General features: G+C 41.9%; 3 protein-coding genes, 1 non-coding gene and 1 pseudogene across 8 annotated transcripts; 2 read left to right on the top strand and 3 right to left on the bottom strand.

Moving 5' to 3' along the window:
* Positions 1–27802: 27802 nt before the first annotated feature.
* On the top strand, positions 27803–69630 carry Wdr26 (WD repeat domain 26). Of its 4 annotated transcripts, none has more exons than XM_052200857.1 (14): positions 27803–28701; positions 30331–30430; positions 30532–30636; positions 36639–36775; positions 40172–40269; positions 41423–41579; positions 46977–47115; positions 52920–53060; positions 56349–56468; positions 58080–58225; positions 58672–58750; positions 59255–59384; positions 61206–61391; positions 65106–69630. In XM_052200857.1, the coding sequence occupies exons 1-14, from the start codon at positions 28343–28345 to the stop codon at positions 65129–65131; spliced, it is 1923 nt and encodes a 640-aa protein (XP_052056817.1). In that variant the 5' UTR covers positions 27803–28342; the 3' UTR covers positions 65132–69630. The 4 variants fall into 4 exon arrangements, with proteins under 4 accessions (XP_052056817.1, XP_052056816.1, XP_052056815.1 ...); XM_052200856.1 differs by lacking the exon at positions 65106–69630 and adding an exon at positions 62007–62164; XM_052200855.1 differs by having other exon boundaries at positions 28243–28701; positions 30532–30588.
* Positions 69631–73689: 4059 nt separating this feature from the next.
* Positions 73690–90903, bottom strand: Cnih4 (cornichon family AMPA receptor auxiliary protein 4). 2 transcript variants are annotated; one of them, XM_052200878.1, is made up of 5 exons: positions 90296–90462; positions 86933–87001; positions 85233–85345; positions 80116–80256; positions 73690–76538 (listed from the first exon to the last, which is right to left on the bottom strand). In XM_052200878.1, the coding sequence occupies exons 1-5, from the start codon at positions 90362–90364 to the stop codon at positions 76511–76513; spliced, it is 420 nt and encodes a 139-aa protein (XP_052056838.1). In that variant the 5' UTR covers positions 90365–90462; the 3' UTR covers positions 73690–76510. The 2 variants fall into 2 exon arrangements, with proteins under 2 accessions (XP_052056838.1, XP_052056839.1); XM_052200879.1 differs by lacking the exon at positions 73690–76538 and having other exon boundaries at positions 80116–80209; positions 90296–90903.
* On the bottom strand, positions 87906–88421 carry LOC127697616 (40S ribosomal protein S25-like; annotated as a pseudogene).
* A 4549-nt stretch (positions 90904–95452) lies between the features above and the next one.
* On the top strand, positions 95453–143184 carry Nvl (nuclear VCP like). The gene is made up of 23 exons (XM_052200852.1): positions 95453–95611; positions 100125–100198; positions 101857–101909; positions 101995–102091; positions 104216–104273; positions 105533–105793; positions 110234–110366; positions 110554–110630; positions 111413–111547; positions 113469–113570; positions 116433–116550; positions 119708–119852; positions 123484–123733; positions 127176–127394; positions 128876–128980; positions 129737–129799; positions 131871–131990; positions 132564–132663; positions 136100–136206; positions 137622–137698; positions 139240–139328; positions 141531–141601; positions 142879–143184. Exons 1-23 carry the CDS (start codon positions 95555–95557, stop codon positions 142921–142923), a joined length of 2556 nt encoding a protein of 851 aa, XP_052056812.1. The 5' UTR covers positions 95453–95554; the 3' UTR covers positions 142924–143184.
* On the bottom strand, positions 99301–99407 carry LOC127698009 (U6 spliceosomal RNA). Its single transcript, XR_007980653.1, has one exon. It is a non-coding gene; the product is annotated as a U6 spliceosomal RNA (small nuclear RNA).
* Positions 143185–143655: the final 471 nt, after the last annotated feature.

The raw sequence follows: 143655 nt of genomic DNA, 5'->3' as shown, positions 1-143655 counted from the left end.
AGACAACACCTGCTGTTCAAGGTCTCAAAGTTTAATAGAGAACTCCAAATATACAGGCAGGGGAAAACCCTTCCCCAAAGGCTGGAAGCTTCTCAGCAGAATCAGTTCAGTTGCTCCGCTGGTGGTGAGTGTGTTTCAAAACCGCAGGTCCTTGAAGAACAATGGGCTTCACCTTGGTCTGAGCACTCCACCCTAGGTGGAGGGGATTATGGCTAACACTGGAGTTCCCGCTCAAAGGCTGGGAGAGGAACTTCACTTTGGTCAAGTTCCTGCCAGGTGGCGTGATACCTCTATAAGGCTCTCTACAGTCAACAATCTTTTATTTTTTTAAAAGATTTATTTATTTTATGAGTACACTGTAGCTGTCTCCAGACACACCAGAAGAGGACATTGAATCCCATTACAGATGGTTGTGAGCCACCGTATGGTTGCTGGGAATTGAACTCAGGACCTTTGGAAGAACAGTCAGTGCTCTTAACCAGTGAACCACTTCTCCAGCCCCCATCAACAATCTTATTGAAAAATTTATAGGGAAAGGTCATCTTTATTTTTCCACCTAGAAAAATAACAATCTAGAATTGTAACAAATGTATAAGTAGCTGTGTGGGCATAGCTGCATAAAAACTTAAGGGGATGGGGTATGCCCCAGCAGGTTATAGTATCTAAGGTGTAACGTTATTTGGAGGTAGGCCGTGAGGGGCCAAGGATAAGCCGGCCTGCCCTGAGATAACCACTAGAAGAGCAAACCGCCAAGGCCAGCAGTCGGATACTTAACAGGGATACTGGAAATACTTTAAAGGCGGCCGGCTGTGGTGTCCACTGTTGGGGTTTTGTCTAAGCTCCACCCCACACCTACCTGGCAATAGCCAGGTATGCCCCGCCCCAGAGATCTGGCCCACTATAAGAGGGGCTACTTGCTCCTCTCTCTCTTTGCTCTCCACTCTCCCATACTCTCTCACCTCTTGCCCCTGGGGCTCTTCCCCTCTCCACGTGGTCATGGCCGGCTTCCACTCTATTTTCTCTCTCTCTCTCTCTCTCTCTCTCTCTCTCTCTCTCTCTCTCTCTCTCTCTCTCTCTCCCCCACTAACTCCCATCCCCTATTCTGAATAAACTCTATTCTATACCATGTCTGTGTGTGTGTGGTCCCTCAGGGGCAGAGGTGCCCAGGCAAGGGCCCGCCTGGACACCTTCCCCCACGCCGCCTAGCCACACTCACCTAACCTCCTATACTCCCCCCCTTTAAGCCCCTTCATCATCCTGCAGCCGAAAGTCCTCCAATGGTGCAAAAGTCCTTCAATGGTGCCGAAAGTCCTTCATCCACGCCTTTAATCCCAGCTCTTGGGAGGCAGAGGCAGCTGGATTTCAGTTCAAGGCCAGCTGGGTCTACAGAGGGAGTTCCAGGACAGCCAGGAGGGCTATACAGAGAAAAAACCCTGTTTCGGAAAAAAACAAAAAACAAAAAAGCCCCCAAAAGAAAAACCTTTAAAAGGGAGTGAGAGGAAGAGGCTCTGTTCCACACCTCCTGAAAGCCCTTCCCAAAGGCTCGGACTTGGGGACACTTCCCAGCATGCCTTTGTTGGCAGATGAGGCCTGGTGGGAGGCTTTGAGGTGACTAAGTATGGCCTTAAAGGGGATCGGGCCCTGGTCCCTTCACCTTCCTCTTTTTTATTTCGGGCCATGAAGTGGGTGGCTTCGCTCCATCGTGTCTGGTACTGTGGTGTGCAGTGTTGCTCAAAACATCAAGGTCAACTGCCCCAGACTAGAGGCCCGAAATCTCAGGATGGTTTCTCGGGTTGGTTGGTTGGTTTGTTGTTTTTATTTTAAAGCAAGGTCTCCCTGTGTGGTCCAGGCTGACTTCACACTTCAACTTGCAATTCTCCAGGGCTCTGCCTTCTAAGAGCTGGGATTAGAAGCCTGTGCCACCATACCCAGGGTTCTGAGTTTCTGTATAGAAACTGACAAGCTAATTTTAACATTTATATGATAATGCAAAGAATTTACGGAGCAGCCACGACAGCCTTGAAGAACACGGTCTGACTTCCAGATTTATTTAAAAGCTAAAGGAATCAAAATAGTGCTTGGTGGGAAAAGAAAAAAAAGGGGGGCCCACCCCCATGGACCCCATCAATTAATGGAATAGAATAGAGAAACAGGATTGGGGCATGTCTCAGCGAGCAGGGCTTGCCTAGTATGAGTGAGGTCCTGGATGGTTCAAGCCCTTACCACCGTCCAGGAAGGCTGAAGGAAAGGCAGCGGGATGGCACAGCTGGTAAAGGAGCACCCCCCCACCCCCCGCTCGTTTCCCCAAGAAATCAAGTGATAGAAATAAAAAAAAAAAAAAAAAACCAAAAAACCAACTTTCAGAAGCTGTTCTCTGACCTCCACATATACATTGTGACACATGCATGCCCTATGTCCAAAAAAAAAAAAAAAAAGAATAGAGCAAACCATCACATTTTAAAACTACCATGCACTGCAGTACATTACATATCTGGGAGGCTGAGGCACAAGTTCTAGTTTAAGGCCAGCCTGGGCTACATGACAAGAATCTGTCTCAAAAAACAACAGACCACAGAGGAAAAAAAAAAAAAAAGGTACCGCTGAGAGAACGAAGAAGATGGGTAAGTCAGGAGACAACCTCCACGCAGCAAATCCCCGAGGAAGGGCTTGTATGTGAAAACGCGCAGAAAATCCATGTTACCATCCACTTCAGATACTTCAGTTCAGGTGGCAAATAACCCTAACCGCGTCGTCACATGACTAACATTAGAAAGTCTCGCTACCCCCAACGTTGGTAACTCATACAGAGGAGGCTGCTGGGCCCTGGTACCTCAGAAGCAAGCAAGCAAATGAAACGGACTGTGGAAGAGCCGCGTACTCGCACGGTTGGTCACTTCACAATAACAGTTAAGACGTGTCTTTAAAAGTTAAGCCCACGTCTGCTATGTTGGTATACCCTTTAATCCCAGCACTCAGAAAACGAGTGGGCAGATTTCTGTGAGTTTGTGGCCAGCAGGAACTACGTAGGCCAGAAGGATGGCATAGTGAGACCTTGTCTCAAAAACAGACAGACAAATGTGCTAAGCACAGGTATAGTGGGTTTTCAGGGCAGCAGGCTGCTCTATATGATGTTATAATGACCCAGAGAGCATAACAAACAAAGTAATATTAGACACACTGAGCAGGTTCACACTCGGTATGTAACTACAATTACAGAAAAAGAGACCATGAATTTGAAAGAGAGCAAGGTGGGGGATATGGGAGGGTTCGGAGGAAAGAAAGGAAAGGGGGAAATGATGTAATTATAATCTCAAAAAATTAAAAAAAAAAGAGCATGCATGTTAATTCATAGTCATAGAGGACAGCCAGTCCATTAGTTACTAAGGGAAGGTGGAGAGATTACAAGAGGCTTAATGGTTATGAGCACTTTACAGTCTGCAGTGATACTTCCCCATATACATAAGGAAAACTGTGTCAGATTATATGCTTTAAGCATTTATAGTTTGCTGCCCGTCAGTTATACTAATTTTAAAGGGTGGCTCCAGGCTCAAGGCCACTCGAGAAACTGAACCTGGAGCGTGGTCCCGCCCTGCTTCTCTGAGCACCGAGGCTTTGCAGACTCCAAATGTGCATTTCACAAAGACAACAAAGGCAGTCGAGCAGCCTGGCTCCCCGCTCTGAATCCTTATCAGCCCCCTCATCCTGTCCTGCTCCCCCCTCACCCCCCAACCCTCCCACCTCCCGTTTAAATGGCTACTGAAAGCCCAGCTTTGCCCCACTCCCCTCCTAAGAAAGACTTGGAACTCAGTAACTGTAAGAAAGCTAGCACATTTTACAGTGTGTGCAGGGCTCCGCCAGAGGCAAGGCCCCAGCAGAGACCTCGGTCCTAAGTCGTTATTTCTGCTCCTTTGCATGTGTAGATGAGAACAGAAAAACCCTCAGCTACGGCATTGTCTGTTACAATCAGGTTCAGCTGCATGCGACAGAAAAAACTCTAGCTGTTTACATGCAAGGACTTAGTCTCTTCACTTTGACAAGGCCCAGGAGTAAGCAGTTAGGCGCTGTTTGGTTTGCTCTTTGAAGTTATCGGGGTCTCTGCCTTCTGGCCTCTCTAGCATGTGACTTCCATCTTCAAGGTCACATGATAGCTGCACAAGTTCTGTTTTGAGTGGCAGTGGGAAGCTAGGAGGGAGGTGGCTAAGGGAGGTGCCTGATCACCCAAGGAGTCACAGGCAGGCTGCAAGTAAGGAGGGAGTAGGACCCTCTCCACCAGGCCTCTGACTGGAGCCTGAGACAGGACAGACTCAGAAACAGGTAGGATCTGAAGAAGCACAGTTCCGGGATGAGGACTCCATCTTTGGATGCTAAGGCTTTTCTTTCCCTGAAGATCTAGCTGCTGCAAAAACAGCATCTCTGGCGTGCTGCGGCCCAGCCTTTAGGACGGTGGTGAAAACAGGCCCTGGGAGCCTGCACAGATGCTCGCCTCAAATGCCTTCACCTCTGAACACAGGCAGCGAGTGGGCTGTGAGCACACAAAACCACACTGTTTCTAGGCTATAGGCAGAAAAAGAAGGAAGACTTTTTATCTATGACCATGTTCTTAAAACATGCTAATGTGTACACGCACTCACACAGGTGGGATATCACAGAGGGTGCTGGTGGGAGGGTCTACTCAACAGTGAAGAGTTTCTTGTTGTTGGTTCTCTGGCCCCAGCAGTCCCCAGGGCTGCTTTGTCCCCTTTAGCTCTGCAATCCTCTGCCGCTGTTAGTGAAAGAGACCAGACTGGATTCAGCCGTGCTTGGTTCCCATAAACACTCCAGAGGCTTCTGAGCACAGAACTTGGAGATCTAGAAGGAACTATGCTAGACTTTGGGCCAGCCCAGAGTCGGCTCTTAACTGTAATTACCTGTCTGTTTAAAATAGCTGTTAGCTGGGTGTGGTGGTGCATACTTTTAATCCCAGCACCCTGAAGGCAGAGGCAGACCAATCTCTAAATTTGAATCCAGGACCATTTATTTAGTGGGTTCAGGACACCCAGAGTTATGAAGAGAGACTCTGTGCCAAAAAAAAACCTAAAAAACTGGGTCCAGAATGATGGTTAGCAGTTAAGAGCCCTGCTGCTTCTGCAGAGGACCAAGGGTGGATTCCCAGCACCCACATATTCACTCACAAGCACACGAACTCCAGCTCCTGGGGATCTGATGCTCTCTTCTGACTTCTACAGGCACCAGGCACGCACATGGAGCACATGACTACATGCAGACAAAACACCCACAAACATGAAATAGCAAACCTAAAAGAAACACACCCCAGCACTCTGGGAGGCAGAGGCAGGCGGATTTCTGAGTTCGAGGCCAGCCTGGTCTACAGAGTGAGTTCCAGGACAGCCTGGAACAGGGCTATACAGAGAAACCCTGTCTCGAGAAAACCAAATCAAAAAAAAAAAAAAAAAAAAAAAAAAAAAAGAAAGAAAGAAAAGAAACACACACAAAAACACACGTTTTTTTGAGACAGGGTTTCTCTGTGTAGCCTTGGCTGTCCTGACTCACTTTGTAGATCAGGCTGGACTTGAACTCACAGAGATCCACCTGCCTCCACAGTGCTGGGATGAAAGGGGTGTGCCAACATGCCCAGCACTAAGAGAAAATTTGTAAAAACTGAAAAATAAGTAAAATACATTTTAGAGAGAAGCACATATATAAAGCAAAATAAATCTTCCTCTGTCCCACAGTAGTACTCCCTGGAGATCATAACAGAGTTTCTGGTTTATCTTTCCAGAATCTTCTACAAATATTTTGTTGTTTGCATTTGTAAGAATTTTGCTTATAAATAATTCACTTAGTAACAGTAATGACAGCTAATGTACAAGGTCCATCTTATTTATATTGAACTTTGGAAGCAGAAAGCTAAAACAGCTAAAAACAATAAAAGTGAGCTGGGTGGTGGTGGCGCACGCCTGTAATCCCAGCACTCTGGGAGGCAGAGGCAGGCAGATTTCTGAGTTCGAGGCCAGCCTGGTCTACAGAGTGAGTTCCAGGACAGCCAGGACTATACAGAGAAACCCTGTCTCGAAAAAACAAACAAACAAACAAAAAACAACAAAACCCAAACAAATAAAAATGGACGGTTCTTTCAGAGTGCAGTTTTTGAAATGACCACCAGGCGTCAGAGCTGCCAGTCGGATTCCCGGAGCACTGGAAAGTTACAAGAGGGACAGTGTCCATTGACCGCGTGGGTGACTCCTCCCCAGACAGCTGCTTTGGCCCTTTGACCCAGTGTCTCACCCTCTGGCTTAGAGGTGGTCTAGGAAAGGGATCCCCAGGAAAAACACTGGGGGGCAGGCCGTGCACAGACGCCCGGCTGGCCTCCCTTGGGTCTCCAGAGAAGCTGTTTAAAACTGTCAAATCTACGTGAGGAATACAAACGTGGTCAGCCTTTCTGTCACTGCAAAGCTGCTTTTTTTAAGTCAAGCCCTTTCCTGTCTGAAGTCGGGGAACAGGAGGGGACTCTGCCATACCATCCTGTTTCAGGAGGAACATCCAGTTCTGGGCAGTCAGAGCTCTGTGTAAGCAGAACACCAGCTCTTGCCACTTCCGAGTTGACTCAGCACACACTTCCGGTCCAGGCCCAGGCTGCCATCTCCAGATGCTGGGAGAGAAGTACCAGCCCCTGCAGGCTGTTTCCAGGGAGTCCCACTGCTGCTCTTCCTGGCTCCTCCGACTGGCCAGGGGTACCGGCTCTATGGAGCTGACACCTTGTGGGGTACAGAGAATCCTGGGAGCAAGCTTCCTCCGCACCTTCCTAGATTGCCAGCATCCAGAGGGGGACAGGACACAGCGAGGGTCTTCCACAGTGTCTTCCACAGGGGCGGGGGCTGCTGGGGTGGGAGGGAGGATGTAAGAGAGTCCTGCCCTTCTCAGGCAATGACCATTCCTGTCCTACTTGAGATGTGACTTCCATGCTTCCTGACAGGCAAGTTAAAGTGACCTTTTTATGGGAGTTGAGAGTCTGTATCTGCCAAACTGGCATATCCTATATAGGCCGCATGAAGCAACCATAATTATTTTAGTCACTGCACATTTTAAAAGCTATATACATAATTTAAAATGACACATCTGTGATGCCATACACATAGTAAAAATGCTGGTTATTATTAAAACATAGGTGCTATTCACAGTCAAATAAGATTACACAGGATGTTTGATGTCCCATACATAATGTATGAGCCAAGGCTTCATGTGATAATATAAAGGGGGTGTTTACCATGCAGGACAGTAGCTGTTGCCTTGATGTGGCTTACAGAGTTATGGCAACAAGGATTCCCCTCCCCCTTTACGCTATCACATGTGACATGTAACGTGTAAGAGGAAGAGCCTCTTGTAATGTCACCCTCACTCCAGCCCTGACGGCGGGTGCTGAGGATGTGCTCCAGGCTGAGCCAATCCAGCTGTCCCCCTTGTTGGCCACTGTTTCAACTGCTTAGTAGCCCCTGATACTGCTGGACCAGCTAGATGCCTGGAAAGCTCCAGGCTTCCAGATCCTTTGGAAAGGGAGCAGTGAGTGCTGAGGGGACAGGAAGGGATTTAGCCCCGCCCTACTGAATCAATACCTGCTTGCCTACCCTCTAAGTTACTCACTCACGCTTCAGGCTGTGAGTCAACTAAAAGGTGGGCGGTCACGTGTGGCATCCTAATGACAACAGCTCCATCCTCTGCTAAGCCTTCTTCCTTAAACGACTCCACCTCCAGGTCCCATGGTCAGCCAGGCCAAGGCCAGCTTTGCAACCTCCAAAGTTTCCTCCACAGGACCATGGGGCGTGTCCCTTCTAGAGAGTGAGTCAGGAAATTGCTGAGGTGAACAGACAAAAGCAGCACTTCCTGCATCGGACGCCAGCCTGGCACACAGGGAGGCCAGGCTAAATGCTAGGGTCGGGTCACGAGCATCCCTCCCACACTGGCAGGTGGCCTTCCTCACCTGCAGCCAGACAGCTTCCGAGGTGGTGACAAATCATAGCTATGCCTCTCGCCCTGCAAACAACAGGGAGGGAGAAGGATGCATGCATTCCTCAGCAGGTCTCTCAGCTCAGGCATTCCTGACCTGCAAACTGACTACACTGGTCAGATGGAGAGGGTGGCTTCCCTCGCTCACTCGCTCCCCCCTCCCCCCCTCGCCCCCCCCCCCCCCCCGTGGCTCATTACTTTTCAGTTCCGTTCAATACGACACAGGTGGATTATTTTTAACTTCACAGAGTCTCCTGGCTTTTATAAAGAAATGTTAGTTGGAGGAGTTGAAGGACAGATAGAAGCAGAGATGGGGGCGGTGGGGGCGGGGCTTACCAATACAAACAGGCCGATAAACAGCAGGATTCAGATGTGGGTGGGCCGAGCCGAGACACGTTAGCCAGACTTTTCGGGTGCCCCTTGCTTCTCAGACTTGTACAGTGCATTCCTTCTGGCACTTTCCTTGTGATTTGGGCTGGATCACAATAGAACAGCTTGAGCCGATCCTATCTAAATTCTGATGCTCACTACGCCATCTTTTGGATAGCCCTATCTATCCAGGGTCAGAATGAACTGACCTCGGATCTTAACAGCCTGGGGCGAGAGGCAGAGGAGAAGGCCCCACGTCTCCTTTAATCCCAGCACTTGGGAGGCAGAGGCAGGTGGATTTCTGAATTCGAGGCCAGCCTGGTCTACAGAGTGAGTTCCAGGACAGCCAGCACCACACAGAGAAACCCTGTCTCCCAAAACAAAACAAAACAAAACAAAAAACAAACAAACAAAACTTGTGAGGGACCTCATGTGAAAATAAATAAGCGCTCAGGTTCTCCCTTCTGATCATGGTGCTGTGAGTTAAAGATAGTCGCACCCTCCAGCACCCACAGGGCCTGCCGGCTGTACTCACGTGGGTATCCTAAGTGTCCTGTGTTCTTCTGGCCAGCAAACATTGTGCTTTCTAAAATACCCATTTCTTCTTGAAATATAGCCCACATTTAATAGAAACATGATGAAGATATAGATTACTCTTCTTACTCTGGCCATCAGAAACACAAAAGCTTAGCCACAAATACCAGTTGACAGTCATTCTGAGAAGGCAACAGAGAGTAGTGGAGACTGAGGTGAACAGAAGCATACATCGCCTGTTAAGAGCAGGAGCCTCTGTTTACATCAGTCATTCACCTCGCAGAAATTTGTACTCAAGTCTTTGAAGAGAAAAACCAGAAATCCAAATTCTTTTTTTTTTTTTTGATAAAGAGACAGTCTCAAGTAGTTTAAGTTGGCCTCAAACTCACTACACAGCCAAGAGTAACCTTGAACTCTTTACCCTCCCTTATCCATCTCTCAAGTGTTGCGGTTGTAAGTATGACAACACACACAGACACACAGACAGGCTTCTCCTGCGTACTCGCTCAGTGTCTACATGTGGACTCTGGCTGTTTTTATCTGGTCACACTTTGCTATGTGTCTTTACGGGCTGGCAGCAGTCTGAGTGGAAACAGAACCACCACCCTGGAAACTAAGAGCCCAAGACTGGTAGATCCAGCTCTGATACCAGCCCACGCTTCCCCTGAGCAAGACACATCATTGTTTTGTGCCTCAACTGCTTTGTCTCAAAAGTTTACAAGTCCAAAATTCCTTCCAATCCCTACCGAGTTTGACTGAACGATTCTTTTTAGGACATCAATTCCCATAGGTCAATCTAGGACCATCGTAAAAAGGAAAACAAACAAAACCTGGACCCTGCACCACAGCAGAGACATGGCCTGGGTGTGGCAGACACTGTGTTAATAGGACCACAGGGATAGAGGCACTTTCATCCGTCCAGATCTGGAGGATACCCACCGCCGCCCATCAGGGCATGCCATCGCTGAGTGTGAGCCTCCTTCCCAGTGATAGACCCTCTTGGTCATTTTGAGGTCAATTCCAAAGATTCAAAGGAACGTGAGTCAGAGAAAATCTGACCAACAGTCTCCCCCCACCCCCACGCTGGGCCTCCTGGGCAGCAGCTCATGCCAACCCACCTGCAATGAGTGTTAGTCTCTGCCACTTGGTGGCTTCTCAGGGGCCATTACACTAGGAGAGGAAAGGCTCATGTGATTTGTGATTCAGACAAAGCCCACGAAGGTGTGCGGATTAGGCACACAAATGAAGTGGATGGAGGAAGAGATTCCCTGTTTTACAAAGAACATAGGACAGCCAGGCAATGGTGGCGCACGCTTTTAATCCCAGCACTTGGGAGGCAGAGGCAGGCGGATTTCTGAGTTTGAGGCCAGCCTGGTCTACAAAGTGAGTCCAAGGGATACACAGAGAAACCCTGTCTCGAAAAAAAAAAACAAAAAAACAAAAAACAAACAAACAAAAACAGAACATAGGAAGGAAACAGAAATATTAAGATGGAGACCTCTCACTGTAGCAGATACAATAAGCAGAACAAAGGAAAGTATTCATTTTCTCGTGGCTTTATTAATCAAGGATCTAAGGCAAAATAAAGGCCCAAGGAATGATGGAAACTCATGTGAATTATAATCAGGTACCTTCTTCACACAGGCCTTTCCTACACGATGTCTTGGCTGCAAGTGACAGGAAGAAGAGGGCATGTGGATCGCTCATTCCTGAGAGCTTTCGTGCATCAGTTAGGAACAACAGGGCCTTTTTATTTTGCTATTAGCAGCTGCCAGCACGAAAGCAGTGTTTTAAAGAATGATTACCTTTGGTCCCCAAACCAACTGCAGTCCACGAGTTTGCTTCCCAGCGCCCTGGAGGCGTCCTCTCACTCTGCTCTGTTCCTGCCTGTCTTTCAGGTAACTAGGGTGCTTGTTCTAAAAGCTGGGCTGTGTTTTCTCTGAATCCTCTGTGTGGTCTTCCCCCTCTGCCTGGCGTGCTCTCTAACCCGGTGCTGAGAGCAGCTGATGCAGATCTCAGCCTTCAGATGCTGCTCAGAGAGGCCCTACCTAATCAGCCAAGGCGAGGCATCTGTGTCATGGGACCCAACCTAAAGGCTCGGCTTAGCACCACACCATGTGATGTATTTCCTGTTTCTTTCTTCTTTATTTTGAGCCTTCCTTAGAAGACAGAATCTAAAATGAGCATTTACAGTGATATGAGCTTATATAAATATAAGCTCCACGGGAACTTGGAGTCTGTCTTCTTCACCACAGCTCCAGGGACTGGAGCAAGTGCTTTAGAGACTGGAGTTGGACTGAGATTGGGTGGACAGAAGAAACCATTTGGCAGATGCCTGCTAGTACCTGTGGAGGACCAAGACTGCAGCAAAGCCTTCCTCAAAGGCCGACCTTGGTAGGATAAGAGACCTGCTTCTTCCCAAGATGATATTGAGTTCAACCTCCATGGAAATTTAGGAATCATCATGTGAGGAAAATCACAACAAATGCACAAACTATGAAAACACAGCCCCAGGAGACCAAGTGTCACTGCTGTGAGGGACAGAGGGCCACAACAAAGAGGCCAACTTCTATGTCTCTGGACATTGGATTGTGGCTTATATGTACAGAGTACCATCCAAATAGTGATAAGTGACACTGTTTTATTCCTTACTATGATGATTTTGGTAGCAGTAAAGGCAACTAATTAGAAAAAAAAAGCACAAAGCATTTAGGAGGCTGTTGTATAATCCAGATTAGAAAAAAAAGCTATATATACATATATATATTGCTGTTGTTGTTGTTTTGGATTCGGTTTTTCGAGACAGGGTTTTTCTGTGTAGCCCTGGCTGTCCTGGAACTCACTCTGTAGACCAGGCTGGCCTCGAACTCAGAAGTCTGCCTGCCTCTGCCTCCCAGAGTGCTGGGATTACAGGCGTGCTCCACCACAGCCCGGCTAAAGCAAAATATTAATGGCAATGATGATGGGAGAGAGAGCTGAATCTGAAGCTAAAAAGGAGGCAGATCAACCGAGCTCAGTGACACATGACATGTGGGAGGGAACAAGAGGATGAGGAGAAAGAAACTTCCAGTATCTGGTTTGTGTCAGCAGGAGAAGCTCTGATGCTTTCTTCAAAATAAAAGGCTCTGAATCTCTAGGTCTGTCCTGTCTGTGACACAGTGGGACTGTGCCCTGGCTTCCGTGAGCGGGTGGATACTGGCCTAAGTGGCGAACACAAAGCCTGTTTATCTGCTGACTAAGGGAGTCTGTGCAGCAGTCCCTCTGGTGAGGCCATGCCAGACCCACAGAGCTGATGACTTCTCTGCTAAGGACACACACGCGGTTTCAGCTCACAGCCGTTTCTGGAGGCACACACTGGTCCATCACCACAGAGGCGTGACTATTGATCTAAATATAGACATGCTTGTAACCTCAGAGAAACAAAAGACCAGAAGTCAGGCTTCCAGTTAGTTCAAGGAAATCTTAAGGTGATAAAACTGATAAATCAATGGATGCTCTACTGCACCTGTCGATTTGACCTAACGATTAAGCTAGAATCACCTCACCTGTGTTTCATTTCTCTTGACCTTAATGTATAAAGTCACTTTTAGACCTGTGTACCGCCTCAACCCAATGCAAGGTGCAAGGTATTCCTGACAATCCTCCTGAGACACCTCACAACCACTAAGTTCAGAGCAAGCATAGTCAGCTGTCTGGGCAGACACACTGCAGGGATCCTTGGGTCCCCTCCCTCTTCCTCCGGCCTCCATCAGCAGCCACCGTACAAGGTCATCTAATTTGAGTAGCATGGGCTCTAGGACCTGCCACCTCGGGCTTGAATACTGGTGTTGCCATTTATAAGTTATATGATTTGGTCATTAGCCTTTCTAAGGTGTAGTTTCAGCCTTCATTTAAAAAAAAAAAAAAAAAAAAGAGCCGGGGCGGTGGTGGTGCACGCCTTTAATCCCAGCACTTGGGAGGCAGAAGCAGGTGGATTTCTCAGTTCGAGGCCATCCTGATCTACAGAGTGAGTTCCAGGACAGCCAGGGATACACAGAGAAACCCTGTCTGGGGGGGGGTGGGGGGGGAATAAAGAATCGGGCCTGGGAAGATGGCTCAGTGGTTAAGATCACACTAGCTGTTCTTCCAAAGAACCAGGATACAATTCCCAGTACCCACATGACAGCTCACAACTGTCTATAACTCCAGTTCTAGAGGATTCCACACCCTCACACAGACACACATGCAGGCAAAACATCAATACACATAAAATTAAAAAATGTTTTAAATTGGGATTTTTATATTGGGAGCTGGAGAGACTCAGTGGTTGAGAGTTCTTGCTGCTTTTGCAGAAGATCTGAGTTCAGTTCCCAGTACCCATGTCAGACATCTCACAACTGCCTAGAACTTCAGCCCCAGGAGATCCAGCTTCCTATTCTAGGCACTACAAAATATGTAGCACACTCTCACACAGATACATACACATAATTTCTTTTCAAAGAACAGTGTTAACTGGCCTACCTTACAAGGGTAATGTGATGATTAAAAGTATTGATATTCATAAAGTAGATAGACCCACCCAGCACATGGCACTCAATAAACACAATCTACTAAGCTATTACCAAGGTGCTCGATGGTCTTAGGATGCCTCTGGTGGGTCCTGCCACAGGCACCAAAGCTCTAGGAGTTCATCAGGAAGTAAAAGCCAACGCCCTTCTTCCCTCTGTAGTACTGTGCCAAGGGGATCATGAACAGCTTACATCCTGAGTGTTCTGAATTACCAGAGTTATCTGACCTTTCACCTGCTGCCCCCCCACTCCTTCTCCATGATACCCACTTCCAGAAGACCGAAGAAAGACAGAAGTACACACACACACACACACACACTAGAGGACAGGCACTGGTGACACACACAACATCCTTCCTTTCCTAAAGCTTGACATGGGTCGGGTGGCCCCAGCTCCCTCAGGATGCACTTGACCCATCACAGTTCCCCATCACCCTCAGCAGACTCCAGAGTCTCTCCTGTCAACCTTGTTAAAGGGTGACTTCAAGGCTGAGGCTTTGGGAAGAGTCAGGCATCAGCTGTACTGTAGACTGGCAGCAGGAAACAATCACAAGCTATTGAAACACACTCAGTCAAAACTGAACACTAGGCCTGACACAGGCTTTTAATGTATCCTGATGATGAAGTACCTGTCCATAGCCTAGCACTAAGGCAGGGAAAAGAAAATGAAAATCCAAATGGGATACCATTTAACTAGTAAATAGGAATAAATCCAACAAAAGATGTGATATTCCTGTATAGAAAAGTCACAAAGCAGCCAGGAGAAGAGTGACCGTGGGATTGGCGGAACTGCTGATCCCCAAAGTCCAATGGCCTGAGTTTAATTCTTGCAACCCACAAAAAGGTAAAGGAGGAGGATCGGTTTGCACAAGTTGTCCTCTGATCTCCACACGCATGTCTTGGCATGCATATGTATGTCCCTCTTGGGTGGGGTTTTGCAGATGGTAATAGTGAGCATGTGGTGGTGGTGGTGGTGGTGGTGGAGGTGGTGGTGGTGGTGGAGGTGGAGGTGGTGGTGATGGAGGTGGAGGTAGTGGTGAGGAGGTGGAGGTGGTGGTGGTGGTGGTGGTGGAGGTGGTGGTAGTGGTGGTGATGGTGGTGGAGGTGGTGGTGGTGGTGGAGGTGGTGGAGGTGGTGGAAGTGGTGGTGGTGGGGTTTTGCAGACAGGGTTTCTCAGTATATCCCTGGCTGTCCTGGAACTTGCTCCATAGACAAGGCTAGCCTTGAACTCAGAGATCTGCCTGCTTCTGCCTCCTGAGTGCTAGGATTAAAGGCCCGTGCCATGACACCTGGTCTCCCATATTCTATTTTTTTTTTTTTTTTTTTTTGGTTTTTTGAGACAGGCTGTCCTGGAACTCACTCTGTTGACCAGGCTGGCCTCGAACTCAGAAATCCACCTGCCTCTGCCTCCCAAGTGCTGGGATTACAGTCAGTCTCCCATATTCTTAAATGAAGATTCAACATTATAAAGAAAGCTGTTTATCCAAAATTGATCTACAGATATATTATAATTGCATTCAAATCCAAGCATGTTTTGTGATAATTTAACAAGATGATTTTATATTTCATAGAAAACACAAAGGACTAAGAATAGCCAAGACAATCTTGAAGGAAAACCAGTGGAGAGACACACACTACTCGGTGCAAAACTTAAAAGACAACTGCAGCCACTGAGCCAGGGTGGCAGGGCATCGACAGCTGCTAGTGACTGCAGAGACACACGAGTGTGCCCATGAAATACAGACGTATTTAGAGCACGCTTGACCATGTGCTGGCCCCTAGTTTATGACAGTGACTACACTGAAAGACACGGGGGGTAAAGATTTTTCTAAAAGTACGGTATGTTCAGCGGAAACTGTGGAGTGCCTAACTCACACCTGCTCCCCTCCCCCAAAAAACATCAGTCCATAAAGGCTGCAGACACTAAAAAGGAGACAACACCGAGCCTAGAGGACAGTGTAGCAGGCTGTCCTCACATCCTTGAGGACACAGCATCATCTCTTAAAGTGGATCATAGAAAACACAAACCATTATAGGAAGAAATTAACTGAATTTAATTAAGCATTCATCAAGAGATCATTAAAAGTAAAAGCAAGTTACACTGTGGGAGAAAAAAAAAATCTACAAAAGGATTCAAACCCAGAACATATGAAGAACTCACAGAACCAGGGCTGTAGTCCATTTCTTCTAGGATGCAGCAAGCCCTGGGTTAGATCCCAGCACCGCCCAAAACTAGAAAGGTCATTCACGCCTGTGGTTCTAGCATGTGCTGCTGGCATGGAAGAAGTGGAGGCAGGAGGATCAGGAATTCAAAGTCGTCCTCAGTTACACTGGAAGTTAAAGACCAGCATAAGCTACATAAGACCTTGTTTTAAAAAAAGAAAAAGAAAAGAACCACACAAATCAGGGGCAGTGTGCACTGCTCCTCTAAACGGCCTGGATTGGAGTCCCGATACTGACATGGTATCAGTTTGTAACTTGAGTCCTAGGGGATCCAGTACCCTCTCCACCCTTTGTGGATACCAAGCACATATGTGGTACCCTTACATTCATGAAGACAGAACACTCATAAACATAAAATAAAAATAATATGATTTTTTAAATTTATAAGTTAGGGCTGGAGAGATGGCTCAGCAGTTAAGAGCACTGACTGCTTTTCTGAAGGTCCTGAGTTCAAATCCCAGCAACCACATGGTGGCTCACAAGCATCCGTAAAGGAGACCTGATGCCCTCTTCTGGGGTGTCTGAAGACAGCTACAGTGTACTCACATATAATAATAAATAAATCTTAAAAAAAATTTATAAGTTAGTAAGATCCATAAGGTAGCAGTTTTTAAAATGGCAGGAATCAGAGCTGAACGTGGGGGCACTTCCCTTTAATCCCAGCACTTGGGTCTCAGAGTTCACAGCCTAGACTACATACCGAGTTCCAAGCCAGCCAGAGCTACGTAGTGAGATCCTGTCTCAAACAAATAAATAAAGAATAAAAATAAGAAAAAAAAAAACTAAAAAAAAAAAAAGAATAAAAATAAGGAAAAAAAGTGGGCATGGGGGTAGTCAGTAAAAAAAAAAAAAAAAAACAAAAAAACACTTCATAAGAGGAACCGAGCATGAGCTAGCAGCAAGACAAACATACATGTTTGTGTGTACATAGGCTCAACACGTCATCAGAGAAGTGCTAACTATTCGCTACTAGCTAGCATCTGGGTAATGCTCTATTTCACAGCCTGGGTGATGGCTGCATACATATTCACTTGAAGGGAAAAAAAGCCAAGTTGTACACTTAAGGATTTATATACTCTACTCTATATATGGTACTTTAATTAAAATCATTACTAAAAAAGACAGAGAGACTTACTACTTCAAAGAAATGTGATGTGTGGGCCTTGTATGGATCTTGCTTCATACAAGCCAACTGTTTAAAAGAATTACGGCTGTTGGAGGAGTTCTGAACAATAACTGCACATTTGAGGACAATGAAGGGGCTATTAACTGTTTAGGTGTCATAAGGGGACTATGGCAATGGCTTCTTTTTTGCTTATGCAGTAATGGGAAATGAACCCACAGTTTCCAGCATTGTACAAAAGCAGGCTACTTGGGAGGCTGAAGTAGAAGGATCTCAAGTTCAAGGCTTGACTAGGCTATGGAGTGAATTCAAGGCCAGTCTGTATAAAACAGAGAACCCCCTGTCTCAAAAAAAATAAATAAACCTTGCCAAAGAAATAGACTTCAATGGTAAAATAGTTGTCAGGCATGTATAAGACCCTGGGTTCAGTTTATAGTACTGAATCTTTTAAGAAAAGAAAAAAGAAAAAAAAAGTCAGAGATGGAGGGCCTCTCTTTAACCCCAGCACAGGGAAGGCAGAGGCAGGTGTAACTCTGGGACTCTATGAGCTTGAGGCCAGTCTAGTCTATGTAGCAAGCTGCAGACCAGACAGGGCTTCATAGGTACATAGTGATATCCTGTCTCAAAAGAGAGAGAGAGAGAGAGAGAGAGAGAGAGAGAGAGAGAGAGAGAGAGAGAGAGAGAGAGAGACAGGGAGGGAGACAGGGAGGGAGGGAGGGAGGGAGGGAGGGAGGGAGGAAAGGAAGGAAGGAAGGAAGGAAGGAAGGAAGGAAGGAAGGAAGGAAGGAAGGAAGGAAGGAAGGAAGGAAGGAAGGAAGGAAGGCAAAGGATGGTCGAACCAAGCAAGCTGGGCAGTGGTGTCACATGCTTTTAGCTCCTGTACTTGGCAGGCAGATCTACATGAGTTTGAGGCCAGCCTGATCTACAAAGAGAGTTCCAAGACAGCCAGGAAGAACCACACAGAAATACTCTGTCTCAGAAAAAATAAACAAATAAAAAGAAGAAAGAAAAGAAGAAGTATTTGGGTGGCTAGCGAGCACTCAGCAGTTAAGGGCACTAGCTGCTCTTATAAAGGCCCAGAATTTGGCTCCAGGTACCCACAAGGGCGCTCACAACCATGTCTTCAGTTCTATGGGATCTGACACTGTCTTCTGGCCTCCGAGGGTATTAGGTACACACACAGTGCACATACATACTGGTAGGCAAACACTCATGCACACAAACTAAAAATAAACTCCTTTTAAAAAGGCATCTTTATCTCCACCCATCTTCAAAATATCTGAAATAGAAGAAACAGCATAAACCAAACTGTACACTGACCTGCACAGCAGATAGCACAGTGTCCCTTCTTAGAGAGCTCATCTAGATATGACAAAAAAAAAAATTACCCTGTGCTGGTTACAGTTTGTCTGTCTGTTTGTGTTAATGTGGACACAGCTAGTCATCTGAGAATAACCTCAATTGAGAAAATGCCCCTATCAGACTGGACTGTAGGCAAGCTTATGTGGTGCGTGTTCTTGTTTAGTGATTGACGTGGAAGAGCCCAGCCTTCTGGAGACAGTGCCACCCCAGAGCAAGTGGTCCTGGGGTGCACAAGAAACCCAACTGAGCAAGCCAATAGGAAGTATCCCTCTATGGGCCCTGCCCCAGCTCCCACCCCCAGGCCAGCCTTCCTTTAAAGATGGACTGTGAGCTGTATGGTAAAGCAAATCCTTTCTACCTCAAGTTGCCTTTGATCACGGTTTTATTATAGCAATAGAATACAACACTTAGACAGCTACCTTCCCTAAACAGCAGCTCCCACAGCTTCCTGGAGCTAGCCTAGGCTACATATCACCCCTATACATCAATCTTATGCCAAGTAACTTCATCTGAGTCAAGTGTCTGTGACCTCCTCTGCAAGCTGACCTGACTGAAAGTGCTAACAGTAAGAAATCAAGTATGGATTCCTGAATGAATCTAGTCTGGCTGAGGAGCCTAAACCTGGGTCTAGACAGAGGCGGATGCAAAGTAGACTTGGTGAGGGCATCATGACTCTTGGGAATTTCCTCCAGTTTCTCAGGAAGACTTCATCTGTGAGAGCTTCTTACTTACAGGGAAGGAAAATTCCTTCCTGTTCATATTTGTCACTTGCTAGTGTAGTGTCCTGGTTGGTTAAGCCTACAGGTTACATCTGACTTTGTGTATAATCTCTACCAGGCAGAACATCTGCATTCCAACCAGGACTCCTTACAGAAGTGAGCTGCATCTTCAAAAAAGCACTGCAGGCACCCCCTGTAGCAGCTTTTGTAGGAAGAAAAACCTTTCAGTGTTCCTCAGTGGTACCCTGATTTATTATCAATCAGTTTGGTGAAATGGGACAGGCATCAAAGGCTTCACATACACAAAAACAAAACAATCAGGCACAGAAATTAATTTATAGGACTTTCACTATTTGTTCTTTTAACCTTGAAGGAATTAAACAACGGCTTCCTTTCAGAGTCTACCAACAGCTATCTCTGAAAAGTTGCATATTGAGTACCCAGCTCTGCCACACATACAAACTGTGTGTCCTCAAATTGTCTGGGTTTCAGTTTTTCACCTGTCAAATAGGGCTAACTGTATTACATAGGGTGCCAAGAAGAGAAAATTAAACAACACATGTATGCCACTTAGAACAGTGCCTGGCCAGAGGGCCAGCTCTTAGTCTTACTCAGTGATTATGGAAGCTCTGCTGCGGACAGCTTTCATCACAGGAAAGGAAGGGTAAAATCCAAGCAGGGGCTGGCAGGTGGCTCGGGGGATAAAGACACTTGCCACTCTGCCTGAGGACCTGCATGGTAGGAGACGTCTGTCTGACTTCCTGAGGTTGTCTCTGACCAACACACTCCCCACCACACACAAAATAAATAAACTATAGTAATAAAATAGAGTAGACCACTAGACACCAGAAAACAAGAATACCATCGTTCTAATTCTGGACAAGCCTTTCCAACACACCTCTTTTGGTGCCATAGTGTTTGACAGTGACCCAGCATTAGAAGCAAAAGTTGTGGAATAAAGGATCAAAGGGGTGTCAAAGCATGGGCATCCCCACCTTTTGGAAATGCACATAGAAAATTTGTGGCCAGGTAGTGGTGGCGAGACCTTTAATCTCAGCCCTTGGGAGGCAGAGGCAGGTGGCTCTCTGAGTTTGAGCCCAGCCTGCCCTACAGAGTAAGTTCCAAGACAGCCAGGGCTGCACTGAGAAAAAGCCAAAGCAAAACAAAACAGACAAAGTTTGTGTTCAGAAGAAGCAACTCCAATCACTGTTAAATAGAATCTGCAGATCTTTAGTCTGACCTGGCCGTGAGTTTCTTCCACTAGTCTCAAGAAGTATCGGGCATGTTTTGTTCTTGTGTTGCCAATCATTGGCATTACGGCCTCTCTCATTTTTTAGAAAGACACCGGCAGATTAAAATAGGACAATTCATGTAAAGCAGGTAGAACAATGTCTCATGTATCTAGGTGGATCAACATGTTACCAAGCAACTGAGGACTCTGCACCTCTGATCCTGCCTCCACCTCCCAAATGCTAGGATTACAGACATAGCTACCACAGATGGCTTGATGGCCTCCCATTCAACAAACTAAAATTTTCTTTTTTTGTTTTTTTTTGAGACAGGGTTTCTCTGTATAGCCCTGGCTGTCCTGGAACTCACTCTGTAGACCAGGCTGGCCTCGAACTCAGAAATCCGCCTGCCTCTGCCTCCCAAGTGCTGGGATTACAGGTGTGCGCCACCACTGCCCGGCTAACAAGCTAAATTTTAAAATTTAGGCTATTCTATTTCACATTTGCCTATGCATTTAAAATTATTTATTCTATTTCACATTTTCCTTTGTGTTTGATATAGTTAAAACCGGTTAATATTAAAGGGCACAGTTTAAACTCTACTTGGTGCTGGGGACTGCATGCAAGGCCTGAAACCTGCTCTATCCCTTGACCTACTGCTCCAGCACTCGCTTCCACTTTTTTGTTTTGTTTTGTTGTATTTGGCTTTTTTTTTTTTTTTTTTTGAGACATGGTTTCTCTGTGTAGCCCTGGCTGTAAAAATATGTATTTATTTATTTATTTTATGTATCTGAGTGAGCAAAGACACTGTCTCTCTTCAGATGCACTAGAAGAGGGCAGCAGATCTCATTACAGGTGGTTGTGATCCACCATGTGGTTGCTGGGATTTGAACTCAGGACCTCTGGAAGAACAGTCAGTGCTCATACCTGCTGAGCCATCTCTCCAGCCCTTGCTTCCACTTTTATTTCACGTGTATGAAGGCTTTGCTGCAGGCGTGTATGGCTGGTTCCCGTGCAGATTCCCCAGGAACGGCAATAACAGACAGTGTACACCGCAGCATGGGCGCTGGAAATAAAACCAGGTTTCTCTGGGAGGACAAGTGCTTTAAATTGCTGCACTATCTCCCCAGCCCCTTAGAAATTTTAAAATTAAAAAAAAAAATGAGCCAGAAAGTCTAGATATTTTTTTCAGTACTTTTTTTGAAACAGGCTTTACTAGGTGGCTGTGGGTGTACATATGTGGGTAAAATGTAGATCAGGCCAGGCGGTGGTGGCGCACGCCTTTAGACCCAGCACTTGGGAGGCAGAGGCAGATGGATTTCTGAGTTTGAGGCCAGCTACAGAGTGAGTTCCAGGACAGCCAGGGCTATACAGAGAAACCCTGTCTCGAAAAAAACAAATATAAAAAATGAAAAAAAAAAACCTGCTTCAAAATGTTCAGTTTTAAATATCTACTAGTCTAGTAACTCTATATGGGCTATATTTTTAATAACCAGAATTTACTTAAGTCATAATTGTCCCTTCATTATTTATGAGTTATAATAATGCCAGAGGGAGAAAGAATATATTTGAACTGTGAGTAAGAAAGTCTGCCCAAAGGGCCTGTTGTGAGGCTCTGTGCAGGGACTCCCTGGGCTATTAATTATTTATCTACTTTTCAAAGTTAATAAATAGAAATGCCTTTCTGCTCTTTAACTCCCAGATGAATTTAGTGTGATGTGTGTGTGTCTCTGTGTGTGTGTGTGATGTGTGCGTCTCTGTGTGTGTGTGTGTCTGTGTGTCTCTCTGTGTGTGTGTGTGTCTCTCTCTCTCTCTGTGTGTGTGTGTCTGTGGTGGGTGGTGGGAGAGGATGGCAGGGTGCATATGTGGGAGACAGCAGCCTGAGAATATAGGAGAGCCAGGTCACAGAGAAGATTGTTAAAGAACAAATACAGAACACACACTGATTTATCTGTCATGTTTTTATTAGGGTTAACGTCCCATACTGATTGGTTTTTAGTGTTCTTTGAAAAACACTAGTGTTTTTAAAGTGTAACATTAATTTTAAAAAGCCAATATATCTATTTTCTTTATAATCCAAATAAACCCTGTTGACATTTAAAAATATATTGACAGTTAGGAAATCTAAAGTGAGGGAAGTTTCATTCAGTGCCTTCACAGAAAGCTACTGCCCACACATCTGTCCCACCAGAAATGTAAGCTCCTGTGAGTGCCTTCCCATTTCCCAGGAAGAGCACTAACACAGTATTTGTAACGTTCCTTCACTATGTCACACTGTTAAAGCGGGGTGCTACGTAAGGTTGGCATGGCAATTATAAAGCTACTCCTAGCAATCTCTCATAGTTGTGTGGTAGGAAAAAAAAAGCTGTTAGTGTAGTCATTTCCTTCAGAAAATTCCCCCAGACATTTATACCAAAAGGGTCTCTGAACAGCTGGACAACTACTGAGGAAAGGCTACTTTTCTCTGGGACAAAGGTGTGTGCACGCTCACTTGTGAGTTCAAAGGTGTCTTCCCAGGAGATGTACCTGGTGCTTCATCCCCCCCCCTACACACACACACACACACACACACACACACACACACACACACACACAGACAGGCTGCCTGTGCTGGAGATAGATAGACGCACAGGGTAGTGGTTAAAAGGCTTGGTGGCCGCCAGGCAGTGGTGGCCACTCCTTTAATCCTAGCACTTAGGAGGCAGAGGCAGGCAGATTTCTGAGTTCAAGGCAGCCTGGTCTACAGAGTGAGTTCCAGGACAGCCAGGGCTACACAGAGAAACCCTGTCTGGAAAAACCAAAAAAAAAAAAAAAAAACCAAAACAAAACAAAAAGGCTTGGTGGCAGGGCCCCCCTCCCCTCTTTCCCCCCTCCCGCCCTCCCTCAGGGCTGAGCTGAGGTATGCCAGGAATGACGACCCTGGCTGGAGGGCAGAGTTAGGGCAGGAAAGTGGCTCAGGTCCTCATCTCAACAATGAAGCTGCCTGACATCTCCATACATAGCTGCCTCAAATCCTCAAATGATTGAGGGTTTGAATTTAAAAGATTTTAGCATGTTTATTTGCTTGTTTGTTTGCTTTTTCCAATCCCATTTATGCATCCACCAACCCCATTAGACAAATTAACAGGGGTTATTATCTACTTTAAAATAAAAATGACATTGTGTCTTAGGGGCAAAGAAGTCAAATGGCTTGTTCAGAGTCAGGCGACTGGCCAAGTATTCTGACGCTCCCATATTCACTCTGGCTTGTCCCCAACCTAACCCAGTGCAACAAGTTTAGCCTGCCCCTTTACAACCTCAAACGAAGAAAAGGTAGGAAGAGTTGTGTGTGTGGGTGCGTGCTTGGTATCCCTGCACTCCAAAAGGTAAGGCAAGAGGATACGTTCCAGGCTAGCCTGGGCTATATAGTGAGTTCCAGGTCAGCCTGGGCTTCTGTATGTTAAACTACTCTACTCCCAAATCCTAAATTAATTAATTACCTTTATATTCAAAACTCTCTACTTTTTTTTTCCTTCGAGACAGGGTTTCCCTGTGTAGCCCTAGCTATCCTGGAACTCACTCTATAGACCAGGCTGGATTCGAACTCAGCCTACTTTTGAAAGTTGATCTTTTTGGTTTTTTTTGGATTTGGTTTTTTCGAGACAGGGTTTCTCTGTATAGCCCTGGCTGTCCTGAGCTCACTCTGTAGACCAGGCTGGCCTCGAACTCAGAAATCCGCCTGTCTCTGCCTCCCAGAGTGCTGGGATTACAGTTATATGCCACCACCACCCAGCGATCTTTTTAGTTTTAAGGGTGAGAAGCACTGCCTTGGAATATACCAGTCACGTGTCATTTTGATTTCTTGAGTTGTCTTTTAGCCAATCAGGACTGAAGTAGATGACTGAGTCTGCTCCACCCACCCCTTTCTTCCCCCCTCCCCCTTCCTTCCTTCCTTTCTTTCTGGATTTTTGAAACTGGGTCTTTATATGTAGTCCAGGCTGCCCTGGAATTCACTCTGTGATGAGGTTAACCTCTGCTCCTAAAGGCTGGGATTAAAGGTGTGTGTCACCATACCTGCTACATTACTGTGTTTGGTTTGGGTTTTAGTTTTTCAAGACAGGTCTTCTCTGTGTAGTACTGGCTGCCCTGGAACTCCTTTTGTTGAGCAGGCTAGCCCCAAACTCAGAGATCTGCCTGCCTCTGCCTCCTGAGTGGTGGGATCAAAGGCCCACACCCTGCTGTTTTGCAAACTCTAAGACAATTGTTTTTTAAATTTACTTATTTTTTCCTTTCTCTGTATGAATGTTCTGTCTGCATGTATGTGCCTCTTGGGGTCCTTTGGATGTTGGGTTACAGGTGTTGGGAATCAGACTCGGACCTCTGCAAGAGCAACGAGTGCTCTACTGAGGTATCACTTCAGCCCTCAAACTCTTATTTTATTTTATTTTTTGGTTATTCAAGACAGGGTTTCTCTGTGTAGCCCTGGCTGTCCTGAAACTCACTCTGTAGACCAGGCTGGCCTCGAACTCTGCCTCCCAGGTGCTGGGATTAAAGGCGTGGGACACCACTGCCCGGCTCAAACCCTTTTGAGAAGAGAAGAAATGCATTTACTTTATAAAGCCCAGACATGTATCTGTCACTAAAACAAAAGGTTCACAAAATAACCACACCACCCTCAAGCGATTTACCTGAATATTCATGCTTGTATAATTTTCAACTTTAAAAAATCATCCATTAGGCACAGTACATTGATTTCACAAATGGGCTATGACCCCTAGTTTGAAAAGCCCAGTCTTAGGATAAATAGACGGGATTCTGCCTTCCAGGTGTCCATACACTTGCTGTCAGCCTCAAGTATACACAGTCCCAAGAGAACTTGAAGTCTGGCAAAGGCCTTAGTGCCGATTACTTCAACAACCCACTGAGTAGCAGACTCTGCAGCATCCCTGACAAGGTGACACAACCAAAACTTCTGCTTCTAGAGAGAGGGGGTGGAGTTCAGTGACACAATACAGTTTGGCACACAGAAACTCCCTGCTTCCCTGCCACTGCTGAACAAATAAGACTTGACGCTCCCCTCCTTCTGCACCCACCGTAGGGCTTTCACACAGAGGCCCATATAAGTGTACGAGAATTAATTAAGCACCTAAACTAAATATACATGCAACTTTTTCCTAAGAGGCAACTTGACTTAATCCCAGCCCCAGCTCGGTCCTTTGTAGGAGGACAGAGGAGATAAAGCCAGGAGACAGAGGTCTAGAAAGTTCTCCTTAGTGACCTCAGGGTGTCAGAGGATGAGATCATACACAAGCTTAGGTATTGGGGAGTCCTAACAAGTCATACTCCTAGCAAAGGCTGGAGGCTGGGAGACGCTCCCCTGAGGAGGTACACAGGAACGAAGTCTTGACAGACTGCGGAGAAGATAGGAGGTCCTCAGGAGAAACAAGCATAGCACACTAGGCGACAGTGACAAAGGGTTCGCAGAGACAGCAAGAGATTAGAGCCTTTCCATACAGGTACACTGTACAATCTGAAACTGGCAATTTATGAGCTAACTAAAAATAAAACAAAAAAGCTTTTAAAAAGAGAGCTAGTCAAAAAGAAAGACTGAGATAAGACCAGATCCCCTAGGGAATGCAAGACAAATTTTATATATATATGGGTAACATGAGGTTATGTGCAGAATAGTATTTCAAAATTATTCACCAGCAAGCAGGGCTGAAACCTGTCTCAAAAGACCTAGAGCCAGACAACAGGTTCCCAACGGTTTATTAGATAAAAAGTTATACATGTATGGATTTCATAAATTCAGAAACTTTTTTTTCTTTTTTTCGAGACAGGGTTTCTATGTATAGCCCTGGCTGTCCTGTCCTGGAACTCACTCTGTAGACCCCAGGCTGGCCTCAAACTCAGAAATCCACCTGCCTCTGCCTCCCAAGTGCTGGGATTAAAGGCGTGCGCCACCACGCCTGGCTAATTAAAAAACAGTCTTGGCTACCAGGAGTGGGGAAAGGCCGAGATGCACATCCTAAGCTCGGAGGAGGATGAAATCCAATTATTGCTCCTTTTGTCCTTCCCCCTTTGTTAATGAGTGGGAGTCTGGCCTGTAGTTAAATGGTTCTTTTCTTTATAAAAGCTATAGACTTTACTCAAACTAAGTTCCAGACTTGATCCACCTGAAGGTTACCAGGAACCTAGTAGATTACTATAAGCCATTTTGCAGAAAGTACATTTTGCCTAAGCAATAACAGCCTTCATGATAACGAGATTTCTAAAGTTACTGTACAGCAATCTAGAAGGGCATTAACTATCTAGTAATTCTGGCTCTGCTGGATAGACTGTCTGTGCCCTGTGAACCTGGGCTGAAACGAAGGTCTGTCTCAGGTGAATACAAACGCGAGATGTGAGTCACCTTGCGATTACAGCTGACACCTGAAAGCCTATTTAAAGACTGACAGGCACAAAGCTACATCTCTCTAAGACTGCCCTGGGCTTCCTGTCTCTCTTCCCAGACTCAAGACAACAGAGCTCTCAGGATTCTTGACAAATCACAGGGTAATTTTTATTACACTTCTAAATTAAAAAGGGCTGTCCCCAAAGACCTCAAAATTACTGAGCTGTGAATGTTGTAAACTTCTTGAGGCTGTTGAGGTTTGTTAGTTCTTTTTGTTGTTATTGTCAGTTTTTTTTTTCCTCCAAAGGGAAGTCACCAAGGACTTCCTACACGTCAGGGAAAATGTCTGTACACATCAGGTCTACATGCTAGGGCACAACTACATGTAACTGACTAGGGGCCCTGTGGACCATTTGCCACTGAGTAACATACAGTTCTGTGCTGCCCTGTTTCTCCACTCAATAAAGCCTTAAAGCGCTGGGACAGTAAAACTCAGGCTACTTGAAAATTTCAAACCAGAATCTGAAATGGTGCCCCAATTCCCTGTCCTCAGAGAAGTAGCAGGAACCAGGAACTAGACATCTGAGCGAGCAATTAAAAGAAAAACAAAACAAACCCAGTAAAACTCCAAAGCAAAGCGCCTCTACACACCCTCAGCCTTTGAAACTTCTTGCCCCCAGAGTTGTTGTTTTTCCTCCCAGAGGGAAGGCAGTTACAGCCTTCGCCTTGCCAGGGTGGAGCACACTCTGCTCTGCTGTCATCTCCCTTGTCCTGGGGTGACACGGATACAACTGTGTGAGGTGCTTGGCTGTGGAAGTTCAAGCGTTTCCACCCTAAAACGAGGCAGAGGTTAAATCCTGGGTGCAGAGCCTGAAGCCAGTGGACAGGGGCCTAGCACACCCTTGTGCTCGAAGTTACAGCAGCAAAACCAGGCCGCCGGCGGCCCCACCCTGGCCCGTGCCGAGGCGTCTGCGGCCCCCTCCACGCAGGCTGGTCGCGCCTTTTCTGGGTCACTCCCGGTGCACGGCGAGGACGCGATCTCTACCTCCCACCCTGCAGGGCCTCGGAGGGTGGCTGCGAACTTACTGCGGGCGGAGCTCACACGCCTGGCCCCGGAGCCAGGGCGGCCTCGCACGGGCGGGCCAGGTCGTGCTGGGTCGCACCTCCCCCGGGGCTGGACCCCCGGCCGCCCTCGCCTTCACCCCACGGTCTTATCCGGGCTGCCGGACACACACACGTGCCGGGTGACAGCCCCCTATAGGTTCCATACCTGCTGCCGGAAGTGAGCGAGGAGGGCAGTATAGGCATTTCCTGTGACGCCAGCGCCCGGACTCCATTAGGCAGCAGCTGGGGGAAGAATCAACACACCAGGGAGCGGAGCGGCGCGGACCGAGCACCGAGGCGGCCGCTGCCTCCGCCGCCGCCTCCGCCGCCGCCGTCGGGGCTCCAGCTTCGGTCCCGCGCCCCCCCCAGTGCCCGCGAGCCCCCGGGCCGCGCCGCGAGCGCCTCCGGAGGGGGGGGGAAGGGCCCGGTCCTCCTTCTCCCCCTCCTCCCGCCCCACCGACCCCCGCCGCGCCCCGCCGGCCTCCCACCACGGCCTCTCTCGGCGAGGAAACTCTGGCCTCCGCTTCCTCCTCCTCCGACTCGGACGCCGGCGGAGCCTCCCCGCCCCCGCGGAAGAAGCCCCGAGCCTCGGCGGCGGAGGGAGCAGGAGAGCCCGGGGCCTCGGCCGGCCGAGCAGGCCTCCCCCCCCCGCCCTCGCCAGCCGCCTCCTCCTCCGTGGTGGTGGTGGTGGGACTGCCTCCGGCCGCCCCCGCCGCCCCGCAGCGGAGCAGCGGCCACAGCCTGGTCAGCGGCGGCACCATGCAGGCCAACGGGGCGGGAGGAGGCGGCGGGGGCGGCGGGGGCCAGGGCCAGACCCCGGAGCTCGCCTGCCTGTCGGCGCAGAACGGGGAGTCGTCCCCTTCGGCGACGTCTGCGGGGGACCTAGCCCACGCCAACGGGCTCCTGCCTGCCGCCCCCTCCGCCGCTGGCAACAATAGCAACAGCCTGAGTGTCAATAACGGGGTTCCCGGCGGGGCCGCCGCGGCCTCCGCCACCGCCGCCGCCGCCCAGGCCACCCCCGAGCTGGGCAGCAGCCTCAAGAAGAAGAAGCGGCTCTCGCAGTCCGATGAGGATGTCATTAGGCTCATAGGACAGCACCTCAATGGCCTAGGGCTCAAGTAAGTGTCCGTCCTACAACTGGCGAGGGCCAGGCCTGGGCCGAGCCGCCGGGTGGGTTGCCGGGACCCCGGGGCCCGGTGCGCAGGAGGCCGCGGACAGAGAGCCCTGGGAGGAGCGGAGGGGAGGTCGAGGAAAAGGAATCGACCTGATGTCCTAAGGCTACCCGACCCGTCTGGGCTGGGGAGGGGTAGTGGAAGCTCAGAGCGACCCCTCCCCACGCACCTCCAGAGCTGAATTGTCCATCCGAGGAGAAGGCGGACACCGAGGGTGTTTATGCTGGGGGAGGGGAGGATCAGAGCAGTGGAAATAATGAACCTTGGAGGATTTGTTTTTCAAGTGTGTCTCAGAGGCATCTTTGTGGGACACCTCCCCGCCCCCACCCCTGACCGACAACAGCCCAGGCAAGCTACCAATCAGGAAGGACAGTCGCCTACAAGTGTTTATGGGAACTAAGGGGCTGGCATAATTTGGAAAGAGGCTGTCGAGTAAATCTGATGGGAATAATGAAGTCAGATAACCAGTGGAAGTCCTGCCGAGGCTGTGTGTGTGTGTGTGTGTACTAGAGGCCTAGCATTAGTAAAATCCCACTTCAAAACCCAGAAGGTCGCCTTTTAAAAATGTGATGTCTGGTCTGGTGAATCAATTGGTTTTCAAATACAGTTTGGGTGGCTTGGGAGACATTGGATTCAACCAAAACTCTACACACGAAAGAAAAGCTGAGGGAGTTGAGGTAGGGTTGGTGGGAGTGTCCTGGAGCTGACAGAGTCAACATGCAACAGTTTCCTGCGTCAAAGCGAATTTTAAATTAAACTTTTAGGCGACCTGGGTTTTTGGTTTTGCTTTGTGTATGTGCTGGAGAGTGTGTCTGTGCATGTGGTGGAAAAGGTGGAGAACTGCACTTACACAGAGTGACAGAAGAATTTTGACTCCCAAGCTGATAATTGCACTGTTGAGCTGAAAAATGGGGAGCACTAAAGAAACACCAAACTAAAGCCATGAGCAGCTTCCAAAGAAAAATCTAGAAAGATTTCACTTTAGTCCCCAAGGAAATGGATAAGTGTGAAAATAAATTTTGTGAATGCTAACAGAATATATTACTGAGGGAAGCGCAAGCTGGCAGCAGCAGGCTGAAATAACTCGTGACTGTTCGGAGCCTACAGCATAGTAAATTGGCTATTTTTAGTATGGAGAGAAAGGAAAGGGTTTGGGATGCTGGATTTGTTTTAATTTTAAAGATTGGCCTAGCAGGATTTCCTTACCAGCAAAATAGCTGGAAGGAAAGCTGTACCTAATACAGGCCATCTGTCACCTTGTATTTTATCTTTCAAAATGCTGTGCCATAGATTAGACCCTAGTTTGTATTTAACCAATGTGTTAGAGCACATTTTTTATAAATTGTATACTTCTTTAAACTTCTGAAACATTAAATGGCAAAAGTAGGAAGAACTTAATTCCAGTTTCAAGAAAGGTTTATAACCGAAATGTAGGTGGCATTTTAAATCATTTACTTAATGAAGAGCTTTAAAGCTATTTCTCTAATTCTTCATGAAGTGGTAGATACTAGTTTATCAGGAAGAGTGACACCCTGACGCTGGCCAGGTCTTTTTCACACTGTGTCTCTCCTGCAGCCAGACTGTTGACCTGCTCATGCAAGAGTCGGGATGTCGTTTAGAGCATCCTTCTGCTACCAAATTCCGAAATCATGTCATGGAAGGAGACTGGGATAAGGTAAAGTAGGGCGTAGAGCTGTGTGACTGCGGCTACAGCGAAGTGTTTGACAGGAATTTTGTGACATTCTTGTTTTTCTTTTATATCGTTCTTTTTTCCAGGCAGAAAATGACCTGAATGAACTAAAGCCTTTAGTGCATTCTCCTCATGCTATTGTGGTAAGAGGCGCACTTGAAATCTCTCAAACGTTGTTGGGAATAATTGTGGTAAATACACTTTTGTTCTTAGTTTCACATTTATGTTTATTGTAGGTTATTGATAACTAGGCATCTGATCTTAAGAGGCTTGAAAGTAAATTTTATATAATTTATAAATAAGAATGAGTTGTTTATGATTGTAAGCTATAAATTTTAACTGTTTTAAGTCATACTTAGTAAATGTCATTTGAAACAGTTGGTAATTTAAGCTTTATAAAAATTTAAAGATCTTCCTACTTTTAGTGCTGTTGATAGGAGTCTTATTGTTAGAATTAAGAATAAAATATACTTTTAATATCACTCAAAATACCCACTGTGTTTGTTAAAGAGAAAATATACTTCTATATACTGTACAGACTGAAGAAGCTGGTACATTGGTTTTTCTGATGATTGGAATTACATAGTTAAGTCTGATTATTACTGATGATATGCCCACCGTGTTTGTTTTTCATGTTCCCTGAATGACAGGTGTGAAAGTGTGTATGGTAGTGTCACCTTGGGAGGGTTAGGTAGGAGCAGGATTGGCTATTGGGCCCTGTCTGCTTACCAATCTTTATTTTCTTGGCAAGATCAGTTTTAATAGTTTACCCTTGTTAAGTCTATTTCATAAACCATGACTGGTTTAGTTTTGGTGTGTATGTGTGTATGGTTTTTTTTGTTTTTTATGCTGGTGGGCTTTAATTCTTTAGGAAGGGTATGTTTTGCTTTGTATTTTAAAGCATGAGTGATTGGAAAGCATAAAGCATCAGCTGCTGGCTTACAAACTTGTAGCTGATTCATGTATTGTCAAAAGAAGTTTCCTGTCGGTGGGGGGGAGGGACAAAGAGAGTCAAAGAGAAGGGGGAGGGTGGCTGCTTGTTACATGCTGGTATGTGGCCACTAACATTTCCCTTTTTTAAAATTGGGTCACACATTAACTTTTTTCTTTGTTTATAAACTTGGTAGAGCCATGACTTTTTGTTTGTTTTTAAAAAACTTTTGTTGCAAAATAGTTTGAAATTCTTCATATAATTCTGTGTAATAATATAATCTTAGAAAGTGGGCTTCAGGCAAATTAAAGGTCTAAGTAAGTGTGACAGACATGAAGTCAGTTAAATTGATGGGTCAATTCTTTCAATAAATATCCAAAGTTTTAAAACATTTAAACCAGTATCAAGTCAAACGATTTAACTTAAGGAGTAAAGAATTCCATAATATAATTTAAAAATAAAAATGAACTAAAGTAAGCATTCATATTTGAAGGGATAAAATTTTAGGAATTAAGAGAGTGCCCTCAATTGATAGGTCTGGGCTTTAAAACCTGAGAATGTTTTAATTGGAAAGTTTTTCACAAATTTTTTGGCTCAACCTGAATGAGCTAAAACAAAGAAAACAAAGTGGCCAAAATCTGAGCTGGGGTTTATTGGGGCTATGAAGAAATTTGTGGATGTATTTTGATGTGGAGTATGTTTTTCTTTTTTAAGTCTATTCAAATTGTGTCTGTACTCTAGTGGTAAAACATGTAATGGCCTCACTTCTTTTAAAACTTTCTTTTAAAACTTGATTTATCATGGTTTGAGACGTCTGCTTGGGTTTAGATTATGGCTCCTTAGAAACCTCAATAGCAGCAATGTGTGAAGTGAAGAAAGGTAGTTATAGACAATAAGGAGGAATCCTTTCTTTCCACAGCCTGTTCAGTCTGTAGAACATTCTAGGATCTAATAAGAGATGAAGATTAAATCTCTGCCTGAGCCTCACACCATCAAACTGTTTAGGTATTTATTACAAAGAAAGGGTCCACCTTTGTCTCCCCCAAGCACTGATGAGTCAGCTGCTGTAAAGACTTAGTTCAGCAGTTTTTGAAGCCGCTCTTCATCTTTCTGATATTCTTTGTTCCTTCCCAACTTTATTGCTAAAAGATCACTTATTAGCCGGGCGGTGGTGGCGCGCGCCTGTAATCCCAGCACCCTGGGAGGCAGAGGCAGGTGGATTTCTGAGTTCGAGGCCAGCCTGGTCTACAAAGTGAGTTCTACAAAGTGGTCTACAAAGTGAGAGAAACCCTGTCTCGAAAAAACCAAATCCAAAAAAAAACAAAAACAAAAACAAACAAAAAAAAAGATCACTTATTATAAGCTGGAATTTGTAATAATATCTTATAAGACAGCTACATGGGTTTTTAATATAATTACTTACTTACCCAGACACTTAATGACATTATAGTCTCAAATAGCATGTTGTTGTTATTGTTGTTGTTGTTGTTATTTGTTGTAATGGGAATGGAAGCCAAGCCTTGTCTGGGCTAGCTGGTACTCTGTGCTGAGCCACGTCTCTGGTCTTCAGGCTGAATTTTGTTTTCAAGCCTGAATGTTTTTATTGATCTAGTTTACTGCCTCACTTTCCCTTCCCCACACTGCACTCAGAATAGTAGGTGTTGTACATTATAGATGGTAAGGCCATGAACTGATACTTTTCAGACAGTTTGAGCTGGTATACTCAGCCATGTCTGATCATCTGGGTAGGCATTTGAGACTAAGAACAGAAAATTGCTGTTTACAAAGTTTTTCTTTTGTTTTTTAATGTGATAGAAATAATTTAAACAAAAGTGGAGAAAATATTGACTTGACATACAAAAATGAACTCAGGAAGTCAAGAAAGAAAGAGCTTTGAGATCCATAACTTAAATATAATTTATTTCTCCTTTCCTAGGAATCAGGATTTGATTGGCAAAATTTGCTTTATAACATTATTCCAGAGTTAAAGCCATCACAAAGTCAGGCTTCATTTGTATACTATTTCTTTTTTTTTTTCCTTCAGTGTTATATTTAGTCTGTTAATGTGGGGAAAAGAATACTGGGCAAGGTGTGGGAGGGTCCAAGAAAAAATTTTAATTTCAGATTTTAAAAGAAAAAGAGGAGGGCTGGAGAGATGGCTCAGCGGTTAAGAGCACTGAATGCTCTCCCAGAGGTCCTGAGTTTAATTCCCAGCAACCGCATGGTGGCTCACAACCATCTATAATGGAATCTGATGCCCTCTTCTGGTATGTCTGAAGATAGCTACAGTGTACTTACACACATAAAATAAATAAATCTTTAAAAAGAAAGGAGGGTAGGAAGAAAAGGAAAGATAGATAGATGGATGAAAATATTGTTGGGCCCAAAGGCATTGAAAAATCACCAGAGATCTAAAGTAGTCTTCTAGAGGTCTAATTGGAAACTGAAGATTTCCCCCATTGCTCTTCACCCTCTGGCTTCTTTTCAAAAGTTTTTGATTAAAAAAGAGAAAAAAGGAGATTCATGCATAAATAAGCAAGCCTCCCTCAGTGTTGCCTGGCTTTAGTAGCTCTGTCAGGACTGAGCATCATCTGTGCAGTCAAGGGTCTTTATTATTATTTTTTTTTTTGAGTGTCTTATATTTTGAACTTTAAATTTAGGAAGGTAAAATGCATTTCATTGTCACTGTGTGCCAGATACTTAAGCTGAGTAAAAAAGTTGCAGACAGATAAAGGCTTTTTCCTCAGCAAGCCCCTCTAACCTGTGTTGGTCCAGCAACATATCAGTTTGTGTGCACTAGGCCAAGTTTTGGTAGCCGTGTGAGGGTGTTGGTTATCTTACTGTAGATGAAATGACTCAGAAAGCTGCTCTCATACTGCTTTGAAGTGTGTGTTTGCTTCCTTTATCCTGCCCCATCTTTGCCACAGTAACATGCTCTGCCAGGATCTAGATGAGAAAGTGAAGGATGAATCATGTTTGCGCGCTGTCCCTGTGCACACTGGTGCATGCTGGACTGAGGGAGGGAGGGAGAAAGACGTTCTAGGACTTTATGATTAATAATAATTTATTAAAGACTTGCCCGGAAAATGAATGTTTCCCAAATTCCCAATTCCTGAGAAAATTTAGTGAGGAAATGACTAGTTGCATATGGCTTTGTTTTACATTTGAATTAAAAATACACTAAATTGTTGAAACTTTCAATACCATGCTAATAATGTAGGATCTTCATTGCCTAAAATTTGTTTTCAGAAAATGGTGAGAGTAGTCCTAATAATTTGATATAAGTCCCCCCCCCCATACCTCTTTAAGATTTTAAAATTTTATTTTGGGATTTTGTCACCTGGTGAACTTCGGAGTATTTTTTTGACATGTAAAAATAAGCTTAAGGATAGACACACACACACTTTTTAAAGCCTCTTGGTAATTAGTCTGTTTCTGAATCTTTAGGATTATTCCAACTTTATGTGTAAAATCATTAAGTGCAGTTCTCCCAGTTAAAGGAGTAGGTTAAAAGTACATAAGTAACATATCTCACAATGGATGTGTAAAAGGGTTACTTGGTTTATATAAGAGGGTTTTTGTGTCAGGTGAGGATTTATTAAATAAACTGTTGTTGTATTTGAGACACAGAATAACTGTAATCCCAGCACTTGGGAGGCAGAGGCAGGCGGATTTCTGATTTCGAGGCCAGCCTGGGGTCTACAGAGTGAGTTCCAGGACAGCCAGGGCTATACAGAGAAACCCTGTCTCGGAAAAAAAAAAGAGAGAGAGACAGAACAATTTATATCTTCTAGACACTACTTAATGTAAAAATCTTATAAAGCAGTTCATTATACTCTTATTGGGTGGCTACACGACAATTTCTGCACACTATTTTGTAACAACTAAGTAGACTTTGACTTTCTGTGTAGTTTTTTTTCAAAGATTTATTGATTTATTATATGTAAGTATATTGTAGCTGTCTTCAGACACCCCAGAAGAGAGCATCAGAGCTTGTTACGGATGGTTGTGAGCCACCATATTGTTGCTGAGATTTGAACTCAAGACCTTCAGAAGAGCAGTCAGTGCTAGCTAACCCTAGCCTAACCTAGGGCTAGGTTAGTTTGAGTCATCTTTCCAGCCCCTTCTGTGTAGTTTTTGAATGTGATGGGCATTTCTCTGTCACTGTGCTTGCTAATGCCCAAGTATCAAGTATGAGGAGGTCCTTCCTTAGGTTTAAAGTTAAAAGCCCTCTTGGTAGAATGTTAATAAATGCTGTTCCTGTCTAGTGAAAACTTCAAGGACTGATCATCACCTTTGAGTTTAGAGTAAGATGATGATGTGACATTCATTAAAAATATTAAAACCAAACCTTTCCCTTTGGAAAAAATGAGAAAGTATCTTATAACTAAAAAGTGTTTTATTCTTGTAGATAGAGAAAAATATTATTTATCCATGCCCTGTTGCTAAACACGTTATTGAACAGATTATTACAAATAATCTTCCAACAGGCCACTAAATCCAGCCTTCTGCTGTGTGTCTTTATAACCATAGAGATAGAGGGAGCTTGTGTTGGCCCAGGTCAGTTCCAAGACCTCCGAACTTTTTGCCTCCCAGCCTGTAGTACGTATCTTGAGAAAGCCCAAAGTTTGGCTTCTGATAAGCCCAAGCCTGGCAGGCTCCTGCTTCTCTTCAGTCCTGCCTTCCAGTCTCCTTCGCCCCTTCTTCGCAGTGTGTTCTTTTTGTTTTGTTTGGGGGTCTTTAGTGTTGCTTTGTGGTGCTAGAATCAAACCCAGAGCTCTCTAGCTCTGCATGCACTGGCTCACCACACTGTGCACCTGCTGCGCGGTGGCTTGCAATCATTCTTAACTGGCATTTTTTTCACCAGTCTTTTCAAAGCTTGCTGCATAAGACTGGTTCAGATAGTCAAAAATTTCAAAGAGCAAATTTAGAATTCTTTGAATAGCTTTAAATGTTGATACATAAAATTTAAAATTCTAAGGAAATGATTTAAGAACAGTATTCATTTTTTTCTTCTGAGTTAATGCCTTAGTCACTAATGGAGATTACTCATTCATTCAAAGAGTTGTATTGCTGTGTAGCCTTGAGCAGTCGTATTTACCTACGACCCTCGCAAACCAGAATATTTTGAGTCATCATGAAGCTTTATAAAGTTATTTTCAGAAGGCATAGTAGATGGTTTCTACTGTTCTGTTTAGGCACAAACGTTTTCTGAAACTTCCAGCAACTTTTTCCCCTGACTGCTGCTTTCTGTCCTGTCAGAGGATGAAGTTTCTGCTGCTGCAGCAGAAGTACCTGGAATACCTGGAGGACGGCAAGGTCCTGGAGGCACTTCAAGTTCTGCGCTGTGAACTGACGCCGCTGAAATACAACACAGAGCGCATCCATGTCCTTAGTGGGTAAGGAAGTGGACCTTTCAGACTCCAGACAGGAAGGGCCAGTAATTTGTTTTATAAAAGTTTACTGTTGGCTGAAGTTATTTCATTAATTTTTTTCAAGATAGAAAATACTTGGATATTACTAAATTCTTAATGCTGGATAAATTTACTTATGGGTGCACAAGGCCATTCAGCTATTCATATTAAGATACTTGAGAGGTGAAAGGGGGAAGAAAAAAAAAAAAGAAAGGGGGAAGAAATCCATACAGCCAATGATAAAACTATTTCAAGATCTTAAAAAAAAGAAAAAGAACAAACCTCATGGCGTTGGATAACAGCAAGCAATAAAGGGCACACAAGTGTTGTGCATACAAGTTATCAGTCACTTAACTGGTCGCATAGCCTTTATTTTTCTGTTCTATTTATTTATGTGTATATGAATCATGATCTCATAACATAGCCTTGGCTAGCCTGAAACTCCCAATGGAGACTAGGATGGCCTAGAATTCATAAAAGATGGGCCTGCCTTTGCCATCCTCGTGCTAGGGTTAAAGATGTGTGCCACCATGCCGGGCTCTTGTCTTTTCCTTAGTGACCTCATTCTTTGCTGTGCCTTTAGTACTGTATGCTGATGGTGGGTCTTTTGGGTTTTGTATTGTTTTGTGATTCAGGGTCTCACTGTGTAGCCCTGGATGTCCTGGAACTCACTATGTAGACCAGGCTGGCCTTGGACTTATCAGGCTGTGTGTGCCAGTGATGCTTTATGTGCTCTATCTAATCACATATTTGAGCATCCACATGGATTTCTAATAGACATGTCCAGCCAAGTGTCCTGTCTTCAGACCAATTTTCCTGACTTTCCTTCATGATGTTTTCTTACTATGCAATATGGTCTCAGCACCTGAGTATGTCTAATGTGGTAAAAGTGATACGGGTCATTTTAAAGTTTGCTAGATACTTTGATAACTGTGGCTGACTATTTCTAGTTACCTTATTCATAGGTGTTTTAGTTTACCAGCTAAACACCATTGGCATGACGCTGTTGTTTTCTTTCCTGCTCTGGTATAGAGAACACCTGTACACACACACACTCACTCACTCACTCTTACTTTTTTTGGGTTTTTTTTGGGGGGATGGGGGGAGGGTTCCTAGACAGGGTTTCTCTGTGTAGCCCTGGCTGTCCTGGAACTCACTCTGTAGACAAGGCTGGCCTCGAACTCAGAAATCCGCCTGCCTCTGCCTCCCAAATGGTGGGATCAAAGGCATGCGCCAGCACCACCCGGCTACTTTTACTTGTTTTTTGTTTGTTTATTTTGTTATTGTTTTTTATTTTGGATTTGGTTTTTTGAGACAGGGTTTCTCTGTATAGCCCTGACTGTCCTGGAACTCACTCTGTAGACCAGGCTGGCCTTGAACTCAAATCTGCCTGCCTCTGCCTCCCAGAGTGCTGGGATTACAGGTGTGCGCCACCTGTAATATTGATATTGGTTCTTACTGTGAAGCCCTGGCTATCCTGATAACTTTCAATATAGATCAGGCTGGCCTTGAACTCACATGATTCATCTGCCTCTTTCCCAAGTGGTGTTGTGATTAAAGGTTTCAGCTACCACATGGGACCAGAGCATATAGGGTTTTTTTGTTTTTTGTTTTTGGTTTTGGTTTTGGTTTTTGGTTTTTCAAGACAGGGTTTCTCGAACCCTGGCTGTCCTGGAACTCACTCTGTAGACCAGGCTGGCAGAACATATACTTTAATAATAGTTTTTATTTTGAAGTGATCTTGAAAGAAAAAAAATGATCTCCTGGCACTGCTGTCTTTTCTGTTCTGCTGTGTCACTTCCCATAAGCATGTCTGAGACCCAAAGCTTCATGCATGTTTCTGTAACAGATACAGACCATACAGAGTCTGTCTGCCCCACTTCTGGCAGTGATTGAACCTAGGATTTCATGTGTTACCAGGAAGCAGCTGTCACCGAGGTACATGTCCCCAGTCCCATTCCTGCTCTCTATTTTGAGACATTCTCCTGTAGGTTCCCTGGCTACGTCAGCTTTTGAAGCAGCTTGGGTTGTAGGCATGTGCTTTTTGCAAAATTTAGAAAGTAAACAATTTTCCCACTTAGCTACTGACACTAAATTCTCCCACAACATTCCTTTTGTCCCTTTCTTTTTCTTTCTTTCTTTTTTTTTCCCCCCGTATTTGGTGTTGTGTACACGCACATGTTGAGGTCAGAGGACAGCTTGTGTGAATTGGGTCCCTCCAGGCTGTGGCTTCTAGGAATTATACTTGGATTGGAAGGTAAGCTTGTAATCAAAAACCTTCACCAGAAAAGCCCTCTTACTGGCTCCCCAAAATTAGTTTAGAAACAAAATATTCATAATACCCAGTTTTTCCACAGGCATGTTAAGTATAATTACACTTTCTAAAGTTTCTTCATTAACCAAAATTATAGGTACACAATAACTAACTAGACAGCGTGCTCTGTTTACGTAGACTCTGATTGATCCTGGCATCAGAGAGGCAGCCTGGAAGTCTTACCTGTGCAGCAAGGAGCAGAGTGAGCACTTTTCTTCAGTTAGCCTTGTCCTTTATACAAGTGACAAGAAGAAAGGCATATTTGACAGAGCACCAGACAGTGCACCCAGGAAAGCTGCTTGCCAGTTTTCACATCTAGGTTTGAGTCAGGGCCCTCACTTTTGGTCGGTCCTGTTTCCTGAGAGAAGCCAGGTTGGAGATGGGCTCCCTTTAGGAGTGGTTCTTACTGTCTCTTCCCCAGAGTTGTGGATCGCAAGCATTTGCACCACTCTCTGCACTTGGTGAGGAACAGTGCTGGGATTCAGGCATGCATCACCCTGCCTGGCTTTGTGTGCTTGAACTCAGGTTCTTATGCAAAGCAAGCGCCATTATCCACTAAATCATCTTAGTTCCTGAGTTATTTTGATGTGTATTTTTAGTACTTAGACAAAGAAGCTGTGGAGTTAGCTCAGTGGTGAAGCACAAGGTCTGCAGCTAGAATGCCTGGGTTTCTGTGTTTTCCATATTGTCTACCTCCCCTCAAGACTACTTCCTTAAGCCTTCCATGTCTCAGTTTCTTCATTTATACAACAATAGTGTTTGCTTCATATGGGATAGTTAGGTGCATTTGATGAAGTGTGTGCTGAGAATTTGGAGCATAACCACATAGAGCATATAACAATTAATTGCAACGATAGTATTAGGTGTTTCAGTACAATTGTCACCTAATAATTTTTTTCTTATTAATGATTCATGAAGGCACCAGATTGTATTAATAATTGAATTCATTGTAAAAATGTTTTCCTTGATTTATATAAGCAAGAACTTTATTGTGAAAATACAATCAACTGCTTTTCAATTTCATTCTAAGGAAAAGGGTTTGAGATTTGTTTCCTACTCTGTTACAGGTATCTGATGTGTAGCCACGCAGAAGACCTACGGGCCAAAGCTGAGTGGGAAGGCAAGGGCACAGCTTCCCGGTCCAAACTGCTGGACAAGCTTCAGAGTAAGAGTCATTTCTGATGTTTATTTCCTTTTCCGTCAGAAGTAGCTACTGGAGATCAAATAGGAAGCTTGTACTTAGTCACATTATTGAGTGCTTGTGGAAGAAGAGGGACCCATTAAAGCGCCCTTTCAACTGAAGATTTTCACCAGCTGTAACCTCTGGAATCAATGACAAAATGCTGGTCTCAGCACTCAGCTTGTAATGGTGGTATTTAGCGACACTCTCAAGGTTTCCTTTGGAAGAAGAGTACTAGAGTCAGAGAACAAAATGTAAACCACAGCTTCACATCAGAGCATTTTACAGTTTTTGTTTTTTTCTTTAAAAGAGACCAGATTTCTTTTTCTATTTTCTGTTTTGGTTTTTTGAGACAGGGTTTCTCTCTGTAACACTGACTATCCCAGACTCCTTTGTAGACCAGGCTGGCCTTGAACTCTGAGATCCACCTGCCTCTGCCTCCTGAGTGCTGGGACTAAAGGCATACTCCATCACACTTGGCTGGGTTCCAGATTTCTTTAGGTATATTGTTTTTCCCAGCTATGTTAACAGCACTTTCAAACTGAGTTGGGAATTTCATTTTTGCCATATTGTTATATAAAATACCTCCTTTCTATTCAAGTCATGCTGTTAATATCATGTTGCAGTGAGAACGGAAATCTCAGGAATCAGAAAATAGACACTCTGTATGCTCTGGAGAAATGAAATGCATGGGGATTGGAATAAGTTTGTATTGATGCTAAAACACTATTATATGAGCTTCCACAGTAGCCTCGGCATTAGTAACTACTGGGAGCAGCTAGAACTTGGCCAGCCAGTGTTTTGGCTTACTCTTTGTTAAGTTTTTTTAAAACCGATACATAAACAATCATCAGATTCTCTATTCATCTTCCTTTGACTTTTGTGGTATTTTTCTATTTTCTATATGTGGTGTTTTCCCCTAGAAACTCTACCTGCAAGATACAGCCACTAAGTTCCTTCTTAGTGGCTGTGTAACTGTAGCCTTTAAGGAGTAATAATGAGTAATGAAAACTTAACTTTGTTAAGTGAACATTGAGTAATGTTGAGGTAAAAGGAACAACAGGAGTAAATGTCTTATATACACATTACAGTTTATTATTATTTTTATTTCTCTTTTTTAAAATATCTTTTATTAAAGCCTATTTACCACCATCAGTGATGCTTCCCCCACGGCGTTTACAGACTCTCCTGCGGCAGGCGGTGGAACTCCAGAGGGACCGGTGCCTATATCACAATACCAAACTTGACAATAACCTAGATTCTGTGTCTCTACTTATAGATCATGTTTGTAGTAGGTAAGAAAAAAATTTCTTATATTTTGAAATATGTTAGCATTTTACAGATGAATTTATGAACTTTATTAGAACACTTTCTAGTGTTTCTTTGTATACTTGTCCTAACAGTTCATACCCGATGAACACTTAATTCACAGTAAATCCCAGGATTACTACAATGAAAACTTAGTAGAAAAAAATCATAAAAGCAATTAGTTTCTGTTGTATAAGTTTATGTTTATGTAGTATGCCACAGGTGGGAGCGGAAGCCCAAAAGCCAATTTTTTTTATGTTCTTGTCTATAGATTTGGTCACCTGTGTTCAACAGTTTAACTATGTACCAAATTAATTCTCTGCATGTAAATATCATGGAAATACTTTTCCTTAAATGAAAGTTGTGTTTTGTAAACGAAGGCTCCAGAAATGGTTAGAGTAATGGGCATTACCTCTGCCCCTGTTCACCACACCAGGCACATAACCCAACTTGGAAAGACTCAAGTTTGTCTTTTGGTGTTGAGTAGTCTTTTAATACGAATGTCTTTTCTGTTTTAATGATATTCTGCAAAATTAAATCAGAACTTTACATTTAAAATACTAAGATGGAAATTATAAAAACCCTTTCAAACTCTAGAAAAACAGGCAGCTGACTTTTTTTCTGCTGACATTCATTGAAGAATTAGTGAAAGTAATTAATTCAGTAGTGAAAGACAGAAGTATGTATGTGAGTCAAAAAGGAGCTTCTAGTAAATGTAAATATTGTGTACACATGGACACGTCTAGATAATGGTTTAAAATAATGTTGAGGTGTGTTTAAATTAGGTGTTTTACTTTGGTTTTTGAACACAAGTCCTTTCAGATGCTAGTTCTATCGCTGAGCTGCATCCCCAGCCCTGTCTATACTCTGCCTGTGTTTACAGTCAGGACATCACTCACCACACTTAAAGGAAAGAATCATTTGTGCTGTTGTCCTTAAGAAACGATGCTCATCTTGCAGTGCTGGGCCATGGCTTGTGTGAGGTACTTCCTGCTCTGCTCGGAAGTGACCAGTGGTCAGTTTCAGCCCCTCCACTCTTAACATTGTTCCTTTGACTTGTTTGGGAGATTTTTAAATAGTTTTTGGTTTAAATTGGGGTCAGAGGGAGATAATGGACTAAAAGGCTCTACAGTCAGTCCCTTGTTTCATAGCTCCTGAAGGTAGTTAGAGACCAAAGTCTGTGTGGCTCATTTCTGCTGGGGACACTGAAAGATCTGCTGGTGGCAGGCGTGTTGGGAAGTGAGAGAGTCTTTCCTTCCTGGGTGGAGACAAACCCACTTAAACAGAGGTTGTTTACGTATGTACTCCTTTATTTCTGATAGCAATGTCTGTGGAACCAGTAAACGAATACTAGTCTCCCCTTTTCACCCTTCACCTTGGGGACAGGGCTGCTCCTCAGTGCATGTATAAAAAGCACTCCGAAATTTTACTAGGACTGAAAAGTTCTTATTTTTCTAAAGTAATTGATCCTCGGGTTTTCTTTATGATTCTAAAAACAAAAACATGCATACTCACAGTGCACAGACATGCTTATGGGCAAAAAAAACCCATACATATAAAAATAAGTCAAAAAAGTAAGAAAATTAAAAAAAATTGTGCCTCCTGTTCACCACCTACCTTCAAAGGTAACTCCGCAAATCATTACCAGTTGTACAATTCTTTTTTTTTCTTCATCAGGTTTCTATAGAATTAATGCGTACAGAGAAAACAACGTAAACTTGCTGGTCTTGGTGGGGACAGTCTGTCTAACTCTGTGGCAGCTTGCTTTCCAGCGCATCTTGTGTTCTCTGTAGTCTTTGAGATATTTGCCCCAGGCTCTAGGTTGGCACTCCGACCCATCCAGGGCTGGTGGTCCCTGCCCGTCCCTTTCGCCCCTGTCCCGGATCCCTGCTCCTCCTCCTCCTCTTTCCATAGGCTCTACTCCCCATGAGTCTGATGGCCCGGGAATCAGCAGGGCTGCAGCCTTCCTTTCTTGAGCCTCAGACCTGAGTGCAGTTTGGCCATTGCTCTAGTTAAACATAGCAGATCCAAATAGATTTTCTCTATTTCTTACCCAGAGCTGCTAAAGCTGTTTTTTACACTTGAATTATTTTTTATTTTTGTTTTTCACATGTATGATATATGCTTGAGTGAATGTGTTTTTACATGTGTGGGCACTTGTGTGTGGGTACACATGTACATGTGGGTGCATCTGTGTGGAGGCCCAAGGTTGGTGTTGGAAATCTTCCTCAGGTGTTGTTCCACTTTATTCTTTTGAGACAGGGTCTCTCGATGAACCTGGAGCTCACCACTCCCAGCAAGTCTCTAGCCAGCTTGCTCCAGGGCCCCTGCCTCCACCTTCAAAGGCTGGAGCTGCAGGCTGGTCACCATGTCCGCCTGGCATTTACATGGGGTTCGGGCATCTGAACTCCCGCCCTCTTGCTTGCATGTAAGAACTTCAGCTGCCAAGCCTTCTTCCCATCCCTGCATTTTCTATCTCAGGGAGAATCTACCTACCCAGTTTACCAAGCCGGAAAACCAGGAGCCATCCCCCGCTGTTCATTCTAGAGGTAGATTTTAAGGACACTAAGAGATTAACACCAGGCATTAACTCAGTAAGTTGTACCCTTCGTTGCCAAACTGGAAAATAGAGCTTCAATTTAATTCCTTAAGTTTAGCTGGAGGTCTTCAGAAGAAAAGTTGATAATTTTTAGCCATCTGGTTTATTTTCTTCTAGAAAGTAGATTTTAGCATTGGAGCTAGAAATTCTCTGAAATTACATGTAAACATTAAAGCGACCCATTCTTTCCTCTCTGGAGAATTGCAGCATCATGACATTGGAAAACCCATGTAAGCACTGGAGAGGCTTTTATTATTAGTTAATGTGCTCATATTTTTGGTTAAATTTGACTAGTAAGGAACAGATTTCTTAAAAAGGAGAAATGATTTTCTGAGCTTTTTTTACACCAGTAATTAATGGAAGTGTGTTTTCATAGGCTGTTTTATAAATGTTAATTTTTTAGTACACGATTATTACAAATATTTGTAGAAACAATTTAAAGATTGACGTTGGTCAGAATGTTACACTTAAATTTTTTTCCACATGGTACTGATTTTTAATACCATCTTAAATTTTAAATTTATTTGAAAGCAGACATCAGCTATCAGTTATGTATCTGAAAAAGGCTGTTAAATTTGCATGTTGCTGTAGTCTTTATTTTTAACTTTCTGAAAAGGATTTTATATGATGTGTGTGAATGTCCTGCCATGTGCACTGTGCGTGCCTGGTGCCCACATTGCCGGTGGGTGGCGCTAGATGTCCTCAAGCTGGAGTCACAGGCAGTTGGGAGCCGCCAGTGTAGGTACTGGGAACTTAACTCTTGGAAGAACAGCATGTCTTCTTCTTCCAAGAGCAGCATGTGCTCTTAACCACTGAGCAGTCTCTCCTGCCCCACCTTAGTCTTAGTAAAGATTAACTAATAATATTAAAATAACTGACAGCCACCAATAGATGAAATTATTTATGCCCTGTAATTTTGTGTCAGTCCTTAGGTAAAGTGTAATTTGCTAATCTAAATGAATCTTTTTTACTGTGATCAACTTTAGGCACTTAAAGTTTTTTCATTGAAATTTGGTTTTTGAAAAATAGTTAAAGTTGACATTTAGAAAATTAGTGCAGTTTGTCATAGGCTCACATTTTAGTTCAGTTACTAACAGTTTTGTGAAATCTGGTAAGATAACCTGGCTTTTTGAGCCTTGTAAAAAATGGTATTGATAAAATTTCTCTTGTCAAATTAGTTTCAAGAATACTATTTCTTGAATAGCTCAGCATTCAATGGCTTAGCAGTTAAGAGTACTTGTTCTTGAGGAGGGCTCCAGTTTTGTTCCCAGCACCTACATGGTTAACAGCTGTCTATAACTCCAGTACCAGGAGACCAACGCCCTCTTCTAGCTTCTGTGGACACACTGCACCCAAGGGTGCACAAACACAAATGCAGAGAAAACCCCCATATATGTCAGGCTAAAAAATGTAAAACAATATCCTTTGAAAGGTGTCATATAGAATACTTAATACAGTACATGTCAAGACTTAATCAAATATGTGTAATTTTGGTTCAGAGTTAAGTAATCTAAGTTTTAAGTTATCAAATATTACCTCCTAAAGCTAATTGTAGGCTGTCAGGCTGATGAGTTGACAGTGCACTCTCTGTGTGCATACCAATACACTTATCTTTTGAGATGGTCTTGCTGTGTTGCCCATGCTGGTCTCAAACTCTTGGGCTCAGTCGGGTCTTCCTGCCAGAACTTCACAGATGCTGGGACCATAGACTCATGCCACTGTGTTAGCTCCTGTTATTTATTGGTTGGGGAAAAAAAAATAGAGAAGACTGTTGAAGTCTTTGGTGATAAATTTAAAAGTGTGATCTTCAGCAAAAATCATGCCTACTTGCCTATTATTAATTCAATACTTGGAAGACTGAGGCTGGAAGATGAAGAGTTTCAGATGAGACTGAGCTACAATAGCAAGAACCAGTTGTCGGTCTGGAGAAATGGCCCAGTGGTTAAAAGATCACTTGCTGTTCTTGCTGAGAATGTGAGTTTGGTTCCCAGTACTCACGTGGTAGCTCACAATGGTAACTCCAGTTCCAAGGAACCTGATACCCTCTCCTGGCTTCCACAGGGTACAGGAGGCATGCATATGATGCACACACACATGATGCACACACACATGCAGGCGAAACCCAACACATTCCCTGCAAGAGTTGTTTCAATCCTTCCATGTGGGTCCTGGGAATTGAACCAGGTTGTCAGACTTGACAGCAAGCACTTTACCCATTGAGCCATCTTACCAGCCCCTCTCTTCAGTTTTTAGTAAGTGTGTGCATGCATGTCACAGCACATATATGGAGGCCGCAGGCAGCATTGGGTTTTAGGGATGTCAGGTCAGAGGCACTTTACCATCTCACCGCTCCCCGCCATTCTCTTTTGTCATATCAAGTCTTTAACAATAGCTTACCAATTTTATATGCTTAAAAATGCTGCATTATTCCTTACTCCATGTAGAACAATCGTCATTCATCTATAAAGTGGCTAAACCTAATTCTTGAAAAATAATTATATGAATTGTCTTAATCAGTCCAAGTAGCCTTCAGGAGGTAGGATAAAAGTAAATGTTAGGTTGTTATATTACAGATTTTCATTAGAATTGGCTTGGGGGAAAAAAGTAACCCGCTGTTTTATTTTTCAACATATCAAAGTAAATTTGTTTCTTGAGTTGTAAATGCACTCATTTATATTGAGGTTTATGATGTGATCTCCAAAAGCTCTCAGTTGTTAAATGTCCTTCTCATTATTGCTGAAATATGCTTTGAAAGAATAATTGTGTGCGGGTTTGTTTGTTTTAGGAGGCAGTTTCCCTGTTACACTCAGCAGATACTTACAGAGCATTGTAATGAAGTGTGGTTCTGTAAATTCTCTAATGATGGCACTAAACTAGCAACAGGATCAAAGGATACCACAGTTATCATATGGCAAGTTGATCCGGTATGTATTCCTCTGTGTGTGTGTATACTTACACAGTTTAGATTTGTTTGTGTGTGTCAGCATATGTGCATCAAATGTGTGCCTTATTTGCATAGGCCCGAGGAATGCATCTGATCCAAGTTCTATATGACTATGAGCCTCGTGTAATCCAGACTTGCAACCCAGCTCCTCAGCCAGAGTAACAGTGCAGAGCCATCTCTTCAGCCATAACAGAGGGACTTCTGAATCTTAACAACCTTTTGGTTTTTATTTTCTGAGACAGGTTTCTCTGTGTAGCCCTGGCTATTCTGGAACTCACTCTGTAGACCAAACTGGCTTCAAACTCAGAGATCTACCCACCTCTGCCTCCTGGGTACTGGGATTGAAAATGTGAGCCACCACTGCTCGGTTAACTTACCTGTTTATTTTTAATATATGTATGTATAAGTACTCTTCTGAAAGTCCTTTTTGGTCATATTTGTCACTTGATTTTATCTGTCTGTCTGCTGACACTGAGACAGGTTCTTACTCAGTTTCTGATGCTCCTGTGAAGCTTAGGATCCCCATCCCAGCCTGCCTTCCTCAATACTGGGCAGATAGAGATGACTCGTCATGCCTGACTGTGTTAATCACTTTTCTCTAATTTTTTTCACGTTTGTGTTTTTCTTTATGTTCATAGATTAATATTATTCCAATTGTACATACAGTGTTTAGTACTGGAGATTGTGCCAAGTTGGTATGCATTATTTAACTATCTGAGTGACTTGGAAGTGTTGAAATACAGTGTCTTGAATTATGATAAGGAAACTGGGGTGAAGTGTTGAGTGCTAAAGATAATTCGTGATACAGTGGGATCCCACGTGCAGTCTTCCTATATATGACACAGTGGGATCCCACGTGCAGTCTTCCTGTATGTGACCCAGTGGGATCCCACGTGCAGTCTTCCTGTATGTGATACAGTGGGATCCCACGTGCAGTCTTCCTATATATGACACAGTGGGATCCCACGTGCAGTCTTCCTGTATGTGACCCAGTGGGATCCCACGTGCAGTCTTCCTGTATGTGACACAGTGGGATCCCACGTGCAGTCTTCCTGTATGTGACCCAGTGGGATCCCACGTGCAGTCTTCCTGTATGTGATACAGTGGGATTCCACGTGCAGTCTTCCCTGGGTTTCCCCATTGATGATGTTTAAAGATTACGGCATATGGGTTTTAAGTGCTAAATTTTCTTTGCTCAGAATTGTCTTTCTTACTAGATAACCTACAGATATAAATAAATGTGTTCATTTCTTTTAGCTAGTCGGATATGCATACATAGCCAGCCTGTCTATTAGTTGGAGCAGAATGTGATTTCATACAGGTTAAGGAACTGCACTTGGTTTAGACATTCACCTAAGATCTAAGTAAATACAACTTGGCTTAAAACTATATATGGCTTTTGACTCTAGATAAATACATTGGCCTCAGATTTATTTTGAGTTTAACAACAGAAGTTTTAGGAACTAACAGGAAGCTCAGGGTGAAGGCAGTGCTTGGCCATCCTGGAGACCTGATTTTGTTTCCTGGGGCCTACCTACAAAAGGTGGGGAGAGAGAACCAGCTACACAAAGGTATGCTGACATGTAGGCCCCAGCATGGGATTCCACAAAGTGTCTGGACATACAACACACACAGCAAATACTCAAAGGCATTCTAGAAGGAAAAATACAAATTGAGAAGGGCACTTTTGTTGGATATGTACCTATGATATGCTGTACCTGGAGCAGGAAAGCAAGGCACTCCTCACTATGAAGGGGTTCCTATCATTTTTGTACTATAATACCTAGTTAACAATCTGACAATTATTGGTTGTCCTAAAATGGTGCTGTTTTAAATACACAAGCCAAAATACATAACCAGCCTGTCTGTCTTCCCCACCTTTGCGTGTGTGCACACACACATGTACTATAAATTACACACTAATTACTTAAGGAATCTAATTATATTAAAATGTGGGCTGTCAAAATTAGAGGTACAATATGTAAAACTCCTTCATTAACACTGCATTTTAGTAGCAGATGATGACCACTAGCATTCTGAATTAGTAATGTTGTAAGGAATCTGCCTCAATACCGGATAATACTGCATTTACTTTGTTACCTAGTGTACTTCCTAATATTTCTTTATAATGTAGTGTACTCTGTCAGTTTAAGTGCAATAGTGATAAACTCAGTCACAAATAATAGATTAGCATCCTTAAGGAAGAGAAATCATAAGCACCTTCTCTTAGAGTAGTTTACCCAACAGTGAGCCTGGGTTTGAATTCTCCACTTGTCCCTGCTCCTACTGTCTGCCATTCCTTGTCTATCTGTTGTGTAAATCAATCTGCCTGCCTTAATGCTTTATTGTGAATCTGTCCCTTATCTCTGTCCTCAACAAAGGACTTTTTTTAAAATGACAGATGAAAAAGCATCATCAAAGGGGAAGGAATAGGAGATACTTCTACAGAAGTCTCTTTTAAAGAATTATTTATTCTATGTATGTGAGTACACTGTAGCTTTTCAGACACACCAGAAGAGTGCATTAGATCCTATTACAAGATGGTTGTAAGCCACCATATGGTCACTGAGATTTGAACTCAGGACTTATGGAGAAATAGTCAGTGCTCTTAACCACTGAGCCATCTCATTTCTCAGAAACCTTTTTTTGTTTTGTTTTGTTTTTTTGTTTTTTTGGGACATGGTTTCTCTGTGTAGCCCTGGCTGTCCTGGAACTAACTTTGTAGACCAGGCTGGCCTCGAACTCAGAAATCTGCCTGCCTCTGCCTCCCAGAGTGCTGGGATTACAGGAGTGCACCACCACCGCTGCGGGGCTCAGCTCAGAAATCTTTTAACAAGAGTTTTTATACAAGGAATGAAGTCACTGATACCAACTGACCCTGACAATAAAGACTATTGTGTGTGGCACCGGATATTTCTGGCAGATCTTTCTGAAGCCACTGTCATCCTAATTTCAGCAATTGATTGTCCATACGCATGCACGCACGCACCCACCCACCCAAGCACGCAGTACTTTGGGTCTAGGTATGGAAGCGCACATAACTTGAACTTACAGCTATATGTTGGCTTAGGTTGTAAAAGTTGATTACCTGGGAAAATGAAAGCCAAGGCAAGAAAGGTTGTAATTTACATTGATTTCTCTCTTTGTGTTGTTTGTTTTTTTGAGGCAGGGTCTGTCTCTCTGTATAACTGTTGCTGATCTCGAACTCAGAAATCTGTCTGCCTTTGCCTCAGGAGTGATGGGATTAAAAAGGCTTGCGCTACCATACCTGGCTACACTGTTCTCTTAGAGACAGGTTAAAAAAATGGTTGAGTATATGTCGCAGTCATGAGGGACATCAAGGTGTATTATATTAACTTTGCCCGTGAGGTCCAGCAGAAGTTCCAGTCCTGTAGAATATGAGACAATTTTATGATAACTTATCATCATAGTTACTAATACTGTACTAATAGGCCAAGTGCTACTTTATTCATTGCTTACCTTCAAATAGGCATATTTTAGTAATGGCAACTTGTGAATGACACGAGAGAAAGAGCTTGGGATCAGTTCATGGCCTCTGAGTTCTATGGGGTTTTTTTAAGTTTGCTTTCTAGTACCTGTGTGTGAGATTCCCACTTTATTTAGTCAGTGTAAAATGTCTGTTGTGTATTGATTTTTTTTTTTTAATCCAGGCAACTGAGCAAAAGGTAATAAGTCCTGATTATTCTATAAAGGATGCCATGAGCGCTCAAAAGAGATCTTGCTATGTCTAGAACACTAAGAAAAGTAAGGATGCACTTCATGGAAAAGATAAAAGAACTGCTTGGGCAAAACTGGTTAGGAATGGCCTAGGGTCATTTGGGAGAAGAGTTTTTAGAAGACCAGGAGATGAACCCAAGGAAGCAAATATTTTATGTCTTTTGCTGAGGAGTTTAGACTTGTATGCCAGTGTTTCCCAGAATGCTTATCTTGAAATACTGCTATGCAGAACGTAATAGGTATAATTGTAAGGATTTCTTTTTCTTGGCAATATTAGCTTAGGAATGCAGAATTAACACTTAGATTCCAATCTGAAATGTGAGGATAATTTTTGATGGTTGCACTATTAAAAGTTTCCTGAGGCAGGCCATGTGGTGGTGGCGCACACCTTTCATCCCAGCACTTGAGAGGCAGAGGCAGGTGGATTGAGTTCCAGGACAGCCAGGACTACACAGAGAAACCCTGTCTTAAACCCTACCCCCCCAAAAAAAAGTTTCTTCAGGCTAGTTAACTCTTAGTATGATGGCACTTTTCAATAGGTGTTTTGCCTGCATGTATGGCTGCTACTGGTTCCTGTAGAGGACAGAAAAGGGTTGGATACCATGGTGCTGGGAATCAAATGGAGTTTTAGAGGTATTTTTTATTGAGGTATATAAGACAATTGTTTTGATTTTTGGATTTTTTTTTTTCTTTTGGATTTGGTTTTTTCAAGACAGGGTTTCTCTATATAGCCCTGGCTGTCCTGGAACTCACTCTGTAGACCAGGCTGGCCTCGAACTCAGAAATCTGCCTGCCTCTGCCTCCCAGAGTACTGGGATTATAGGTGTGCGTCACCACCGCCTGGCTTGTTTTCTTTTTTTTCTTTTTTTTTTCTTTTCTTCCTCTTTGGTCTTTTTCCTCCCCTCCCTCATACCCACTCTTCTTTCCTACTGTGGTTTTTTGAGATGGGATTACTATGTAGCCTAGCTTAGACTGGAAATTAGGATTTTCCTATATCTAACCTTCCAAGTATTGAAATAACATGCTTAAATAAAACAATTAGTTTTCTAAATAAGTATTTCTAAAGAAATTTACTGTCAACTTAGTAGCAAATCTTTGTATATATATCTAGAGTACTGTTTTGTCCAGATTTTGTTCTTTGGCAATGTTAAGCTAGTCAAAAAGATTTAAAATTACATAAATTTCTGAAGATCATGGATTGGATTGAACTGGACTATCATGGAAAGATAAGTTTAGGGACCACTCAAAACTTCATTTTTAAATGGCTTCACCCACCATGTAAAAATCCAACTGTTAACCATGAAGTAAACATGTCAACTTTCCTAGCCTTGTCACCTATGCATTTGCACTGTGTGTTGTAGTTCAGCCTACACAGCATAGCCCAAAAGTAGGCAGCCCAAATGCAGATTCTCTCCACTAGTAGAGATGGATTTCGTTTTGGTTTTGTTTTTTTCAATTTAATTTTGTTTTTTTTTTTTTTTTGTTGTTGTTGTTTTTGCTTATTCACTTTATATTCCACTCATTGCCCCCTTCCCAGTCACTTCATCCCATAATGCCCCCAGCTGCCCTCCCCTTCTCCAAGAGACATGAGGCCCCAGGGTATCCCTGCACCCTGGCACTCTAAGTCTCTGCAAGGCTAGGCACTTCTCCCACTGATTAGGCAGCCCAGTTAGAAGAACATATACCACATTCAGGCAGTAGCTGTTAGGATAGCCCCCTGCTCCAGTTGTTCACATGAAGACCAAGCTGTCTCGTCCCGGATCTTTAAGAAGAGCTAGCTTTTGGTATGTGTGTCTACATTGAGTCTCGTGTTTTCTCAGGGCAAATTCTGTGACAGTTTCGTGTATTTGTATGTACACAACATCCTTATAGTATGAGGTTCACCGGAGTGAGAAATGTCTGTGAAGCAAGCCGCTGGGCTTGCGTGGGATTGGCTGGCACAGAAACAGGAAGAATAACTGAGACTGTCAGTGCGCTCAAGTTTGTACTGGAAAATGCTCGAGTTTACAGGCAGGAGTTAACCAAGTTGTCTATTTTGTTTTTTAGGATACACACCTCTTAAAACTGCTTAAAACGTTAGAAGGCCATGCATATGGGGTTTCTTACATAGCATGGAGTCCAGACGACAGCTACCTTGTTGCTTGTGGTCCTGACGACTGCTCTGAGCTTTGGCTTTGGAATGTACAGGTGAGCATGTTTTATCCTTGGCTTAAGTCCAACATGCCCTTAATACATATGTTTGTAAAACTTATTCTTATCCATCGTAGTAGCTTTGCCTTTCATCTCAGCATTGAAGTCAGCCTGGTCTACAGATGGAGTTCCACAGAAAACCCTTGTCTCTAAGGGGAAAGGGGAAAAAAAAACATTATTTTTAGTTTATACAACAAAACCATTTACCCTAAATTACTATAACTTGTCTCCTGTGAGTTATAGTGCTTCAAGTGTTTAGAGCCCGGGTGTTTAGATTTATAAATTTAAATACATTTAGGGCAGTAAAGCTTATTTTATAAAAGGACAATCAGTAAGCATTTCCAACATGTTTTGCTTTGCTCAATGGAATTTATACTGTTTTGAATCAGAAAAGACTTATGTTTTCATCATTGTATGTACAACGTAACCTTTCAAGTGTAAAATATCTATTAAATATAATTTCATATTTGATGGCAAGCACACCATCTCTTAGCCTACATTTAGTAGTCTGAGCCAGTTTAGTGTCACTAAAGAATGTTCTAAGAGCCAGGCGGTGATGGGGCACGCCTTTAATCCCAGCATTTGGGAGGCAGAGACAGGCAGATTTCTCATTTCGAAGCCAGCCTGGTCTACAGAGTGAGTTCCAAGACAGCCAGGGCTACACAGAGAAACCCTGTGTCAAAAAAACCAAAAAAAAAAAAAAAAAAAAAACCAACAACAACAACAAAAAGAATGTTCTAAGAACATACTTTTATACTACTTTTTCTGACTTTAAATTTATGTATTATCTTAGAAAAACTCGGCATTAGATTCATTCCATTTTACATGTTTTGAAAACCCATATTCAAAATTTAAACTCTTGAGTAAATGATAATGTATGGTTTGAATATAAAAGTAAAACATGGGATGAACCTTTGGATCTAGTAACTGTTAATACAAGACCAAAAATATTACTCCAAGCAGAGTGTGGTTCTGTACACCCGTGTTTCTAGCACTTGGACGGTGGAGATTGGGGCAGCTCTAAGTAAGTCCAAGGCACCCTATCTACACAGCCAGGACAGCTGAGACTGTATTAAGAAAAAAAAAACAATAACAATCCTTGACAGAGTTGACTCAAGTAGCTTGGGAGGTGTGTGCAAGAGAGTGAGCAAGTGAGTACTGCTGCCACAGGTCCTCACGGCGGAAAGTCACAAGGGCTGCTAGCCCAAGCCTGGAAGGGCAGCACTGCTCTTGGGAAGGGCTGAGCCAGCTCCAGCGCCCCTTACTGTCTAATACCTAACCCACATCTCATTTTGAAGATGTCTTTTCTGTCCAAAAATGTCTTTTATGCTATTTGTATCAAGTTAGCAACTAACCAGTGTTAAATTTGGGTTTAGGGAGATGGCAAAACACTGAATAAAACTTGAAGAAAACAGAGTGAATCTGGTCTAAATGACCCTTTCCCCCATTTTCCCTTCCTAAGTAGGCTTGTGTAGTATTACAAGGGATCCAATGACTGGCATTTGTGTGGTCTGCTTGAGTCAGGGTTTAGTTTTCTGGGCTATGGTTATTATGATATAACTGTTCCTATGCAGTCCTTGATGGTGAGGCTTTTTCTAGAAGGGTAGTCTTTTAAGAACTCTGAAGGTGGTGGTGGTGGCGGTGGCGGTGGCGGTGGCAGCAGCAGCAGCAGCATAAACCTTTAATCCCAGCATTATGGAGGCAGAAGCAGTCAGATTTCTGTGAGTTCTAGGCCAGCCAGGACTAGACAGAGAAACCCTGTCTTAAAAATCCAAGTAAATGAATGACTGCCGAAACCTCAAAGAGAAGTCGACAGACTGCTCGTATTGACCATAGTTCTCTAATGAGATGGCCTCATGTCTGCGCAGTAGAAGGAGAACGCATGTGTGCCCAGAGCTTACTGCTGGAAGGTATTTGCTAAAGGTGAGCATGTACTCAAGGGGCTGCAGGGACGGCTCAGTGCTTAGAGGTGCTGACAGCACTCACAGGACAGCTCACAGCATCTATAATGGGGTCTGATGCCTCTTCTGGCACCCAGGTGTATATGCAAATAGAGCATTCATAAACAAACAAACAAACCAGCCTGTAAAAGAAAAGTATATCAAGATTTACGTGCTTTTTGTATTTAAGCTTTTTAAATGGTTATAGTCAAGTGACTAAAAGAGCAGAGGATAAGGAACAGTTTAGGAAAAGATTTAGATGTCAAATTGTTTTTTCTGTGTCTCTTGGTTCCTCTCACAGAAGGGAGACATCCTGTTACATCCCGTTTTCTGTTGTGTGCCTTTCATGCCTTTATCCCATGCCCGTCCGTGATCACACTCTCTGTTTTCACTCTTACTTTACCTCTGAGTACCCATTCTTCACAGGACACATGTGTCGGTGTTCCTTTTTATTATACCAAAGGCAGCTCAGATCCTATTTTTAATTCCTGAACAAAATGGAGCATGACTAGATTAAATGGTGTGTGTACTGTCCCCTAACTTAGAGGGTAGAGCAGGGGCAGACAAGCTTGCCTAGGTGGAAGCACTGTAGAATGCTGAAGAGTAGAGGTTTGTTCTTTGTTCTGCTTTATATTGAAATAAAGTTATATAGTACAAAAGAAGCTGTCTTCCCATCTTCCCTGCTATATTGCGAACATTTGAATATGAAATTTAGTAACTAAAATTTCCCTTAGCATATTTTAAGGGCATAGTTTTAGTACCCATTAATTGTGTTCTTAAAGAATTGCTAGACACGCCTGACGTTGGTGGTTTAATCCCAGCACTTGGGAGGCAGAGGCAGGTGGATTTCTGAGTTTGAGGCCAGCCTGGTCTACAGAGTGAGTTCCAGGACATCCAGGGCTACACAGAGAAACCCTGTCTCAAAAAACCAAACCAAAACAAAACAAAACAAAAAAACAAAAATTGAATTACTAGACACATTAATGTATTTTTAGGGTAAAATTCATAAAAAATTTTGGACTGAAATGTAAGATCAGAAGGATTTAGGTATGTAGCTTTGAACTTTTCATTGTCTTGATTGTGAAAAATTATTGTTTGTGAATATAATTCTTTTAAGATAGAAATTTTATTAAAACTTATTAAAGCTTATATAAATCTTTGAGTGCTGTAGTCTTGTTTCTGGTGAGACTATAAAATTTGTTTCTCTGATCCGGAAAATACTTGAATTATCTTTTTCTCTCTTTCTCTTCCTTTTTCCTCTTCCTTTCCAGTCTTTTTCTTTCTTTATATATTCCCCTTAGAGACAAATCTCAAACATCTTATCCACAGTTTTATTTCCTTATAGACGGGAGAATTAAGAACAAAAATGAGCCAATCTCATGAAGACAGTTTGACCAGTGTGGCCTGGAATCCAGATGGGAAGCGCTTTGTGACGGGCGGCCAGCGTGGTCAGTTCTACCAGTGTGTAAGTATTGAGGGCCTCCTTGCCAGAGTCTGACTATTCAAAAGTAAATGGAATGTTTGGTTTTTAATGATTATTTAAATTTATACTTGCTAGGAATGGTGGCACATGCTTTAAATCACAGCACTTGAAAGATGGAGGTAGACAGATCTGTGAGTTTTACAGGCTAGCCAAAACTGTACAGTGAGATCCATCTCAAAAAAGAAAATAAAATTAAAACAGATTCACTTGACACATTATATAAAAACCTATTTTACCTTCCTCTTAAATGAGTATTTAATAGATTACTTGTTACTTTTGTTTCTTCATATTTTTAGAACTATTTCAGGTATTCATGAAAAGTGTAGAATGAGCTATCCTTCCAGTATTTGGGAGGCAGAGGTGGGTGGGTCTCTGTCTCAAAACAAAGGTACTAATTTATAGGACTGAAAATTTCAGCAATTTCTTTTGTTTAGATTTAGGCCTCTGTAAGTAAAATATTACTAGCCAGGCATGGTGGCACATGCCTATAATCCCTGCACTTGGGGGACTGAGATGGGAAAATTGCAAAGAGTTAAAGGATAGCCTGGGCTCTAGTGAATTAGATACCAACCTGGACTATAAAGTGAGAGACCCCCATCTCAAGAAATAAGCAGTATTTGTAGGGTGGGGATACAGCCCAGTTTATGGAAGGTGTGACTAGCATACAGAGCTCTGAGTTAGCTCTCCAGGACCCAGTAAAACTGGGCATGGTAGCACACAGTGCAATTCTAGCACTTGGGAGTTAGAGACAATAGCATCCTAAGTTGAAGGTGCTCCTTGGCTGCGTGGTCAGTCTGGGATTTATGAGACCTTGTGTAGAACAACAACCAACCCACAAGAATGCTGATTTTGATGAATAGACTGAATAGAAATATCTGAAGACTAAAAGTAATTAGTGCTGGCCTGAAAGGGTAGCTCATCAGTTGAGCGTGTGGCTATTATAACACTCCCTATGTAGACTGTCCCCAAACTCACCAAGATCCTTCTACATACATCTGCCTACAGAAGGCTGGGATTAAAGGCATGCACCAACATGCCAGGCAATTGTAAATTATTTAATTAAGCTAAGGTAAATTGTCCTGTGACATGCTGTGAATGAAGTGTCCTTGTGCCGTGCAGGTTCCATCTGTCAGTCACTTCACTGCCGCATATGACTCTCACGGTTTTCAGATTCGTTTTTTTTTTTTTTTTTTTTTTTTTTTTTTTTCTCTCTGCATCACTTTAGATAGGTGTTTAGAAAGACTCATAGTTGTAGGTGGTCTTTGTGGAATAATACAGATTTTGATAGGCTATGTAACAGCCTGCTTTCTTTCTGGGTAGGTCATAAACTACACTTCAAGGACAGCTCACTGGCATTCCAGGGTCTCCTGGATAGCTGTTGAGATGGGATTCATCACTGTTTATCTTAGTGTTGCAAGCTATTACTTGTTAGTCTCCGTTTTCATGTCTCAGTGTTGTATGTCATGGTGTTAACAGGGTGGACCTGGAGTCAAACACCCATTGCTTAAGTCCTTTGTCAAGTTGTTCTCAGAGAGGAGTGCCAGGCATTTCTGAGTGCTTTGTTGTTGTTTTGTTTTTTTGTTTTTCTGTTAGGACCTGGATGGGAATCTTCTGGACTCCTGGGAAGGCGTGCGAGTGCAGTGCCTGTGCTGCTTGAGTGACGGGAAGACTGTGCTGGCCTCGGACACACACCAGAGAGTCCGGGGCTACAACTTTGAGGACCTGACAGATAGAAACATGTAACTATTACTTGGTTTCCATTAGAACAGGTGTAGTGGTGGCGCGCCTTTAATCCCAGGACTCGGGAGGCAGAGGCAGGCAAATGTGTGAGTTCAGGGCAGCTGGGATAGCACAGAGACCAACCCTGGCTTGAAAAGGGGGGTGGGGGGGCAAGGAAGGAAGGAAAGAGAAAGAAATGCTCTAAATTATACCAAAATTATTTTATTTAGTTGGGCTTTTTCAGAAAAGCAATTTTTTGTTTTTTTATTTTGATTGCTAATCTGAATTGGCATTTAGGTAATATGTGCTAACTCATTCTGATGTATATATATATATATATATATATATATATATATATATATATATATATATCAGAAATATTGACTCTTGTCTGATGTACATATATATATTGTACATATTCTTGATTCTTCATTTGCTGTTCCTGACCAATTATTTCTGATTACAGAGTACAAGAAGATCATCCTATTATGTCATTTACTATTTCAAAAAATGGCCGATTAGCTTTGTTAAATGTAGCAACTCAGGTATGGTAGTTTTTTGTTTTGTTTTGGTTTTTTTTTAACAACATTTAAAAAAATTTGGTTTAGTGAAAATTTGCTTTTGTTGTTTTAGTATAAGTGTTAAATATCTGTTTAGTGCTTAAATGTGTAGGGATCAGGAATAAGTTAGTTGAGATACTGACATTTTTGACAAATAGAAAATGACAGTGCTCCAGTTGGAAAGGAATATCGACAATTACTGTTGAGTCTGTTGAGATGGGTGCGGTGGACCATACCTTCCATCTCTGAACTGACTGAGTTTTATGAATTTAGAAACACCCTGGTGTACATAGTGGCTGCAAGCCAGTTGAGCTAGATCCATGGTGGTGGGTGGGTGGGGAGGATTTCAGGGACTCTTAACAGTTCTAGGGGAGCCTGGGGCATACAGTGAGATTAACTTTAAAAAACAAAAAATAGACCCCAACACAGGCAGGCAAAACCTGTCTCAAAAAACAACAGCAACCAAAAACATTTATTTTTTTCCTACAGGGAGTTCATTTATGGGACTTGCAAGACAGAGTTTTAGTAAGGAAATATCAAGGTGTTACCCAAGGGTTTTATACAATTCACTCGTGTTTTGGAGGCCATAATGAAGACTTCATCGCTAGCGGCAGTGAAGGTAAAGTACTCCTGTCCCTGTTGGTCAATTCTCTCCCAGCTCTTCAAGAGAGCGGTGTTTCTCCGCAGGTGATAAGCTATGAGTTTACATTTCTTAGTCTATTATTCAGTACATTCTTTTTTTTTAAAGGTTTTTTTATTTATCATGTATACAGTGTTCTGCCTGCATATATGACTGCAGGCCAGAAGAGGGCACCTGTTGTGAACTACCATGTGGTTGCTAGGAATTGAACACAGGACCTCTGGAAGAGCAGTCAGTGCTCTCAACCTCTGAGCCATCTCTCCAGCCCTATTCAGTACATTCTTAATGTTACCTTTTAAGGATTGGCTTGAGTCCTTAATTATTTTGTTGTTGTTGTTGTTATGTTTAGGTTGTTTATTTTCCTTTGTATTGGTGGTGATAGAACCCAGGGCCTCAAGAAGTGTGTTTGATGTTGAATCAAGTTAAGATTTATTTAAATCATTATACTTGTTTTTCCATGGGACTGAGAGTTTTCAAAAGTTGGTGACAGTTAATTGGCTTTGCTGGTTGTAGTGGCACATGCCTTGAATATCTGACAGTGGAGGCAGAGCTAAGCAGATCTCTTAGTTTCAGAACAGCCAGGGCTACACAGAGAACACCCTCCACACCCACCCCCCACAGAAGCCAACAGTATATAGAAAAACCCGGAACTGTAGAGATGGCTCAGTTGGTATCATGCCTGCCAGCACACAAAGTTCTGGATTCATTCCCGCACACATGAGCCATGCATGGTTGTTCACATCTGTAATCACAGCCCTAGAGAAACAGGCAAGAAGATCAGAAGTTCAAGGTCATCCTCTCCCACATGGAGAGTTGGAAGACTGCTTGGGCTACAGGAGACTTTTACTTAGGGAAAAGAAAGAAAAAAAAATGACTGTCTTACATAGGCAATAGTTTTCCCAGATTGCTGCAGCACACAGAACACAGTCATCATAAGTAAGCCATGCTTACTTCTGACCTTGATGACTGGACACCCTACTTTTGCTGCCAGGTCAGCAAATATCTTGAACATGTGTTCACATGAACCACAACTCACAGGAATTTGCCCACCTCCCAAGTTCTGGAAGTAAAGGTGTGTATCTGTTGTCACACTTTTTAAATGCTCTTTCATTGAAATTCAGCAAATTACCAGGCATGGTAGTGCATGTCCTGAGTCCTAGCACTTGAAGCCTAGAGCGGTACACTCGTTCACAGATTTCCACACTGACCCTTTGGTTTACTAATAGATTACCAAATAAAGTTAGTTTATCCTTGAGTTCTGCTCTCAGAATCATTGTCACTTTAATTAGCTTATCACTAAGGTGTAGTGGATTTGATTTTTTTTAGGGTCACTTTATGAGATTAACATTTTGTAGAAACTACACATAAGGTACAGATATAAATAAGGTGTTTGTCTTCAGTAATCCCTAATCAGCATTGCTACAATGAAGAGCCTAACTGCACTTAGACCATAAGAGTGACTTAACTTCATTCCCGTCTGAATAGTATGGGAGAGGCATAGTACCCACCTCATAGCATGGTGACAGTTTTCAGTTTAGATACCTGGTTTTTTCTGTCACCTAAAACCTCCATAGAATGTATTACCATCTCTGTTCTGTATTCTGCTATGGTCATATACCTTCATTGGAACTTTTCTGTTAAAAAATGCTATTATGTGTTTGTATTTTTTTTTCTCTCTGTAAATTATAAATTGTAATATTGAAGAATCCTCTTCTATGTGTTATAAATAGTAAGTTGTGGTCAGTAATTTTTGTTAATAACACAGCTTTCTAACATTTTTCTGAATTCCTGTACATTTAGATCACAAGGTTTACATCTGGCACAAACGTAGTGAACTGCCAATTGCGGAGCTCACAGGGCACACGCGCACAGTAAATTGTGTTAGCTGGAACCCACAGATCCCATCCATGATGGCCAGTGCCTCAGACGATGGCACTGTTAGAATATGGGGACCAGCACCTTTCGTAGACCACCAGAATATTGAAGGTAAGGCCATGAATCCTTGTGTTCTGAGTTATCAGTGTGCTCATACAGTGGTGTAAACATGGAATATGGCTTTTTTTTTTCACCTATATCACTTTATAGAAAGAATTTAAGAAATACAGGATTAGGTTTTATTGTTTTTGGAGAGACAATGAAGAAAGTAAGCTAGAATAATCCCTTTGCTTTCATGGGATGTGGGAGGTGGACACAGGACAGCCCCCAAAAGCTGTCAGGCACACGCAGCAGCAGAAGAGACTTTCTCTTGAACTGGAAGGCCAGGACTGATACTCAAGGTTGTCCTCGGGCCTCCACGTATCTTACCACCACCTGGCATGCACATACAAATCTATTAACATGTTGTTTTGTCCTGCTATGTGAATGTGATATTACATGAAATATGTTATATACAAAACTAAGACATGTATAAACTTGAGAAACTTTATTTTAATAATCATCATTTTGAAACTGTTCTAATAACTTAGCACTGTATAGAGTGTGCTATACTGACACGAACTGTGTCTGATGGTTATGGAAAGAAGAAAGTAATCTTCCTGTGCTGCCTATGTGCCAGGCTGGGCATGGTCTTGTAAGAGAAACATTGTTATTTTCATTTTATAGGGAAGGAACCAAAACATGGCAGAGCCCATTAACTTGTTGACCGCTGCCATCTCGCAGGTCTAGGTCTGGAAGATTTTCCCTGCCACCTTGATATCCGAAGATGAAGAAAGTCATAAAGCTAACAGACGAGGACAAAGTCTTGATTAAATATAATAGTGCTAGAGAGAAGTAATAAATTTTATATAAATATCTTTTTTTTTTCTCAAAGTGAACAAGTGAAAATGTCTCATTTGGAAGGAATAGACTTAGAGATTGTTTTGTTTAGTATGGCCCACCTGTGCAGATGGTGTTTTTGTTTGTTTTTCTTGGGGGGGGTGCCTGTGTGCCCATGCTACCTGAGGTGCATGCTGGTAGTGCCAGGCCGAGTGCCAGGCCTCTGCAAGAGTAACAAATACTCTGAGCTTCTAAAGCCATGTGTCTCTCCAACCTCTCAACTAAATAAGTTAGAAAAATGTCCAACAGTTTTAACTAATGGTTTCCATTGCAGGGAAATTAGCTTTTTTTCTTAATCTCTAAATAGATGAATCTGGGGCGTGGTCATCTAAGACAGAGGCGAGAGTATATGAGTTTGAGGCCAACCCAGTGTACACAGAGAAACCTGTCTCAAAAAACCAAAACCCAAAAACTGCACAGGGAGATGAGAATGCAAGCGTGGGAGCCGCATGAATGGGGTTGCTGGGACTGGGAGGGGCCTTCTTCTAGAGGTGTGGCCTGTGGCCCGCCTGGGTGTCTCTGCCCACTCAGAGCCAGTTCTGTAGCTTTTTATTTTGTTAGTCATTCAAAGTATGACTGAAAGAATAGGAAAGTATTGGTCATGCGGCAGCAGCCCGTGAGCGGGCTGTTGACCCGTGGGGATAAGAGCTGCACTTTGTACTCCATTACTTTAGTTAATGTGATAATTCACTCCAGTGGGTGTGCCAGATACTGGCTCAGGTGTAAGATGAGGCCCAACTCAGCAGCTTCCGTTACACTGTGCCAACACAGAGCTGACCATATAAAGGTGGCCTGTGGCCTGTGGCCAGGTGGGGGTGGCATATGCCTTTAATCCCAGTAGTGGCAGAGGCAGGGGAATATTTGAGTTTGAGGCCAGCCTGGTCTAGAGAGAGAGCTCCAGGACAGCCAGGTCTATTACACAGAGAAACCTTGTTTTAGGGGGGAGAAATGAAAAGACTATTTTTTGGGATATTTTCTGCAGTCTTCCCCCATGCCAATAAAATCATTTTCTGATTTAATTGTACCTGTTTAGAATAGGAATTTGAAAGTATAAGTGGGCTAAAGATAATATTAAAAGACTGTAGCATCTGGTACTATATGTCTTTTAAATACTACAGGTTTGTGCATTTATTAACTGCAGAGGAAGTGGGGTACAGTTGCTGTGCTGAGGTCAGGAGACAGCTTGCTGGACTTAGTTTCCTTCCCCCATGTGGGTTCTGTTGATTGAATGTAGATCTTTAAGCTTAACAAGTGCTTTTCACCACAGTGTCATCTTATTAGGCCAGGAACTCTATCTATCTATCTATCTATCTATCTATCTATCTATCTATCTATCTATCTATCTATCTAAACTCATTTACATTTCAAGTGTTATCCCCTTACCTGGTTTCCCCCCCCTACTTCTATGAGAGATTCCCTCCCACCTACTTCTATGAGAGAGCTCCTCCACCCACCTACACACTCCCACCCCCCCACCCTCGAATTCCCCTAACCTTCATACAACCAAGGACCTCTCCTCCCATGGATGCCTGACAGGGCCGTCCTCTGCCAGGAATTTCTTTTCTTTTTTCTTTCTTTTTTTGGTTTTTTTTTTTTTTTTTTATGTTTTTGTTTTTTGTTTTTGTTTTTTGGATTTTGTTTTTTTCGAGACAGGGTTTCTCTGTATAGCCCTGGCTGTCCTGGAACTCACTCTGTAGACTAGGCTGGCCTTGAACTCTGAAATCCGCCTGCCTCTGCCTCTCAGAGTGCTGTGATTACAGGCGTGTGCCACCACTGCCTGGCTGAAATTGCTGATCTTTTGTGTTAAGTTTCAAAACTGGTTACATGTGATTTTTGTTTGTGCATTTAGGGGGTTAAAAACGGACCAGGATGAAGTATTTACACATGCTGTGAACATAAGGGGCATTTGCCCTAGAAATCAGTAGGCTGAATGAAACATGCTAGAAACAAAAATACCAGACCATAGCGCACGTGCTGTGATTGCATTTTATATTAAAGTGGTATAAAATTGGCCGATCCCCAGACCAGAGGAATGGCTTTTTATCAGGATGTGTGATTGCTCCTAGATTGAGAAACTGGTGTAAAGTTGTAGACTGGTGCTGTAGCTGTGAGTACGTTGAAAAGCAGGTATTGTGGATGAGCTTAGCTTACTGTATGGGGGCAGTGGCTTAGAAAGCTCATATATATACATAAATATATATACGCATACATATATACATATATATACACATACATAGATACATATATAAACATACATACATATATATACACATAATACATACATACATACATACATACATGTGTGTGTGTGTGTGTGTGTGTGTGTATACACCTTTCCCAAATGGAGCTGGTGATACGGCCAACTTGAAGAGCTGAAGGAGCTGAAACTCAGGTGGAATGTGCAGCCCCACCCCATACTGCCTGAGCTTTCTTCCCATCTTTTCTGTAAACTAGCCAAGATTTTCTTCTTCTAATTATCTGTTTCAAGCTTAATTTTTAAAATAGGAAATCTGTCAGGCATGGCTATGCGTGCCTTTAATCCTAACATTCAGGACGCAGAGGCAGGCCGATTTCTTAAAGTTCAAGACAATTCAGGTCTACCTAGTGAGTACCAGGCCAGGCACAGCTACACAGTGGAAGACTGTCTCCCTTTGCCCCCAATGGGAAATTTCAATTACTCATTGCTCTTAAAATGGTCATACAGTTACAATTCAATGTATCACCTGAACACTAAGAAAGACACTGCTATTCAATGATTATGAAGGTATCAATAATTTGTTCCTTGTTCCTTAGTCTACTGTTATCTCTTGATGCTGAGTTTGAGACATTCTAACTTGTATCTTTTTCTCTCTCTTTCTCTGCACATCTCACCTGGTCTTCATTCAGAGGAATGCAGTAGCATGGATAGTTGATGGCGAATTTGGAGCAGACGACTTCTGTTAACGTAAAATTAGTCGTATTTTAATGGCTTGGGATTTGGTGCAAACAAACATGATTGATAGCTGGACAGACATGCTCGTCATGAAAAAAAGAACCATTTTGAAGCCCGATTGGGGCCAAACATTTACACCTTGCTTCATAGTAACCAGTTGATGAAGCACGTCTTAGAACGTTGTTGGACACCATGTTGAATTACTCCCCATCGGTTGTGAAGAACTGTGCTACATTCAGGCTTCCCCATTGAACTCAGTATATATATTTTTCCCTCCTGCCTTTTGTCTGGTGGGACACCATTCTTGTTGCTCTTCTGTGTAATGAAGTTCAAATGCTTGTTTGGAAACTTTATTTAACAGTTTAGAAGGCTTGATAGGAAGAGTTCATTAGTCTGAAGAGTATACATTGGACAAGAAAGAATTCCCTTTTGTTTCTCCAAATCTTTCCGCCTTATTTAGCTTGAGATCTTTGCAGCTTGGTTCATGGATTCTAGCCTTGCCCGTTGCGCAGTATATACTGATCAGATGATAAACCAGTGAACTATGTCAAAAGCACTCTCAATATTACATTTGACAAAAAGTTTTGTACTTTTCACATAGCTTGTTGCCCCGTAAAAGGGTTAACAGCACAATTTTTTAAAAATAAATTAAGAAGTATTTATAGGATTAAAGTGACTTCATTTGTATACATTTGGAATCTAAACCAGCTTAAAAAAGTGTCCTCTGTGACTGAGATGCGCAGTGTAACTGATGCTCTTCTGGAGTGCCACGTGAGACATGGCATGGTCAGACACAGTGTTCAGAAGGACATGGCACACGAAAGCCAGAGATACTTTGAGGTCTCCCCCTTTTTATTTTATTCCAAAGGGACATCAGTACCTGATACTGAAGAAATTCAAGATTCAAAAGAAAAATTTTATAAATAAACCAGTCTGGGAGATCAGCGTCAGCCTAGGCTTCCAAGAAAGCTTGTTCCAGGTTCTTCTGAACTTGGGGGAATCATTTTGATGTGATCTAGTGAAAGTAGACATCAGAAGATAGACCCACTTTGGGAATTTATAGTGTAGTTGAGTCTTAGAGGAAGTCAGCAAGTTACAAACATGGACACGAGTTAGAGCCTGAGTCATTTCCCCTAATTGCCCTTAATGTCCACCATACAGGGACACCCATTTGAAGAAGATCCCTCTCAGCGTCTCAGATGTTGCCGCAATGAACCTCATTCAAACTGGTGCTGTGGACAGTCCCTCCCGTTCCTAAGTTCATGGGATGTTTCCTTTATGGAAAAAAAAAGACATAAGCCTGATTGCTATTCATGGTGTGTTTTCAACCCCATAATTGCTGGGTCTAACAGTCTCCTTTGAAATCCATGTTTTCCAGTAGGGGATAACCAGGGTGACCACAGCTATTGGAAAGAGAAGTGGAATTACTCCCAATGTATCCCCGTGAACAAAAAAAAATCTTGTACAGCTTGCCCTGGAGGCTGAGCCGGGACCATAGCACTCACCATGATCACACCCTCCATAGCATTCACCATGATCACACCCTCAGGGTCCTGAGAGGAGAGAGGCTTGTACTATGGACTCTTTCCATTGTGGGGCTCATAGGGAGAGAAAGCCAGGAAGAGGGAGAAGAAAACACATTTGGCCTTAAGATAGTGTTCATTCTCCCAAAGCCCACAGTAAGGAGATGACAGATCGTAGTCAGTCAGCAGATTATTAATTCAAATGGGTATGTAAAAGATTCCTTTAAGCTTCATTTTTCAGAGACCACCACTTTAGAAAATCAGAGAAATCTTGTTTTGATACTTCTTAGTTAAAATAATATGTTACCGTTTATCTGGTACTTCATTTTCTTGACTAAAATTACTTTTCACTTTAAGCTTGAATAAAAATTTTCATTCATAACTGTATATAATTAAGTGGCAACTCCTCTTTACCTCAGTGCAGTTAAAACTATCTTTTGATTGACATACCCTGAAGCCATTAATACACACACCCCAGTCTCTACAGTAACAATCACTAACCACATATGGGTACAGAACTCCACAGCTGTTTACAGATGTGGTTACATTGTACTATGTGGCATGCACATAATGTTCCCTGAGGTCTTGACCATCAGGGCAGTTTGGCACTTATATTTCTGCTAGTACACCTAGCTGCACCTAGATCTGAGTTTTCACAGTGTTTCTGAAGTATGAGGTAAAATCATGCCGGAAAGTTGAGGGACATTCCCAGAGCATAGCTCGTGCTGGAGCAGGGTTACAAGTATGCAGAGGTGTCGGCAGTGGCAGGTGAGCTTGTCCCCAGGCCTGTCCGGACTGGCAGCTCCCTCTGTAGACTGGTACCTGACTGTGCCAATTTGCTGTAAGCATCTGTTTCCTATGTTTGCCATGAAGGCAGTGTGGTAGAAAGGAGGTGAAGGCAGGGGTTATGGTGGAAGAACCTGGTGGCAGGATGACATGAAAATCTGACAGTGTGATAAAATGATAAAGGCTTAAGAGAATTCTGTCAAGCCTGCCACAAGATGCTAACCAATGTAAAAACTGAAAAGTACCAATACTTTTTGCACATAGATCAAAATAGTGGAGAATTTTGGCTCCAGAAATCAGGTTAGTAGGCTCAATTCCATGTGCTTAAAATGTTTCTGTTGTTAATGCATCGATTAAGGGCTAGAGTAAGAATGGAATTAAATGTCTTTTTCCTCTAAATAACTGGTTATTAGTGGTAAGTGTTGGATTGGGGGGCCACTGAGGTTGGTTTGTGGGTGGCGATCAAAAGAATTAGAGTGGGAGTGAGTCAGGGGAAATGGCAAAGCTTCCACCGTTGGAGTTTGAGTTGCACTAGTCTCCGTGCCAGCTGTGTGGCATCGCTCTTCCTGGCCAGATAAATGTCCTGGTAACCCAGGTAAGTAGTGAAAACAGGACATTTTATTTGTAAAAACTGGCTCATTTTATTGGGTGGGAGAACACGTATGTAAATCTCTGACTATAAGTAATTAAATTAGCAGTAATTCCAAAAGAGTAGTTAATGAGGAGTGCTCTGCCTTAAGGGGCATTCTGTGGCATTAATAGAAAATTCTTTCCCACCCCTTCCAATCTTGAAATTTTCTTTTTTAGGATGTTGGGTCCTGCAAACAAGAACTGACCCTCTGCCTCCCATGGGTCCATGTCTCGCACATCTCTTGAAAGGGGGCATACCTATGTCGTTTACAGCAAAAAATGGGAGGAAAGAAGAGACGTTCTCTTAATAGCCATTATTCCTGTTTTAAAAAATACATTTTTACCTATTAATTTTACTTTGATGTCTCATTTAGACATCACCAACTCTCCCTTTGTGTTGCTGGCCAAAGCATTACCACCATTTCCAAAACAGTACCTGATTTCATATAAACTACTAGCCTAAAGAGGTGAATTTGCATTTACACTTAGACACTTTCTAAAAACAGGGTGAAATTAACCTAAACCTTGGAGTTATTGTTATAGTAGCTGCCCTACAGTTACAAAAACAAGCTGTAAAAGCCCATCCCTTAATCTACTTAATCCAGATTGCCTGGATGTAATGAAGTTAATTATATAAAAGAGTGTGTGTGTGTGTGTGTGTGTGTGTGTGTGTGTGTGTGTGTGTGTGTGAGAGAGAGAGAGAGAGAGAGAGAGAGAGAGAGAACTTGATAAAATAATCTAGAAACAACTCTTAGGTTGTCATTTTTACTGAATGTCTTGTACACATGTAAAATACCCTCTCTTGAGTCGAAGGCTTGGTTAATATTTGTCTATTTTTATAAAAATGAAACTGTCCCATCCTTAGACATTTACCTTATCAGGATCAACATGCTAGAATTATAACATTTGTAGGCTCAGTGAGGGTAAATGTTTTTGGCCCCTTGAAAAAGAGAGTGTGTGTGTGTGTGTGTCTGTGTGTGTGTGTCTGTCTGTGTGTCTTGAGGGAAATCACAATATGCTTATAAACCAAGCTGTAGAGATCATGTAAAGAACGTGGGTGTTGCTCTGGAGATTTCTGAGCTATAGAAAGTGGTCAGGCATTGCGGTGTGGTGAAGCCAGCACAGAGCTGTTGGTATGGGCTAACATTTAACTATGGACTGATAAGATGTTTCCAGAGGATTGTGTTCTTAAACTTTGGGGTTTGCTTTTCTTAACTGCCTCTCAGATTATATTTAGTAGTTTAAATTCCTTTGCTTTATTTCATTAAAGTATAAAAACTTCAGGTCTCATATTTATTTTCACTTGTTCTACTAATTATTTACAAGACACCTTTTTGGTTGACATTTATTTTATAAATGTGTGGTATATTAAATGTCTTTAATTTTTTTTGTTTTATTGAAATTACAGTAACTTTGATTTGATTTGCTGGGATTTTTAAATTTTATTTCGATTCCACCTTTTCCATGTCGGTGCACAGCACTCGCCCAGCCCTTTGTACTTCCTTCTGTCATTCAATAAACAGAATGAGTAATTAAGTAATTCTTGGTGCATTCCATCTCAACATACTGCTGAACTGGTAGCCACATCTTGACTGTAGGGTTTTTGAATGGAATCTAAGGAAACAATTTTTAGTGTACTTGAAGGCCATTGTGCACCCAGTCATGAACAAGGTAGATTCCAAACCTGTACTTAAGTGAGACTCGGAGTAGTGGTGGGTTAAGATTCCAATTTTCCATCACTCATTACAGGGAAAACACATGGAGATGGCTCAGCAGTTGAGGGTGGTATTCCCGAGCCTGATGACAGGAGCCTGATTCCTAGGACCTGTATAAAGAATCCGCTGACTCCTGCACAACATGACCCCTCCCAAGAAATCTCTAAAGAAATAGTCTTTTGTGTGTGTGCATGTGCACTTGTGCTCCCACTCTGAAATCAGAGAAGGTGCAGAATCCCTGGAAATGGAACTTTAGTAGTGTGAACCATCAAACAAGGATGCTGGTACTGTCTTTCCAGCCCCAGAGAATCAATTTTTGTTATTAATATCTTACATAGCTACATGGTATCAGCCTGCTTACCCATCCAGTAATTCACCATCACAAGACTGGGCTGTATTACTCCAGTGATGAGGGACTGACCACCGATTATGTGTATCTACTTGGTTACAGAGGGACACTGACAATATCCTCAGTGCTTAGAGTGTTCCAGTCTCTATACAAAAGCCACTTGATTGAAAAACTGTTGGTTTATAAGGCAGATGCTAATTCCCAGATGAGGGGAAAGAGCTGTGATGCTCAGATTCAAACCGTACCTCTAAGCTCATGTCTATGGTCTTCCTTAGTCTGTAGATAGGTACTGATGAAAAAAGTTAGCTTAAAATGTGTTAGTCATTAAATTTAAATGATAGGTGATTTTGAAGAGGTATCTCTTCATTTAATTAAACAGACCAGGCAAGTTACTTGGCTCTTCAAAGCCAGACCACTCATCTGTGAAGCAACTAAGGGTATTTTAGCAGACATTGAACTGAGAATACATGCAAGAAAATGGAAATGTTTTATAATATGATTTGAAACTTAAAGGGGGTAAAGCAGACTTAAGGCCATTTTAATCTTCATACCAAGTTCCAGGGGATAGGGCACCAGGTGGTAGTGGCAGCTCATGCCTTTAATCACAGCAGAAGGCAGAGGCAGGTGGATTTCTGGAGTTTGAGGCTGGCCTGGTCCACAGAGTGAGTCACAGGACAGCTTGGGCAACACAGAGAAATTCTGTCTTGGGAGAACAAAGGCAGGCCCAGGGAGTGAGATGCAGTGTAGAGCTTGCTAGATTGTTCAGAGGTTAGGAGAGCAAGCACTGGCTGTTCTTCAAGAGGACCCAGGTTCAATTCTCAGCTCACACATGGTAGCTCACAACCACCTGTAACTCCAGTCCCTCTTAGGACCTCTGCAGCAAAATAAAACCTTTATAGACTGCTCAAATGTATATGTCTTGTTTTAGATCATTGTTAACAAACCAACTGCAGGACTTTTGAGCTGGGGGGTGGGGGTGGATTTGAGCCCAAATGCTAAGTAGTAAGGTGGTTACTACCCCCGGGAAGATGAGGCAAGAGATTTGTGGATTTGAACCCTGCCTGAGCTGCATGGCAAGACCCTAAAAAGAAAGTGCTAGTTTACGCAGGGTGGTGGCATACTTACATAGGTTCCAAGATTCTAAAGAAAGTGCTAGTTTATGCAGGGTGGTGGCATACTTATATAGGTTCCAAGATTCTAAAGTGTAACACATGATGTTGAAGAGAAGGCTGCATGCTATTGGTAAAATGGATTGATTATTACAGCTGGTAGAAAACTACCAACTAAAAAACATGGTTCTAGAGGCAGGAGATGGAGCTCAGTGATTTATGCACTGGCCTAGCATATGTGAAATCTAGAGTTAAGTTCCTAGCACTAATACGTCCTGGGCAGCCTTATAAGCCCAAGTTCAGTACCAGAACTCACATAAGGCAGATACGGTGATGTGAATTTGTAATCACTACAAGACTGGGAGGCAGAGATTGAAGAATCATAGGTGCAGGTAGGTGACCAGTCTTCCTGGAGTAGGCTGGGCAGTGACAGAAACGAGACATTTCACCTCAACAAGATAGAAGATGAGACCCCTGTGTTGAAAAACTTTAAAAAAAATGAGAATCGACTCCACAGAGTTGTTCAGAGATCCACATACCTCTCTGGCTGCTGGTGGGGGCAGGGGGGAAATCTATATAGATTTGCTATGAAAGACATACCTTCTCCCATGGTCATCAGAGCAGTTGATATGTTGCCTTCAGTTATGTGAGGTTCAACTCTGTTTAGTATATGGAATATCTAGGCCCTGAGCGGATGAGTTCCAAAGACATCAAGGTCTAGAAGGAAACTCCCCACAATGGGTCCATGTTCTTTTCCATTGAGAATGAGCAGGTTTTTTGTTTTTTGTTTTTTTTGTTTTTTTTTTTGTAAGATGAGGTCAAGTTCCTGAAGTTAACATCACAGGCCCTGGACAGTGAGGTTTGGGAAAGAGATGTCGGGAGAGCCATGGAATAGTAATTCAGTCTTACTACACCGGGGCTGGGGTGTAGAGCTCTCACTGGTACAGTACTTGCCTAACATACTCTGGATATGGCTAGTACTTCCCACAGGAAACAGGACAGAGGTTTAAAGTCTCTGGGTTCATTCCTTAGCACTGCAAAAACAAAACCTTAACTATGACCTTCCAATTTGGGACATATAACAGAGGTTCTTTTAGAAAACAGGAACTTGCCATACTTGATGTTTTTCTCTGTTTTCAGTTTTGGGTTTTGAGTCATGCTTGGCAGTGTAGCCCAAGCAGGCTTTGGGGCAGTGCTGCCTCAACCTGCACACTAGAGACTACAGGTGTCCACTGGTTTCCACACCAGCCACACTTGACTAGGTTATAATGGTCTGTGGAAACTGGCACGGAAGAGACCCAAGACTGCAGTCAAGCGGATGTAGTGGAGCAGATTGACAAAGAGGAAGCTCCAGTCAACGTCCCAGCCTCAGCTAGGACTGATCACACACCCTCTTCCGCACCAGCCTCCTGGGCGGGAGCAACTGAAACGCTACCTGTCTTACCTGAAAAGACCTTTCTGAGAGTAACTTGAGAGAGGTTAGTGCTGTGATAACTGCAGCTGAGACTTTGAATGACCCTGGCTAGCCTTCTGCCTTTTAAAATATTTGAGAAAAGTGACCTAAATCCTCTAAATTGAAGTGGCCTCACTGAGAATCCTCCAGTACAGCCACTCTTTGAACAGCTTTGCTCCCCAGCTCTACATTTCAGTCTATTGTAGTACATGACAAAATAGCATATTTTGTTTAAAGGACAAAACTTGGGATGTAGCTTGGTAGATACTGACCAGTCTGAGACATAGGAGAGCCTGTCTTTAATAACAAACAGGCAAGACTGCACTAAAGAGCACTGGCTGTTCTGGAGGAGGTGGCTTTGATTCTTAGTACTAACATGGTAGCTAACAATCATCTGTAACTCCACCTCCAAGGGATCTGGTGCCCTCTTCTGGCTTCCACAGGCACTGCACACTTGTGCACAGACAGGCAAGCAAGCAGAACACACACAAACACACATAATTTTAAAAAAGACAAAACCCCAGGTTGTTGACCCTAGATGACAAAAGGTTTCCGATTCTTCCCTTCTATGGACCCGGGGATGGGACCTATTGCCTTGCTCATGCCAGAAAGTTGCGCTAACACATGTCCAGATGGTTTTACAATACTTGTAGTATTCACTGTGCTATTGGGCTGGTGAAATGGTTCAGAGGTTAAGAGCACCAGCTGTTCTTCCACAGAACCTAAGTTCAATTCCCAGCTTCCATGAGAGTTTACAACTGCAGCTCCAGTTGTATGGATCTGACACCCTCACACAGACTTACATGCAGCCAAAATACCAGTACAATAAAATAAGCAATCCATTTAAGAAAATAGAATACTCCTAAAGTTAACTACCTTGAAGGAAAAGAGAGTGGTGGGATTTGAGTATGTTCCATAACTACTACTCTGAATTAAAGGACATAAGTCAGACTCAAGAGATAGAACAACCAGATTAACTTGTTATTCAACAGCCATTTATTGTGTCTGTGTGGAAGGCACTGTATTTGGGCGCCAGAAGGGAAAGGAAGACAACACAAATATGATCAGAGTGGACTCTGCCCTCTAGGAGCGCACAATCTAGTTTGCATACAAGAGATGCTGCATGGGAAGTGGTGAGTACTTCCCACAGGAAACAGTACAGAGGTTTAAAGTCAGATCAGGTCAGAAGGAAGCCGCTGGGCTCTTGCTACATTGTCTTCTTGGGTAGCAGGTGTGAAAAGGGTCCTGTTAGATGTGACGGGAGAGGCTGCACCTCGGGCTTTACTTCCTCAGCTCTAGACACAGCACCTGCTACAGTTAAAAGCATAAGGAAAGGGAACATGCCGGCATGGCTGCACTCCACAGCAGGATGCACTGGCCAGGCCATCAACATCAGAGCCTTTATGGAGGGCAGGGAGGAAGAGGGCCTAAGAGGACACTGAGCTGAACTCCTGATACTCATACTTTTGAGACCTCTGACAACCTCTAGGCCTCTACTCTCTCTTTGAAATGGAAGAGCTAGAGTACATGATCTCGAAGCTCCTCTGTGATAGTCTAATCACTGTACAGCAGCACCACAGGCATCAGAACCACAGCCACTCAGGGCCAGCTCACATCTTTTTCAGCATTTATAAAAGCATCCCTCCTCCCTCCAAAAAAAATCCTGAAAAATGACACCTCTTTCCTGGCTTTGATACACACGAGCAGTAGGAGGAACAGAGGGTGTCCATTCGTTAATAGCGTTTCAGAGTTCAGTTGGATCTTTACAGACAAGGCCGGCCGCTTTCTCATCCACTCCTCTGCAGCTTAGGCCGGATAAAGACAACTGACAGCCCAAAGGTGCTTGGCTACAGGGCTTTTAGTTTGGCTTAAGCTCAGACATTTTAGACAAAAGCCCTCCACTGGGTCTCAGTCCTATGAGGCCCCCAGCAGGCCTGTTTGAAAAGCTTGAGTAACAGGGAGGGCACTGGAAGGTAGGGTGGAGCTGTTAGCAAAAGGTGCCCCAGAGAGAAACAGTATGAGAAAATATAAAATTAACTCCTGTTGTAGCTGCTCAGCCCTCTTCTAGGCAGAAACACAAGATTACTATAGGGAGGATTTCCCTGGGCCCAGGAAACCAAATTTCCTTTGCATGCCACCCCAACCCTTTTCTCCTGTGTGGTCAGAGCCCAGCTCCCATCCTAACAAGGAATCCTGTGTCCTGGCTCTTACTTCTACCAACTCCTCACTCAATAAGACATGCAACATTTAAACATTTAATCTCTTGGGGAAGCACACACTCTGTTTTGCCACCAAGGTCCATGATGACAGTGTACAGTCATGTTTCCTTACAGGTGTGTCAGTGCTTACAATACCAATGATTAAGTGTAGCTAGGAAAGAGGGAGCCCCAGATTCACAGGACACTGCAAGATATGACAAGCACAGACGAGGTTAATTGCTCACACTCCTCCAAAGCAGGAGCTTCCAGAGTAGGTAGGCACTGTCACCTGCATGCAATGGCCTGTGCTGGGTTCCCAGTCTATGAAGCGGTCAGTGGTCAGTGTGAACAAATGGGAGCCACAGTGGACTCTGCACCCAGTGAGCACTCACAGGCTGTTCTTGTTTTATTTTTTAACAATGACTGACCGGTTTCCTGATTCTGAGTGACTTCTACCAAATCACTTCTCCAAATCCATTAAAATATATTATTAGGCAGGGCGGTGGTGGCGCACGCCTGTAATCCCAGCACTCTGGGAGGCAGAGGCAGGCAGATTTCTGAGTTCGAGGCCAGCCTGGTCTACAAAGTGAGTTCCAGGACAGCCAGGGCTATATACAGAGAAACCCTGTCTCAAAAAAACACCAAATCAAATTATATATATATATATATTTAAAGAAATTAAATACAAATGGAACAGTTACGATGCAAAAATAAGGTCTGGCAAGAGCTGAGGTGATTAGATGGAGGTGAGGAGGATTATGGAGGTACAAGCTTTAAAATGAAAGCTCTTAATAAAATCTTGATTTTAAAATGTATTTTTCCTTTCTGAAAGCAGGAATTACATTGTACTTGGGCACATGGCTCATAAGGTTTCAAATACTGCAAATCAATACATTTTTTTTTAAATCAATACATTTTAAAATGTCATTACTATTGAAAGACTTAGCTGAAAAGCCCCCAGATCCTTAAGCTACATTAACATGACTTTCTTCATGTATCCAGATTAGCTGTGTTGCTTTATACTCTGGCTTTTTAGACAGTCCAGCTCATCTACTAAGGCGGTGGTTCCCAACCTTCCTAATGCTGTGACCCTTTAATATAGGTCCTCATGTTGTGAACCCCTAATCATAAAACCATTTTCACTGCTACTTCATAACTGTAATTTTGCTACTGCTATGAATCACAATTTAAATATCTGTGTTTTCAATGGTCTTAGGTGACCCTGTAAAAGAGTCATCTGACTCCTAAAGGGGTGGTCACCCACAGGTTGAGAACCACTGTATTAATGCCTCTTGTAGGTGTGTCCTTTCTCTCTTTGGCATACAAAGCTGGCACACATTCCTACTTCTACCAAACAGCCACAGAGGAGACAAAACACCTTCAAGAGTTGGGGTTGAGAAATCAGAAATCTACAAAAACTCAATTTATTTTTTTTTAAATACTTTATGTGGTAAAAATACAGCAAAAATAGTTTTTTTGTTCAAAGACCAAAATATATACTGCTCTGGTCACGGTTCTCAGGGTGGTTTAGTCCTCTCTGGCTCCTCAGTTGTGCAGTGTGTAGTGTACGTTGGCTTCAACCCTGCTTCTCCAGCTTCAGTCATTGATCAAGGCTAGAATCATACTGTGGAAAGAAGAACATGGAATTATTAATGTTTCCTTATGGCTCCCATGGAATCTAATACATCAGACCTGCACGCACAGATTCATCAAGAAACACTCACTACAGTCTCTTAATACCTAATAGGACAAATGCTCAGATGAAGGCCTCCAATGTTTTCACTAAAACAGTAAACAGATGGAGATGAAAGGGGGGAAGAGTAAAATCTAAAACCAATTGGTACTGTCATTAAAAAACAAATAGGGGATGGAGAGGTGGCTCAGCAGTTAAAAGCACTTACTGCTCTTCCAGAGGACCACATCAGGTTGCTCACAAAAGCCACTTGTAATTCCAGGGAATTCAATGCCTCTGGCCTCCAAGGGCACATGCACTAACATGCATATATCTACATGCATGAGAGTGCGCGGGTGCGCACGTACACGCACACGCACACACACAAAAAATCCTTTAAAAATAAGATATGGCTAGACACATGCCTTTTATCTCAGCACTCAGGAGGCAGAGGCTTATAGATCTCTGTGAGTTTAAGGCCTTCCTGGTCTACACAGAGAGATTCTGTATAAATAATAATAATAAATAAATTTAAAATAAATAAATGAAAGTTATGCCTATACAACAAAACAGAACACACTAATTCCTCATCCAGATCTCTGCCTTGTGCAGAACCCTAACATTCTGCTATTAACCCAGCAATGCCTACTCATGCTGGCCTCTGAGGCACCTTCTCGGGTAGCAGACCTTAGCTCAGTGCAGTTGTGAGGTCTCCTCCCACAGCCCATCACACTCCTGTGTGGTCTGACATACAAGCTGGCCTTGGTCTGTGAGCTGTGAGGACAGCAAGACCCAGGTGTCTCTTCCTTTTTTCTCTGTACTACCATAGACTGCAACTGCCAAGCTGAACACTTCAGGATCTATACTGCTCATTCTTGTCACTTGAGGTGACATCAGGGCAGAAAAAAGAAAAGTCACCTCAGTTAAAAAATGAAATAAAGGGGACTGGAGAGATGGCTCAGCAGTTAAGAGCACTGGCTGTTCTAGAGGTCCTGAGTTCAATTTCCAGCAACTACATGGTAGCGTAAAACCATCTGTAATGGAATCTGATGCCCATTTCTGGTGTGTCTGAAGACAGCTACAGTGTACTCATACACATACATTTAAAAAAAAAAATTAACCGGGAAGTGGTGGTGCATGCCTTTAATCCCAGTACCTTGGAGGCAGAGGCAGGAGGATTTTTGAGTTCAAGGCCAGCCTGGTCTATAGAGTAAGTTCCAGGACAGCCAGGGCTACACAGAGAAATCCTATCTTGGAAAAAAAAAATTAAAAGAAAGGAAGGAAGGGAGGGAGAGAGGGAAAGAGGGAGAAGAGGAGGCAGGGAGAGAGGGTCTAGAGAGATGGCTCACTCAGTGGTTAAGACCATCTACTGCTCTTTCAGAGGACTTGGGTTCAATTCCCAGCACCCACATGGCAGCTCACAACTATCTGTAACTCCAGTTCCATGGGATTCAACACCCTTGCACATACACACAGGTAACACACCAATGCACATAAAAAATAAAAATAAAAAACTTTTTAAAAATTAGATATCACCAGGCATGGTGGCACACACCTTTAATCCCAGCACTTGGGAGGTGAAGGCAGGTGGATCTCTGTGAGTTCAAGGCCAGCCTGAGAGTAGGTTCCAGGAGAGCCAGGAGTACACACAGAAACCCTATCTTGAAAAACAATGAAAATAAAAAAACAAAAAAGAGAACTATATCTGATGTGCAGGGATCAACCTTGTTCTCCCCCCCCCCCCCCCCCAGGCTGTAGCCCTGGCTGTCCTGGAACTCACTCTGTAGACCAGGCTGGCCTCGAACTCAGAAATCCGCCTGCCTCTGCCTCCCAAGTGCTGGGATTACAGGGGTGCGCCACCACCGCCCGGCTCAACCTTGCTCTTGATTATTAGATCAAGATCAGCCTTGACTAACAGACTGAAATTACCACAGCGCAGGGGCGAAGCCTCAGTGTTACTCAGTTACCAACAGGCACCTTAAACACATGGTGTACAGCATAGGTGAAAGGCTGCGCTGATATTTTGAAGATTTTTGAGTTTACTACAGATGATAAACTCAAGCACTTCATAGTACTTAGTGTATGCTGCAATCCCATAAGATAAGTTTTAGTAAGAGTCCATGTTCAGATGAAAACCCGAGGTCCACTGAGCTAAGAAGCACACCCCAAATCCCACAGTAGGTAGCAGAACCCAGATCCTACTAGGCCACCAAGCCAAAGGCACGCGCTCCACCATTGTCTAAACAATGGGCGCATTTCCCCCAAAACTTTACTTCCATTTAAGGATTCCTGGAATGCTCGCTGACTGAAAGGCACTGTAGCAGGTGTGAGAGAAGTAGAAAACCCCTGAAATAAAAGCTGATAATCTGGTAATGAAATCATTTTTAAACAAAAGCATCCATCCCAACCGTTTCAACTATTGGTGACATTCAGGGGGTCAGGTAACAATCATGTAGCCCAAAACAAGAAGCTGGCAAAGGAAAATGAAGGACAGAAAGAGGAGGGCACACCCCACAAGGGGTACAGCAACCCAGACTAACAGTCCCACAGGATGCCCACTGGTGTGGCTGTAAGGACCACACCCCAGCCCTAAAGTGCTGCTCTCTCGTTTTCTTGTTCTTGAGATAGGATCTTGCTTTACCTTGGGAACCATGGAACTTACTAAGTAGTCCTGGATGGCACTCAATTTGTGATTCTCCTGCCTCAGCCTCTCAAATGCTGAGATTAAAGATGTACATCACTATGCCTGGCTAAAATTATTTTTTACAAACCAGCATCTTGGGGTGGAGACATAGCTCAGTGCTTAAGAGCACTTCTTGCTCTTGCAGAAGACCTATTTTCAGTTCCCAGTACTTATATGGCAGCTCATAACTGAAACTCAAGTTCTAGGACACCCAATCTGTCTGTCTGTCTATATGTATGTATGCGTGTATATATTCTAAAAGTGAAGATTCTAAGAGTAAAGAGTAGCATTGGCATTTTTAAGCTTATTTATCACCTCAATAGCATAGAAATAGGTCCTATAGAAAACTCTACTATAGGTTAGTGTGGTGGTTTGAATATGCTTGGCCAAGGGAGTGACACTGTTGGCCTTGGAGTATGTGTGGCCTTGTGGATGTGGGCTTTAGTACCCTTGTCCTAGCTGCCTGGGAGTCAGTCTTCCACTAGCAGCCTTCAGATGAAGATGGAGAACTCTCATCTCAGCTCCTCCTACACCATGCCTGCCTGGATGCTGCCATGTTGCCACCTTCATGATATTGGACTGAACCTCTCAACCTGTAAGCCGGCCCCAATTAAATGTTGTCTTTTATAAGACTTGCATTGGTCATGGTGTCTGTTCACAGCAGTAAAACCCTAACTAAGACAGTTATATGGAACACTAATGACACACACACAAAAATGTACACAGCTACAATAAACTCATACAATTCCCAAAAGTGTTACAATGTTACTACAGTAACATCATAATATCTCATGAACCAAAAGCAGGCAGGCATTCAATATGCAGTGAAGAAGCGTTTAAACTTACCTATAGAGATACATGAAGAAACAGAGCAGGTAGAAACCAAGCTTGATCATGGCTTCTTTCATGTGTGACTTTAACTGTCCACGGTTGTGTATTTCTGTTGGATCAAATACTCCCATGTTACCGCTTGGCACCATAATGAACCTGACAAAGGACACATACATTAAAAGGAAATCAGATCTCAGTATGAATGCTGAAAAAACAGTTTCAAAATAGTAGTGAACCTGCAAATGTGAACCATGTACTGCAGCCTCAGATTCAGACAAAATAGAGCTAGCTGTATGAAGTGTACCATCTGGTTTTCCTTTGGAAGCTACTGTTGACTTTTCATTTGATTTTCTCCCCACTGAAACAAATATAGTAATACCTAATAAACACTGAGAACATTTAACACATCTGTTTCTCTTTAGCTTTCTCATTAGATACAAGTTAAAGGAGATTCCAAAACCAAATTAATGTTTTAAGGTTCTCAGAAACTTCTAAGGATCTTTTTGTGTTTATGTGTATGGTATACATGTGTCCATGCATGCTCATGTGTGTGTGTACCTGTGGAGGGCAAAGGAAGACATTAAATTCAATTTCTTCAATTCCTCTTCATCGTATATATTGAAGCAGGGTTCCTTGCCCAAACTAAGAACTCCCTAATTCAGCTAGATGGGAGAGCTGGGGATAACCTGCCTCCAACTGAGAGACTATAGAAGGCCTGGGTCAACATCCCATCTGGTGTTCATGTGGGTGCTGGGATCCGAACCCCAGTCATCATGCTTGCACTTTGCCCACTGACCCGATTTCATAGCTCTCTTTTTGAGAGAGGGCCTTACTCTGTGGCTTAAACTGGATTCTAAGTTACTGTATAGCTTTGAACTTGAGGACCATCCTTTCCCAGCTTCCTGAGATTCCAGGCTTGTGACGCTATACCTGGCTTTCAGAAACTCAATGGTTAGAGCAATGGCTTCACCATCTAGACTGTGTCATATGTGCATTGTAATACACATGTCTGAACCGTAAATAACCTCCTCCTGCTTGCATGTCCAGGCTTCGTGATTTCCTCACTCTTACCACACACAGTTTCTCAATGTCATTTCTGTGAATCGTAAAAGTCTCCTTGAGTTTCACATGTCTTAAACTGTCCCCCAAATCCTACTGGCCTGAATAGAAGGTGCTTTTATTGGATATCCAAATAATACCTCAAAATACTCTCGAAAAGACTTACAATTCAGAATCTATGTTATCTAAGTTCCTTGGTAATCCTTAAAACCTTCTTCTTATGCAATTCTTCTCTCTCTCACATTTCACAGCGCACTGAACCCCTGCCATTGGCTCTCTCCACTGCCCTTTATAAGCTCTTCTTTTTTTTTTGTTTTGTTTTTTTGTTTTTAGGATTTGGTTTTTTTGAGACAGGGTTTCTCTGTGTAGCCCTGGCTGTCCTGGAACTCACTCTGTAGACCAGGCTGGCCTCGAACTCAGAAATTCGCCTGCCTCTGCCTTCCAGAGGCACGTGCTACCACCGCCCAGCTATAGGCTCTTTTTTCATTCCTACTAATATAACCCTGTTCCAACAATATAATCTTTACTCCATTCTCTGAACTGAATTGGTAATATCTTGGCTCTTTTCCATTTAATACTAGTGAATACATCTCTGTTCAACACAAACCACTTATGAAAAAAATATCCTCAAAGCATATATCATCTTGCTGCTTCAAAACATAAAATGTGGGCTAGAGATATGACTGAGTGCAACAGCTTTTCCCAAGCTGGGCAAAAATCCCGAGCTCAGCCGGTTGTGGTGGGCACACCTTTAATCCCAAAGTAATCAAGTGATGATATAAACTGCAAATCAAAAAAGACCATGCCCTCAGCTTTGTTGCAGGATATTCGATCACACTATGAATCCTGACATTGTATCTACTGGAAAAGCCTGTTTCTAGTTGTAATGTGGCTCAGCCCTTACCACACAGCTTTAATCCCTCTGGCTGGAATATACACATTCTTATATATACTTTTAATCCCAAACAATAAAGATAAAATTAGTTTGTAGAAGGAAACAACCATGTTTGGAAGTGATATCTAATTGAGTGGCAGACAACGTGATGAGTCATAGAAAGATTTGACAGAATAGGTTATGTCCAATTCTAATGAGACGAGAGAAGAAAAAGGGTCTACTTAAGAGCAACCGGAGAGAAAGAAGTAGGCAGCCCTACTGGGACAGTTGGACAGTTGTACAGAGACAGATTGCAGAAGAACAAGCTACAGGTGAAGACAGAATAAGCTACAGAGCAGGAAGGAGCCAGAAGATCAGAAAAGACAGCTACAGTTAGTTTGAGACTAAGCAGAGCGACAAAGGAGAAGCTGAGAGAGACGTCAGACTGAATCAGTCAGTTTGGAAAGGAGTTTGAGCCAGAACAAGAGTTGAGCCAGCTAGCAAGAGTTCAGAAAGAGCTAGAATGAGTACGCTTATTCAGCGGTAAGTCTCAGAGGCTGAAAACATTCTAGGCCTAGATTAGATTATATGGAGGCTAGAAGCTTCCAAGACTATGCTTAGGGTAACAGACTGCGGCAATAAGCCTTAGAGATATTAGTTCACTGGGATAAACGTTACATTTTAGCATCTTTATATATGTCTTTATAGCATCTAATAAAGTGCTTGCCTAGCAGACACAAAGCCTCAGTGTTACATGAAGTGAGCCCACAGGTCTATGTCTATTTTCTCAGGGCTTAGAAGGTAGAAGTCAGAGACTCAAGAACATCCTTTATCCACTATTTTTTTTTTTTAATTTTTTAAAGATTTACTTATATGAATACACTTTAGCTGTTTTCAGACACACCAGAAGAGGGCATCTGATCCCATTACAGATGGTTGTGGGCCACCATGTGGTTGCTGGGAATTGAACTCAGGACCTCTGGAAGAACAGCCAGTGCTCTTAACCACCAAGCCAGCTCCCTCCCTTATCTACTGTGCTGGCTAGTTTTTACATCAACTTGATTGTCTTATTTAGGATTACTAGTGCTAAGATCAAACACTAACTAAAAGAACTTGGGTAGGAAAGAGTTTGTTTGATGTATACTTATCATAGTTCATCAAAAAAGGAATTTGGGGAGGGAAAGCAAGGCAGAAACCTTCCTCCTCATGGCTTGCTTAGCCTGCTTACTTATAGAACCCCTGGACCGCCAACACAGGAGTGTATTTACCCAAAATGGGCTGGGTCCTCCCACCATCAATCACTAATTAAGGGAGTTCCAGGACAGCCAGAGCTATACAGAGAAACTCTGTCTCAGAAAAACAAACAAGCAAAAACAAAACAAAACAAAACAAAAAACCAAAAAAAGAAAAAGAAAGAAAAGAAAAGAAAAAAAAAAAAGAAAATGACCTTATAGGTTTGCTTGTCTACAGCCTGATCTTTGGAGGTATTTTCTCAACCAGGTTCCATCCTCTAAGATGACTTTAATTTATGTCAAATTGCCATTAGATGGTACACTGATACAAGATGGAGCCATTTTGGAAGGAACCTCCATAAAGAAATGAGCTCACCTGACTGGCCCGTGGCGATCCTTAATTAATCGGATGGTGGTCCAGGGAGTGCAAGCCAGTAGCCAGCACTCCTCCGTGGCCTGCCGTGTCCCTGCCGCGGCTGTGGAAACTGTTCAGTCCTTCTACCTCTTTTCTATAGCACAGCATACACCAGGGGTAGAATGTGTGCTTTTGTTTGTTTGTTTGTTTGTTTGTTTGGCTTTTCGAGACAGGGTTTCTGTGTGGTCCTGGCTGTCCTGGAACTCACTCTGTAAACCAGGCTCACCTTAAACTCAGAAATCCGCCTGCCTCTGCCTCCCAAGTGCTGGGATTAAAGGTGTGCGCCACCACCACCTGGCTGAATGTGTGTTATTGTTTTCCTTTTTGAACTTTCTTATTGCTCTCTCATGATAGCCCAACATCCTAATCTGAGCTTCATCCCGAGAACATAGGTTCCTTACAGTCTGGTCAGGGCCAGTCCCAGGAAGACCTTGTTCCCCCCACCCCAGACAGGACCAATCAATGGATTAATCCCTTCAGTGTACTCATAATAGGAAGTCATTATTGAAAAGTGGTAAGACAAGAGATGGGGCCTGAACAGAAGTGTGTCACTGAGACTACTGGGGCTGTGCCTCACCCTGGTCCCTTCTATTTTCCTTTTACTCTGCTTTCAACTGAGATGGAGTGAAGAAGACCCTCCGGGCCAAGGGCTTAGGTCCAAGCTGCCATGAACTGAAAACCCTGACATGATCAGTTAGAAAATAATCCTTCCTTCCTTTAAATTGTTTTTATGAGACATTTTGCTCTCAGCCATGAGAAAAGTAACTAATACACTTCATAAACTAAAAAAACAAACAAACAAACAAAAAGCACTATTTATTTATTTATTTATTTATTTATTTATTTATTTATTTATTTATTTGTGTCTGTTTGTCTAAAAATGGAGAATGCTGGGCTTCAAAGTGCTAGGTCTAAACCTCTACACTCATTATTACTGCACAGTGAGTGCTCCTAACCACAGACTATCTAGCTCCCTACTTCCTAAAAATTTTTTAAACCAAAACTTTAGTGTTAATCTTTACTACAAAAAACAAAGACCTTAAAATAAACAAACAAATCCCAAAACCAAGTTACCTTCTCTGTAGGCACTAAAATGCCATGTTGTTTGATGTACTTCCAGTATTATAGAGATAAATAAAGGCCTTATTGTCTCAAACCTTTGACTATTCTTAGAAGAAAATGATATATATGCAGGGCAATGAAAATATTTCACAAGCCTTTAGGCTTCACGGTAAACATTAGATTATTCTTACACATGGGAATTTTGTGCTTTACCACAAGATTGAGCCATGCAAACTGCTATCTGCCCAATATACCAAAGTTAAGAATAATTTATTCTGATTTCATAAAGTATTTTATTGTTCTTTATTTAATCACGGAGATGTTTTTGTGGGTAGAAGTAGCCTAGGATGACTTCAAATTCACTAAATGGTCAAAGCTAGACTTAAACTCCTGTTAACTCAACCTCCCAAATGCTGGGACCACAGACATGTGCCATCACACCCACCTGTTGGTGAACTCGGTCAGAAAACAGTAAACAGAGTATACTTACCTATAGATATTCCATGTGGCGACAGGTAAGTTGAGAAGGAAGATGAACCAGTGCAAGGAGACAAGCATCAGCACAGTGACAATGGTATGGCCAACCAATTCTGGTATCACCCACTACAATCCAAGAACAGAGCATTACATTGCTGACCCTTTCCTGGTTGAACATGACACTCAAGCCAAATTGATGACTGTACAGAGAGGTGGTTTTTTGGGGTTTTTTTTGTTTGTTTTTGTTTGTTTGTTTGTTTGTTTGTTTTGAGACAGGGTTTCTCTGTGGAGTCCTGGCTGTCCTGGAGCTCACTCTGTAGACCAGGCTGGCCTCAAACTCAAGAGTGAGTTCCAGGACAGCCAGGGCTACACAGAGAAATCCTGTCTCAAAAACAAGCAAATGAGCAAACAAGAAAGAAAAAGAAGCAGAAGGGGGGAGGCAGTTGCCATATATTTTATTTCCTTAGTTTTCTGTTTGTCTATTACTACGTTTTCAGACACATCTATAAGCCCTTCAATATTATTTTCTACATGGTAAAATGTTGGACATGGTAGTGCGTGCCTGTAATCCCAGGATTTAGGAGGCTGAGGCAAGAGTTTTGCCCTGAGGCCTGGGCTTTCCAGCAAGACCCCTTCCACTGTTTCTCCCTCAAATAAATTAGGGAAAGGTGAAAAGGATGCAATTAACACAGGAAGTAATGATAAGGAAGTGGGGGAAAGAGGAGGTTCAAGGGAAATGTCACTGTCTGCTCAGAGGTTCACAACAAGGACGCATTTTTACAAGAGTAGATCATAATGACACAATGTCTGGAACATCAACTTACTCTGAAAAGACAAAGAGAAACTAGCACAAGCCAGGCAGCAACAAGGACAGTGATGAGGAAGAGGGGGTTTTCAGAGAGGGAATGCCCAACAACCAACTCATCTCTGAACCTCTTGCTTTGCTGTTTTTTTCCAGTAGACTGAAGATGTGGCTTCACATGGGAACTGCTTCTCTTTTCTTTTTTTTTGGATTTGGTTTTTTGAAGACAGGGTTTCTCTGTATAGCCCTGGCTGTCCTGGAACTCACTCTGTAGACCAGGCTGGCCTTGAACTCAGAAACCTGCCTGCCTCTGCCTCCTAGAGTGCTGGGATTACAGGCGTGCGCCACCACCGGAGAACTGCTTTTCAAGTCAAGCAAAAGGGCCCTTCAATATAGGTTTACACAAACTTTCATCCAAAAATCTTCTTTGTATGTTCATCTCATAAAATGAGTGAAGGACAATGTCTTCCCTGTATCTATTTTAAACTCCCCAACTTAGAGGACTTATGCCAATATAAAGTTCTTATTATATTAAATATAAAATGGCCCTAAGACAAATTAATCAAGACCACTTCTTTCCACAAACCACACAAGGAAGGTCTTCTTTCACTCAATAAAAGACAGACTGAACATTTTATTCCTGAGTGGGAGGTGTCAGTACAGGCACAGAAGACAAGAACAACCAGCCTCACGCACACAAGACAACCAGGAACTTCCACAGCAAAGAAACAATATTTAAAGTCAGATCTAACTTTATGACCTCAAATACTGTAAAACATAGCAGTTCTACCTAGGACATTACAATGAATACAAAAATGCTAAAATAAAAAATGCAAATGTTGATTATCTATATTAAAACTTAATATGAAAAGAATTGGCATCAACCAAAAATAAGCAGAGTAATGTCTTACCTTGTTTAATTTTGAGCAACATGATCTAGCATTAATGTAATCACATTCTAAATCAGACAATGTAATGATCTGGTAATCGAGATAAGGAATTATATATACATAATGTTGGTGTTCATAATATATATATGCACATGTATGTACCAGAGATTGATTTCCTTCTATTTCTTTCCAGCTTTGTTTTTGAGACATTGCCTCTGACTAAAACTGAAACTGGCTGTTTGACTAGACTGACTGGCTACCAGGCCCCTGGGTAGCCTTCTGTCTCCTCTTTCCCCAGGGCTGGGGTCAGAACTAAGTCCTCACACTTGCACTTTATCTTACTGAGCCATCTGTCAAACCTCAGAAATTACACTTTCTGATTATGTATGTTTCAGAAAGCATTAGATTAGAATTCTAGATTAGAAAGCATTGGATTAGAAGTTCAAGCCCATCCTCAGCTAAATAGGAATTTGAATTTCAAGGCTATGATGGGATACTTGAAGCACTGCCTCAAAAATAAAAGGTAAAATTTAGTAAAAAAGTAAAATATTCTCCCCACAAGCTCATAATCAGTCAATGCCAACACAATTAATACTATAATTCAAATTCAGAAGACTTTTTTTTTTTTTTTTTGGTTTTTCAAGGCAGGGTTTCTCTGTGTAGCCCTGGCTGTCCTGGAACTCAGTCTGTAGACCAGGCTGGCCTCGAACTCAGAAATCCGCCTGCCTCTGCTGGGATCAAAGGCGTGCGCCACCACCAGGCTTCAGAAGACTCTTATCTCAACTGGTTTATCTTCCAATCTTTCTCATTTTCAATCTACTCTGCAGATTAATCTTTCTAGTAAACTATTGTATTTTGAGCATTTAAAGTAATAGAATTATATGTTTTATCATATATAACAGATTTGAAATAATATATACATTGCAGAATGATAAAACTTCACCAATCAAGATGCTTCCCTTCACATGGTTACTTTGTGGTAGAACCAGTCTACTTTTTTTTTTTTTTTTGATTCAATAAAGTTTTATTTTCCCAAATGTACAGCTGATTGAATCTGCTCATGCATCTTCACCAGCAGCTGGTGCATCTCCACCCTTTGTGTTTCTGGTGTAAATTACTTGGGCTCTGTGCTTGGAAACCAGCTTGATTTCTACCTTTCAAACCTTTACGAAGTTGCTCCTGAAGGGCTGCCCTGGCCAAGGAACCTCGAATCTTCAGTCTCTCAGAGACCACAGCTGGAGTAATAAGCTTATAGTTGGGAACTTCCTTACAGAGCTTGTCGTATGTAGCTTTGTCAAACAGGACGAGATTGTTCAGCTTGTCCCGAACTTTGCCTTTGGACTACTTCTTCTTTTTGGCCTTGCCACCAGATTTATTTACTGGGTCTTTGTCTTTTTTGGCCGACTTTCCGGCATCCTTCTTCTTCTTGTCGTTTTTGGGCGGCATGGCGAAACTCAGAGAGTAGTGTGGACCACTGCAGCCTCACTAAGATGTCAGAAAAAAAGCACCAGTCTACTTTCAGTCTTAGCATTTTCCACAAATGGGATACACTGTTTACTATAGTCACCAGATGAAGGTATTTCCTCTACTCCAGGTCCAGGATCTTATCCATTCTGTAGAGAGACTCTACTGCTGAGCCACAACCCCAGATCAACAAAGAATCTTTTGAACTTATTTCTAATAGAAATTGTGTATCCTTGATCTTTATAAAGCCATTTTGTTTATGTCAAGTTTGCTGAGACTCACTATTGCTTGCAGGATAAAAAACGCCCCCTCTTTTATCTGATTTAATTCCTCCTTTCCAATCTGATCTCTTGCTACAACTTAAACCAACTATGTACTCCTGATGACCTTTAACCATCACCCCAAAGTGAGCATGCCTGCCTTGCACCTTGCTCTTACCAGTCACTGCAAATATCTGTCCCCTTTTCCCTGCAGATTTCTTCACCACTCAAAATCCACACTCCTACAGTCTACATGAAATCTATTCTGACCATTTTCCACCTACCCTCTGTAAAGCTATTACTGTGATAGTCCTACAACACCATAAAATGCTGAATTTTCACCAAAATGCACCCTGACTGTGTAACCACTGTTCAACATTCCAGCTAATGTGGACATATATACATGATCTGGTAAACACCAAGACTGTTTTAATGGTCAAGTTTGCCAAACTGCAAAAAATAATAAAAAATTATTGTTGCATTTCTGCCAAACAGCTCCGGTCCCTTATATCACAAGCTAAACACTGGTCACTGGAAATTAGGTAAGAGATCTTGCCCTTTTAATCAATCCCTCAAAGCTAATAAAACGCAGGGCTCTTTACATTGGAAATCATCAAAGTAAGAACTGCTGCTGGTAACTGCAAAAGTGCAGCCACTGGGTGTTTAACACACAGTCCCATTGTGTATATCTAGGAAATAAATATCTACAGTCCTAAAGAAAACTGAAGCAGGTAAGATACAGTACTGGGCAAGATTCGTAAATTTTGTCCCTTCCTATTAAAACAAACTGTCAGTTCAACACAAACGTGGGAAATATATTCTGTGCAGCCATTTCAGAGTTGCACAGTGCCAAACAAAAATTCATCAGAAAAGAGGACGTGATTTCATAGGAAAGGGGGCAACAGCCAATGGGCCTAAAGCACTTTTCTAATCCTATTTAATTACTTAAAACTGATCTGTGCATTACAACACTGTGCTGTAACAATGACTATCATCCTCCCAGGACTGGGAGAACTGCAGCCACTCAACTACTACAGAGTTAGGTTGATGAACACCATTTATTGGTCTGGAAAAATATTGCTTGAAACCTGTAACAGAAATAACTACAGAAAATACTGAATTTTATCACGGACATTTTTTTTTTTTTAAGTTTAGAAACTGGGGATTAAGTCACATGTAGTTATTAAGTTTACAGATCGTCCAGTGCTGACGGCAACCAGAAACTCTGTGGATGCTTCTGCCATAACTCCTTTCAAAAACTCTAAAGAACTGCACGTGAAGGAAGCACTGCACCAGTTCTTGGAATGAGTCATCTCCTGGGTGTGGGGAGTCCCCACAAGCGGAGGCACCCACGAGGACAAAGGGGCAAGGGTGCTGCCGGGGACCAGAGAAGGCAGCAAAGCCTCCCGCCCGCCGGCTATCCCCGGACGGCTTCGCTCTCTCCGGCCCCCCGGCGGCCCAGGCAGGCGGAGAGGAGGCAGGGGGAGCCGGCTCAGGCCCGCCAGAGGCGCAGCGCGGCTCCTCCGCTCGCGACCCGGGCCCGCGCCGCCGCCCCCTCATCCCACACCTGCCAGCGCCCGCCGGGCCCACCCTCCGTCCATTGCCCCGGCGGTAGCCCTGGGAATGAGCGGAGACCGCGGCCCGCTTCAACCAAGGATACGAAGTAGACAGAGAGGAAGATGAGCGCGCAACAGTCGAGGAGCGAGAAGAGGAACACCACCGCCTCCATCCTCCGCCGCCGCTCCGCCCGTCAAACCAGCTTCGGGCCGCGCCGCCGGGACAGGCGGCATGCCGGGAGTTGTGGTCCAAAAACGCCACCTCCGCGACGCGATGCACGATGGGAAATGCAGTTCACTAGTGCCCTGGGCGTGTAAGAGGAGACGGGCCTCACCCTCATTTAGTATCCACTGTTAAGAAGTTACTGTGTATGAAACTTTCTCTTTTTCTTTTACTTTCTATCCATCCTTCCATGCCTACCATTGTTGGTTTCTGTGGAATGTGCTTTGTATGTGTGTGGTACGCTCTTGCTTTGTAGCCCAGATTGGCCTCTAACTTGAGTCTCTTTAGCGTTGGGATTATTGGCATAGGTCTCCAAACATGACCGCTTTAATGTCTGTTCTCTACCCAGCTTCATTCTATAACTTTCATCTCAAATACAAAGCCCCTGAGATCTGCTCTTCAGTTCCTGAGCTGTTTCTCCAGCACTTACCCAGTCGCTTGCTGATTCTCGATTACAGTAAGCTTTTTCACCTCTGAATTTTAAGATCTTTACAGAATCCAGTATCAACCTTTTTTTTCTTTTTAGAGGGAGGCAAATAATTCTTACTACACCCCTACTATAGACCAAGAGCTATTATACACTTCAAGTGCAGAAATGAACAGAACAAACTGGTGCTCTGGTGGGTAATAAGGCAATAAAGTAGCAACTAAATATTCAAAAAGGAACTAAGGTGGGTGATAAACTGTTGGAAGCCAATTACAGCAGTCATTCACTCACTCATCCATTTCCGGATGTCCCATCTTCTAAACCTGCCTTAGCTCATTGGCCATAGGCTTTTTGCTGACAGGTGGTGTTTCCAGACAGTACATAGAGATTTCCTCTACAAGGAATCAAAATTTAGGAGAAGGAAATGATCAGCATAAAAAGTTAGCAGGCCAGGTATTGTTACAGACATCTGATTATTGTACATAGAAAATCTAGGGGGGCTGGAGAGATGGCTCAGCGGTTAAGAGTACTGACTGTTCTTCCAGAGGTCCTGAATTCAAATCCCAACAACCACATGGCTCATCACCATCTGTAAAGAGATCTGACTCCCTCTTCTGGTGAATCTGAAGATAGCTACAGTGTACTTACATATAATAAATAAATCTTAAAAAAAGTTTTAGAAAATCTAATTGGTATCAAAATATAAAAGTTTCAATAGATATTGCTTTGTCAGATGCAGTTAGGTGTGTCCTGAAGAGATGCAGCTTGGGTGTGCCTCAAAAAGCTTTCACATCTTTATCACAGATAAGAGTGATAAAGAGGGGAAAGTTCTTGCCCATTCTAAGGCAAGTTGCTTGGAGAAAGGTCTTGTGTTCTTTGCACTATGACCAGAGACAAAGTCAGCTGAGTAGCCTTGAGAGATTGTGAACTGTTTCTAACTGGGGTAAGGCTCAGCCTTTGACCACAGAGCTTTATGTTTTCAATAAATAAGTACTTTGTGGTGTGGCCCTGCCCTAGTGCACATCTTTAATCCAATAACTAAATAAAGTTAAGCCTAGAGCAAGCAACCTGCCAAAGAGGTGTGAACTCTAAGTAAACAGAAAGGACAGGCTTTGAGTTGAGGGTATTTAAGACAGCGAGGAGAAGGAGAAAGAACATTCTTCTTCTGGGCCATCTGTGGACTAGGAAGGTCAGCTGGGCGCTTTCTCTGCCTCTCTGAGCTAGCAGCCTTCCAGCACAGCATCTGGCTCCTGAATCTTATTTGGTAAATTGACTGCTGAGATTTTTGTTTTTGTTTGCTTTTAAAAAGACTTTTATTTTTAAAACAACCCCCTTGTCCCCGACTGACTTGTCTTGGAGCCGCCCTCCTCCATGACAGGGACGTAATTCAGCCTGCCAAGGGTGTAAGGGAGGAGCTAGACTTCTTTCATAAGCCATTGGACCTTTGATAGAGCTCTCTTTTAGCTTGAAAGAGCCTTTATGGAAGGAGCTCCGGTTAAGAGAGAGGATTTTCTCTTTGGCCTTTCATGAACAACAGAGAAGCGGCTGGCGGGACACAGGAAAAATGGTATTCTAGCAAAGAGATCTAAGGAGCCCTCTTGGGTTTAGAGGAGCCCAAGAGAAATGTAGGCTAGCTCGGTAGAATGACACAGATAGAAATTAGTAGTTTAGTTGTAGGGTCAGGTGTGTAAGTAGATTTTTGTATATAGTAAAGAAAATAGATGAGCTTTGATGAGCCAGCAGGTTTTTACCTCAGTTTATGCCTCCCATGTCTAGACTTATTAGTATAAATACTAGATTTAAATGGTTACAAGATATGATGCCACATACCTTTAATCCTGGCACTCGGGAGGAATAAGCTGGTGGTTCTCTAAATTTAAAACCATGCTGGCATCCTGGTCTGCAGAGTGGATTCTAGGCCAGGCAGGACTATACAGCTAGACACTGTCACACTGTCTCCAAGGAGTTTTATTCATACACAAAAGATTAGTAAACCTAAAGTTTTTAAAGAAGGTTAACAGCCGAGGCCAGGTATGGTGACAAAGGCCTTTAATCCCAGCACTCAAAAGTTAGGGGTAGGTGTGTCTCTGTGAGTTCTTACCCTGTCTCAATAAATAAATAAATAAATAAATAAGAAAAGAAAGACAAGAAAAAAAAAAGAAAAATCAGATAGGGCTTAACTGAGTCAGACATGAAACAGGTGGAAGAAGTTGCTACATGATATCAAAATGTCCATTTTTCTACAACCAAAAAGGAAGCAAGGAAATAGAGAAAAGAAATAAACAGTGATCATCTCTAAGTAATCTCAACAATGAATTTAAATGAAAGTGTAATTATATATCTATATCTATATATATATTATATCAAACATATACATTTATATATAACAAATGTTTTTATACAAAATAAAAACATAAGCAACAGGGCCAAGTAGCAAGATGTCTCAAAATAATAACAGAAAAAGAAAAGAAAAAGAAGGGAAAAAAAAGAGAAAAAAAAGAAAGGGCCCGGGCATCATCTCAAATGCCTTTAATCTCATCTCAAGTCATAAGCTTCTGGATCTCAGTGAGTTTGAGGACAGCCTGGTCTACATAGGAGTTCCAGGACAGCCAGAGCTACCAGTAGAGAGAACCTATCTCAAAAACCAACAACAAAATTACTTCAAGAAAGTAAAAGACAGCCCCCTAGAATTAGAGAAAATTTTCATGATTCGACTATCTCATCAGATTAATATTGCAAATATACAAGAGTTCCTAAAATGCAACACAGCAATTATATCTAGCAAACTAAATTAAGAAATGTCAATGGACGCCAGATGTGGTGGGGCACTCCTAATTTAATCCCAGCACTTGGGAGGCAGAGGCAGGCAAATCTCTATGTGTTTGAGGTCAGCTGGGTCTACAAAGCAAGTCCCAGGACAGCCAGGGCTGTTATAGAAAGAAAAGGGAGAAAAGGATGGGGGAGGGAGGGGAGGAGGAATGGGAGGAAAAGGAGGAGAGAGAGAGAGAGAGAGAGAGAGAGAGAGAGAGAGAAATGGAAAAAGAACTCAGGGGACATTTCCCCAAGATTATACAAATGGCTAATAAGCACATGAAAAGACTTTTAATATTACTAATTACTAGGGAAATGTAAATCAAATTTACAAAGAGGTGATGCATTCATTAGAATGGAGATTATCAAAAGAGCAGAAAATACGTGTTTATAAAGATATGAAATACTTGTTATTCATTGTTGTTGCTGTTGTTGAGACAGGGTCTCATACAGTAGCCAAGAATAGCCTGGAACTCATCAAGTGGCATAGTGATTATCTATCATATATGAGGCTTTGGGCTTGATATCCAGAACTGAAAGCTAAGGACTGCCGGGCATGGTTACAGTGGTTGGTTGAATAGATGTCCCTAATAGTCCCGAGCATTTGAACACTGGTTTCCAGTTGGTGGCTATTTAGGGAGGACCTTGCTGGAGGAAGTATGTCACTGACGACAGGCTTTGAAGTTTGAAAAGACCTCTATTAGCTTGAGTTAGCGCAAGGCTTTCTGTTTGTGCTTAAGAGATATATGCTCTCAGCTGCTGCCCTAGCTGCTTGTACCTCTGCACCACCATAATGACAGCTATCCCCCTAGAACCGTGAGCCCCAAATAAACCCTTTTATAATTGCCTTGGCCGTGCGATTTATCATCAAATAGTAACTGACAGCCCTTTCTCTATCTCAGCACTTCTCCCTCATCAATTTCCTAGAACTCTATGGACTATGCTGGCCTCGAACTCAAGATCCAACTTTCTGAACAACCATTTAAACCTTGTCAATTACTCTTTGAATAATTTCCCTTTAAAACAAACATCAACAACAACTGAGGCTCTTACACATAGCCGTTGCAAAATACTCCTATGCATAATTCTCTCTTGAAAAGCCAAGAAACCCATACTCACACTTGGGTTTTATTTGTTTTTTTCTTTGAGGACCTCTCTATTAACCATTGTGCTCAAGAGTGTTAAAACTATCTTTTAGTAAATTCCAGTTCTGCTTCATATTCGTTTGCCATGAAATTATTTTCTACAACAAAGCCATGAATCTTGTTTTATCCTGAAAAGACGTTTTTAAGGGGAAAACTTCTTAGGCTGCAGACTGAGTTCCACACTATCCTGGGTTTACAGTGTGTGACTCCTTCTCTCAAAACAGAACAAACACACCGCGGCTCCCAGACTGGAATGTGGCAAACCCAAACTTTTTTGTTTTGAGACAGCATCGTACTACTTGGCTCTGCTGCCTTTGAACTCTTCAGCAATCTTCCTTGCCTCCGCTTCCCGAATATTGAAATTTTAAGTTTTCCCGCCATGCCTGCCTTGGCTTCACGTTTACTACTTGCTTGTGAGAGTCTGCGCAGTCGCAAGAGCGAAGTCCGTGTCCGTTTGCTCAGCTGGGAACCAATAAAGTTGAATGTCTTCAAAGCGGGCCTAGCCCCTTAGGCACGGCTCGGCAATCCCGAAAAGGAACCAGACTAGAACCTCGCGCGCACTTCCAGGTCTTCCCGAACTCCTTAGCAGCACAGTCCTCCCTGCTGGCGGAGCTTTGGTGCAGAGGAAAAGTTGCGGGGGGAACTTCCGGTGACATGGACCACGCGTGGGCGGAGCTTCCGGTGCGGCGGTGGAACACAGGGCGGCGTTGGCAATCTTCACGGGTAACGTGAGGCACCAGTAGCTGGCTGCAGCATCATGAAGCCCAGACCCGCGGTTTTCATAGACAGGAAACTGAAGCAACGGGTCATACAGGTGCGTGTGTGATTCTGAGGACACTGCGTCCCTCTCCATTTTCGCGGAGCTGCCTGGCCTGGCGCCTCGGGCTGCCGCTGGGGTCCGGCGTGGGTCTTTGGATATTCACAGCGGTCCGCCCTGTCGTTTGAGGGCAGGATTCGGACCTCTTCTTAATCAGGGCAGGGGTTTTCTCCCAGTGCCCTCGGTGTCCAATCAAACGTTAGTTCATTCCGGCTCTCCGGAGCTTGCGGTTTAGCTCAGGGAACAGTAGAACAGGCCCAGGAGCCTGGATGCTTCCGCCGGTGTTTTTCACATTTTCCTATCTAGGAAGCCCTGTGCGGTGGATGCCTTCAGTGGCGCCGTCAGCAATGCGAATTAAAGGGAGAGAGATATTGGGAATGTGTTTGGCCGTCGTACTGTGTAGCTCTGCCTTGCCTGGAATTGGCTTTGTGGACCAGGCTAGCTTTGAACTCACAGGCTCATCTTCCTCTGCTCCACTGCTGGGTTAAAGGCTCCACTAACCCAGCCCCGCAAAGCGTTTGTATTTGTTTCCCATTTTTCACTGGTGGATTGCAGGTTTGTTTGGTTTTTTAAGTTGCAGTTTCAAGAACTTAGCTTGTTTTTCCTTTACCTGCCGCCCTTGGGTATTTTGGGGTTGGAAAGTTCTCTTAAGTTCTCAATCCCGCGTGCATCTCGTCTCCCTTCTGTCTTCGTACTCCTTTCTTACCTCCATGCGTTTTACTGGATCTCATTCAACCTAACACTTTTTAAGTATGAGCTATATACTCTCATATTATTCTTATATATATCCAAATTCTGATTTGTTTTGTTTTGTTATGGTTTCGTTTTGGTTTTGTTTTCCCTTCTCTGTGTAGACCAGGCTGGGTGGGCTCTGTGTTTCTCTGCCTTCCTAGTTGTTGTTGTTGTTGTTGTTGTTTTTAATTCTTTGTTTACATTCCAAATGCTTTCCCCTTTCCCGGTCCCCCCCCCCATATGTCCCATAAGCCCTCTTCTCTCCACCCATTCACCAATCACCTCCCTCCTTTTTCTCTGTCCTGGTAATCCCCTACAATGCTGGATCAGGCCTTTCCAGGATCAGGGCCCTCTCCTTACTTCTTCATGGGAGTCATTTGATTTGCTAATTGTGTCTTGGGTATTCAGAGTTTCTGGGCTAATTAATATCCACTTATCAGTGATTGTATTCCATGATATTCTTTTGTGATTGGGTTACCTCACTTAGAATGATATTTTCCAGTTCCAACCATTTCATGAATTCATTGTTTTTAATTGCAGAGTAATATTCCATTGTGTAAATATACCACATTTTCTGTATCCATTCCTCCATTGAGGGACATCAGGGTTCTTTCCAGCTTCTAGCTATTATAAATAAGGCTGCTATGAACATAGTGGAGCATGTGTCCTTATTGCATGCTGGGGAATCCTCTGGGTATATGCCGAGGAGAAGTATAGCAGAGCCCTCCGGAAGTGTCATGTCCAGTTTTCTGAGGAAACGCCAGACTGATTTCCATAGTGGTTGTACCATCTTACAATCCCACCAGCAGTGGAGGAGTGTTCCTCTTTCTCCACATCCTGGTCAACATCTGCTGTCTCCTGAGTTTTTAACCTTAGCCATTCTGACTTGTGTGAGGTGAAATCTCAGGGTTGTTTTGATTTGCATTTCCCTAATGACTAATGATGTTGAGCATTTCTTAAGGTGCTTCTCGGCCATCCGAATGTCTTCAGGTGAAAATTCTTTGTTTAGATCTGTACCCCATTTTTTAATAGGGTTATTTGGTTCTCTGGGGTCTAACTTCTTGAGTTCTTTGTATATATTGGATATTAACCCTCTATCGGATGTAGGGTTGGTGAAGATCTTTTCCCAATTTGTTGGTTGCCGTTTTGTCCTTTTGACAGTGTCCCTTGCCTTACAGAAATTTTGTAATTTTATGACGTCCCATTTGTCAATTCTTGATCTTAGAGCATAAACTATTGGTGTTCTGTTCAGGAACTTTCCCCCTGTGCCCATGTCCTCAAGGGTTTTCCCCAGTTTCTTTTCTTTTAGTTTCAGTGTGTCTGGTTTTACGTGGAGGTCCTTGATCCACTTGGAGTTGAGCTTAGTACAAGGAGATAAGAATGGATCAATTCGAATTCTTCTCCATGCTGACCTCTAGTTGAACCAGCAGCATTTATTGAGAAGGCTATCTTTTTTTCTACTGGATGTTTTTCACTCCTTTGTCGAAGATCAAGTGACCATAGGTGTGTGGATTCATTTCTGGGTCTTCGATTCTATTCCATTGATCCGCTTGCCTGTCACTGTGCCAATACCATGCAGTTTTTAACACTATTGCTCTGTAGTATTGCTTGAGGTCTGGGATACTGATTCCTCCAGAAGTTCTTTTATTGTTGAGAATAGTTTTAGCTATCCTGGGTTTTTTGTTATTCCAGATGAATTTGAGAATTGCTTTTTCTAGCACTATGAAGAACTGAGTTGGGATTTTGATGGGGATTGCGTTGACTCTGTAGATTGCTTTTGGCAAGATGGCCATTTTAACTATATTAATCCTGCCAACCCACGAGCATGGCAGGTTTTTCCATTTTCTGAGGTCTTCCATTTCCTTCTTCAGAGACCTGAAGTTCTTCTCATACAGATCTTTTATTTCTTTGGTTAGAGTCACACCAAGATACTTTATATTGTTTGTGGCTTTTGTGAAGGGTGTCATTTCCCTAACTTCTTTCTCAGCCTGATTATCCTTTGAGTATAGGAAGGCAACTGATTTGCTTGAGTTGATTTTATAACCAGCCACTTTGCTGAAGTTGTTTATCAGCTGTAGGAGTTCTCTGGTGGAGTTTTTTGGGTCACTTAAGTATACTATCATATCATCTGCAAATAGTGATAATTTGACTTCTTCCTTTCCAATTTGTATCTCTTTGACCTCATGTTTAGAACTTCGAGTACTATATTGAAAAGATATGGAGAAAGGGGGCAGCCTTGTCTAGTCCCTGATTTTAGTGGGATTGCTTTAAGTTTCTCTCCATTTAGTTTGATGTTGGCTACCGGTTTGCTGTATATTGCTTTAACTATGTTTAGGTATGGGCCTTGAATTCCTGTTCTTTCCAAGTCTTTTAGCATGAAAGGATGCTGAATTTTGTCAAATGCTTTTTCAGCATCTAATGAAATGATCATGTGGTTTTTTTTCTTTGAGTTTGTTTATGTAGTGGATTGCATTGATGGATTTCCTTATAGTGAACCATCCCAGGATCCCTGGGATGAAGCCTACTTAATCATGGTGGATGATGTTTTGATGTGTTTTTGGATTCGGTTGGCAAGAATTTTATTTAGTATTTTTGCATCGATATTCATAAGGGAAATTGGCCTGAAGTTCTCTTTCTTTGTTGGATCTTTGTGTGGTTTTGGTTATCAGCGTAATTGTGGCTTAGTAGAATGAGTTGGGTAGTGTTCCTTCTGTTTCTATTTTGTGAAATAATTTGAAGAGTATTGGTGTTAGGTCTTCTTTGAAGGTCTGATAGAATTCTGCACTGAAGCCATCCCTTTTTTTTTTTTTTTTTTTTTTTTGGTTGGGAGACTTTCTATGACCCCTTTTATTTCTTTAGGGGTTATGGGACTGTTTAGATGATCTATTTGATCCTGATTTAATTTTGGTGTTTGGTATCTGCCTAGGAAACTGTCCATTTCCTCCAGATTCTCCAAAAATATGGAACGCTTCCCGAATCTGTGTATCATCCTTGCACAGGGGCCATGCTAATCTTCTCTGTATCGTTCCAATTTTAGTATATGTGCTGCCGAAGCGAGCACTGGATTTGGTTTTTTTGAGACAGGGTTTCTCTGTGTAGCCCTGGCTGTCCTGGTACTCACTCTTTAGACCAGGCTGGCCTCAAACTCAGAAATATGCCTGCCTCTGCCTCCTAGAGTGCTGGGATTACAGGCGTGTGCCACCACTGCCCGGCGATTTTTGCCTTTTTAAAAAAAGAGTATTTTTTATTTTACAGCATTTTTTTTTTTATATGCTTTGATGGTTTGCCTACATGTATGTCTGTGTGAGGGTGTCGGATCCCCTGGAACTGGAGTTATGGGCAATTGTGAGCTGCCACGTGGGTGCTGGGAACTGATGCCACCTTTCATCCAGTGGTTAAAGCGTAAGAGCTTGATTGTGTTGGGGTCCAGGAGTTGCCCCACCAACTACACAAACACCAATCTCAGACAGACAGAGATGGTTTATTGAACATATAACCTCCGTGGCCCTTGCTGTCCTGAAACTCTTTTTGTGGTCCAAACTTGCCTCAGACTCACAGAGATCTGACTGCCTCTGCCTCCTGAGTGCTTGGATGAAAGGTGTGCACCACCCAGGCCTGGCTGATACGGCATTTAAAAAAACTATGTTCATGATGAGCTTTTTTCTTTTGTGGTACACTTTATTGCTGAAGAATTTATATTGAAGAATGTGTTAGAATAACTCAGCCTCCTACTTACTGATTGAAATGTCAAAGTTAATTGTCATATTTTCTCTTTTAGTACCTCACTAGTAATAGATGTGGCAAATACGTGGACACTGGAATCTTAGCATCTGACTTGCAAAGAATGTACAGGTAAAGAAGTGTACTGCTAAATCCTTGGGGTTTTTTTTTTAACCACCCCTACCCCCCACCCCCCGTTTTAAATATTCCATCTTCCTTAATTTTTCAGTTGATATCAGTGGTTGCTGACATCATCTTACCAATTCATAAACCGGAATCTTAAGACAAACATCTATAATCTTTTACATACAGTGTTAGTTAATTCCTTTTACAAGAGGAAATGGCTTCTTTTTATCCATTAATATCTCTTGGATTCATCAGGAGATAGCTCTATTGCTGTAGTACCTCCTTTTCTGTTTTATCAGAAAGTTAAAGCAAATCAAGCATTTCTTCCTCAACTTTCAGATGCTGTCCAGAAATGTGAGTCAGGCCTGGTAATCCCATCACTTAGAAAACAGGAAGGAAGATTTCAGGTTAAATAAAAAACAATAGTGAAATCTCTCATTTTATAAAGTAATTGTATTCTTTAAAAGTTGAGTTCTTTTAAAACTATACAAAAAGGGGGACTGGAGGGGTAGCTCAGTGGTTAAGAGCACTGACTGCTCTTCTAGAGGTCTTGAATTCAATTCCCAGCAACCAACTCTCTTATTTTTATACTCCAGGCTACATGGCCTACCAGTTGCTGGGAATTTAGTCACTACATTGTTTCCCTGTACCTGTCTTGGAGTCTGACTCAGGTCCTCACACTTGCACACATCTACTGAGTCATCTTCTTAGTCCCAAGTATCTTACTGAAAATTCTTGAAAATTACATTTTCTGTGTGCATGTGTGTGAGAGAGAGACAGAGACATAGAGAGATACACACATATGTGCCATGACACACCTGTGAAGTGAAGGCAGCTTTGCAGGAGTCTGTTGTCTCCTTTCACCATGTGGGTCCTAGAGGTTGAATTTGTTTTGTTTTTGAGACAGTTTCATTATGTAGTTATGGTTGGTTTATAACTTATTGTACATCAGGCTATCTTTAACCTCACTGAGATCCGTCCATTTGCCTCTACCGCCTGAGTTCTGGGATTACAGGTGGTAACCAGTATGAGTAATTTATGTTCCTTAAAGGCATGCATGATGTTGGTCACCTAGCACTCAGGAGAGGCAGGCACATTTTCTATGAGCCAGGACCTTGTCTTCAAGAAATGGGGGGGGGGGGGGAAGGAGAGAAGAATTTACACAGAAATGTACTGTTCATGAAACTTTTGTGTACTATCTTTAGCATACAAATAAATGTTTAAACTTGAATTTAATAATGAAGAAATGTGAGATAAATCTAGATAAGGAATATTTTAAAAATCAGCTGGCCTGTTTCCTTCTAAACTGTCAGTGTCAGATGGACATAGTGGCCTACACCTATAATCTCAGTACTTCCTTGGAACCCTGAGTTTGAGTCTAGCCTGGACTACTTAGTAACATTGTCTCAAACATCAAAAACAAAACAAAACTTCAGTGTTATTGAGCTGTAGGACCATTTAATCCCAGCATTCAGGAACCGAATGGATTTCTTAGCAAATTCCAAGCTAGCCAGGGTTATAAGACCCTCCTTGTCTTGAGTCTGAGACAGGGGACCCCATTTTGGTCTCAGAGTAGCACATGACAGTTTACCAATATAATCAATAATATTTAGTGGGAAAATATTTGTGAAAACTGTGTGCTAAAATTATTTTTTTTTCCCCAGTGTAGACTATGGTCGAAGAAAAAGAAATGCTTTTAGGATTCAGGTAGAAAAAGGTGAGTCTTTGACTATTTGAGCACAATTATCAACATGAAAGAAATAATTATTTTAATTTGGCATTTTATTGTTCACTTGTTTCAGTATTTAGCATAATTAGTAGTGAGAAAGAACTTCAGAATCTTAAAGAACTAGAAGATGGACATCTGGCAAAAAGAGCAAGACAAGATGAAGAGGATGAGTAAGTATTGTAGAGCGCCTTTCCTGAAGTTCCGTGTTTGTGCTGAGAAAACATTCAGTTTCTCTTCTTGGCCAGAAGTGCACCATTCCCTGCCTTACACTGCGTCTCCTCCAGCCATATCAATTGCTCTGTAGTCTCTAAAGCATTGAGTGCACTCTTAGTGATGGTAGTAGTCATTCTGTTTCACAAATCCCACTCAGCCACGTGAAAAAGTCAGTGAAGATGTCAGTCTTTCTTGCTCCCTCTTAGGTCCCTTCTGAGTGTTGTCTTAGTGTCTGGTTATGGAGATTTACTATAATCTTTATATCATGTGGCACTGAAATTATGTACTGTGTTGTATTACCAAATGTAGTTGTCTTATCTTTTTCATTCTTTGCTTTAATATAATACCAGGTATATTAAAAGATAGCAGTAAATTTTGATGTTATAGCTGGAACACTTATGATAAAAATGAAAACATTTCTAGGGCTGGAGCAATAGCTCAGTTTTTCCAGAGGAAACAGGCTTGATCCCAGTTCTTACCTGGGATCAAAACACTGTCTGTAACTATAGGTCCAGGCCATCCATACCCACCTGACCTCTTGGAGCCCCACACACACATGGTGCATGTGCATACAGTCAGGCAAAACGCATACACATTAAAAACAATAGAAACAGCAAAATACTCTTGAGATATTCCTTATTATTTGATAGATAAGAAAGCTGACACTCAGAGACATTAGTACAGGTTCTAGCTGATTAGAATGGATTTCTAGTTTAGTTTTGAGACAGGGTCTCTGTAGTCTTGGCTATCCTTGAACTCCATGTAGATCAGGCTTTCTTCTGCCTCCTAAGTGCTGGGAATGAAAGCTTACACAGCCATGCCTGGCTGTTTAAAATAGATTTTTAAATTCCAATTTCTTTGATCACAATATCCCTTTTCTTAAGATTTGTTTTTTACTATTTATTTGTTTTGTTTTTTAATTTTATTTTGGTTATTTTATTTTATTTTTGGATTTGGTTTTTCCAAGACAGGGTTTCTCTGTGTAGCCCTGGCTGTCCTGGAACTCACTCTGTAGACCAGGCTGGCCTCGGACTCAGAAATCCACCTGCCTCTGCCTCCGCCTCCCAGAGTGCTGGGATTACAGGCATGCACCACCATCGCCCGGCTGTTTTTTAATTTTAATACAGTGTATCTTGATCATGTTTCCCCTTCTCTAGTTGTTCCTAGGTTCTCCTTGCCCCTTACCACCTAGCTTTGTCTTCTTTCTCTATCCCTCTCAAACAAAATGAAAATCAAAACAAACAAAAAACTAATAAGAAAAAAATCAAAAAGGTCACAAAGAAACCGTAGAGTTCACTTTGTGTTAGCTACCTTAGTAGTCTCGGGCTTTCTTTGGAGTGTGAGTAATCTACCTAATGGTATTTATTCTGTTGGAGAATACTTTTCCTCCACAGGGAGTAAAGGCTTTCTCTTTCCTAGTAGATCCCAGTCGGCTCTTGTTCACTTCCCCTTTCAGTGGTGGGACTTTGTCCAGTTTGAACCTGTGCAGGTCTTGTGCATTCGTACGTGTATCCGTTCTGTTGTGTCTGGGAGACGCTGTTTACTTGGAGTCATCCACTACCTCTGGCTCTTGGAGTCTTTCTGCCTCCTCACCTATATAGATGGCTGCATCTTGAGGGAGGGATTTGGTGAAGACAATGCGTGCTCCTAAGTCTCACACTGCTCACGCTCCTTTTGTGAGTGTCTATTGATTCCCATCTGCTATAGAAGGAGCCTCTCTTACGATGGTTAAGCAGTACACTGACCTGAGGGATTTGCTTCCTTTTCTTTTATAATTATTTATATTAGTGAGTGTGACTGGGCTAGTGAATGCCATGGGGATGTTGGTGTCCAAGGAGGCAAGAAGAGGGCATCAAATACCTTGTGAGATGAAGTTAGAGGTCATTACGAGAGGAGCCAAATCTGCTCTTCTGTAAGAGCAGCAAGTTCTGTTAACTGCCGAGGTGTCTCCCCAGCTCTCAACCCTTGGACTCAGTCAATTTTTACCTTAATATATTGACTTCTTTGGTTTAGTAATTTCTTAGGTTATCAGACAACAGATTTCAAAAACATCTTTTCTTTCTCTCTCTTTAAATTCTGAGGTACACTGAAAGCTTTTCTGATGATGACTCAAACATGGAAGATTACCCAGATTCACAGGTAAGACAACTTTGATTTCTCTCTCTCTCTCTCTCTCTCTCTCTCTCTCTCTCTCTCTCATTTTATTTTTTTAATGCTTATGAGTACACTGTAGTTGTTTTCATACACACCAGAAGAGGGCATCAGATCCCATTACAAATGGTTGTGAATCACCATGTGGTTGCTGGGAATTGAACTCAGGACCTCTGGAAGAACCATCAGTGCTTTTAACCACTGAGCCATTTCTTTAGCCCTGATTTCTTTCTTTTTTAAAGATTTATTTAGATTTATTTTATGTGTATGACTATTTTACCTGCATGTATATAGTGCACCATAGGCACATCTGGTGCCTGATGTCAGAAGGGGATATACCCTTGAACTGGCATTGGGAGCTATCATGTGGGTCCTAGGAACTGAACTGTGGTTTTCTTCAAGAGCAGCCAGTGTTCTTAACTGCTAAGCCATCTCCCCAGCCCCAGTTTTTCCTTACTCTTTAAGATACTCTTTTAGGAAATAAAAGCCAATGATAGGATAAAGGACTGTGTCCATCTATATCAATACATAATTGAATGCTTTCTTATATACACTGTTGATAATTTAATCATTCTTCTAGTATTTATGTTTGTTTAATCAGTTTTATAAAGGAAAAGCAGAAAAAGCAGATTAGACTTTTAAGGGAGATAATAATAAAAAACCTCAACAGGTTTGTGTGACCTTTAATATCAGCACTTGGGAGGCAGACCTCTATGGACTAGGCCAGCCTGTTCTACGTAGCAAGTTCTAGGCTAGCCAGTCCTATATGATGATGATTCTCTGTTTCAAAAATGGCCATACCTCCTGCTGGGAGAGCAGCATTACTAATGACAGGCCACACTAAAAAGATACATCATTGTGCCAGGTCATTTATAGGTAGCTTCATAGTTTTTCCTTCTTGGTAAATGAGACTTTGAATTATTAAAAAGGGATTACAGTACATTATTATGTTTGATTCAGTATTGAATTGGGGTAGTAGTGACTCACTGATTACCAGTTCATTTTCATACCTCGTGATTTTATTTGATCACCAGTTATGGATTGGTCTGGTTCTCTGTTAGCCAAGAATGGTTATAGTAGTTTCAGATAGTAAAAGTTAGTTTGGGAGTTATCTGACAACCTATGTATTCTAAACATAAATGTTTTGAGAGAAGTTGTTTAAAGCAAAATACACAAAGCTTTTTAGTTTAGGTACTGGAGCTTCAAGACTTCTTGAGTAACTTACACTGAAATCATGTTTCTGTCAGTCAGCAAATCACATGAACAGTTCCCTGCTCTCTTTGTATCGGAAAGGAAACTCTGATTCTGTTTCAACCACTCCAAAGTTGGAAAAGAGAGAAGCTGCTACTTCAACACCATTGCTGACTTCTAAAACGGACTCCATGCCATTGAAGACCACTGCTCAAGAATCTGAGGGAGGATGGTTTATTGACAAGACCCCAGGTGGAAAAAAAGAAAGTCTTCCCTTGGACCTGTCAGATGACCAGAGCAATTATAAAAAGATTCAGGTATTTTTGTAGTGAAAGTTAGTTCCATGTAGTTGGAGTATATTGCAGTCTTTTCACTAAACGTAATGTCAAGCAGGTACCTTTACTCTGTTTTTAAAACATCACAAATACTTTGAAATACAGAGAAAACGTCCTCACTGTTGACTACGTCTGTCATCGTTACCATAGTCCAGTGTCTTTATTATTGCCTTAACTACTGAATAGATTTCTAGGTGTGATCTGCGTCGTGTTCCTTACTCCACTTTTCACGCGTGGACACCTTTTCCTGACTTGTCGGATCGCTGCCACTTGTGTCAGTCTTACTGTCAGTGGGCATGCCTGAGGAACAGTGCCAAGGAGGAAGGATCTCCTTGGCTGACTTAGTGCTGCTTCTCTCCTGAGAGGTGTAGCAGTGTGATGACCAGAGCATCATAGAGCAGAGCTACTCACCTCAGCAAACCAGGAAGCAATGACAAGAAGGGACCAGAGGTCCAGGGTTTGCTTTAGTGATGTCTACCACTCTGCTGTGACCCTTTTCTGCTACTTTGACTCCACCTCTTAATCACTGTTCAGCTGAACTCATAAGTGGATCAGTCCATTGATGAACCTAGTACCCTCATGACCCAGTCAAAACCTGGGGACTACTTTTCCATGTATGAGCTGGGGGGTACTGCATACCCAGACCACAGTGCCATTCAAATATTTCACTCCTTCAGTGGCTTTGTTTTGCCTCACATCGAGAGCCCACAAAGCCCTGTATGGTTTTGTTACCCTTTTTTTTTTTTTTTTTTTTTTTTTTTTTTTGGTGTCACTGCTCCCCCCTACCCCCTACTGTTCCTCAGTGACTGCAAATTCTTGCTGTACCTAGAACACTAAGCTCACTAGTCTGTCTTTGCACTCCCCATCCCCACCCAGGATCTTAAGGCCTGAGTTTCCTAGCTAGAACACTCCAGACTCTTTTACATCCCTTTTGTAATCTTTTTAGAGACCCTAGAGTTCACACCATGGAAAGTTGCAATGTGGTGTACCTGCTGTTTTCCTAGGGCTTCTCTTCCCTTCAGTTCTCATGGTCACCCAGCTTATTAGGTATTGTTGCTCTGTTTCAAAATTCACTGATTTCCTTCACTAGAATGTAAGCTCCAGGAGAGCAACGACTTTGGTTCATTGAGTAATGTGTTCCTGGCTACAGTTGTCTAGCACAGTGTTGAGTTTGTAGTGCCAGATAACCTTGTAGAGACGCAGTTACTTAGGGGTTTCAGAACTATCCTCTCTGGGGATAGAATCAATAGATTCAATTCTTGAAGAAGGAAGCTGCTCAAACAGCAAGGCCGTATGTGTCCAGTTGAGAATAATACCTTAAGAAAAAAAATGTGTACAATAGGCAAATACCTTTAAAAAACAGATTTAAAAGGAAAAAAACCCTTTTAAAATTGAAGCTATGTGTTTGTTGCAAAACTGTATAGTCTCGGTACTTGGGAGATAAAAGCAAAAGCTTAGGAGCTCTAGGTTAACTATATATCTTCTATAGTGCTTATCATGCAAGCATAGAGACCTGAATTCAATTCCTACCACCCATATAAAAAGCTGGGTGCAATACCACATGTCTGTATTCCCATCTCTGGGGAAATAGAGACGGGAAGGACTCTTGGGGTTTGTTGGCCAGCTAATCTAGCCAAATGGGCCAACTGCAGGCTTATTAAGAGATCCTGTCTCGGAAAATAAGATGAAGTGAGATTCAGTGTCTGGCACATGTCTTTAATCTCAGCACTGGGGAGGCAGAAGCTGTTGGGTTTCTGTAAGGTCAAGACTAGCATAGTCTACATAGAGAGTTCCCAGACATTCAGGTCTATATAGAGAGATTTTGTCTCAAAAAATAAAACGGTGGAAAACAATTGAAGAAGACACTAGATGTTGATCTTCACTCTCCCCACCCAAACATATATATAAGGACACAAATATGATCTCAAACACATACACAAATGTATGTGTATACCTAATATGCTATCACAAAATGAACACATTGGTTATGTCCCTTAGCTGATTATTTTAAAGTAAATTCATAGCCAAGCAAATGAAGCTTTATACTAATAATCCTGAGTGTACATTGGGTATTCTTTAGGGCTCTCCTCTGGTTTCATACACTTCAACTTTGAACTATCTCTAGTGCAACTAAGGAACTGGCTTTTTTCATTGAAATGTAAATTCAATACTTGGTTTTTGGAAAAACCTCAAGATATATTTGAAACAATTAGATGTAGAGATCAACTTTTTCAAGTGTAAATTTTGCAAAATCTAAGTCAAATATTACCCCTGAAAATTTTGTGTCCAAATTGGAATGTGCTATAAATTTTCAATATATTTTTGCATGTGAAGAGTTAATTAAAAGCACAATATAAAATATCATTAGTGCTGGGCAGTGGTGGCAAAAACCTTTAATCCCAGCACTTGGGAAGCAGAGGCAGCCAGATCTGTCTGAATTAGAGGCCAGCCTGGTCTGTAGGGTTTATAGAGTTCCGGGACAGACAAGGCTGCACAGAGAAACCCTGTGTAGCTGTCTCTTTTTGCTACTTGGGCTACTTTGTGGGTTCTTTTTTCTCCCACCCTTCTCCACCCTTTCAATCCCCTAACACTAAATAAGAAAGAAAAAGGGAGAGCAAGGAAAGGGAGGGAGCATTATCATTAAACTGCTTTCTGCTGTTTAGGGGCAGCTGGTTCCTTGGGGCAAGTTTGATCTTTGCTATCAGGGTATCTGATTTCTTTTTTCTTCTTTGCTCAAGACTTTTAACAAACCACAACCAACAACCCACCAAGCCTCTCAGGGGCCCTAGCATTTAAATGCTCTCTGAAAAGCACCCCGAATTACAAATGTCAGCACTTTCAAAAATTGCTGCTGGCAAAATCACACCCCTGTTAGCGCATAAGGCAAATCATCATCAGCTGCTGAGGACAAACTGGAACAGCCCCATATCCCTCACCAAGCATTAAAACAAAAACAATCCCATGATATTTCCGTGTTTTTCAAAGAAAATAATACAAAATTGCCAGCTACAACCTTGTCTAAAAAAAAAAACAAAAACCTTTTAGGAGCTTGTTTTTAGACACGTTGCTGGTTGCCTTGGGACTTGTCCTGTAGACTAAGCTGCCCTTACATTTGAGGTAGTCCTACTTCTGCCTTCTGATTGCTGGGACTCCAAGTGTGCATCACTACACCCAGCTCAGTAGTAACTTTCTGTATTAACTGTTGAAAGGAGAGTGTGTGGGATGTGTTAATTAAAATAGATTGATTGGTAGATGAGTGTGACTCAGCAGTTCATTTAGTCTTAGAATATGTTCAGTAGTTTGCACCCAAGAAAAGAGATTATGAAATGCATTTTTATTGTCTACATTTAAGGGTGTATATTATTAGTGTGCAATGGGGTGCACACATTAATATATAATTAGAATATATAAGCGATGTGTGACTTGTGATATAGCTCTCCTGAACAGTGCTGCTATAATTAGTTTCTAAGCACCAAGCCTTGATTTGGCAAATTCTTACATGTGTGTGTGCACACGAGCATGTTTATTTGCACATGCACGTGTGGAGTAATATACCAGAGATCAGTGTCAGATGTCTTTCTCAATTGCTCTCTGCTTTTCTTTGAGAAAGAAAAGTCAGCTGGTCAGTGGTGACTCATGCCTGAGTTTCAAGGCGACCCTGGTTTCAGAGTGAATTCTAGGACAGCCAGAGCTACCCAGAGAGACCTTATAACAACAGCAACAACAGAATAAACTTAAAGCACACAGGGAGAAGGGGATGTCTGTGATCTCAGAATATCTCACTAAATGTGGAGCTTTCTAGTTCCGCTATGCTGGCTGACCAGCAAGCTGTAGGGATCCTCTTGTCTTTGCCTTGCCAGCACTGCACTACACACCCCTCATTGCACACTTTTTATATGTAGGTGGGGAGGGGTCTGATTTCAGACCTCATGATTTTATGATAACTTTACAGACTGAGCCCTATTTGTTTTGATTTTGGATCTTGAAATAGGGTCTTTTGTAGCCTAGTCTAACTTTGAAATTGTTTTGTAGCTAAAAATGCCCTTAACTTCTGATTCTCCTGTGTTTATTCCAAAGTGTTGGGGTTACAGGTTTTCCTTTTACACTATTAGTGGGCTGTTCCCCAGTATCTTTGCTTTAAGCTGTAAGTATTCAACTAACTATCAAGAACATTATTATAATCGGTGAGAACCTGATGTTTATATGCCTTAAGTCTTTTAGAAGAAATTAACTGGCAGAGCAGAGAAAAAAGTTATTAAATAAACAATTTAAGCTTTTAGGTTTCTGAAAGAACGCAGCATCCTTGAGCAAAAAGATTGCGAGTAGTTAGCAGTGCTATAGCACAAGTGGATGTAGCTGTCGTTGAAAACCGTTCATTAGCATTGTAATTTGAAGAACAGAATTTCTGTATTTTCTCCCCAGAATTTAAAAGACTCTTCTCTTCTGGAAAGTGATAAGAAAAGCAAAGGTAGGGCAAAGGGCAAAGGAAACAAAAGAAAGACAGAGGATCTTCAAGAAGTAGATGGAGAAATAGAAGCTATTCTGCAAAAGAAAGGTGAGCTGTAGATAGTAGTGGTGGGTTTGCTTTGAGAAGAGGGGACACTATTTTGAGTTGTTTTGTTTCAGAACTATTTGTGTGTGGGAAAAACCTGGTTGAAAAAACATTTTTTATCTAATAGTTCTTTAGTTGTATGTTTGTTTGGAATCACTAATCTTTTCTACCTTTTTTTGTTTTTTAACAGCTAAAGCAAGGAGTACAGAGTTGCAGATTTCCAATGTGAAGTTTGAAGATGTTGGAGGCAATGATGCAACATTAAAAGTTAGTGCCAACAGAAATGGCATTACGTGAAATGCATATATTGTTAAAACATTTACACTAATAAAGCCTACCTATTTTTAATTTAAATTAAAACAAATATGTTCTGTATATAGGTGTTCTGCTTGCATGTATGTTTGTTTACCTGCTGCATGCCTGGTGCCCTCAGAGGTTAGAAGGGGTTGTCAGATTCACTGGAACTGGTGTTAACAGACGCTTGTGAGCCACCATGTAGGAGTTAGGAAACAAACTCAGATTCTCTGCAAGAGCAGCCAGTGTTCACCCCTGGGCCCCCTCTCCAGTCCTTTGGTTTTTAATATGAAGTAAGTATAGAAAAAAAAGACTGAGAAGGTGAGATGAGCAAACCTGACCCTTCAGGGTACCAAGAGAAAATGAAACTGTGTTTTCAAATCTTTAGTTCTAGTGTATGTGTAGTACATGCCTCGTCAGTTACGCTGTTGTGACAGTACTAACGATAATGAGATAATGACGTTAACAATGATCATGGCAGCTTTCTAGTGTCTTCTCTGTTACAGTCACTGTTAGTTACTTTTTGTGGTATTTTGTGAGAGATATTTTTATAGCTTAGGAAATAGAAGCATGGAGATGCCACAGAGATTGTTTACGTAGTATACAATGCTGAGATTCAGCTCAAATCAAAGCCTAAAGCCCGTCTGTCTTCTGTCTAGTATATTTTGGTGTTCCAAAAAAATAGGGGCAAATCATTCTACTTTTGACTCTTTCATGGGCTGAGGAAGACATCTTTTATGCTTATTCCTTGGCAGGAAGTCTGCAAGATGCTCATACACATGCGTCATCCAGAGGTATACCAGCACCTTGGTGTCGTGCCCCCTCGTGGAGTTCTCCTGCACGGACCACCAGGCTGTGGGAAGACGTTACTTGCACATGCAATAGCAGGGGTGAGGCTAGTTGCTGCTGGATTTCTATTTGTTGTTGTTTGTTTGTTTTTCTCTTTGGTCAATTCCAATTAGACATGGTATCTCTTTAGGAGGCAAATTTAATCAGTAAGAGATTCCCCTTCTCCCTCCTCTCCTTCTTTCTTCCTCCCCCATCATCTTGCTCATTGTTTTTTTGGTGTTTTGAGACAAGGGTTTTGGTTTGAGCCTGGATCACACTTGATTTGGCTGGGCCTTCCACCTAGCAGACTCCAGAGTCATCCTGCCCATCCTGGGGTTACAGATGTGGGGCTCACTGCCTGGCTTTTACATCAGCACTGTAGTTCCAGGCACAGATTCTCATGTTGCCAAGCACAGTATACAGATTGAGCCATCCCAGCCCCGACTTTCCTTCATGTACCTTTTCATGCTACTGCTTACGCTGGTGATGATGCTGTTGTTCAATACAATTATTGTGTCTGTGACAAAAATTGGGTGGGAAGCAAAACAGCATAACTGTAAAAACTCTATAAACATTTAGTTTACATTGTTGTTCTCTTTAATCTTAGTCATTCTTATAATCAGCAAAATATGCAAAATAATGTTTTTATCTTGGAGCTAAATTTATTTAAAAGTTCTACTGTTAAAATGCCCTTCTTGGAAAAAAAAATGCTCTTCTAAAATAATTTTTAAAAGATCAGTTAGGTTTGTAATACACCCTTGAAAGTCCAGTGTTGCTTGGACGAAGGCAGGATTATAAATTTAAAGCTATCCTGAGCTTTGAGCTGTATATATCTTCTTGTATCAACCACATCCACATCTGCACCCACAAACACAAAAAGACACTTATTTTACAAAATAAAGAGCTAGTAGTCCTGATTTTTTTCTATCAAATTTTTTGAAACTTATTTCATGGTAAAGTGTAAAATAGTCCAGGCAACTTTAACTAGCAGAATAGCATATTATTCTAGTCATTAGTAAAACAAACTCACTTGCTAAAGGCAACTTTATTTGTCTTTTTAAAAATAAACGTGTCTTATGGCTACTGCATAATAGGCCATAAATGCAACATTTGCATTTTCGTGTTGGAGTAAATCCCTAGGTTTCTTTTAAAGACAGTGTCTCACACTGTTTGCCCAGCCAACCTTGAACTCAAAGCTTTAGTCTCCCAAGTACTGATATTACAGGTGTAAGCCACCACAATTGATGAGTAAGTGCATAGGCATGTTTGTCTATTTGAGACAGGGCTCTCTCTGTAGCCGTGGCTGTCCTTGAACTCACTCTTTAGACTATGCCAGCCTTGAACACAGAGATTCAGTGGCCTCTGCCTCCCGGGTGGGGAGAGGGGATCAAAGTTGTGTTCCACTACCGCCCAGCTGATTTTCTTTTCTTTTTTTAAAAGATTATTTATTATATTCTATTTGTGAGTATTTTGCCTGCATGTATGTCTATGTACTATGTGCATGTCTGGTGTCTATGGAAGTCAGAAGAGGGCATGGGATCCCCTGGAGCTGGAGTTAGAGACCATTGTAAGCTGCCGCTTAGGTGCTCTTAACTGCTGAGCCATCTCGACATACTTTTAAATCGTGTTTGTCATTGGGCTCACATACAGAGATGAAATTTTTTAGGAACTTGTAGAGGCCAGAAAGATGGCTCAGTGGGTAAAGGTGCTTTCCACCGTGCTTGGTGACCCTCAGTTGAAACAGGAAACAAACAAGGTGGATGGAGAGAACCAACTTTGACAGGTTGTCCTCTGACCTCCATGTGTATACAATGGCACAAACATGCCTTCACACATACATAAATGAATGCACAATAAATAATAAATATTTTTTAAAATCTTAAAAAAACCTCCTTAATTTTGGTAGGACAGATTGGATAAGAAGAATGTGGGGAAGTTAATTTTATTTAACCTTTGGTTATTCTTTTCTGTATTTGTGCATAGGAACTTGACTTGCCGATTCTGAAAGTGGCTGCTCCAGAGATTGTGTCGGGAGTTTCTGGAGAGTCTGAGCAAAAGCTCAGAGATTTATTTGACCAGGCTGTGGTGAGTCAGCTGTTGCTTATGCCAGCTTGTCACCTGCTGCATGCAAGCTTTCAGTAGAGTCTGCTTTTCTGATGTTAGAATTCTGCCTTCTGACCTTCCGTTTGTGAAAATGTTTAGTGGTAAAAATTTAAGTGAATTTAATGGTATAGACTCTTGGCTATGTAATGCTTCATATGAATCAAGTGTAGATGACAAGCTTATCCTGGTATGCTTGGGGCTGTCGCACCCAGAGCTAAGTGTCACTAACATACTGTCGTGAAGATGCTTCACTTACATCATTTCTCCAGCGTACATCTATCCGAGCAACTTGCAACCACCTATGAATTAGTATATTACCATACTTAGGATTATGCAAGCACTGTAAGACTCAGAATCAATGCTATTTATATGATTAGAGGGGTGAAAAGAAAATTCTCTTGAGAGAGATAGAGAGGGAGAGATTGAGATTATACCTGACTACAGGTTCTGTTGCACAGTTTAGAAGAGAATATTGGGATCTGGTTAAAGTTCTATCTTCAGAATAGGATGGTGGTTAAATGTCTGCCTTCTCATTGAGAAAGTTGAGACCAGTTCAGTGTCGTCACATAGCATGATGGGAATGATAAAATAGCCAATTCTCTTAGGGTCACTGAACATTTAAATCAGAAAATTCATTTTTTTTTTTTCAGATAGTGTGTTGCTATGTTGTCTAGCCTGCCTTAAATTCCTGACAACCAACCTTCTAACCTCAGTCTCCTAAATGCTGTGATTATAGGTGTACACTACCATACCCAATTGAAAGAATTATTTTAAAAACCTTTAACATTGTGTCTAGTTCACAGTAAGAGTCCTGTAATCATGGCATTTGCACATGAATCACCGCTGTGACTAAAACTAGAAACTAATGAAAAGTTTTTTGTGTCACGTTTCCTTCCTCACCTACCCCTTTCAGACAGGGTTTTATGTAGCACAGTCTGGACTCAGACTTCTTGTGTCACTGAGGATGACTTTGAGCTGCTGATGTTGTGTGCCACCGCACTAGGTTTAATTTTATGTCTTTATTTGCATCTAAAGCACATAATTGGTCATAAACATAACCATTGTAACTACCCGAAGCTGATGTGAAATTAGGAGAAAAATGTATTTTAGCAACAATATTAATAAGTAACTATACATTTATAATAAGTATAAATTATAAGAGTGACTGATTTTTGAAAGAAAGTCTCAGGTTTAGCCCTTGCTAGTCTAGAAGACACTGTGTGGATCAGGCTGGCCTGAAACTTACGCGTCTGCCTCTGCCTTGCCGAGTTGTGCCACTGTGCCCAGCAAGAATAGTTGTGAGATGGAGAGAAGTAGAGGCTAGCTGCCAGGTTCCTTCTGTAGGCACAGTTCCTTCTGTACGACAGTGAGAGGCACGGCGGTACCAGGATGGTCGTGAGAACGTATGGAGTTGGTACAGATAGTTACCACGTCTTAGTTACTTACTCCTCTGCTGCTGTGAGAAAACACCATGCCTAAGGCAACTTATAGAAAGTTTATTTTGGGCTTAAAATTTCAGAGGGTTAGAGAGTTCATGCCCATCATGTAGCAGGTAGGCATGCATGGCTCTGGAGCAGGAGCTGAGAGCGTGCATCTTAATCTACAAGCATGAGGTAGAGCAGGCTAACTGAGAATGACTCAGGCTTTTGAAACTTCAGAATTTGCCACAGTTGACACACCTCCTCTAGTAAAACCACACTTCCTAATCCTCAAACAGTTCTACCACCTGGGACCAAGCGTTCAAATATGTGAGCCTGAGTGTGTTTGTGGGGTGGTGGGCGTGGGGAGCTTTCTTGTTCAGACACCATGGAAATTTTTGTCTATATGGTAGGCACGATGGCAAACATGGATGCCAAGGTAAGACATATTTAGGTCATGAGCTCGTGTCACACCTCCCTGTAAAGCAGTACCGAGCAAATGCAGCCTGATGCAGGTGCTGAGTAAGCATGCGGTTTCATACCTTCTTTTTCTGCCACTCCCTGATCCAAGTGGATGATGCAACCTCGTCAGGCTAGGTACTGTTTTCTAAAGCTACCCCTTAGGCTAAGCTCTGACTGATCACTTCTTTCCCATTGAGTTTCCAGGTCACTGACAAAAAATAATGGGTTTATTTGTTGTGACCTTTGCTCTGTACCTCTAATTTTGTCACTGATCTAGCAATCACAGGTGCTCTTTGCAAACGTTGTCATGAGGAAGATTGTCAAAGAGTCAGTAGTGATGGGCCAAGTATCCATTACGTGGTGTTATGTTCAACTGACAGTGTGTGACTTTTAGCACAATAAATGTCACTATTTCGACTGTGGAGTGACTAAGAAAGATTGAGATTGTAAGCCTAGGTTTTTGCTTTTCATTGCATCCTTTTTGCGCGCGCGTGTGTGTATGTGTTTGTGTGCGCGTGTGTGCGCGTGCGTGTGTGCACACGTTAGTCTCTTTGCTGCTGTTGTTAATTTGAGTTAGAGCCTCAGCCTGGCTTGGAACTAGAAATGTTGCCTAGGAAATCCTTGACGTCTTGGATCTTTCCAAGTGCCAGAATTCTAAACGTGTGCTACAGTGCTTAGTTGAGAACTTTAAAATTTACTGTTTAAATTCTGTAGCATACAAATATGCTTAATTACAGAACAGTTTCAGAAGATTATTTCATAAACCACAATCCTTTTTATTTAAGCATCTGGCTCTCTGCTAACAGAAGCATTACTGTGAACGGCCTTGTTCAGGGTTAAGTCTTTTGGTGACTAAACCTTTTAGTTTTAAAAATCGAAAGAATGCATAAACATGTTATGCACCAACATAGGGAATTATTTCATTGGTTTTTTTATGTATGTTTTTTGGTATTTTTATTTCTAGTCAAATGCACCATGTATTGTTTTCATTGATGAAATTGATGCAATTACTCCCAAAAGAGAAGTTGCTTCAAAAGATATGGAACGAAGAATTGTAGCCCAGCTTCTAACCTGCATGGATGGTAAATAATGAATTCATTTAAGATAATATATTTCTTAAAATAATGCAAGTCATGTATGTATATATGAACCACTTAGATAGTGTATCTCATAAAGCAGGATCTTCTTTGTAAAAGATTTTCCATTCATTTCAAATTGTATGTGCGTGCACCTGTGTGTGAATATACTTTTTGTTTTTTTGTTTTTTCCCAAGACAGGGTTTCTCTGTATAGACCTGGCTGTCCTGGAACTCACTCTGTAGACCAGGCTGGCCTCGAACTCAGAAATCTGCTTGCCTCCCAGAGGGCTAGGATTACAGGCTTTCGCTACCACTGCCCAGCGTTAATATACTTGTATATGTGGGAAGGGAGGTGAGAGGTCAATCTCAAGTAGTATTCTTTAGGGGCCACCATTAATTGAATTGGCTTGGTTCTTACTGACTGAGGTAGACTAGCCTCAGGGATCTGCCTGTCTCCACTTCCCCAGCACTGGGATTGCAATCTGCTACGCTGAATGCTGAATGCTGAATGCTTTTTTTTTTTTTTTTTTTTTTTATAAATGTGGGTTCTGGGAATTGAACTCAGGACCTCACACTTGGCATTTTTCTACCTGAGCTGTGTCCCAACTCTATAGTAATTAAATACATGTGTACTCATATATATTGATTTGTTTTTGCTGTGTAGGTTTTTCAGGGTTGCATAGTACCTACTGCTAGCCTTTAAGGATACATTTGTGCAATGTTGAAATTTTAATGCATTTATATTTACCTTTTAAGAAAATATTTTTATTTGTGACCTGGTGTGATGCTGTTAACCCCAGCACTCAGGAGGCAGAAGTAGACAGATCTCTATGAGTTGAAGTCTAGCCTGATCTACATAGTGAGCTCCAGGCCAGCCAGAGCTACAAAAAAGTGAATCCCTGTCTCTATCCCCCTTCCACAAAAAAATTGTTTTAAGTATGTGTGTGGTGGGGAAGTGGGGGGGATGTATGTGAACGCAGAGTCTGCCGAGGCCTTAAGCTCCGCCATGCTTACAGATCATTTTGAGCCTTTAGGCCTGGGTATTTGAAACCAAAGAAGGGTCCTCTGTACTAATAATATGAGCTCTTAACTGCTGGGTTTACCTCTTTTTCACTGTTAATAATATTCTCTTTAAATTTGCTGTGCAGATTTAACATTTAGCATTTTCCATTAGATGGAAACATTTCTACTAGTGTTTTCCCCATAGAGTTTGAAGCCAACCTGGGCTGTATAGTGAGTTATAAGCCAGCCAGAATGATTCAGTGAAACCAAAACCAAAACGAAAGAAAGAAATAGCACATGTTGTATTGTCATCTTCTTGTACTGTATTATCCAAACACATAGGCTGGGACAGGATAATTGACATGAATTGTAGCTAGACTGGGTTACATACTGAATTTCAGGCCCAGCCTGATCTACAGAGTGAGAACCTGTCTCAAAACAAAATAAAAAAAGGAAAGTTAATTTGAAATATTACATAACTCATTCTATCTCCCCCCTCCCCCTCTCTCCACACACACACACACACACACACACACACACACACACACACACACACACACGGCAAGTTTCTTAAGGCTTCCAATTGTAAATTACTGGTTGTACTTAACCTTTTGTGTCATGGATTGAACCTGAGTCCTGGTGTGTGCTCTGCAGGTTATCTATTACTGAATTACACCCCTGGTGCCCTGTGCTATTTCATTTTTATCTCAGTTTTTTTGAGCCCCCCCCTTTTTAGATTTATTTATTTTATATATGTGAGCACACTGTCGCTGTCTTCAGACACACCAGAGAGTGATATGTTTATAAAAAGATAAAGGGGGGAATATGGTCTATGGGGTGTGGTGAGGTATGGGGGAAGGGCATCTCAGTGGGCCCATGCCAAGGCATCCCTTCCCCCTGAGGGACCAGCCACACAGCAGTATAGTATAGAGTGAGTGAGTGAGTGAGTGAGTGAGTAGGAGGGAGGGAGGGAGGGAGGGAGGATAGAGCCTGGCCATGAGCACTTGGAGAGAAAGGGGGGAAGGGAATGGGGGAAGGAAAGTGGGAAAGAGCAAGCGACCAAGAGTAAGGCCTGTATTCTAGAAAAGCTTTGCTTTCTTTCCTTTTTTCTTCTTTAAAACAGAGGCACAAGGCTGTAAGGGCATGGGCCATGCCCCAGAAGCACAAGGGTGAGCTGGAGGGCCCTAGGGACCCTATTTCAAGGACTCATGAGCCCTCCTGGCATCAATAGAAAAGGTTTTCACAGGTTCTTCCTAATCAGATAATATATCCATTATTTACATTGTACTTAACATTTGGATGCTGTGTTATTTCGATGAGGCAGTATAATCTAGACTCTCTCCTATTTAATTCTAGTTCAGCTGACAGAACATTTACAAAGATAAAACTGACAGAATATTTATGAAAAACAAAATTTAAACCCCGTGTTCTACTCATTTCTAAAAATCTATTTCTTAAGTAAACCAGAGTGGCTTGGCTGTTCCTTTTTTGTTGTTGTTTAATCACTTTTTGAAACAAGAAGAGGCCATTGGCTCCCATTATAAGTGGTTGTGGGCTGCCATGTTGTTGCTGGGATTTGAACTCAGGATCTCTGTAAGAGCAGTCAGTGCTCTTAACCGCTGAGCCATCTCTGCAGCACTTGGGCTGTTTTTTACCCTCTCTTGTGGTTCTGCTGTCCTTGTGGGTGGACAGCGTGGCTGTTCTCCCCAGGTTTCACTGCTATGCTGTTCCAGGAATGCCTTGCGTGTGCCTCCTGTGCACTGTTAGTCATGCTGCTCCTCTCTGTAGAACTTGGCTAACTTCTGTTTCTGTTCATGGAAATCATTCTGGCCCTTTAGGCTTTCCTGAGTTTTTTTCCTGTAAAGCCGCCATTGTTCCCTCTTGTTCTATTACAGTACTTATATCCTAATTGTTATTAAACTTCTTGAAAGGTGTCTTACACTGTTTCCTTATATGCTTTATTATTCCTCAGTAGATTGTGAATTGCTGATAAGAAAGGCAGTCTTTAGCTTCACACTTGTTATATAAACAATGAATGTTTATAAATATCTGTGTATCAGAATACACAAATTCTCTCCAGCTTTTAAATCATTTGTGTAAACATTGTTGTCATCAAATATCAGGTGCCTTATTCTCTGTCTTCCACATCTGGTTCTTAGATCTAAATAACGTGGCAGCTACAGCTCGGGTCCTTGTTGTTGGAGCTACTAACCGGCCAGACTCATTGGATCCTGCTTTGAGACGTGCAGGAAGGTTTGACCGAGAAGTCTGCTTGGGTATCCCAGATGAGGCATCCAGAGAAAGGTATGTTCTTCTAGAATGATGTTATTTGTGTACCACTATGTGAGCTGAGTAACATGCTTTGAAAAATAAGTGTAGTTGATGTAGTTGATGTCTGTTCTTTCTGTCTCCTGTTTCTTCATTGGTTTCTCTCTCTCTCTCTCTCTCTCTCTCTCTCTCTCTCTCTCTCTCTCTCTCTCTGTGTGTGTAATTGAATGAAAGACCTCAAATGTGTATGCAAACAGCCTACCCTGAGCTCTTTCCCTTTTCTCTCTGAAATTGATTTGGAAAGGAAAACATAGAACAGTGTTTAACAGAATAACTCTGTAGGACATTTGTTTTAGTTTGTTCAGTAATAATAATTGTTGTGTTTATTGATAGCTGTTTGTCTGATACTCTTAATGCATTGTGTGTTGATTGGCGTATCAGCTTAAGGGATTGTGTCTGTACATGTGGGGTAGTATTGTGCCACCTAGTCCATTTGCTATTTAGGTCTGAGTACCATTGCACTGGTCTGCCGGAGGCTTTGGGGCTCATACAAAGATGTAATGAATGTTTCTTAGTGATGGGTGTAGAAGGAGCAAAAAGTGTCTTAAGATGTGCCTGCCCTTACGGTAGTAGAATAGGAAGCTTGTGAATTAGTGCTGTGAACTACCACAGTTTCAATGTTTTTGTGTGGTAATTATGACACTAAACTCACATAATCACCAGCCACATTCATGAGTGGTGAATAGTGAAAGGAAGTGATTGCTTTATAGGGCAGGGAAGAGCTGAGGATGGATGGAGAAGACGTCAGCACTCTCTTCTCCAGCTTTAGAGCTGTGCCGTCATTTTCTTCTTCTCACTGTTTGATGTCACCTCATTTTTCTAAAATATTACTATTATTTGACATGAGTTACTTGTATAGATAATCATATTCATATGTATTCTTTAAACAGCTTATTACCAAATCTTTTTACCAATACTTTAATACGACCAGCAAAGTAATATTCATTCTACTCATTTATTTATGAATTATAGAGCAGCTGTACATATCTGTAATCTCAGCTTCAGGACGGAGAGTTATCCCAGTTCTTCCTCATGGTGTCCTTATGCCAAGCTTTAGTTTTACACAAAAATAACTTAAAAGGTAACCTACTTTATGTGTAAAAATTTTTTAAAGAATTTATTTATTTTATATATAGTATTACACTGTAGCTGTCTCCAGACACACCAGAAGAGGGCATCACATGCCCATTTCAGATAGTTGTGAGCCACCATGTGGTTGCCGGGAATTGAACTCAGGACCTTTGGAAGAATGGTCAGTGCTCTTGACCATTTCAGCCCTGTTATGTATAAAGTATTAATGATGCTTTAACTTTAAGACTTGTGAAGATTAACTTAATGTAACTTAGCACAATGTCTTGACACAGAAAAACATTTTTGCACTGTACGGTTGCACCCAGAGTCTTGTACTGTGCTAGACTAGTATCTTCATTTTCACTGAATTTTGCCCCAGCCCATAAAAGAAGTTTTAATGTAACTTGACACTTTATTTTTTCTTAAAAATCTTATTTTAGCCGGGTGGTGGTGGCGCACGCCTGTAATCCCAGCACTCTGGGAGGCAGAGGCAGGCGGATCTCTGAGTTCGAGGCCAGCCTGGTCTACAGAGTGAGTTCCAGGACAGCCAGGGCTATACAGAGAAACCCTGTCTTGAAAAAAAAAACAAAACCAAAAAAAAAAAAAAAAATCTTATTTTAGAAAGATTTTATTTAATGTTCATGAATTTTTTGCCTGTATGTTTATCTGTGCATGATGTGCATGCCTGAGATGAGAAAGAGGGTGTTAGATCCACTGGAATGTGGAGTTACAGACCGTTGTGAATTGCAGTTGGATGCTGGGAATCAAACCCGGGTCCTCTGCAAAAGCAGTTAAGTCCTTTAAACCACTGAGCCATCTCTCCATACATACCCCGAACCCTGCCTTTGCTTTATAAGAAATTTCTATCATACATGAAAAAAGACGCCCTGTTTTAATCAAGTTATTTTTTTAGAAAAATATCTTTTTGAGAAGTTCATTCATGCATATAATGTGTTTTGATCATATTTACCCCCCACTCCTAGCTCAAGTTCCTTGTATATATACATCCTTTACTGCCCCATCTCCTTCCAACTTCATGTTCTCTGTTTTGCTTTTATATTTATTTAAATAACCCAGAGTCTGTGCTTCCCATGTATTCAAGCAAGGTTTGGGACCATTCACTAGAGCAGGATCAACCTACGAGGGGCCGTACACACCTTTAAAGAAAACCAACTCTCCTTCCTTCATCCCGTTTCTTAACAGATGAATTGTTAAAACTTGGACTGTTTATTCTTGGAACTCCTAATAGTTTGCATCTTCATAAGGCTTTGTAAAAGGTCATTTATGCGTTAGAGTTTACGTGGAAAGACCCAAATTGGATAACCTTTCTTTGCTAGTGAAGTATGCATATACTAGGATTCTCAAAATATATTTCCTCTACATGTATGAACACCTTTTTGTATATAATTCACCCCAAAGCCTATAGGCATGGGAAATGGTCATATCTTAAAGCCCTTTTAAACTAAAGTCTAACTCCATTTGAATGTCATCTTATAAAATTGAAAACAGATTAGAAGCTGGATATGGTATCATGTACTTGTATATAATCTCTTATACTTAGGAAACTGAGCCAGAGATCAATTGAGCAGAGGCAGTTAGCCAGGGCAACATAAGAGGACCTGCATCTCTTAAAAGACATTGGCACATACCATATTGTTAGTTGGGCTTACTGAAATGTTTTACATGTGTAGTATAGAATCTGAACTACAGGAAATGATGGAAATTGAAACAGTAGCTATCCTAATATAAGATAATGTTAGCTGATTATGGTGGCACAGATCTGTAATCCTAGTACTTGGTAGGTGGAGGCAGGAGGATCAATAGTTCAGGGCCAACGTCCACTACATACAGAGTTTGAGACCACCTTGAGTTGCTTGAGACCCTGCCTCAAAATCCAATGTTGGATGTTTGAAGTACCAAGATAAATATCAGTATGAAACCTTTATTTTGTATAATATATGTTTGTAAAAGATAACTTGTAGAACTGGATATCATAGAACATGACATTGATTCCAGTTTTTAGATGACAGAGGTAGTCTGACTTCAAGGTCAGTCTACTCTGCAGACCAAGTTGCAGGCCAGCAAGGGCTCCATACATACTAAGACCGCATTTTAAGCAAGGATGGAGGGGGACGAACGTTTAGTACTGAATAGTATGAAATACAGTTTGAGTAGGTTTCTCTTTCTGGTTAAGTACATATTTGATTTGCTCTGTAAGTATATCCTCCATAAGCTACTTCTTCTACAATATTTCAAAACGCTTAAAAGCAGATAAAAGAAACAAAGAAACCTGTGCTTATCATCTTTATAGTACACAGCATAGTTCCCAATAAACAGATATTTAGCATAAGCTTTTCTGGAATAAAGTTGAGCATGTGGTTATAGTAATAAACATTTATTGAGTGATTTGTTTCATCTTTTATAGCATTCATTATGATACCATCAGTACAGATTAATGTTTCAAGAAAATATAGGTAGGAATTTACTTTTACTAATAGTCACAGAGTTTGAATTTTTTAAACTATCTTTTCTACAGAATTCTTCAAACGTTGTGCCGAAAACTGAGGCTTCCAGAAACTTTTAATTTTTGTCACTTAGCACACCTAACACCAGGCTTTGTTGGTGCTGATCTGATGGCTCTTTGCCGAGAGGCAGCCATGTGTGCAGTCAATAGGGTCTTGATGAAACAGCAGGAGCAGCAGAAGAAACAACCTGAGATTGAAGGTTTGCCCTCTGAAGGAGACCAGGAGGGAAGGCTGGGAGCTGAGCCCACTTCGGAAACACAGGTGCTCCTCTGTTCTTTGTCTTACCTTGTGTTCATGCATGACTGAGATTTAGTCCTTTACGGAAAACCTTTGCATTTCCTGCCAAGGCACTGGCATTTATGTGACACTTGTGGTTAAGTGGTAAATCATAAAAGCTCTTCATAATGTACAGCACTGTGTAATCTGGGTAGGAGGTCTTCTTACTTTGTTATCAGAGACACTAAGTTTAAGAAGTGGTGCTTTACTAGACCTGTCTGGTCTCGGCTTTGCAAAGCAGGTACTAACTCTAGGTCTTTTGTTTTAAATCAGTTGTTCTTTTTCCTTATTTGAAACCATCATTATTCCTGTCAACCATCATAAACTCACTCTTTTTATAATATTCCATATAATTTAGGATTTACTTTATTTTTCTGTTTTTGTTTATTTTGAGGTAGAGTTGTTTTTGTTTTTGTTTTTAACTATAGTTTTGACTAACTTCAAGCTTCATCTCCTCCCCGCCCCCCCCCCCCCCCAGTTCCTCTGTATAGCCCTGGCTGTCCTGGAGCTCACTCTGTAGACCAGGCTGGCCTTGAACTCAGAAATCTGCCTGCTTCTGCCTCCCAAGTGCTGGGATTACAGGCGTGCCGCAAGCTTCATCTTCTAGTAGAGATTATAGGCATGAGCTGTCATGGCAACGATGCAGGATTTTAGCCTGATTTGATGATTGGTTGATTCAAAAATTCAGTTTAGTAAGTCAGGTTTTCTAATCTTGTAAAGATAGAGTCTCACAGAATTGCTAGAAATACTTAAATTTCCCAATTTTCAGTTCAATAACTATATTTTCATACACAGACTTGTAAATGATATAAACTTCATATCAGTGTGAGATGCATTATGGGATTTACCACATGGTTCTACTAAGTAGAGCTGTATTTCATTTTTCTTTTAGATCTTATTATTTTATATGTATGAGTGTTTTACTTTTATGTGTGTGTGTATACACATATAAATGTTTTCCTGTTGCCCATGGAAGTCAGAAGACAGGCAGCTTCTGATGTCCTGGGACTGGAGTTACAGGTGGTTGTGAGTTACTTGTGGGTGCTGGGAAGTGATCTCAGGTCCTCCATAAGAGCAGTAAGAACTCTCAAACACTGAACCAATTCTCTAGTCCTAAAGCTGTGTAAAACTTATTTTATTCCATTTAACTTTCATCTGAACTGAGCTTTAAGATGGGGCATGCATTAATCCAGGTTTGGCTTGTTTTTATTAGTAAATATCTATTAAGAATTCTTCGTTTAAACATCTTAGAGTGAGACTATAAGGAGAAATAAAAGAGAGCTCTATAAATACCAGAATTTCTCAATTAATAATATTTTCACAAGGTATGGTATTGTTTTGTTTTTTAAATTTATTTTATTTGTACTAGTATTTGCCTTGAGTGTATTATGTCTGTGCACTACATGCATGCCTGCTATCTGAGGAGGCCAGAATTAGAGCCATTGGAATTGGAGTTATACACAGTTGTGGGTTGTCATGTGGATGCTGGGAATTGAACCTGGGTCTTCTGGAATCACAGGCAGTGTTTAGTTCTGTTATGGTGGTTTTAATGGCAGGTGTTTGCTATGTTGTGGTGTTTTTTGTTTGTTTGTTTGTTTTGGTTTTGGTTTGGTTTTTTGGATTTTTTGTTTTGTTTTGTTTTTTTGTTTTTTTGAGACAGGGTTTCTCTGTGTAGCCCTGGCTGTCCTGGAACTCACTCTGTAGAACAGGCTGGCCTCGAACTCAGAGATCCGCCTGCCTCTGCCTCCCAGAGTGCTGGGATTACAGGTGTGCGCCACCACCACCTGGCTAATCTTTGTTTTTTTAAAGATTTATTTATTTATTTATTTATTTATTTATTTATTTAATATGAGAACACTGTAACTGTCTTCAGATACACCAGAAGAGAGCATCAGATCTCATTACAAATGGCTGTGAGCCACCATGTGGTGCCAGGAATTGAACTCCAGACCTCTGGAAGAGCAGTCAGTGCTCTTAACCTCTGAGCCATCTCTCCAGCCCCCTGATACATAATGTATCTTGATAATGTCTTATAATTTGTCTGGAGTCCAAACAGGCTCTCTTATTTTAATCTTTGTTACTAGTGTTAACTTCCCTAGCAGAAAGTACACAGTAAATATATCAACATCTCCCTATATAGAGAGATATTGGTTTCAGAATGATTAAAGAAGTAAAATGGGCTGGAGAGATGGCTCACTGGTAGGAGCTCTGACTGCTAGTACTTCTAGAGAATATGGGTACAAATTCCAGCACCCACATGGCAACTCTCAACTGGCTCTAACTTCAGTCCTTGAAAACCTAACACCCTATTCAAGCCTTTCCAAGCATCAGACACACATATTGAACACCCCCACACATGTAGGCAGAATACCTATCCACATGAACTAAAGAAATTTTGCCAGGTGGTGGTAGTGCATGCCTCTAATCCTCAGGAGGCAGAGGCAGGTGTATCTCTGTTAGTTCAAAGCCAGCTTGGTCTACAGATTAAGTTATAGGACAGCCAGGGCTACATAGAGAAACTATCTTGGGGAGGACGTATGTGTGTTTCTGTACCTTAATGTTCTTCACAAAGCAGAAATCTGCCTTTGGAGTTCAAGATTCATTGTGAGGAAGGCTCCTCACTGTGGATTTTGTTGATAAGTTATCAGAGAAACTTAAAATGAATTTACATTGTTGTCAGAGTAATTTTATCTTAAGTTGGCTGCTTTATGACTATTTAGAAATGAAATGGAATTGGTGAAATGGATATTTGTGCCCACCTGCCTATGTTTGCATTATATAACCCTCGCTTAAAATTTAGAATTATATTTAGTATCAAATCTCTCTCTCACTCTCCCCTCTTCTCTCTCTCCCTCTCTCCCCCTCTCTCTCTCTCCCTCCTCCCTCTCTTTTTCTCTTTCTCTCCCCTCTCTCCCTCCTCCCTCTCTCTCTCCTTCCCTCCCTCCCTCTCTCTCTCCTTCCCTCCCTCCCTCTCTCTCCTTCCCTCCCTCCCTCTCTCTCTCCCTCCCTCTCTCTCTCTCTCTCCCTCTCTCTCCCTCTCTCTCTCTCTCTCTCTCCCTCTCTCTCCCTCTCTTCTCTCTCTTCCTCTCTCCTCTCCCTTTCTCCTCTCTCTCTCTCTTTCTCTCCCCCCCCTCTTTCTCCTCTCTCTCCATTTTGGCCTCAAACTTATCTGTGGGTGACTAAGTGGCATTGGCCACTAATCCAGACCTAGAAATTACTTTTATATTTCTTGATTATAATTGATTTTTCTTTATTTCATCAAATATATGATCTACTTAGAAAGAAAGAAATATATTTTGTGTAGAGACATTATTACAATGCATAGTTCATTAAATTCACTATAACTTAGAGAATCGTGGAATACTTGTTTAAATTACATGTAGCTGTTGTCGTTCACATTGTTTTCCTTTAACTGTTATCTTTAAAGGATGAATTGCAAAGGCTGTTGGGGTTGCTAAGAGACCAAGATCCCCTCTCAGAGGAACAGATGCAAGGACTGTGCATTGAATTAAATGATTTCATTGTTGCACTAGCAGAAGTCCAGCCTTCTGCCAAAAGGGAAGGCTTTGTAACTGTCCCTAATGTGACATGGGCTGATATTGGTGCCCTGGAAGATATTAGAGATGAACTTATAATGGCAATATTGGTAGGTATACCAGCTATCAGTGCCATTGGCATTGGTGGAAAGTTAACATTATGTCATTAAACAATTTAGATTTTTTTTATTTTATGTGTATGTGTGGTTTGCCTCCATGCATCTATGTGTACTGTGTACATGGCTAGTACTGATGGAGGTCTAAAGGCAGCACTCCTCTGGAATTGGTGTTATAGATTATTGAGAACCACTTTTTCTGGGTACTGGGAAATAAACCTAGGTTCTCTGCAAGAGCAACCATCTCTATAGCCCCCAAATGCATGTTTTAAAATATAGCTTTACTGAGATACAGTTCAAATATTATAATAGGAAGTTCAGCTTCAGTTTGTCATGATTTTTAAGTCTTCACTGTCTCAACAATGAGGTGTCATTCTCTTGAGATGTTTCATACTCATATTTTGGTTGTGTTTGGTTACTTCATAGTTCAAGAAAAACAAATTCAGGTTTCACTCAAGACCAGTGTGGGTGTGGTCACAGAGGGTCATGGCAGCTTTGATGCCCATAAGACTTTGGGTTGATTTTAGTTTACTTTTACTTTTCTGCTTATTGACCATTTTGAGTTGTGACCCATTTAGGAGCTATGTACTACCAGATGTGAAAGCACACTAGGATTGCAGAGAGCAAACGTGTGTGGTGCTTAACCAGGAGTAGGGCCTGCTGCCTCTGATTTTCCTGAGAAAGCTGTCTCCTGGACTTCCATAATTTAGAAATTTGGTTGATTTTATAATAAAACTTGATTTTAATATATTGAAATAGTTTATCTTGGCCTGGGGGAATAGTTCAATGGGTAAATCATTTGCCACACAAGATAAGGATCTGAGCTTGTGTCCCCAGAAGCCATGTTAAACCAGATGCAGTAGTTAATGTCTGTAACTGCAACACTCCCAAGAGGGAGACAAGGCAGAGATAACAAGGCTCCCTTGAAGCTTGTGGGCCAGCCTGCTTGGTATGTATACGCAACAGAAAAAATAAGAGACCCTGCCTCACAGATGGAGGAAGGCAGGGGCCAGACATTGTCCTCGATCTATGCATACACTGGCACATTTTATAATGAAATACTGTAGTTTTTGTTTAAAGTGTTCTAATAATTTACACGTATGTATAAATTCCTTAAGAATATTGTCTTAAGTGACAATATTCCCTTGATGTGGTAGTACATACCTTTAATCTTTGTTCTTAGGAGACAGAGACAGCTCTTTGAACCTGAGGCCAGCCTGGTCTACTTATTGAGACGGAGGCTAACTAGAATATATAGTGTAACCTTGTCTTCAAAAAAAGAAAGAAGAAGAAAGAGACAGCCTTTCCTGTTTATCATTACATACCATGTACCAGATGTCTAAAACAAAAATTGACTAGCCACCATCGTTTCTAGGGTTTATGGTCAGGGGTGAATATAAGAGATGACATACATTTGAACATTCTGTGTAAAGTGAGCGTGTATAATGCATTATAGTTGGCATTGTTTCTTCTAGGCACCTGTTCGCAACCCAAACCAGTTCAGAACTCTTGGTTTGGGGACTCCCGCTGGCATCCTCCTAGCTGGTCCTCCTGGGTGTGGAAAAACCCTGCTAGCAAAGGTATGGCACAAGTTCTACTACGTGTGTTGTATTTCTTGCCTTCAGTAGAATAATGAAGGTTTAAATAACATGAAATAGATCTTTTGTATATACTTTATTCAAAGTCCATTTTAGCAAACTGATTGTTTTCCAATAAAATTTTCTACATTGTCCTTTAGAACAAAATAGTTTTAATAGGTTGTGTCACCCTCATTCCTGGGAAAGAAGCCAGAGACAGGGTTTCTCTGTATAGCCCTGGCTGTCCTGGAACTTACTCTGTAGACCAGGCTGGCCTTGAACTCAAATATCTGCCTGTCTCTGCCTCCCAGAGTGCTGGGATTACAGGCGTGCGCCACCACCGCCTGGCCAGTAATTTTAATAGAATAGTGCTAAATCATTTTTCTGTGAAAAGAAGGCATGTTTTTAAAGTATAACAAGGTGGCTTTCTAAAGGTTTGTGCCATTAGTAGAGTGTGAGTATTCATCTCCTAACTTAAATTTGTAATTACCATTTAAAATGGCTTTTCTTTATTTAGATGGGGCCTCACTTAAGTTGACTAGAGCTCATTGTCAGACCAGAATGGCCTTAAACTCTCAGAGGTGCCTGCTTCTGCCTCCTGATTGCTATGATTAAAGGTGTATACATGTCATAACATTTCTTTTAATATTTGACCACCTTTTGTGTGTGTGTGTGTGTGTGTGTGTGTGTGTGTGTGTGTGTGTAGTACAAGAGGATTTTTTCCTATTTGTTTTATTTCTTTTTATTTCTTTTGGCTAGGCTGTGGCAAATGAGTCTGGACTAAATTTTATATCTGTCAAAGGCCCAGAATTATTGAATATGGTAAGTTATGTGGCATCAGCCATTATTTTAATTAAGATAAAATATAGGATTCTGAGCTCTCAGGTCTTTGGACTGTTGTGACATTTTGACAAAAATCTCTATTACAGAGTTGGAAGATTGATCTTGCTATAACATATAGGGTTTGCAAATGCTTTCTTGAGTAAGTCTATTAAACTATGAACTTGAGTTTCTGCTTTAAAATAGAAATGATTTATTACAGTTATTAACATTGAAATGTGTTTGTTCTCTGCTATTTGTCAGACAAATATTTGTATTTATTCTTGGACAGCCTGTGAAGTATGACTTGTTTGTGTTATGTGTCCAAATGCACATGTGTATGGAAGTTAGGGGTCTTCCTTGAGTGTTGTTTTTCAGAACCTGTCCACCTTGTGTTTTGAGACAGGGTCACTTATTGGGACCTGGGTCTTGTGAGACTATACTGCTGGACAGTGAACCCCAGGAATCTGCCTTCTCTGACTCCCTAGTGCCCAGCTTTGTCAGTGGGTTCTGGGACTTGAACTTGAGTTCTCATGCATGCATAGAAGCACTTATCATCTGAGCTATCTCAGCTCTGGCATGCCTCCTCCCTTGCCATATAGAAAGTAAATAAATGAGAAGATTATCTACAGAGTGGTAGAATGTGTTTGTTTTGTATGTATTTGCGGGTGCAAAGGTATGTGAGTCCACAGATGTATGGGGAGACTAGAGGTATAGCTTGGGTAATGTTCCTCAGGTGCTGTCTACCGTGTTTAACTGAAACAGGGTCTCTGAGTAATCAGACTAGAGCTTGCTGAGTGGTCTAGACTGGCTGAGCAGCAAGCTCCAAGGATCTTCCTATGTCTCTCAGAGTCGGGATTATAAATTCTAGCCACTGTGTTTTTTGTCATGTGGGTCCTGGGAGTTGAACTCAGATCCTCATGCTTGCATAGCAAGCCACTTATCTCCCCATCCCAAACCTTGCTCTACTTAGTGTTAGTTGTGAAAACTTTTCCTTTTTTTATAATGAGTCTGTGTATGCTGGACACTGCTGTACTACTTGAGCTACACTCTCAGACCTAACAGAACTTTTTTTAAGTGTAGCTATAGAGGAAAACCTTGTCCTTACATATAAATTGTCTAAATACTCTGTCCTAATATATTGCTACTTGTGTATACCTATGTTTCCTTGGCTGAACTTATATTTAAATATTTTATATTTAAATTTAGATTTTTTTTTAAAGATTTATTTATTAATATGTAAGTACACTGTAGCTGACTTCAGTTGCACCAGAAGAGGGCATCAGATCTTGTTACAGATGATTGTGAACTACCATGTGGTTGCTGGGATTTGAACTCAGGACCTTTGGAAGAGCAGTCAATGCTCTTAACCTCTGAGCCTTCTCTCCAGCCCCTTAAATTTAGATTTTTAACACAGAGTAAGCCATTATGAATCTATGAGATGCCTTGCACATTCACCCAGACTCCACTGTTGCTGTATAAAAAGGTTTTTTTTTCCTATTTTAGCAAGAATATTTGTTTATTTATATATGGGAGTAAATATCAATTTGATTAGTGTGTTTTAATAATATTGTTGGATGTTTAACAATTACTCCTGGGTATTGTATTACATAAGAAATAGGAAATTGGTTTTAAGATAGGGCTTTGCTGTGTACTCAAGGCTGGTTTGAAACTGGTGATTATCCTGTCTCAGCCTCTCAAATACTGAGATATAGGAATATACCACCATGTCCAGTACAATTGGCTATTTTTATAGGTCAAAATGATTTACTGTTAGCAATTGCTAATAATCATCACTACCTGTCAGAATTCTTGACATCTATTTGACTTCCATTTTTAAATTACTTTTTTTAATTAAAATATAATTACATTTGCTCCCTTCCCTTTTCTCTATCTATCCATTCCCTGCTTGTGCTCTCTCAAACTCATGGGCCCCAAAAATTTATTGTTTAACATTCCTGAATATATAAATACCTAGGAGCTATATGATGTAAAACTGCTTTTATTGCTGTTTGCTACTCAGCCCCAGGATTGAACTTTCTCTCCATTTTCTCTGCTTTCTGTCTGTGTTTAGTATGTTGGTGAGAGTGAACGGGCTGTGCGACAGGTTTTTCAGAGAGCGAAGAATTCGGCCCCCTGTGTAATATTTTTTGATGAAGTGGATGCTTTATGTCCTCGGAGATCAGACCGAGAAGTAAGTATCAAAGCTTTTTCTAGTTACATGAGAATGCATGCTTTTATAAAAGTTCATATAAGTCACATTTAGCCAGGCAGTTGTGGCACACGCCTTTGCTCCCAGCACATGGGAGGCAGAGGCAGGAGGATTTCTGAGTTCAAGACCAGCAGTCTGGTCCACAGAGTGAGTTCCAGGATAGCCAAGACTACACAGAGAAACCCTGTCTCAGAAAAAAAAAAAGTCACGTTTATGAAAAAAGTTAAAATCCCTCCTGATTAAACTGCTTGCAGATTGTTGACACTAACACCACTGCATGCTCCGTTTTTTTTTTTTTTTTTTTTTTTTTTTTTTTTTTTGGATTTGGTTTTTTCGAGACAGGGTTTCTTGAGTATTTAGGAGTATATATTCTTGCCTCGGCCTCTGGGTATCTGGGACTTCTGGATTTATGCTACTGCTTAGTCACTCTAATCTTTACTTGACAGAAGCTCTCATTCAAGACAGGAAACATGTTCAGTTGTGTAGAGGAGAAAAGGACTGCTTTCCTTGTGTTGAAGGTAAAGGAACTAGATTTTTTTTTTTCTTTTTTTAAAGACAGGTGCTAGTGTTCGTGTGGTGAATCAGCTGCTTACAGAGATGGATGGTTTAGAAACACGCCAGCAAGTTTTTATTTTGGCGGCTACTAATAGACCAGGTAAGAAAGAACTACATTACACAAATGCATTTATAAGGTGAAATAAAACCTTAGACGATCTTGTTTATGCTGCATTAAAAACATTGGGGTTTGAGCATTGGCTCAGCAGTTCAAAGCACTTGCTGCTGTCCAGTAGGGCCTGTGTTCAGTTCACAGTACCCACAAGGCAGCACACAGCTGTTTGTTCCAGGGAATCCACTGCAAAGTCTGATGCACAGACATACTGGAAGGCAAAACACTATGTTGCAGGAAATCTTAAAAAAAGAATATTCGCCAGCTCGCTGCAGCGGTTCCAGACCACCATGGACTCTGCATCAGGCTCGGCCACCCTCACCAACTTTCCTGTCCTGCCAGGCCACGGTCCTGCTTTGGTATCTGCACTGGTAGTTAGAATACTACTGTCCCGGCAGAGTCCCAAGAGATCCTCTCGGTTCCACAAAAATCCCACACACCCAACAGGCCGCCAGCTCTTCGCTATCAGTGGACCCACATTTCAGTCACCAAGTAAATCAAAACTCTTAAGGCTTGATTAGCTAGCCAATTAGATGTATGTGTATTATAAACACAATTACAAGATGTCAGTAAAGTAATAACAGCCAGTTAATAATGGTAAAAGTTTTATCCCAAATTTCTAACTTTTTGATAACTTAACGTCTGCGTCCATTCCTCCTCCTCTGACCTGCGACCTCTTTTCCTTGAGTGCCTCCTCCCCAGCTCCTATTTCCCCATCTAATCACAGACCCTCTCTGTACTGATGAAATTGGACAGGAAAATTCCTGCAACACTATACACATAAAATTATTGTAACATTTTTTAAAGCATTTTTTGATTCTTATGAAATTGTTTATTGACTTTTCTGCTGCATTTTGTTGTCAATTTGACACAACCTGTTAACACCAAGGAGTCCGGGACTTCATGTGAATAATTAGTTGCTCAAATAAGACTAGCCTTTGGCCATGTGTCTGAGAGATTATTTTGAGTGTTAATTGATATGAGAGTGTCCAACCTACTAAAGGCTACATAAGAAAGCTGGCTGAGGGCCAGAGAGATGATGATTCAGAGGTTAAAGGCATCATGCTCTTGCAAAAGACTCAAGTTCAGTTCCCAGCACCCATGTCTGCTCAGCCATCCTTAACTCTAGTTCCAGGGGATCTATGTCCTCTTTGGTCTCTAGGCACTATAGACACACAGTGGACATCTCTACATGCTGGCAAAATCCCCATAAATCACATAAAGTAAAAATAAGAAAGCTTTAAAAGAAAGCTGGTTGAAGATGAGCCAGCGAGGAACCCATTACATGTATTACATGTAAGCCAAATAAATACTTTTCTCCCCTAAGTTGTGTTTGGGTTTTTGTTTTGTTTTTAGTTTTGAAGTTATCACAGCAAGAGAGAGCAAACTAAAACAATTCTAGTAAAATTGTCTTTTTATCAGAGAGTATGTGTACCACACTCCTTTTTGTTTCTGGTTTGTCTGGTTTCAGAGACAGGCTATTGCTGTGTTCATTGGCCTTAAGCTATCTGTCTTTCTACTCAGCGTCCTAAATGTTGGTATCCTAGCCATGGACCGACATGCCTGGCTTAATGCACACTTTTGACCCTAAAAGTAATATGGTTTCTTTCAAGTTCACATTCTTTTCAATGAAGAAAAATGAAATGTTCTTCATTATTCCTGAAATTTTAAGATAAAATTTTAAAAGATTTATGCTGGCACCATGCCCTATTTTTGGCCTGTAACTGTGATTTAAAATTGTTTTCAAGCTTAAATACACTATCACGGGTTTGGATAAAAGGCTGCAGACTTCAGAAGTGGTCAAGTTAATTTTTTTATTTTACTCTAGTGTTTGTTTATACTTTTATTTCTTTGCCCTCCCTGCAACCCATACTTTCTTAGATAGTTTGTCGTGATGTTTGATAACTGTCTGCTAGCCCAGAGATGTTGTCAAATTCTCAGGAGCCAGGAGAATAGGCGTTTGTGAGCCACCTAACATGGATATTGGGATTAAAAACTCAAGTCTTTGGAAGAGCTTCAAGTGCTTTTAACCATTGAGTCTTCTCCCCAGCCCTGTCACTATGGTATGTTTGCATGTTTTGGGTTTGCTTTGTTTTCTTTTTTTTGAGACAGGATCTCACACAATAGCCCTGGAAGGCCTGGTGTGTACACAGTTCTTCCCCAGCCTCCTTGAGTTGTGTGACGGCAGAGATGGGGTTGTCACTTGGCTCCTTGAATGGATTTCTCAGTTGCCTAGCTGGTAGGAGTTTTCATTTGGAGGAAGTTACTGTAGAATCTTCCCATTCCTGATGATACTCAACATTTCCTTCATACCCATTTATCCTTCCCAGGAGGTATCTTACCTATGTCAGTCATCTTAAGAATCTGCCTTGTGCCATGCTAAGAATAGCTAAAGGAAGGCTCGGCTGTTACTTAGTAGTAGAGCACAGGCATGCAGGCTCTTTAACAAAGAAGTAGAAAGAATTAAATGTTAGTGGATACAATAATGTTTCCTTGTGGTTTATGCGTATGTGCCTGGGTGCATGCATGTGTGTATTTCTCCATTTGCCTGTGTAAATGCCAGTTTTAGCCATTGGTACTTCTCACATCCATTGACTTTTTGTAAAGATTGTTGAAAAAGATGTGGCTTACCAATGGGTTCTTGGTGGAGAAGTCTGAAAATTTCATGGTGAGCCTCGGCGTTATGGCAATGTGGAGCTCAGCACTGTGCACTGGCTTCTAAGAGCTGGGGACACAAAGGAATGTAAGACAATCTCTTTGAGAAGACTCATGGGAGGCTTAGGTGCTCTTGGGAAATTCCAACAGATACATGGATAAGGATAGGAAAGGCAACCACGAAAAACTAGTTGGGGCAGGGCATATTAGCTCGGATTGAGAGTCCTGGAAGAAGAGCAGATGAGGTCAGGTAGGGTTAGAGTTTCATTGTCACATGGATGCATTTTGACAAGTAGTAGATTTTGATTTGTGTAAGAGGAATGTGTGCATAAAATCTGTATGAGCATGTGTGTACTTGAAGGTGGAGGTCAGCAGGAATCTTCCTCAATCTTCACCCTGGTTTTTCACACAGGGTTCCTCATTGAACCAGGAACTCTGGCTAGACTGGCTGATCAGCCAACCCTAGTGATCTTATCTCTGCCTTCCTGTGCTGATCTTATAGGCAATTGCTACTGTACTTTGCTTTTTATGTGACTTCTGGGGATTTGAACTTTGTCCTAATGCCTGCTTTGTAAGCACGTTACCAACTAAACCACTTCCCCAGCCCCAGAAGCATTTTACTTCAGTAATACCCAGTTGACCACGAATTTTAGTTTGGTATTTTTTTGTTTTCTTCTTACAAAAAGAATTTTTCCTGTCTTTTACTAATTACATTTTTAAAAAAAAAAAATTCTAATTTAATTTATATCTGTTTTTCTCTCCTCTCTAGATATTATTGACCCTGCCATTCTGCGCCCAGGCCGGCTGGACAAAACACTCTTCGTGGGTTTGCCCCACCCAGCTGACCGTGTTGCCATATTAAAGACTATTACAAAAGTGAGTAAAAGAAATTCTTTGCATATGTTTATATTGTTTAAAAATGTTTTTATTTTGTTTTGTGTATGTGTGTTTGTATGAATTATTTGCACTATGTGTATGTAGTTGCCCAATAAGGTGAGAAGGAATCAGTCTCTAGACTGGAGTGACTCAAAGATCTGAAACAGAGGACAAAGCTTTAGAATGTAAAGAATGTAAACACAGATCCATCAGGAACATTCAGAAACACTTTGAGACTTGATGTCTCATAATAAATTCTGTTTTCTGAGTTAGCATAGTTTTGTTGTTGTTATCATTACCATTATTTAGAGAAAGTCTCACCATGGGCTGGCTTGGAATTTGCTGCTGGAAGTCCTGACTTTTTAAAGCCAGCCTGAAAAGGTATCAGTGTGTAATCTAGCTGTCTTGGAAGTTGTCACAGCCCTGCTTCTGCTTTCTAAGTGCAGGGATTACACATGTAAGCCGTCACACCAGCCCTACTGCATTTTGGGAACTTATATTTAATTAATGAAATAATTAGTGATTTTGTATGTCTCTCCTTCTGCTGCCCAGTGTTTGTTCCTTGTATATCTTTGTCCAGTTTTATTACATTGGCATTTTGTTCAATCGTCAGTATTCAGAGTGTATTTCAGTGGATTTAGTACTCAAAATAGCACCTTTGCCAGGGTTTTCCCCCCCAAAACATGCTCTACTGTATTTGTTTGTTTATTTGTTTGTTTATTTATTTTTGCTCTATATGTCATTATTGTGTTTATTCTATTCTTTGGTAGTTTATTCAACTCTATTCCTGAGTTAGTTTCAATTTAAGAATTCTTGCTTAGTGTCTTTATATTTCAATGATAGGTTAGCTGGGATTAATTTTTCCTATGTTGTGCAATCACTCCACTGATCTTTATAGAAATTGCAGTGTGATTTGTTTTGTTTTGTTTTTTGACACTCTTGTGTAGTCTGTAGTGTCACAGAGTATACTATGTAGCACAGTGTCTATAAATCCTGGTCCTCCTGCCTCCATCCAATGTTAGCATCTGTACTTATGAGCTAGGAGGAATTGGTTCCGATGTCAATGTTGGGTTTTAGATGAGAGATTAAAAAACAGCATCTTGGGTCCTGTGCAGAGCAGCCTCCTTTCATGCTCAACAAGCTAGATTCAGTGCTCCTCTCCTTCAGTCGTTTCAGGACACAAATTCCTCCAACTTCATCAGTGTCAATGGTTTGCCTTTACAGCTTCTCACACTTAAATCCACGTCTTACCCTGATTGTCCAGGTTGAAAGCCATGACATTATACGTTGCTTTTGGAGTTGGTTCTAATACTTTAGTCATCAGCCATTCTTTTTCATTAAGATCCAGTGACACAGATATATATATAATAAGTCTTTGATGCATCAAACGAATCTCATATTTCTCTCTTATTCAGAATGGCACCAAACCTCCCCTGGATGAAGATGTAAATTTGGAAACAATTGCTGATGACCCTCGTTGTAATTGCTATACGTGAGTATTTAAGTCTCTGCTGTCTGAAACCTCTGGATTATAGTTTCTTCATCAGCAGGAAAGGGAAAGAAGCCCATTTCTCAGATTGTTGGAAAAACTAATGATGCTTCCTATGTGGCACCTTACCCAGCGCCTGGCTGGTTCTTGCTGCTTTCTTCTCTGGCAGCTTGCCTGCCTATTTGGAGGCTGCATTCCTGGCATAGCTGTCCCTTTGTCACTCAGGCTTCCCTACCCAGGCTGTTACTCTTCACTGTAAGTTCTGCTTTCAGAATACAAAAAGTGTACATGTGTTTCTCACTGGATATCAAATTCCTTAGTTACATCTGCAAAACAGGTTAATCTGCAGGATTGTGTGCTCCCTGCATTCACGTGCCATTGACAGCCTGCAATCGCAACAGGACGCCTGATATTTCTGCTTTGAGTTTTAGTGTTTATTCTTGTAGTTTAGCTGAGATGCCCCAGCCACTCTGTAATTTAAAGCAATATAGTTCATCCCCAATACCTTGGCTTGGTATATGCCTATAGACCGAGGCCGGATAATACGGGGCTTTCCACAGGAATGTACGCTGAGTGAGAATCTTCATCACTAAGGGCTTCAGGGCTGTTGCTCAGCAAGCGCTGTAAACTTGCTGCTGAGAGCTGTTCTTGAGTAACACAGGCGCTTGACTATGTGATATCTAAAAATGAGGCTTTAGTTCCAAAATTCAAACTCCTTCTTAGAGAATCTTTGTGGATCGTGTATAGAAAAGCCCAGCCAACACAGATGTTTCATTAACCTCTTAGGACTGCGCTGACCCAGCCTGCTATTGTTACTTGGAATAATTATACAGACTAAGCTTGGGTGTGTATTTGTGTCTGTTTACTCAGCTTTGCATGTGGAAAGTTTCTACACACACACACACGCACGCACGCACGCACGCACGCTTATTCATGCAGGTGTGTGCAGGTCCCTGAAGAGGTCAGGATAGACTACCTTAGATGCTTAGGTATTATTCCTCAGAAGCGACTTGCATTTAGAGACATTGGTTTTGCATTTTTTCTTTTGTTGTTTGAAATCCTAAAGCTGGTGTCTGTTAGACTAGGTAGGCTAACTCAGTGAACTCCAGGGGTTCATCCACCTGTCTATAACTTGGACTGGGTTATTCTTTTTTTTTTCCCCTCTCTTTTCCCCCCTTCTTCTTCTTCCTCTTCTTCCTCCTCCTCCTCCTCTCCTACCCCTTCCTCCTCTTATAATGAGGTTTCTAGGAATTGAATTCAGGTCATTTATACCCTAGTCTCTGACTAGATGTTTTATATCAATATTAGTATCTATGGGTAAGAGGAAGGATGTTTTTATCTTTCATTGTGTTACACCTTCCTCAAGTCCCTTTCTTCTAAAGGTTGATAATTCTTTAAGTGAAAGCTGAAAGCTGTTCCTTACTGCTCCTAGTTCCACCTTCATTCAGTTCTCTTTTTCTTCACTGTTCAGTATATTATAATTAAATATCTTTCTTGGCTTTTAGAATACCTAAGAATACATAAGAACATTTCTTTGATTATAGGGGTGCAGACCTTTCTGCTTTGGTACGAGAAGCTTCTCTCTGTGCTCTGAGACAAGAAATAACGGGACAGAAGAATGGAATTGGAACAGGTATGAGATTTTCTAGGATTTCTCTATTCTAGTTTATCATTCTCGATATTTTAAAACACTGCTTTAAAGTAGTGTTTCTCTAGCCTTTTTTACAACATTGTGTAATGAGGATGACTTTGTTTTGATGAGACCTTTAGAAGGTTTAAGAAATACACAGTTTTCTATATTAACAAGATTTTTTCCTTTTTTTTTAATTAAATATTTTTATTTTCTATGATTTTTTTTCCTTTAAAACATAAAATGTGATGACACTATGTCCTGGTCACTGGTGGAGCATTTTCTTAGCATGTGCTAGGTTCAGGATCCTTCCCAGCATCAGAAAGCCAAAGAAAAGAGTCCATGTATTTTCTTTATGGGTGATATGGGCCTTCTCAATATGCCTGCTGTTCACCTCACAGTTTGTTAGTATTTTTGATGTTTTGATTTTGATGTTTCGTATGGCCAGAAAAGATTCATTTATGACCTACATTTCAGCCATGCCAAAGACAGAGTAGCCTTTACTTTGCCTAAGTATCTCTGACGTGCTGTGTACTGTACAGGTGTACTCTTGTTCGAACTTCAAGTGTGCACTGATCTCCTTTAGTGATGTGTATGTGGGTGTGTTTGTGGCGAGTTAGGTGGAGAGAAATGTGTACACGTGAATACAGGTGCCTTCAGAGACCACAAGGGCATTAAGATCCTCTGGGGCAGGAGTTACAGGGGTTGGGAACCATGACCCTGGCATGGATGCTGGGAACTGAACTCAGATCCTCTGCAAGAGCAGCTTGCACTCTTAACACCGAGCTGCCTCTGCAGCTCCACTTTCATAGATCTCCAAGCTAAATAGTATTACAACAGCATTTGATTAGCATAGATTTATTGGCACACATGCCTACATTTATTAGAAAGTTTTTTTTCTTTTTCCTGGATAATGTTAAGATTCAGTTGTTGAAACTTTTTTTTTTTTTTAATAAACTGTATTCTGTTCTTTTGGACATTAATGACAATAAGCAAACTTAGAACATTTTATTAACAAATATGGGAGCCACGTTTGCTTGTGTACTTGTAATCCCATGCTTAAGAATGGTCTTTAATTGTTGAGTCATATAATGAGTGTCTGTCATAACCTCCATGACAATCAAATCCAAAGTCATGGATGCCACTTTGTGAGCTGAAGCAGGTCTTTCCCATGTATTGTAGTTGCTACTTATGTCTAGTTATTTTTAATATACACATATATAAAAATAAGCACATATTTTTATATACACATATATAAAAAAAGCAGAGATGTGCCATCTCTGTTTTGCTATGGCTTTCATTTTTAGCTCTCTGGTCTTTAGAGACTTTGTGCTAATATCTTACCCAAATCATAGGGAACTCTGCTGTCCAATTTCTCAGTGACATGTTCAGCAACATGTATTATTTTATTTTAGGTAGATATATTATCCTAATATCTGTTTATTACTTTGAGTATAAATTGTCATCACTGAAGTTACCATGTTAACATTGTAAACCAAGTTATATTTTACCTTTTAGCTGTTTTATCAACTAGCCATATAAAAATTATGGCCCCATCTAGTCCAGTTTTGTGATTTTTGTGATATGCATATGTACCCTTAGTGTTTTTGTCTTTGAGGACTTCTAACCTTTGTTACCCAGTAATGTAAATTTGGTTGTTTTGTTTTTGTTTTTGTTTGGTTTGGTTTTTTGTTGTTGTTTTTTTTTTTTTCCAAGACAGGGTTTCTCTGTAGAGCCCTGGCTGTCCTGGAACTCACTCCATAGACCAGGCTGGCCTCGAACTTAGAAGTCGGCCTGCCTCTGCCTCCCAGAGTGCTGAGATTAAAGGCGTGCGCTACCACTGCCTGGCAGTAATATAAATTTGTATTCAAGAACATCCCCTTGGTGGTAATACTGGTTCTTAGTTACTTCTAGTTCTGTAGACCATCTCTTTTTATAATCTCTTAAGTTATTTCTACCTGAGCGCACATTGGTCATTTCTGACAGTGTGAGCAGCAGGAAACTGTTTTTCTTCCATCCCACCATTCCTGAGAGAAGACTGACTACCAACAGTCCTGTTTCCTCAGATGAAACGGAGAGATTCTGAGTAAGGCCGAACTGGAGAGGAGCATCCGTACATGTGCTTGCATCGGTTCCGTCTGACCACCCCTCACAGCTTTCTTGTGTCACTATACTGAGATGTTTATCTTTGCATTTCCTCCACAGGGGAGCTTAAGGTTAGTCATAAGCACTTTGAAGAAGCTTTCAGGAAAGTAAAACCATCTGTATCAATAAAGGTGAGAAGCATTCCTCAGCGTCTAGAAAGGAGGTGGGAAATGACATCAGTTCATAAGAACTCAGAAATTTTGTCATTTTATTTTCTTTTGATTATTTTTTATTGAAGGATAGTCTCTTTGTATAGCCTAAGCTAGCCTCAAACTCATGAGACTCCTGCTTCAGCTTTCTAAGTTTCAGGATTACAGTTATATGCTATAATAATATAATAAAATGGTATAGCTACCCGAAAGACAAAAAAAAAAAATCTCTCAACTATATTATTAAATAAAAAGCATAGGAATTGTGTTAGATTGTAGGCATTAGCCACCACATAGGGTACAATTGGCTTTTAAAAATAAATTTCACTTTTATTTATTATTTGTGTGTGGTGGGGAGCATACTTACACCACAGCATGTAAGCATAAATCAAAGGATAAGTTGTGAGAGTTCTCTTCGTTATATAGAGGGTAAGGATTGAACTGCAGGCCCTAAGATAGATTCTAAATAGCTGGAAATAAAGCAGAACCTATTATATTTTTCTTTGGGATAAATGGGTAAGAGTGGAATCGCCATGTGACACTGAGAAGGTTGGTCATGTGGTGTCTGTGAGCGTCCACTCCATACCTGCCGCATTGACAGAACTTTGAAAGACTGACCAAGCAAGGGAGGTGAGGATGTGAGGTGCTCGAAGTCTCATGCATTGTGCTGTAGAGGGCAACAGTCCTGTGGGAGTCATCTTGGCAGTTTCTTGGAATGTTAAGACACTTTAGAGGCCTTTTCTTTAGTCTCCTGTTCCATCAGGTAGTTTACAGGTGCACATACCTCTTGGCCTGTGTGCAAACTTCCCTGGACAATGGTGGAAATCATGGCATATCCCAGAAAGGAGCATGTACAGACTCTAGATGCAGGAGCAAGACAGAATCTCTGGGTGCAGCAATTAGGGCTGCTATACAAAGGGTCATAGACACACCTTCAACAACAGAGACAGACATCTAAGATCTTCTGTCTTGTCAGAGTTCTGTGGTCTCTGTCCCTGCAGGTGTCCTCTCTGTCCTGTCTCCACATGTGCTTCTAGTTATGCACTCTGTGTCCCAAGTTCCTCTTGTTCAGCAACCCTTGTTCCTCTTGTTCATTTGGGATTGAGGCCCACCTTCATCTCTCTAGGCAGAAGCCCTATCTATCTCCAAGGCAACCTCAGAGAGGTTGGGATTGGGATTTCAGTGTAGGAATTTGCGAGTTACACTTTCCATACCATAACCGATTGATTAGCACAATGTGGTATTTTTTATCCTCACAGGATCAAATGATGTATGAAGCTCTGCAGAGGTCCCTCAGTCAGTGATGCTTGTGGTACCTGGCATGGAAGTGTCTAATGCGTGAAGCTCATCATCAGTCACACTCGTTCTGAAGGGTCTACTTTCAGCTTGACACAGATGATCTTATTGTAAGCATTTTATTTTCAAATTAATGAGGCCCAATTGAAGAAAATGGTGTTTCCCATCTGACCAGCTTTGTGGAAAAACTTCCTACCTCCTTTTTAAGAAAGAGAAAAAAGAACTGATAAAGTCTTACTCAAATAAAATTTTACTTTGAACTATCTTGATCATGCATAAAAGTTACAAAAAACCTGTTTCCTTGAGAATTGATCTATGTATATCCTGTAACCTCAGATACACATTCATATCAGTTTTCTATAAACCAGGATATTTTTCTATATAACCAACCATTAAAAACACTACTATTAACACATTGCTACTATTTAGCTCTCTAGCTCCAGTCAGTCTTCCTCAGCATTTCTGAGGGATCTGGTCTAAGTTAGCTATTTCAGTGTGTTAAGTCTTCCTTAGAGTTTCTACAAGTTTTTATTGTTGTTAGGTTTTGGGGTTTAGGTTTTGTTTGGGAATAGTTAGTATTTATCCTTGACTGGCCTGGAACTTATTGTATAGAGTAGGCTGTCCTTAGACTCCCAGAGTTCTGCGTGCCTCTGCTTCCCAAGTGATGAGATTAAAGATGTGTGTCTCATGTCCAATGTTTTTGAACTTCTGGGGTCAGTGATTGGATTTATCTCTTTAAG

The sequence above is a fragment of the Apodemus sylvaticus genome, chromosome 12, assembly GCF_947179515.1.
Source record: "Apodemus sylvaticus chromosome 12, mApoSyl1.1, whole genome shotgun sequence".
Classification (NCBI taxonomy): domain Eukaryota; kingdom Metazoa; phylum Chordata; class Mammalia; order Rodentia; family Muridae; genus Apodemus; species Apodemus sylvaticus.
The sequence above is the reverse complement of the archived record's forward strand: the minus strand, read 5'-3'. Positions and strand labels throughout refer to the sequence as shown.

Bases quoted from the DNA above. Each gene is read 5' to 3' on its own strand.
- Wdr26 (XM_052200856.1), top strand. From the start codon at position 28,343: ATGCAGGCCAACGGGGCGGGAGGAGGCGGCGGGGGCGGCGGGGGCCAG. The intron at 30,431-30,531 runs GTAAAGTAGGGC...TCTTTTTTCCAG, and splicing joins TGGAAGGAGACTGGGATAAG to GCAGAAAATGACCTGAATGA. The intron at 56,469-58,079 runs GTAAGTATTGAG...TTTTTCTGTTAG, and splicing joins GTGGTCAGTTCTACCAGTGT to GACCTGGATGGGAATCTTCT.
- Cnih4 (XM_052200878.1), bottom strand. From the start codon at position 90,364: ATGGAGGCGGTGGTGTTCCTCTTCTCGCTCCTCGACTGTTGCGCGCTC. The intron at 80,257-85,232 runs GTAAGTATACTC...GTCCTTTGTCAG, and splicing joins GCCACATGGAATATCTATAG to GTTCATTATGGTGCCAAGCG. The intron at 76,539-80,115 runs GTAAGTTTAAAC...TTCTTTCCACAG, and splicing joins TTCTTCATGTATCTCTATAG to TATGATTCTAGCCTTGATCA.
- Nvl (XM_052200852.1), top strand. From the start codon at position 95,555: ATGAAGCCCAGACCCGCGGTTTTCATAGACAGGAAACTGAAGCAACGG. The intron at 119,853-123,483 runs GTATGTTCTTCT...TCTTTTCTACAG, and splicing joins GATGAGGCATCCAGAGAAAG to AATTCTTCAAACGTTGTGCC. The intron at 137,699-139,239 runs GTGAGTATTTAA...CTTTGATTATAG, and splicing joins CCTCGTTGTAATTGCTATAC to GGGTGCAGACCTTTCTGCTT.